At 54.4% G+C, this 119,028-nt stretch overlaps 7 protein-coding genes and 1 non-coding gene across 11 annotated transcripts; 4 read left to right on the plus strand and 4 right to left on the minus strand.

Annotated features, from left to right (window-relative positions):
- The first annotated feature begins 3,399 nt into the window (after positions 1-3,399).
- On the plus strand, positions 3,400-15,770 carry CCNF (cyclin F). Of its 2 annotated transcripts, none has more exons than XM_064725606.1 (17): positions 3,400-3,581; positions 5,004-5,158; positions 5,566-5,672; positions 6,388-6,455; positions 6,908-7,101; positions 7,445-7,498; positions 8,041-8,145; positions 8,668-8,745; positions 9,119-9,270; positions 9,988-10,152; positions 11,018-11,141; positions 11,489-11,669; positions 12,585-12,672; positions 13,067-13,166; positions 13,423-13,553; positions 13,737-13,906; positions 14,450-15,770. In XM_064725606.1, exons 1-17 carry the CDS (start codon positions 3,569-3,571, stop codon positions 14,845-14,847), a joined length of 2,283 nt encoding a protein of 760 aa, XP_064581676.1. In that variant the 5' UTR covers positions 3,400-3,568; the 3' UTR covers positions 14,848-15,770. The 2 variants fall into 2 exon arrangements, with proteins under 2 accessions (XP_064581676.1, XP_064581677.1); XM_064725607.1 differs by lacking the exon at positions 3,400-3,581 and adding an exon at positions 3,926-4,034.
- Positions 11,653-25,022, minus strand: VRK3 (VRK serine/threonine kinase 3). Of its 3 annotated transcripts, none has more exons than XM_064725609.1 (12): positions 24,889-25,022; positions 24,480-24,814; positions 22,973-23,025; positions 20,617-20,683; positions 19,851-19,935; positions 19,289-19,391; positions 18,853-18,945; positions 18,535-18,667; positions 17,730-17,850; positions 17,427-17,485; positions 16,715-16,864; positions 11,653-13,235 (listed from the first exon to the last, which is right to left on the minus strand). In XM_064725609.1, the coding sequence occupies exons 1-11, from the start codon at positions 25,005-25,007 to the stop codon at positions 16,716-16,718; spliced, it is 1,317 nt and encodes a 438-aa protein (XP_064581679.1). In that variant the 5' UTR covers positions 25,008-25,022; the 3' UTR covers positions 11,653-13,235; position 16,715. The 3 variants fall into 3 exon arrangements, with proteins under 3 accessions (XP_064581679.1, XP_064581680.1, XP_064581678.1); XM_064725610.1 differs by lacking the exon at positions 11,653-13,235 and adding an exon at positions 14,709-14,766; XM_064725608.1 differs by lacking the exon at positions 11,653-13,235 and adding an exon at positions 15,853-16,157.
- Positions 25,023-32,710: 7,688 nt separating this feature from the next.
- On the plus strand, positions 32,711-64,462 carry ABCA3 (ATP binding cassette subfamily A member 3). The gene is made up of 31 exons (XM_064725434.1): positions 32,711-32,779; positions 37,724-37,808; positions 40,543-40,807; positions 41,432-41,559; positions 42,366-42,531; positions 44,484-44,743; positions 45,405-45,521; positions 46,040-46,160; positions 46,986-47,159; positions 47,780-47,961; positions 49,098-49,244; positions 49,571-49,700; positions 50,404-50,558; positions 51,305-51,460; positions 51,743-51,953; positions 52,227-52,377; positions 53,303-53,401; positions 53,561-53,753; positions 54,575-54,878; positions 55,367-55,640; positions 56,537-56,741; positions 57,202-57,421; positions 57,644-57,802; positions 58,284-58,456; positions 58,724-58,858; positions 58,964-59,158; positions 60,095-60,282; positions 60,448-60,618; positions 61,011-61,198; positions 61,304-61,377; positions 62,591-64,462. The coding sequence occupies exons 2-31, from the start codon at positions 37,755-37,757 to the stop codon at positions 62,720-62,722; spliced, it is 5,127 nt and encodes a 1,708-aa protein (XP_064581504.1). The 5' UTR covers positions 32,711-32,779; positions 37,724-37,754; the 3' UTR covers positions 62,723-64,462.
- A 1,190-nt stretch (positions 64,463-65,652) lies between these two features.
- Positions 65,653-69,153, minus strand: MCRIP2 (MAPK regulated corepressor interacting protein 2). Its single transcript, XM_064725435.1, has 5 exons — positions 68,998-69,153; positions 68,839-68,920; positions 67,165-67,292; positions 66,861-66,962; positions 65,653-66,091 (listed from the first exon to the last, which is right to left on the minus strand). The coding sequence occupies exons 1-5, from the start codon at positions 69,047-69,049 to the stop codon at positions 66,021-66,023; spliced, it is 435 nt and encodes a 144-aa protein (XP_064581505.1). The 5' UTR covers positions 69,050-69,153; the 3' UTR covers positions 65,653-66,020.
- A 1,442-nt stretch (positions 69,154-70,595) lies between these two features.
- On the plus strand, positions 70,596-70,666 carry TRNAG-CCC (transfer RNA glycine (anticodon CCC)). Its single transcript has one exon. It is a non-coding gene; the product is annotated as a tRNA-Gly (tRNA).
- A 359-nt stretch (positions 70,667-71,025) lies between these two features.
- On the plus strand, positions 71,026-73,928 carry METTL26 (methyltransferase like 26). The gene is made up of 6 exons (XM_064726293.1): positions 71,026-71,264; positions 72,408-72,570; positions 72,665-72,724; positions 73,094-73,161; positions 73,319-73,397; positions 73,500-73,928. The coding sequence occupies exons 1-6, from the start codon at positions 71,062-71,064 to the stop codon at positions 73,545-73,547; spliced, it is 621 nt and encodes a 206-aa protein (XP_064582363.1). The 5' UTR covers positions 71,026-71,061; the 3' UTR covers positions 73,548-73,928.
- WFIKKN1 (WAP, follistatin/kazal, immunoglobulin, kunitz and netrin domain containing 1) lies at positions 73,920-76,897 on the minus strand. The gene is made up of 2 exons (XM_064726292.1): positions 76,673-76,897; positions 73,920-75,842 (listed from the first exon to the last, which is right to left on the minus strand). Exons 1-2 carry the CDS (start codon positions 76,895-76,897, stop codon positions 74,352-74,354), a joined length of 1,716 nt encoding a protein of 571 aa, XP_064582362.1. The 3' UTR covers positions 73,920-74,351.
- Positions 76,898-80,704: 3,807 nt separating this feature from the next.
- On the minus strand, positions 80,705-116,371 carry RAB40C (RAB40C, member RAS oncogene family). Its single transcript, XM_064726137.1, has 6 exons — positions 115,890-116,371; positions 98,762-98,822; positions 96,047-96,107; positions 85,980-86,057; positions 85,372-85,594; positions 80,705-83,664 (listed from the first exon to the last, which is right to left on the minus strand). Exons 1-6 carry the CDS (start codon positions 116,041-116,043, stop codon positions 83,384-83,386), a joined length of 858 nt encoding a protein of 285 aa, XP_064582207.1. The 5' UTR covers positions 116,044-116,371; the 3' UTR covers positions 80,705-83,383.
- Between the last annotated feature and the right edge of the window lie 2,657 nt (positions 116,372-119,028).

A 119,028-nucleotide genomic window follows, 5' to 3' on the forward strand; every position in this document is an offset into this window, starting at 1 on the left:
GCCACAGCTGCTCTGGGCAATCTAGGCCAGGGCCGTCCCACCCTCCAGGGAATGATGTGATAAGGACAGTGATAGGACAAGGCTTAAGAATGGCTTAAGGCCATTCCCCTTGTGAAAAGTCCCTCTATAAACTGATCTGAAATCCAGCTCAAGACTTGGCAATACAGAATAAAACATGCACAAATCCTCCTTCTCCTCTGTAGTGACTGACTCAGATGCGTAGTGGCTTCCCAAGTGGTGCAGGTGTGTTTAGGATGGTGGATCCCACCCAGCATCCAGCTGCCTGTTGGTGAAGGTGCAGGTCCCACTCCTGTCCTGCCTGCCACCTCTGGGCTGAGCCTGTGTTTGTAACCCACAGGCTCAGCAAAGTCAGATGGCCGTGTTCAGGTAACACAAGCCCCACTTCACACCAGTCAGCCTCTGCTCTGGTTTGTCTGTCAGTGATAAAACCACCTGGATGTCCTGCCATCCTATTTGGGAAAGAACAAATCAGGCCAAGGTGTGCTGCTGCTGGGAATCTCACCTCCCACCTCCCAGCGTCCACCCAGGTTTTGGTTGTACCTGCCCCTCAAATATAACCCTCTCCACGCCTTCCTCTTCTGCTGCCATGTTTGGGAAGGATGGGATCTACCTGAGGGGACTCTGCACTGCAGATCACCCAAGGAGCATCTCTTGCTGGGATCTGAGCTCTCTGTAGGCAGCTGATTATTCATGTTTTGTTTGCTGGCTCAATTTATTTTTAGTTGACAGAAACAGCTGTGAGGGGGAGAAAAAATGAGGAACAGAAGCTGACAGCATGATTAACTTTTTAACTCAAATTGCTTCTCAATTAAAAGAATCTAAATATTCCCTGTGCTCCTGGTGCCACTTCTCCATGTTGGCAGCTGCTGTGCTGGCAGGAACATGACACAGTTTCACAGATGGAGGCGGAGGTGGGGCTGGACAGGAGGAGGACTGTCCACAGCTGCTCCTCCCTGTGGGGTCACCTCACCTGAGGGACTGGGGGACAACGCACGAGGTGAAATGCTCAGCACGGCCAGCGCTGTGGGGTGGGCTCAGAGAAGCTATCAGGCTACTCAAGCTCAGCCTCCCCAACCATAAAATGAGATCTCTAGTGAGATTTCAAAGCCATTCCAACCCCCTTGCAGGTGGAAGGGTGTGGGTGCAGAGAAGCATCCAGAAGTTCATGTTCTAGCAATGAGAAGCGCTTGTAAAACCCTCAAACAAATCTCATACACACTAGCAGGAAGAAACCTCAGCTCTGCTGGGATTGATGTTTAGTCACAGTACAAGACTGGGAAACTTTCCAGCCACCAGTAATTGGGGTGCAGTCATTTCCTGTCCTACAAAACAAGAGCTCCTCTTCTCACTGCTTTTAAGTCTTGTGAATCTTAAGATTCACAAGAGTCTTCAGCTGAGCAAATTCAATATCTGCTTTTCCCTACATTGCTTTGTTTGCCTCCCAGCCTTTTCAGTACACCTCCTTATCCTGCTCTGCCCTTTGCCTTATGAGGTTTAGGGCTTTGCTCTGAATCCTGTACTCAGGTTTGAACTTTGAGTCCCAACTGTTTGCCTAATTCCCCCTCACCCCCACACAAGGTCAGGAACAGGGGTGTGCTGGGGAGAGATGGGGCAAGGTTGCAGCTTAGGACATCAGAAACAGACTCTGTCCAGGCAGCCCCTGGCTCCCTCCCCTGCAGGAATCACAGAACGGTTCAGGCTGGAAAAGACCCCAGTGGATCAAATGGTCCCACTTCCCTGCTCAAGCAGGGTCTCATGACACAGGGCTGTGGCCAGGTGGGTTTTGATTATCTCCACTGAGGGAGAGTCCACCCCCTCTCTGGGAAGTCTCTTCAGTGCTCAGCCACATTCACAGAAAAGTTCTTTCTCATGTTCAGGTGGAATATCCTGTATTTTACTTTTGGCCTATTGCCTCTTGTGCTGGGCCCCACAGAGCAGATGCTGGTCTTATGCTCTGACCTCTCCCTGCAGATACTGACAGATACAGATGAGGGCCACTCTCACCTGTGTGTCCTCTTGAGGCCCAACAGCCCCAGCTCCCTCAGCCTTTCCTTGTCAGGGAGCTGCTCCAGTCCCTTCATCACCTTCCCTCCCCAGAGGAGGCAACGGAGATGCTGCAAGAGCTGGAACCCTCTTGCTCTGCAGCCAGGCTGGGAGAGCTGGGAGTGTTCAGCCTGGAGAAGGCTCCAGGTAGACCATGGAGCCCCTGCCAGTATTTAAACAGCCTTCAAGAGAAGTGGAGAGGGACTTGGGATACAGGCCTGGAAAGAGAGAAGAAGAGATGGCTTCACTCTGATAGGGTTAGATTATTAGGAAGAAATTCTTGGCTGTCAGGGAGGTAAGTCCTGGCACAGGTTGCCCAGAGAAGCTGTGGCCACCCCACCTCTCCCAGTATTCAAGTTCAGGTTGGACAGAGGTTGGAACAACCTGGGATAGTGGAAAGCATCCCTACCCATGGCAGGGAATGGAACCAGATGGTCCTTCCAGTCCCCTTCATTCTATGACTCTATACCCACTCCAGGAGCTTTATGTCCATCCTGTTCTGAGGAGCCCAGAACTGGACACAGCATTCCAGATGAGCCTCACCAGGGCTGAGGAGATGGGCAGGACCCTGTCCCTGACCTGCTGGCAATGCCCTTCCCACCTCAGCATCCCCCACCTTGGACCCAGAACACAGGGCTGGTAAAGGACAGTTGTGACCTCCAGAGCCTTCTCTGTGGAGCTGCTGTACAGCAGAGAAGGCTCTGGGAGTGACAACATGTCCCAGCCTGGGCTGCTGTCACCCCCAGCGCAGGCTGGGACATGCAACAACCTCCCCGATGCTTTAGCTCCAGCATGGACACCCTCAGTGAATGTTCAAGGTGGAGATCATTCATCAGGCAGCAATAAGCCCCCACTGCTCCCCTCACCAGCTCCCTTGGTCAGGCAGCCTCGGCTAAGCAAAGGTGACTGTGAGCGACAAAGCACCAGCAGGGACGGCTGCTGCCGGCTGGAGCCGAGACAGGAGAAGAGACTGCTGGCCCGTCGGAAAGCCGGGACCACCGCTGTGCCCCACACCCGCCGCCGGCCGGGGATAACGCGACCGCGGAAACATGGCGGCTACACCGTGAGGGGAAGCGCTGCGCCCCCGCTTCACTGAACGGCCCCACACGGCAGGCGGCGCCGTGTCCGCGCGCATGCGCCGCTGCGCCGCAGGTTTGAACCGCCAACTGCTCCAATTCGAATTCGCATCCTCGCCGACCAATCACAGCGCGAGGGGCGGTCCGGCCCCGCCTCCATCGGTATCCTGGCCAATGACAGAGTCTGCTGTGTTTAAAACAAGTGCGCGCGGGCGGTGGGCGGGGCGGTGGCGCGGCGGGCGGTCCTGGTGGGCGGGGCTCCAGCCGCTCCCGGCGCTCACTGGGCGCGCCCGCGCTACGAGCGGGGCGTGTCAGCCCCGCGCTCCCCGCCCGCCCCCGGCGCTCCGGTCCCTCCTACGGCCGTGCCGCTCTCTCGGAGCCGGGCAGGGCGCTCTGTCCGTCCGTGCAATCCCCGCGGGCGCGCCGCGATGAAGGCGGGCGGTGAGTGCGGATCTGCCCGCGGGTGCTGCCTGTTTGCAGCGGGTCCTCCTGCTCTGAGGGGCGGCTCCAGAGCGGGCTCTGCCTGCCGGGCGCCTCCTCAGGAGGTCTGAGGGCGGGGGATAACGGGATACCCTGAGGCCGGGCTGAGGGACCGCCGGGACCGGCAGCGGGTGAGGGGTCGGGCCGGCGGCTGCGCGCCCAAATTCAAACGCGGCGGGGGCGGTGCGGCTCGGCCCGGCCCGGCTCGGCTCGGCTCTGTCCGTGCTGTGCCCCCGCCGGGGCCGTGCCTCAGCCCTGCTGTGACCCGGGGCCGTGGCTGTGCCTGGCGGTTGTGCCTGAGCGCGCCTGGCCCCAAAGCCGAGGGGTCAGGATGTGTATTGCGCGTGGGAAAACCTCTCGGGCGTCTGTGAGTTTGCACGGTGCGCAGGACTGTGCAGGAAACTCCATTCAAAAGTAAGAGAAAGTGGTTTTTTACTGTATGGGTGGCTGAACGATGGTACTTGATTGCCCAGAGCGATTGTGGGATCCACATCCTTGGAGTTTTTCAATCCACCTGGATGTGGTCCTGCCCCGCTTGGCCGGACGGTTGAAGTGGGTGACCCCCAGAGTTCTCTTGCAGCCTAAACCACTCTGGTTTTGTGAAGCAACATATTGGAAATGAACCTGTGCCATTTCCTGTCTGTAGAAATGGAGTTTTCTCTGAGTTGCTCATGTACCCCCTGGTCCCCATTTGGATGGTCCTATGGGCTGAACTGGCATCCCAGTTTGGGCGTCCATTTCATTTTCATGGCAATAATACTGCTGAGGGTAATACATTTTGTATTCATAAATATGTTCGTGTGTGTGTGTGTGTGTGTGTGTGTATAAATATTGCCTTGAAATAATACTCCAGAAGATATAGGCAATGGATCTTCCATTAGTATTCCTGGCAGCAACTGCTTGGAAAGATAGGCTTGAGTAGGTTTGGTTGTCTTAATATCTCTGGTTGTGTTCCAGGGACTGCTGTCAGTTGAGAAGGAAAAGCTGGGGTTTGGGGGAGGTAGATGAAGTGACAGTAATGACAGTTAAACTATTTGTTACTACTGAACAGGGACAGCTGAACTCTTTGTCACCACTACACATGGTCATAGGAGTCAGGGCTCAGAGGGGCTCTTGTTGAAGAGCACTTGAGCTTGAGCCACCCCGTCTGAGTCTCTTGGCTTCATTAACCAATTTAAACAAGGCTTTTCTGCTCTGTACTTTAGTCTTGTGGCATTATGAGGCATGAGCTGTATATGCCTGGTTAATGTGTTTGCAGTGTCCTGTGCTGCAGTGAAGAGGTGCTCAAGTGAACACCTGTGTATGTGTGTACTACTGCGTAGTACCTTTTTTCCTTGTGCTGTTCTATCACTAACTGAGGTGTCCTGTGTTTTTCTTTTCCAGTGGTTCACTGTAGGTGTTCCAGATGCTTTTCTTTCCCTTCAAAGCGAAGGATAATAAAACGGCCTCGAGTCCTGACGTTCTTGAACCTCCCCGAGGATGTTCTGTTTCACATCCTGAAGGGCCTCCCTGCTGCAGACATCCTCTCTGTCAGAGCTGTAAGTGCTGCAGCTTCCCCTGTGCCAGGCTCAGGGCTCAGCTCTGCCTCCAGGAGCCTGGGCTGCACACACAGCAGGCTTCTCATGTCACACAACCTGAACAACCCAAAGAGTGCCTGCAGGGTTGAGATTTTTGCTATCCCAGGGACAGTTTCACTTCTCACTGCTCAAAAAGCAGTATTTGACTGCTTTTTGTACCTTTTCTGTGGAAATTGTCTTGCCAGATTATTGTGGCTGAATAAATAGGTTTGGTTTGGCATCTCTTGCCTTACTGGTTATCAGGCAGGCAGCAAGTTAAACATAACTTGTGATCAGTTAGTTACTTCTCTAAAAGAAGATTGCAAAGACCTGTTTTTCTGTTGGTCCTTTTATTTTGGTAATCATTATTCTGTGTTCCCTCCATGCAGGTGCACTCACATCTTAAATACCTTGTGGATAATCATTCCAGTGTTTGGGCACATGCAAGTTTCCAAGACCTGTGGCCATCTCCAAACCATCTGAGGATGTTTGAAAGGTAAGTTTTAAACATCAAAGTTGTCTGGCCTTTTAGAAGATGATGTTTGAAGGAAGATTAACTGTTCCAATCAGTCCTCAGTGTAACTGGGGGATCTGAGTTGTACAAAGAGGGGAAATATTTGCTTTGGCAATGAAAAAAAGTTGGTTTCAGGTCTGAGCTGCTGCTGGTCACTGCTCTCTCTTTAACTAGAGCAGGCCCTATTGCATATACCAAAGTTATTTCTCTTCAGAGTCATTAATATTCCAGATTGGAACATAACACATTCCCTAAAACCTCTTTGTGGTGTTCCCCTGTGAATGAACAAGTGAGGTCAGGGACTCCAGAGAATAATCCTGTTTCTAAGTCTAAGTTGGCTTGGTCCCTCCTTGTGCAAACCAGTGTATTGAAAAACAGGTGAATTTCAGTAACAAAGTTTGAGAGGGTAACAATAAATCTGCTTCAAAAATATGGGGAGCATCTTTTTATCCATCTGATTTGAAGGGGATCCATTAGTGTCAGAGATTTCTTTAACACATTTAAATGCCACGATAATGGTTTTGCTTCTGAGTGTCACTTCTTTTTGAGGCAGGCCAGTATGTGCACATCACTTTGGGAGGGAGGAGCACAAGGGCTCGATGTTTTGTGCATGTCCTTGAGGGCCCAAGGACCAAACTGTGGATTCTGGTGCTAGGAAGGATTTTAACCTCCAGTGCCTTCTCTGTTTGCCCTTCAGGGCTGCTGAAAGTGGGAACTTTGAAGCTGCTGTGAAGCTGAGCTTGGCGTACCTGTACAACGAAGGCTGTAAGTGTGGGAGCTTGTCCTGGGGCTTTGGGGAACGTGGCATGAGGAATTTTACATTGCTCTGCTTAGGCACTGGCCACAAAGCTGCCACTGGGAATTCAGGGTTAGGAGTTCTCCTCTGCAAACTTGTGGTGAAACTCAGCTACTTTGGCAGTGGGAGAAATGTATCAAAAGGGCCTGACAAGTGACAGGAGGAGCCTCCTGACACAGGGTCCTGGCAAGGCAGTTGGTATTTGCAGAATGAACCCCCCAACTCATGTTATGTGTTCCTAAAGCCTGACTGTAGTTAAGATTTTTCTTCTTTAGCAACCTCCATGGTTTCTAAGGCTCTAAATGACAGAGACAGTTCGACCTTTTCCTGTTTGTTTCCTCTTGTCTGTCTTGGCCTGACTGAATGTCAGGCAGGCATTGTGAACAAACTCCACTTGATTCCTGATTTCTCTCTGGTTCAGTGTCCATCACAGGCCACGGGCGTGCAGAAGTGAACGGAATAAAGGCATCTCACTACTTCAGCTTGGCAGAGCACCTGAATGTGTGTGCAGTCCCCTTTATCTGGCTCTTCATCCGTCCCCCCTGGTCCTTCTCTGGCAGCTGCTGTAAGGCTGTGGTCTTCGAGAGTCTCAAGGCAGAGTGTCAGCTTGACAAGGTCAGGTTTCTCTCTGCCCCTGGCTTTACCCTGCTCAGTAACTGCTTCTTGTTATTTTGGAAAGAATACTTTTGTTTCCCCAAGGAGCCTCCTGTGCTCTTGTTGCCTCAACAACTGTAGCTCAGTCATTTATTGACTTTATTGCAAAACTGCACATGATAGATCATGAGTGCTGGAGGCCTGTACTGTCTCTTTGGAGAGGTTCAGTGTTATGTCAGGGATAACAAAACATAGAGAAAAGCAAGGGCAAAGAATGATTGAAAGATAAACCAAAACTGTAGTCTGAAATTACTAGCAAGAATTGCTGTGGTCTAACAATGCTTTATTTTGATGCTTTCTTCAGGCTCAGAAAGGATCTATTCTCCACAGCTTGGCAAAGGTTTTGAATTTCTTTGAGGTGAGCATATTTCTGATGGGTTTGGATTTGGGTTTTTTTCTGGTGATGCTAATGTTGTTTACCTTGATTAAAAACATAAATCAGCCAGATGCTCTTTTACTCCTCAAGGGTCCCAGGAGTTTCTGTTCTCATGAGTTTAATTTACTGGTTGCTTAAAGGAACATTATTAACTTACTTTATTGAATTGTACAAATGGTGAAATTAATTTTGGCTTAATCATGGGCTTGCAGTATGTTCAGGTCTCAAAGGAAGCCTTCCAGTCGTAATGCCTTGTAAAACAAAAAATAAAATAAAAAGCCTTCAGTGGCAAGCAAGCCAAAAAGCATTTGTCTGGCTGAGGAAAAGCACTAACTGCTCTCAGAGCCTGCTTCTGCAAATGGCAGCACTGAGTGGATGGGGGAGCATTCCTCAGAGGCTGAAGGGCATTCCCAAGGGATGGATTCTGCTCTGTAGCTTTAGCACAGTGTTCTGTAGCTTCTGAAGTGTTGAGGCAGCCACTTGTCTGGACAGAAGGAATACCAATATATGTCTTTTGTTTTTAGGATGAAGGAAAAAAGAAAGAATCCCTTGAAATGCTTGAAGAATCTTCAAAACAGGGTTGTTTAATCAGCTCCTACCTCCTTTGGGAAAACAACAGAAAAGCTGCTGTAAGTAGTCATTTTTTGTCTCCAAACAACTTTTACATTAACTTCTGGATCTCTGTTATGTGCAAGGAATGTCCTCAGAAAGCAATTGCTGTTCCTCAGAGCTTACCTTCTTCATAAAGAAGGAGAGTGCTAAGAACTCCTGAAATGAGCTCTGGTGTCTGAAATGAGGGTATGAGCAGTTGTAGCCAAGGTGCCACAGAAGTTTATTCCAACTCTGCTGAAGGCCTGAGCACTGCTGGCCAGTGATCCCAGGGCTCTGGGGAACAGGAGCAGGAGGCTCCTGCCTTGTCTTTAATAAATCTGCCAAAGCTGCCCCCTTGGAATCCTGAGTGACTGCTCTCATTTCCTGTGAGGCCTGAAAAAAGGTTCTTAAAAACAATGGTGTCATGATAAGAAACAGACTTGTTGCTGAAATAATAGTACCTCCAGGCAGTGTTTTTCTCTGGATACTGGTGCTCCAGCCCTTCTGTTTGTTGTGTAAAGGCTGTGGGGTTTTACATCTGTCTGTGTTCCTCTCTGTAGATGTCGGATCCTGGCAGGTACCTCCAAAGTCTCAGGAAGCTACGGGACTACGCAGCCAAGGGCTGCTGGGAAGCACAGGTAAGACTGAGCTTTCTCAGAGCTGCAGTCTTTATTTGGTCCTTTCTGTGTTGCCATTATAGGTTTAAATTTCTCTTTTTAGAAGCAGGACCAGCATTGCTGAGTATTGTCTTTATGTGCATGTCTGTATCTCTTCTTTGAGAAATTGCAGCACACTGGTGGCAGAATGGAGTAAAGATGCATCTTTTGATGGACTTAAAAGACTGGCCCCAAATAATCTGTGTGCTCAACATTTAAACCAAACTAAGAACTACTTTCAAGTAGTTTGCCATGTTCAGTGTTTTCAGCAGGAAAAATAGAGGACCATCCTCTGCTGCCTTAGTTTGCATTTGGTAAAATAAACATACTTTCTTTTGTGTTCTCTCTACTACAGATAGCTTTAGCCAAAGCTTGTGGGAATGGAAACCAACTAGGATTAGAAGCAAAATCTTCCAGGGAAATGGTTTCTCAAATCTTTCAAGCTTCCCTTCCTATCAACAAGCAAAGCATCTTCACTGTGCAGAAAGGAATGAATGAAATAATGAGGTAGGAACTTGGATCCAGAAGTGAGACCCCCACAACAAAAACTATTCCCTATTTCCCTGTATATATCTACAATCCTTCTACAGTGTCTTTAGAGAACCTGTGCCAGGGTCTCATGGCCCTCACAGGGAAGAATTTCTTCCTAATATCCCATCTAGCCCTGCCATCTGCCAGTGTGAAGCCATTCTCCCTTGTTCTGTCACTTCAGGCCTTGTCCAAAGTCCTATTGACTCCCTTTTCCTGAATAAACACTTGCAACAGTGTCACCCGTGTTAGCCTGCCCCTTAATCCTTAGGGATGAGTTCTGGATCCTTCCCTGGGCAGACCTTGATACATTCCAGTTGCTCTCTCACATGTAGGGCAGTTCCACCACTTCCCCTTGCTGGCATTGCTTTCCTAAAATACAAAACCATGCACGGCAGCATTGCAGCCACGTGGGTGTCGCAGTGTGGCCCTGTGACCACACACACATCTCCAGCTCCTCCACTGTGTGTGCTGGTGTGCAGGGAGGGGATGGAGCAGGCAGGTTTGCCAGGAGGGCTGCAGGGGGATCCACCACAGCCACAACCCCACTGCAGGGAGTTGGCTCTTCTCTTGGGAGGCATCTCAGGAACATTTATTTGTCACTGTTCTGCTTGGCCTGGCTCATTCTCCAGCTGGATGTCACAGTGTGGGACACCACTTCCCAAGTTCTTCCTTAAGTCTCTCTTGCTGTCCTAGGTATATCCTGGTGGATTGGCTGGTGGAAGTGGCTACCATGAAGGACTTTTCTAGCCTGTGCCTGCACATGACAGTGGGATGTGTGGACCGTTACTTGACGCTGAGACCTGTGCCTCGTGCTCGGCTCCAGCTTTTGGGAATAGCCTGCATGGTCATTTGCACACGGTGAGGTTCTGGCTGCTGAGCAGAGGTGGTCATTATGATCTTCCAAATGCTTTCCTGCACCTCAAACTTCTTCCCCATTCCTTGCTTGTAATACTGGAAAGGCTCTTTGACTTTCCTCTGCTTTGACTGCTGTTTAACTGTGTTTATATACAAACATAGACTCTGTAAATGAGGCAAAAAACGTAGCTTCTTGAAGGTTTTTTTCTTATTTAAACACATGGTCATAGTTGTGGATTGCTCTAAATGCATTCCATCAGCAGCTGGAGTCTTTGACACCATACTGGCATGAGAAAGCTGGAAAGGAATAAAAGCAACAGCGTTCCATAGTTGAGCCTGTGCACACTCAGATGAACTGCATGGTGTGGTGGAAGATTATCCTTCTGTGGTAATCTCCTTAATATCTTGCATCTTAACCTAGGAGAGGCTTCATAGATTAAGAATTAGGATCAGAGAATCACAGACAGGATTGGGTTAGAAAAGATCTTAAAGATCATCTCATCCCACCCCTGCCATGGGCAGGGACAGCTTCCACCATCCCAGGATGTTTCCAAGCCCTGTCCAACCTGGCCTTGGACACTTCCAGGGATCCAGGGGCAGCCACAGCTGCTCTGGGCACCCTGTGCCACGGCCTCACCACTCTTACTGCAAAGAATTTCTTCTGTAATAGGAAGAACATTCCAAATTAGGAATGTTCTAGTAGGTGGTTCCATCTTACAGGTGAAATAGAGAGCTGCAATTCTTTGCTGGTCTACCTGAGAAGGTACCCTGTGAAGTTGTTTAACTCTGGTCATTGTGGGTGCAGTTATCTGCTGTAAGTGCACAAATCCCCTTTCTGCTGGGGCTAACTTAATATTTAACATTGCAGTTTCATCAGCAAAGAGATGCTGACGATACGGGAAGCTGTGTGGCTGACAGACAACTCCTACAAATATGAAGAGCTGGTCAGAATGATGGGCGAGATCATTTCTGCCTTAGAAGGAAAGATAAGGGTGAGTTTGGAAAGTGGATGGAATATTTCCCTGCCCTTGGGTTGCTGTTCAAGTCAGGCTGTAGCAGTTCCTATCTCATGAGTTGGGGTTTAAGTCAGAGTTCTCCATCAACTGTGGAACTTGTGCATGTCTCAGAGCATGCTGATACAGAACCCTATGCCTTCTGTAGAGATTAAAACTTCAGTTTTAAGAGGCCATTTATTCTATCACTGGAGAACACATCAATGTCAGTGTAGTAGTTAAACAAAAAAGCCCCAAACAAACAAAATCCAGCACCTGGAAGCAGCTGTTCTAAACACTTTGTGCTGGTCTTGTATTTCCAACCTCTGTTCTCCTTTCTGCACTAGATGCCCACCATTTTGGACTACAAAGAAGTTCTGTCAAGCATTGTCTCACTGGAGAGAAGAACTCTTCACCTTTACAGCTTCATCTGTGAGCTGTCCCTCCTGAACACGAGCCTCAGTGTGTACTCCCCAGCCCGGCTGGCTGCTGCTGCTCTGCTGCTGGCCAAGATCCTGCACGGGCAAGGTAACCCATCTTACCTCAAGCACACACTGCCAGTCTGCCTTCTCTTTCTAGGGAGGTTTTTTGGGTGTTAGTTTGTCTTTAGGCAAGATGTCCCAATCACTTGGCTGGGGGAGGTGGACAGAGGGGTGGAGAAGAAGGGGACAGGTGTAAGAAGTCAAAATGAAGAGCTGAGTTCAGCCTGTTTGGCTGTATTGGGCAACCCGGATGATTAGAGGGCTGGAACAGCTCTGCTATGAGGAAAGGCTGGGAGAATTGGCATTGTTCAGCCTGGAGAAGAAAAGCTTCAGGGTGACCTAATTGTGGCCTTCCAGTACCTGAATGGAGCTGACAGGAGACATGGACAAGAGTCTATTTACAAGGGCCTAGAGAGACAGGACAAGGGAAGTGGCTTCCCACTGCCAGAGGACAGGGATGGATGGGATATTGGGAAGGAATTGTTCTCTGGGAGGGTGGTCAGGCCCTGGCACAGGGTGCCCAGAGCAGCTGTGGCTGCCCCTGGATCCCTGGAAGTGTCCAGGGCCAGGTCAGACAAGGTTTGGAGCAAGCTGGGATAGTGGGAGGTGTCCCTGCCATGGAATGAGATGGGCTTTGAAGTCCCTTCTAACCCAAACCATTCCATGAATTCTCTGAGTCTATTTTACCTCTTACTTGCAGTGATGAACTAGAGCATTAGCATCAGACTATGCAGGCTTTGATTCAAATGAGCCTGAAGATTTCTGCTGTTAGGTCTAACATCAGTTTGGCAGATAAACCTGTCCTTAAAGCCAGCTGTGAACTTGAACAAACTATGGATAGATTTAAGCTTGCAAATATCACGATCCTTAACCTATTAAAGAAAATAAGCTGACTCACTACAGAACTACTACACTTCATGAATATGTAATTCAGTATCTGAATATGTACTCTCTTCTCCAGCACACTCCTGGACCAGCCAGCTGTCTGAGTGCACTGGTTTCTCTCAAGAAGACCTCTTGCCCTGCGTGCTGAGCCTCCACCAAAAGTGGTAATTGTTTTGGGACTCTTTGAGGGGACACAGGAGTACTTGGATTGCAGCTCTGGCAAATGTGCTGCACCTGTACAGTCAGCCCTTCCCAGTGAAGGAAGGGCCTTTGGTTGGCTGCCTTGCTCCCCTGTCACAAGGCACTAAGGTTCAGTTCAGGGACAGCTGTTCTGTTTCTGCCAGCTGGTCTGGCCCTGGGTCACAGAAAACAGGGACAGAAAAGGAATTAGATGCTCACATGCTTAGAAGCCACCAGGTGTCCTGATGAAGCTTCTGAAACACCAACTCCCTTAGCACAGCACTGAGTGACAGAGGAAAATTATCTAACTTGGCAGGTTTTCTTAATACTGTTTCACAAAATCCATTGTAAGATAGGGGTTTCAATCTTTCTTTCCAGCTTCCACGATGATGTCCCAAAGGATTACAGGCAGGTGTCCCTCATGGCAGTCAAACAGCGATTTGAAGATGAGCGCTATGAAGAAATTGGCAAAGAACAGGTGGGTGAGCTGTGGCTGCATCTGCTGCTGGCTGACACCCAGAGCAGAGCTGCTGTCCCATGGCAGGCTCTGTGAATAAAGTGAGAATTTAAAATTGAGTTGCAGGGACTCGTAACTGATGTTTGAGTGCCTGTGGGAAGAATTCACTGGGATAGATTTCTCCTAGAAAATAAATAGTGTCCCTCTGGTTATTTAGTTCTCTAATTCTTATAGGTGCTTTGACTTTTTAAATCTATTTATTTGTTTAATACTTTAGGTTATGAGTTACAGCCAACTCTGCTCATTGTTGGGTGTGAAACAGAAGGACCCAGAGCCCAGTCCCTTGCACAGGAATGTAGTGGAAATTCAGACCTTCCTCAGCTCTCCTTCTGGAAAGAGAGCTAAAAGGTGAGTATAACTCATGGCTGTCAGCAGCTCTGAAGATCAGCCAGAGCCTTTCCTCCTCTCTGGTACCCTGAGGTTTCATTCCTAAATACAATCCATTTTCCTGTCACCATCTTGACATACCTATTAAAAGAGCTGGGAAAGACTTGGATTTTGACATCTGATTTCTGGGGTGTTTTGCTACAGGAGGAGGGAAGACAGCATTCAGGATGACAGAGGCAGCTTTGTGACTACACCCACAGCAGAGCTGTCCTCCCAGGAAGAAAGCCTGCTGGACAACTTCCTTGACTGGAGTTTAGATTCCTGCTCTGGTTATGAAGGTGATCAGGAAAGTGAAGGAGAGCGAGAAGGAGATGGTGAGCAGTTTATTCTTATAAAAAGCAGCCAAGAGGATTAAACCTGTCTTTTCATTTTCGCTTAAAACTTTCTCAGGCACCAGATGCCTCAACTTTCAGCTGAAGACCAGCTGGAAAAACTCTTCCCCTTCCCCCGTGGTTATAATTGTTAGACTCTCTCAGAGGTATCTTATCTGTTCTTTGTCTGCACTGCTTCAGAACGTGATGAGGGGTTTGTATTTGCTCAGAGTTTCAGAGTCAGGCTGTTTGCAGTGCACCAAATGTGATGAATGAGCCACTGTCTTAGAAACACTAATTAGCTGTTGGGTTTTGCTGACCCTGGGCCTGGCTGCTCATTTTCTAACAGCTCTTAGTACCTGCTCAAATAGTCTGAGGGAAGAAAAGATGATGTGTGAATAGAGGGTGAGCTTGGTGCCCTGCCCTCCAGGTGTAAGCAGACAGAAGGCTGACTCTTGCCTGGCTTTTTTCTGCTTGACTCTGTGCTGAGTGCCTGCTTGGCTCTGGATGGGGACAAACTAAGGTTTCTCTCTTCCCATCCTGCAGTGACCAGCCCCAGTGGGATCCTGGATGTGACAGTGCTGTACCTGGACCCTGCAGAGCACTGTGGCCAGGACTCCAGTGACGAGGACAGCCTGCCTGGGGAATGGGATGGCTCTGGGGCACCCCACAGGCAAGGGGAGCTGCCAGGGGCATATCTGACCCCAAGGAATCCCAACCCAGAGGGGAGCTCGGGCTACTCTTCTGTCAACACTGCCAGTCCTACATCTTCTGTTGAAGGCAGCCCTGGAGCCCCTCCCAAACCTACCTCAGCACTGCCCCACGGCAACTCCACGAACAAGGAGCCGTGCCAGCCCCATTACCTGCACAGGAGGCAAGTCAAGAGAAAAAACATGGCAGAACACACTGAAGAAAGGCTGAACTTGGCCTTCTTAAGCCTCTGATTTCTTCATGCTTTTAACTTTACCGGGATTTCTAGAAACCGTATTTCTGTTGCAGTCATACAGGGATGATAGTGAATAATTGTAAATACCTCCAAAATAACTTCCCTTCAACCTTGTCTGTCTTGTACAGCTGGGCTATTTCCTCCATTCACAGCTGCCTTTTTATGTATCCCCTATTGCCTGATCCTCTGCTAAGGTTCTGCTCTCTCTGTGAAATTCATAGCCCAGTTTTATCATCCCTCTTAGTGATAGAAAAGAACTGTCCTGTCCCTTGCTTTCTCTGAGGCCTGGCACTATGAATGAAATGAATTGACATTGGTTCTCAAGTTTCTGAATGTAACACTATGCTTGAATCTTCCACTTGAAAGACCTATTTTGAGGTTGTGCTGCCTTTTTTACTCTGTCCAGGTCTCCTTCAGCTCCCCTCTTCTTGTCTATGGCATTTGCTGCACTGACACAAGGTTTTTATTGAAAAACCCCAGAGGTAAATGAAGGCTCACTGCAGGTCTGAGCTGCTCTCTCACCTACCTCTCACATGGTTTAAACTCCATTTGCCTCTTCTCTTGTTGCCATGTTTTCTCCACCTGAAAAATCCTTCTGTGCCTTAACACATAGGAATTGGAATACTAAGGTACAAGACTTCAAAAAGATGTCACTGAAGCTAACACTGGAACTGGACTCCAGGACTGCCAATTTACTGTGGCATTGGCAACAGTTCAGCTACACACAGTGTAGTGAGTGTTTATTGACTGGTTTTTTATAAAATTGTTTTGTTAGTAGAGATGGATCCTGGTCTTCCTTCCCCTCATTCCCTGGCCTGAGGCCTGCAGAACTGCTGAGATGAGGTCAGGGTGTAGCTCTGAGCTGAGTCCTGATGGTCAGGTTGCAGTGGCACTGCCTGAAGGCTATTTACACAAATCTCACAAGGAGCACAGGGCTCAAATCACCCTCACAACCCAACAGCAGCTCCAGAGAGGCCTTGAATCTTCCAAATAAACAAGAGCAGCCTTGGGTAGTTGTCCTCAAAGTTTATTACAAAACCATGTACTGCCACTCTCATTCAAAAGAGAAAATCCCTGATTTAGTTTCCTGGCTCATGGTGGCTTCACTGCAGTTCTCCAGCTGCTGCTTCCCCTGATCTGCCATGCAGGAGTCTCTTCACATTAATTTTGAGCAGCAGCTCAAACTTCAGCACTGGGTCACATTAACAGGAGAAGAAAACACAAAAACCTCTCATTCTAAAAACTGGTAAAAGTGAAAATATATTTGGGAAAGGCCTCACTGCAAAAAGCTCTGAACTCTTCCTTGATCTGAAAAAAATAAAAGCAGAAAAGGGGAAGATGAATCAGTTTAAATTCCTTCCCAGGAGGAGGAAATTAGGTGAAGAGCTGACTCTGTGCTCCTGCTGCTGGATGCAGAGCCTTGGCTGGTGCAGCCTTGCACTAAAATCAGATCTGGCTCTGTATCAAGCCTCACTCTATGAGGTGCCTCATGGCTAAAATAGCAGGTGGGCACTAAAACCAGAGCTACAAGCTGCTTTCTGAGAGAGAAAAGCAAAAACTACAGCCCAGAGCTTCAGATATATACAAAAAATTGCCAGATGGCCTGAGTCTGCATTTTGTTATCACCTCCACAGCCCTGCAGCTCCTTCAGCATTTGCTTTATTAACTCTTGTTGTATTCCTTCCTGGGCAAGTGTTTCCAGAAAAACGTGAGGAAACGCAGGCTAAGCCTGGCTTTGTGCAGCACTGGCTCGGTATCAATGGGGAATGCCCTGTCAGGAGGAGCAGCTTGGTTTCAGCTGCAGAGATGTCACAGCCCAGCCTGCTCTGACCTCACCTGGCACACGAGGAGGTGCCAGCACTCACCTCAGGGCACCACTGGCACATCCACACAGTCGTATGCTGAAGCTCTCATCTTTTCCAGTGGCTGCCTCAGGAGCTGCCGCAAGGCTGCGTAGTCAGGCCTGTCCTCGTACTGCAGGGCCAGCACCTGCTCCAGGTAGTTCTGCAGGGCATCTGCAAGGAAAGGGTTGGTGGGAGCAGCCAGAAACCCCAGCTGCCAAATGGCCATTCCAGGCTGCTTGTCCTGCAGCCAGCTCACCCACCCACCCAGGCAGCTGCAGACAGGAAAACCAAGCCAAGGCTAATGCAAAGCTCAAAGAATCACCAAATTATACCATAAAATAGAATCACCAACTGGTTTGGGTTGGAAGGGACTATGAAGTCCATCTTCTACCTCTTGAACACTTTCCAGGCATGGGACAGCCACAGCTTCTCTGGCCAACAAAATGGGATGGGGAAGTGTCCTCTAGCCCCAGGTATTTAATTTCTAAGCCCACCAGCACAGCTCTCCCTTCAGCAAGGTTCATTAAAACAGGTCATGGAAAGCAGCCCTCATTCTTCTGTAGAGAAAACAAGGGATTTGTTCCCAGCCTGCCAGACAGTTTATGAAATGCTTGGTCACCATCACCACTGGAAGCCATTCTGAACCAGCACCCCAGCACAGAGAAAGTTCTGCCTTCAGGTACAGTCAGTTCTTCATTCCTGAGTCCCATTGCCACTGAGAGCAAGCCCATACCTGGAATGGATCTCTGCCTGAAGCACAGCTGGAGAAGGCATCTCACATCCTTTCTGTACCTGTCAGAAGGAGAGGCAATGGAGTAGGCACCTGGCTTTGACAAAAAAAATCCCAAAAGGCTGAATTCAGCTGGCCATGTTCTGGATGAAGCAGAATCTGGGGTTCACCAAACACCCTGGGGCCAGGCTCAGCCTTGGCTGTGGGATTTGCCACATCCCAACTGTGACCTGGGAATTTCAGTCACAAACCCCCCTCACTGCTTTCTGCTGAGCATTTCCCAGAAGAATAGATGATTTCTCCTACCTTTCTTTCTGTTCCATCACAGCTTTTACTTTGTCCAGCTCATCAGACCAAGGCAAAGTGCCACAGAGCCATTTCAGAAGACAGTAGCCCAGAGATTCCAAGTCACTCCGTCGAGATGGTCCTGATGGGAAACATGAGACATTCACACATCACTCATGAAGGGGCAGAAGTAAAGAAATTCAGGAGTTTCATGAGGATTTGCTCTGGGGTATCAGTACTCCTGGGAGCCCGCTAACATAGTTCAGGAATCACCTCCCAGCATCTGGAGGAAGACTTCCTGAACACTGTGAAAGAGCAGTCACATCCCAACCAGGAGAAGGACAGAATGATAGTGTGGAGTCTCCATCCCTGGAGGGATTTAGAAGTCATGTATATGTGGCAATTGGAAACTTGTGTTAATGGTGACCTTGGCAGTGCTGGGTTTACAGCTGGACTCAATGATCTTAAACGTAGCTTCCAACAAAAGTGATTCTATGACTTAAATGCCTTTCCAGCTCTCATTGCTTCAAGGTCAGAGCACAGCCTGCTGCAAATCTGTTTTGGGCAGGGATCCTGTCTGGCTTGAAAAAGATCCCTGCTAAGCCAGAACAAAGGGCCCTGTTCTCTATTCCCCACACGCCTGCAGCAGCCAAAGCTCCAGATGGAGCAGGAACATCCCTGCTGCAATCGCTGAATGACCTGGCACGTCCCAACACAGCAGCCATCAGGAGGCAGGAGTGAACAGCCCAAAGAGGAACCCAGCTCCTGGTGCATGTGAATGCCTGGAAAGCAGCAGTGCCAGCACGTGTCCCAAACCCAGGCCCACCTGTGCCCTTGTGGCTGTCCAGGCTGATGAACTCCAGCGTGCCCTCGTGAGGGGTCCTGCTGCCCTCGCGCAGAGCCACGTGCTTCCCCCCGGGGCAGTAGCGGAAGGCGAAGCCGTAGCCAGCCAGGGTCACCTGCAGCAGCACAGAGCACCCACCTGAGTGCAGAGCAGCCCCCAGGCTGCCCCACAGCTCCTGCCTGAGCACTGCCCAGCCTGCCCTGCTGCCCTGCCCAAGGCAGGGACCTGGAGGCTGCCTTATCCCAAGTCACAATCCCACCTCCAGTGCCCTCTCCTGGCAGCACTGCTCCTGCTCCCTACCTGTGTGAGGTCTGCTGGGTTCAGATAGATGTTCTCAGCAGTGATGTCCCCATGCACATACTCATTCTCATGAATGTACTCCAGGCAGTCTAGCTGAGAATAAACAGGGGGAGCATATCAGATCCATGCAGGCTCCTGCAGCACCCTGGCTGTCACTGAGCTAGACCTTCCCCAGCTCCCTGTGGCCATGTGGATGAGCACTAAAAACACCACATCTCACAGCCTTCAAGTTCAAAGGTCAGGTTTTTCTCATCCTTCTTATCCCAAATTCCTTCAAGGTGACACTGTGCTCAAAAGATGCTACTGAAGTTTACAGCAGGTTTAGAGATCTCACCCAAGCCCCTGGACCAGCTTTAAAACACCTCTGGAAGATCCAGAAGGAAGTTAGAAGTCCTTTCTGAAAAAGTTCCTTGGGAAGGATTGGTTCTCCACATACCACACGAACTGCAATCTGAAAAGCTGCCTTCTCCCTCAGCAGGTGCAGGCCATCGCTCAGGACCGACTGAAGAGATCGCCCCAAATCAGAGAACACCAAAAACCTGCAGGAGAAAAGGGCTTTGCACGTTGCAGTACCTACCTGGTTTGGAGGCCCTGCAACAAACACTTGCCAAGTGATCCACTGGACCCCACTTCAACTCCAAGCTGACCTGGGCAAACACTTCCTTGACTTTTGATAAGAGAAAACTTTTATAAAGGAGACAGGTGTGCTCATCGTGTGTTGCAGACACACAGCCTGAATCTCCCTTTTGTTTAAGTGTCAAGGACCAAAATAAGGTGTCCTCTGCTCTGAAGGGCAGCAGCAGCAAAAGCAGTAACTTCACCAGCAACACAAGGACTGAAGGAAACAAAGCAATGAGAGGCAAACCGTTTAAGACATGATAGGAGCAGTGCACAAAGTCAGGAGCCCAAGGGGCAATGACAAAAGGATTAGTGGAGAGCAAGCACAGGAGAGGGAAAGCCAGAGATGCTCAGACAGCCCAAGAGCTCAGTCACCTCACCTGTAGCTGTCTGCATGCAGTCCAAAGCCAACACAGTTGGGGATGCCCAGCAGAGGCACGGAATGCCACTTCTTCCACTTCTCCACTACAAGAGAAGAGGACAGTGCAGCAGATACTGCTGAGGAGCTCCAGGAGGAAGGAGTTAGTGATGCTCCTCCTCTGAAGGTCTGCTCTGCCCTGGAGAGCTGACAGTGGCCTCTCATCCTGACTCTGTCCCCAGAATTCCAGTCTCATGTGTGCAAGAATGGAGCAGGGAAGATTCTGGGAATACCAGAGCAGGCTGTGGCATGGGATTGCTACAGGGCTGGGGAAAACAAGGAGAGGGGAGAGGGAGAGAGGATGAGGGACAAGCAGATTTTTACACTTCTGCCAGAAGTGTAGATTTGACATAAAATCTTCCATCCCCCTTGCCTACATTCTCTGGACAGCTTTGTTCTTGCTCAAGTTTTGGGATGAATGGAGTTGATACCAGAGAGCTGCTGACAGAACCACCCATGGAAGAGGGACAGGAGGGTGAGCCAAGGTGAGACAGGCTGCAGGGCTGGGCAGCTCCCAGACACATCAAGACAGAGTGAGGAGCACAAGAAAGCTGTGCTCATACTGCACTGTCCTACAGCACACAGACTGCTGCAGAACTGGTCAGCACTCTGGCACTAACCAAGCAGGGGATTATTTTATCCTGCTCTGGCCTTCCAAGAGATTCACATAACTGATGAGAGGGAAATGCCAGTTATCCTTAGTCCTTGCCCTCACAAAAAGCACCAACCTGTGCCTGCCTTTGCAGCTCGCTGGAAGAAATTCTGTTCATTGTAGATCCTCCCATCTTTGGCATCCTAAAGAGAACAGGGAGGAGTGTTACTTCAGCCACACACATCCTGCTGGAAAGGAAAGCTTGGGTAGATTGCTATAAGACCTTAACTACTCATTTTAAAGAAAGCAAAGATCAACTAACAGAGCTGAGAGCAGAGCTCAGGTGTCTTGGTTCCCTATTTAATGCTGCCCCTAACAAACACATCAACTCTGGGTATCAGCACAGACTAGGAGAGGGGCCATCTCAGGCTGGGCCTTTCCAGCAGCCCATTTACAGCTGTCTGAGGGTTAACAAGAGCCAGGCAGTGCAGCCCAGGCACAGCATGGAGAGAGCTGTGGTCCCACAGCTGTTGTGTTAGCAGGAGCCAGAGGTGACCTTCTTAGCCACAGCAGGGATGAGGGCATTTCTACAAACACACAAGTCTCTACAGAGGGCTGTAACATTTATTTTAGCAGTCAGAAAGTGAGACAGGAAAGTCTGTATTAGTAACATTTGAGGTATTGCTGTCATCAAGTTACCTCAACTGCACACAGTCCCCACTCAGAATGTCTGTGTTTGCCTACACACAACACACATGTCTACTCATAACTCAGGACAGCTGCTATCCTGCAGGGCAGAAAGTTATATTCTACCTGGTTTGATACAAAACTGGTATCAAAGCTGGAGGAACAGCAGCTGCAGACAGCACAGGTATGTCCCAGAGGGTTTTCACTCTGCATCTTGCCTGTGAGCCCATGTGGGTCATCAAACCCCAGAGCCAAAATGCTCTCATGTGCCATATCACACTCCACAGTGCTCAGCAGACCACCAAGCAGCCAAAAGAAACACAGAGAAGTTGGGAGAGTTGCCTACAGAAGTGATGACAGTTTCCCACCAACTGGTTCTAGTTTTGTGGCACTTAGCAGATTTTTCTCATCCACACTGTATTCCCTCTCCACCCTCTTACATATCTCCTCTGACAAAAGGCAGAGGGATTATCCAAGTGCATGCAAGAGCCCCACAGAGCCATCAGTCAGCACTGGCCCTCCTACAAACCAGCAACCCCCAAGAGCCACAGTAGACAAGAAAACAGTCTTTCAGCTCTGGTTCGTGAGCTACTGAAAATCAATCTACTGAATTTCCACGACAGAACAGATGTTACTGGAAACAACACATTTCTGGAGAGCCCAAGATATTGACAAGTACCTGGAAAGCTGGCTTGGAACTCCAACTATAATTCCTATTTGATTTCAAAGTGTGCTCTGGCTTTACATAGTGTCTCCATGGTGGCTCTCACACAAACCCAGCTCACCACCAAATTCCAACCTCTGCAGTTTCCCCTGGTCTGTGTCCTGGATTGTCAAGCAAATTGTATTCTATTTGCCATCTGTATGGCAGCTATCTCCTGTTAAGTGGGCAGTGTTCTTATCTCTTCCCCAGCCACTCCTCCCTCCGGGGAGACACCTGCTGATAACAGCTATTGAATGTCACTGCATGGCTGATAAGAGCTGCAGCATCCCACTGGGAGATGTGAGCCCAGAGGGAGGAGCCAAGCATTGCTACCCAGATATAATCCAGAGGTTTTTGAGACACCAGCACAGCTTCTCCACTGGATTCCCCAGAGGAACAGCAGCTGCCTCTTCTTCCACTGGATCTTCAGAGAAAGAACACATCCTTCTCTACAGATCCCCCTGCTCCAGCAGAACCACCCCTGACACTGCAGGAGGGCTGAGCCACAATTCCAATGGGACTGCCACCAACACCCTGACCCACAGGGTGTCAGGTTGGGTTCTGACTCTGTCAGTGTAGCTCTAGTGTACTGCATTGTTTATTCTACCCTTTTATTTTCTTCCCTAGTAAAGAACTGTTATTCCCTGCTCCCATATTTTTTGCCTGAGAGCCCCTTTATTTAAATTTTATAGCAATTTGGAGGGAGGGGGTTTACATTCTCCATTTCAGGGTAGGCTCCTGCTTTCCTTAGCAGGCACCTGTCTTTCCAAACTAAGACAGTCTGACATTCCCTAATCAAGATCTCCACCTCACACCACCAAGCTCAGTTCTGCAGGTTCCTGAGCCTGGTCAATCAAAGCAGCAGCCTTCTGTTATTAAGGCTTCAGGGTTTTTTTTAATCCTCATATCCATTTTCTTCACACCTTTAGCAGAAAAGCCAACTGAAATCCCAGCACAACACCCTCAGGAGATTAGATCCATCTTCTAATTTAGCAGGGGCCTCTCTGACCACTCTCTCCCAATTTCTCAGATACCCTCAGCCAAACAGGTCAGGACACAGTACTCTATGCACTATTCCTTACCCAAACAGATCAAAACTCACAAGTTTGAGGGAGTAGCTTTGCTTTTGAGGACAGGTTCCAGATGCTGACTGCGCTGTGGAAGGATGGAACAGATGTGGTTACAGGAGCATGGAAAAGAGGTTGTGCATCATTAAATGCAGCCTGTGCAGCTGGATTAACTCAGCCTCTGCTTCTTTCCCTTGAGCTTTGCAAAGCAACCTCTGTGACAGCGCCTTCCCAGATCACTACAAAATAATTCTTACCTTGCTCCAGGAGCTCAGCACCCTGACATGCAGTGCAGTTCTGCTTAAGTCCCAGAAGCATCTGGGCAGGGCTACAGTATGGGGGGCTTTGAGGAGTATGTGAAGAATAGATCATTAGCAGAATCTCAAAGGCATCCCCAAATTCATTTGCTGAGCACTCCCTCCAGCTCACTCCATGGTTTGACAAGTCTGTAAGGGATGCCAAGTCTCTCTGCTCTGTATGGATGTTAGAGTTGTATGTGGCTTCCCTTCTTCAAAAGCATTTGCACCCATGACTTGGCTCAGGGCAGTTCTTGTGCCCTTAGACCAAGTGCTATCCACAGGTTACCTGCCGCTCATCACCTAAAACCTACTTCTATAAGAGCACCCTCCACTATTGATTTTTATCACATTTTTTTTAAAAACAGATGGATGCTTAGACTTTGTTATGCAAGAGCTTGAATAGTGAAAAAGAAAGTAAAGCAAACATCAGGCAAAACTCGGTAATGGAAAAAATTCCTCCTGGACAGCTTCCAAATTAATGAGAGAAGAAGATCAAAAACTCCCCTGTGGAAGTTTACAACTAGACTGAAAAGATCAGCACTTTCAGCATTAAATGGCTGAGAAGCAGCTTATGTGGTGTGGTTGCTTTCTTTGGCCCCAAAACACAGTGAGAATTGACATTTAGTGGGTATTGATACCACTTACAGCACAGGAACTCCTGTACAGTGCCAGCAAATAAAAGACAAAGAGGAAGTGTGGCAAATAAAAGAGAAAGAGGAAGTGTGGCCCCAACAATGGACATTTTATAATAACAGAGCAGTGTGGCCTCAGCTTGATATTATGCTGATGGCAGAGTGGCTGACAGGCAGATGCCCAGTGAGGAACGGTTGGAGCTGTGTCAGGGAGGTTTAGGTTGGATCTCAGGAAAGGTTCTTCCCCCAGAGGGTGCTGGCACTGCCCAGGCTCCCCAGGGAATGGGCACAGCCCCGGGGCTGCCAGAGCTCCAGGAGAGCTTGGACAGCGCTGCCAGGGATGCCCAGGGTGGGATTGTTGGGGTGTCTGTGCAGGGCCAGGGGCTGGACTCCCGGGTACTTGTGGGTGTCTTCCAGCTGAGATTATTGTATGAATGACGGATCCTGCAAGCCTGCGGGTCACCGCCAGCCCGGTGGACACCACGGTGTCACCCACGTCGCGGCCTCTGGGGGTTTCGGGATGTCCCGGCAGCTGCCGCCGAAGCCAGAGCCGGTGACCTCCGCGCCCCTCGCCTCCCGGCGCCCTCTGCCCGCCGCGGGCCCCACGGTACCTTCGTACAGCAGCCCACAGCCGCCCTGTTCCAGCAGCCGCACCAGCTTCCACAGCCGCCCTCCCTGGTCCGTCAGCACCGTGTCCGCCGGGAGCGGCACGGCCGGGCCGGCCCGAGGCTTGCGGGGCGAGCGGGGCGAGCGGGGCCCCAGCCGGGCCGCGGACGCCCGCGGGGAGGAGGAGGCGGCGGGGCTCGGGACTGGCGGCGGGCTCGGGGCCGGCGCTGCGGGCTCGGTGCGCTCCTCGGGCGGCGCGGGCAGCCTCCCGCCGCAGGCCGGGCAGAAGCGGAACGTGGGTTCCACGGCGAGCCCGCACTGCGGGCAGAACGGGCCGGGCCTGCGGGACACGGACAGCGTCAGAGCCCGTCCGCCGCCCCGCTTCCACCGCCCCGCTCCCGCCGCCCCCAGCACCTAAGGGAGCCGCCGGACAGCTCCGCCCGCGGCCGCTCCGGGGTCTGTGTCCCTGTCTGTATCCGTGTCCGTGTCCCTGCCCCCGTCCCGCGCCGCCCGCGCACCCTCCTGCCCGGCATGGCCCCGCCGGAGCAGCCCGGGCCCGCCCGCCGCCCCGCCACGGCCACGGCGCAGGCGCCCCCTGGGCCGCGCCTCGGCCTGGCGGGACAGCGGGGCTGAGATGGAGGATAGGGGCCTGAGGGGACGTCGGGATCTGAGGGGATACGGGGGTCGTGAGGGAACACCAGGGATCTGAGGGGCATGCGGGCTTCTGAGGGAACACCGCGCTTGTGAGGGAATACAGGCGATGTGCGGGAGCACCGGGGATGTGAGGGAACACTGAGGATGTGAGGGAAGACCAGGAATGTGAGGGGGCACTGGGGATGTGAGGGAACACCGGCGATGTGAGGGGGCACTGGGGATGTGAGGGGGCACCAAGACTCACGACGGTCCCGTGGGCTCCCGTGGACTGGCCGGGCAGGGACACGGGTGGTCAGGCCACCCCAGTGTGGGCCGGCAAGAGCCCCGGGATCCGTTCAGGCCATGCTCCCAGCGCTGCCTTCTGGGGCCGAGTTTTTTCACATTACTTTATAAAAGAGACCAGAGAACTACTCAGAAAGGACCCTGAGACTGCGGAACAGGCACTCACAGGTTAACAAGTGCAGGAGTTAGTGTGTGGCACAGCATATGCATCTGTGTATCCCATCCCCTGTATAAATCCTACACCTCAAGCAGGCACCGTTTCCATAAAAGAGGTGTAGGTGCGCTTAAACCTTTCCCATCAGGTGGGCTGAGGCCGGGGTTTGCCTGGAGAAGGTGCCTGCCCCCCTGAGCCCCCGCAGCAAAGGGGAAGCAGAGGTGGGTGAGGGCGGTGGGGACCTGGTTCTTGTCCCACAGAACATCTCACATGTTAAGGTGTTTTTCAGAGCCATGGAACACCAGCCACTGGGTGCAAGCAGGAGCAAATTGGACCTGGAAGGCGACTGCTCATTGCATGAGGAGCTGAGTGGAGCAGCTGCTCCCACAAAAGCTTCGTGTGAAGCAGGAGTGAGCTCCATGTGCTGATGGTGGAAGGTGGAGCAGTGGTGCAAGGCAGCATGAAAAAACCCCCAGGGTATGAACCCTCTGACTGAGCCCACCATGGGGCTGTGTGCAGGGCTTGGAAGAAGCATCTCCAGGTAGGGTGTCCTGCACAGAGCTCATTCTGCCACGGGCTGGTCACCCCTTCCCAATTGCTCCAAACGCCAGGGTGTGTTCCTAATATTCACTAAGCACACAAAAGGTCCCAGCAAAGCCTGAACTCTGCCAATGACTCTGGGAAGCTTGGCATGTGTTTGAATCGGTTTCTGCAGCTGGTTCTGGGAGTTTTTTGAAGAGCCTGGACACTGTCAGGAGTCACAGGGCAGGCTGGAGGATTTCTTCCATCCCTGCCACCATGGCCATCAGGGCACTGCACTCCACAATCACTCTGCTGTTTCCCCTGGCATTGAGGGCAGCAGCAGAACATTGAATTGCCTCATCTCCACTGCCAGCCCCCTGCAAAACCACTTCAGTTCCAGCTCTTCCTACATCCTATACAGGTACAGCCTCAATTCCTTTGTTAACCAAAGCATCCCCTCAGAATTTTGACAGAAAAGAAGCAGCCCTTTATCAGATTTGTTTGAATTTACCTTTACAGGCTGGTGGGTGGTGTTTTGTTTTCCCTAATTCCTGAACCAAGATCATTGTCCCCAGACCCTCCATAGTAACCAGTGGCTCAGGTGGGAATGCCTTCGTTCAGCAGATTTATGAAGTCTTCCAATTACCATTTTAATTTTTTAAACTTAAGCTATTAATTCTTGATCATTCTATAATTTCATTGGTGGTTGCCTAGGGAACAGTGATCACGACCTGAATACATTCAATTTGGGGAGAGAAGAATCCATGCAGTAAACAGAAATACAGGGTGCTTTAAAAAGTCAGACCCCAAAAACACAAGAAAAACTGAGAAAACAGAGTGATGGGGAAAGGCAGACAGAAAATAGTGGGAAAAGGCAATTCTTTGAGATTTATTTCAAGAGCCACCAAGCCAGCATCAGAGAAGAGAATCCTCCATCCTACTTAGTGCTGCACTGAAAGTAATAATTAACAATAAAAAGAACCCCATAATAAATAGATGAAAAGGGAAAAAATTAACAAATTTCTCCATTTCATAACTGGCAATTTACATCAGCAGGGCAATCTGGGTGCCTGCAGTCACTCCATAGGGGATTGTGTCTGCAGCATTGCACCTTTTGCCTGGTATCAGCAGGAATTTGCTCCCTCTTTCCTACCTGGGGCATTGAAAACCAGTCTGGATTTTGGGCTGCAGAGGGCTCTGGCTCCTGGAGAGCCTCTGGAGAGCAGGACAGAGCAGATCTCGAGGTCAGGCTTTGGTTCTTTGAACCTTTCAGCTCTCAGATCCTCAGGTGAGCTGCCAGGGCCTCACCACCCTCACGGGGAAGGGTTTACCTCTGGATGATTCCCTGTTGCACTGCCCACCCATCTCACCCATTAGCTAACATTTAAAACCCCTCCCAGGGTTTCATTTCAAGGATTTGCACCCCACTTTTGTTCTCCTTTAGCCAGAGCTCATCTCTCATGGAGATGCTCCTTCTATCCCCCAAGTTTCTCTGGTTTATCTGTAAGCTGAAATTCCAGCCCCATATACAGCAACCTACAGCAGTGCCTGCCCTGTTCCAGCTTCCTCGAAAGCAGTGGGTTAGGTGAACTTTTAACTCTCCCTTGCTCTCAGAAGAGGGAAAAACATAAATTTTCAGGAGAAGACCTGTCTTCCTGTGGCCTTTGTGTGTTGAGGATGGTCTGACAGAGTCACAGAATATCCTGAGTAGAAAGGGACCCACAAGGATCATTGAGTGCAACTGCAAGTCTGCTGCTGTGCCCTCTGGGAAAGTGCAGACAGCTGGGGTGGCAACAGAAAGATCCCTGTCTCCCCCCTGCAGGAGTTTCCTTGGTGCCAGCTCAGTTATGTCTCCCTTATCTCACCCTTGGCTTCCCAGCACGCTGCCAGCAGCCCAAACACATGACTTATCGGATTTAGGTGCTGGCAGAGATCTTTGAGCTTGACAGAATGCCCAAAGCTGCCAGTTCTTCAACCTCTTAATGAAACGAGGCTGTTCCTTTTCATTTACACACCTCTTGGATCCTAAAGTGGTGCCTCTTGAGAAGCCATGCTGGAGTGCTGGGAGAGGCCTTGGAACCCTTTCAGCTCCAAATTGCCAGGTCCAATCCAGCAGCTTTGAGAGGTCTTGGCTGTTGGCACAGCCGTGGGAAGTGGCCCTGGGGACACCAGCTGCCTCTCTGGGCTGCAGGGACAAGCAGGCTGCCTTTGGGCAGTGCAGGCAGGGCCTGCCTGTGTGTCCAGGCCATGCTGCCTCTCCAGCTCCCACCACAGTGGGAGGCTCATCCAGGCACAGAGGAGAAATGGGTGCTGAAATTCCCAGCCATGTCTCCTCTGTGCTGGTGGTGCTCCAGGGTCTGTCAAGGGCCTGGAGCTCTGTAACCCCAAGCAGGGACATAGGGACACCCTGGGGACACTGCTGGAGGCTGATGTGGGTAGAGAGTGTGCCAGCTCCCAGGGAAATCACACTTGAGGAGAAGAGAGATTGGGAAAAGCAGCAGGTATTCTGGAAAGCTTCCTCCTGTGTCATCCTTCCCAGCCCATGGAAATTTTCCTGTTTCTGAGCACTCCAAGGGCAGTCTGTTTCACTGTGCATCTTCTCAGCACTTAAAGGACAAAGCGATACACCAAGAGACTCCAACCTGGCAGCCAAGACTGGGGGGCTGCAAGCTGGCATGCCTTGGGGTGAAAGGGAATGGGGGCCCCACCCTGGGGAAAAGAAGCCCAAGACATCTTGTCCTTGGCAAGTGTGGGAGGACCAAGAGAAGGTGTTGGATCCGCTCACCCTCTTGAACTGGAACCACCATCCTGGCATTTTACTCCTGGGCAATGGCACTCCAGTCTCAGGGCTGCACCATGCAGCAGTACAGCAAAGTTAAGGATGGGAAGAAATGAGGACAAGATGGAAAATGCTCTCAACAGAAGTCAGTGTGTGTGTCCCTGCACCACAACTCCTGGGATGTGTCCAGGGAAGCCCTTGCATGTCCCTGAGGCACCAGCTGCTCTGGAGGAAGGTGCCACTGGGCATCATGGGGTGTGTGTCCTGCTCACACTCCTTCCTCCCTCACAGGGAGCAGCAGGAGGCTGGGATGGAGAGCAAGGAGCAGTGCAGATGGGGTCACACAAGGACAGTGGTAGTGAATCTCTTGCCTGGATACTGCCCAGGGTGGTGGGGTCATGGGGACAGCAGAGAAACTGAAAGAGGAATTACTTAACCAAGTTCTTCTTCCCAACATCTCATTTGGCTACTGGCTGAGAGATGAGGGGCCAGAGCACCCTGTGCCAGGCCCACCCTGGCATGGCTGCCCTGGGGACTCACTGGCACACATCCTCCCCCCAACCTGTCCTGCATTTTGTGAGTTGTTTGGACGGGGAAGGGAAGGTCCTTGATGTCCTTGATGGACAGAGATAAGATGGTTTCATGAGCCAGCCAGCACCTTTAACACAGACTAAACCCTGAAACCATGTGTGGGGTCAGCAGGGCTGGGGTTTTCTGAACCCAGCTGGTCTGAAACAGCAGGATGGATGTCCCCACTGCTGCTGACAGGACAGCACTGTGGCTGCCCCTTGGGAGTAACACCATGGGAGATGGGGGTGATAACAGCCAGCAAGGAAAGGTGGTGGAGAACAGCTTGAGCCATGATCTCAGGGACACAGGTGCCAGCAGCAGGAGCAGGGCTGACAAGTTTGGCACAGGGGCTGGTTCTTCCTTCCAGGGGTTCATGTGAGAGGTCAGACAGGGACATCCCCAGGCAAGTGCTTCCCCACTGCCTAATCCCTGCTGTCCCTGCTGCCTCCTCTCTGCCTGATCCTGCCTTTTTCTGGGTTTCTCCCATGTTCCTGCTGAGTCTCCTGCACACTCCCAGCCTTGGGTGTGAGCTGAGTCACTGCAATGCCACTACACCTAATTGCAACATCTCCTGTCTTCTGTTCTAGGCGCCATGAGGAGCCTGTAAATACTTTCTTTGGCAAGATTTTTGTTTTGATCTAATGGCTCAGCTTCCTTCAAAGGCAGGCAGTGAGAGGCACTGCATGAGGCAACAGGGAAGGTCACGGGGAGAACTGAGGCAGCTGTAATTGGGGAGGATCAAACCCAGGCTTGAGCAGGGGTGTGGACAGGTGGCTCAGCCCGGGCTGGCGTGAGGCTCCGGCATGTCACCGCAGGCAGTGACTGTCCCAGATCCTCTCCAGGCCCACAGTTACCTGTGACTACTCAGCTGGCTGCTGGCCTCACCTGAGACAGGGCCAGTGGCCCCGTGATGACAAAGATGCTGGGCAAGACCACACCATTACCAAGGCGGCCACAGCAGGATGCCGTGCACAAGGGTGACACATGATGGGGGGAAGCAAACAGGGAGAGGACGAGCCCTCGGCCAGGCCATGCCTGGAGGGAAGGCACGTGCCATCCCCACGCCTGGCCAGCCTGCATCATCTCAAAACACTCGTGTGGCTCTGCTGAGGGGTAACAGCTCTGAGCCTGGCAGCTCCTTCCACCTCTGAGCACTGTAATGAGCTTTGCTGTGTGCTGCTGAGGACGTGAGTGTGAGCAGGGAAGATTTGCTGTGGTCTGGTGGCTGCTCAGTCACCCATGGAGACAGCTTCAGTTCCTCTGGTGTCTGTGGAACCAGCTGGGGGAGGGCAGGAACAGGGCTCCCAGCTGCAGCTCTGAAGATGGGCACTGGCTCCAGGTCTCTCCCAGGGCACAGGCCAGACAGTCAGAACTTCAACTGCAAGCACCCCATCTGCGGCCAGACCCACAGCTGTGACATGCTCCAGGTGCCCTGGGGAGCCAAAATTCAGCTTTGGCCATGGCCAGGATCAAAGGCACCAAGATGGAGTGGGGTCTCCCAGCTCAGGGGGCCCTGGCAGTGCAGTCACAAGTGCCACTCTCTGGCCTCATCTTAACACCAATGCTGCTGATTCCTGTTCCCATTGCACCTTCACCCTTGCCCTGGTTCTCAGTTCATTTCCTCCTCTCCCAAGGGCTAACCAGGGTCCAGAAAGTGGCTACAAATCCCCAAGATCAGAGAGGAACACAGGTTTCCAAAGCAGTTGTACTCAAAGCCATCACTGTGGCATTCAGCTACATGGAGCTCCCCCCAAAAAATATAGAATCATAGAATTACAGAATCATTTAGGTTGAAAAAGCTCTCTAAGCTCAAGTCCACCTCTTTCTCCAGCACTGCCAAGGCCACCACTAAAACATGTCCCCAAGTGCCACATCCACATGATTTTTGAACACTTCCAGGGACTCCACACTTCTTTCGGCAGCCTGTTCTGATGTCTGAATTTCTTCTCTTTGTCATGTGGAAAAAGGCAGTGGCTGGGGGCTGCTTTGCTTCCTGCCTGTCATAGCCTGGGGTGGGCTGTGTTCACTGGGGCACCCCCTAATCCCCCAGCAGTAACAGCACCCAAGGTCCCCCATGTCCCTTGTTCAGTAGAGTTGCCTCAAGCCACGGCTGTCCTTGTCCTCACCGCAGTCCCCTTTCCCCACCCTTCTCTTCCTCCTCCCTCTGCCCGCACTGTGCAAACTTTCCCCACTTTGGCGCTCTCAGCACCAGCAGCACCTTCTCCTGCCAGCTTGGCAGGCAGCGGGCAGGACGGGCAGGGCAGCACATTCACTGTGAGCCCACTCCAGCACCGGCACTTTGATCCTTATCGGGAGCGCTCCACCTGCCCCCTGGAGTGGCTCCGCATTCCCACGCACGGAGCTGGCACCTGCTTCCACAAACCGGGGCACCAGGGCAGGGCCCGTGTGGAGCGCTGCTGCTCGGGAGCGGCGTGGGCGGACAGACGGACACGGCAGACTGACCATGCCCATGCAGGGGTGGACTGACCCCGCACCCGGAACCACCACGGCTGCTCACAGCCACTGCCCCCCACAGTGTGAGAGCTCCTGTCACGGACACGTGCGGGCCGCTGCACACACACAGCCCCTACACACACACACACACACACACACACACACACACACACACACACACACACAGAGCCCTACACATACACAGCCTCTACACAGACACAGCCCTGCACACACGGCCGCTTGCACACACTCGGGTGTCTAAGTGGGCACATGTGAATTTGTGTTGCGTCCCACACCTGGCACACGTGCAGTGCCCACTGCACGTGCACACAGCTGTGTAATGCCCAGGTGTGCACTCACACTGGCATGGGTGCACACACAGCCACAGCCAGCTGGCACACGGGCAATGCCTGGGGCACACACAGGTGCACAATGCCCTGCCCACACACACACACTGGTGCATGTACTGCCCAGCGGGGTGCGGGCACACACTGAGAGTTCACACCCAGAAGGATGTGTACACACACACACCTCACAGATACCTTCAGAGTACTACACGCGTGCCATGCACACACATGATGACACACACGGGCACGGACACACGGGCAGACACATAAATACCGCAAACAGTAAACAGTGGCACACATGTGTGCACTAAGACGTGTGTGTGACACACACACACACACACACACACACACACACACACACACACACACACACACACACACACACACACACACACACACACACACACACTCTCTTTTCCGGACCCTCCCACGGTCCCGCCCCGCTCGGGTCCCGCCCCCGGCGCGTGCGCGGTGCCGCGGTCCCGCGGCGGGCGCGGGTGGGGCCGCACGGAGCCGGAGCCGCAGCCGGAGCTGCCCGGCCCGGTGAGTGAGCGGGGGGGCGATGGGTGCCGGAACCAGCACCGGCACGAGGGGTGGTGGGCTCCGGGGGGCGATGAGCATCGGGGGGTGATGGTGGCAGTAGCGGGGGGGTCGGGCCGGACGGGAGATGCGTGGGGCCGCGGCCTCTTGTCCGCTCGGCGGCCCCGCCCGGAGCTGCGGCAGCTCCGGGGCCCTCGGCCGGCTCCTCCCGCTGCCGCCTCCGCGCTCCGGGGCGGCTCGGGCTCCATGCCGGCGGTGGCTCCTGCGCGGGCCCGCAAGGGTCGCGTCCCCCGTGGGCTGCGGCGGATGGAGGCGGCGCCGCGCGGGGATGCTCGGCCGCGCTCGGGGGATGCGCCTGGCTCGGACCCGCCGGCATCCCGGGGGAGCTCGGGCCGCCCCTCCCTGCCGGGAACGGACACGGCGCTGCGGGCACCGGGTGGGCACTGCCCACTCTGCGCCCCGGGCCCTGGCTCGGTATGAGAGAGTCTCTCGTGCCAAGGCAGACTTTGATGGGCTGGAGCGTGTCGGGGGAAGGGAACGGATCTGGGGAAGGGTCTGGAGCACAGGTCTAATGAGGAGCAGCTGGGGGGGCTCAGCCTGAAGAAAAGGAGGTCCAGGAGAGACCTTCTCAGTCCACAACTCCCTGATGGGAGGGCGCAGCCAGGTGGGGATCGGACTCTGCTGCATGGGAACAAGTGATGGAACAAGAGAAAACAGCTTCAGGTTGTGCCACGGCAAGTTTAGGTTGGATATTGGGAAAATTTCTTCACGGAAAGGGTGGTCAGGCACTGGAACAGGCTGCCCAGGAGTGTGGTGGAGTCCCCATCCCTGGAAATGTTCATAACCAAGTAGAAGCAGAAGGGATCTCCCCATCCTCTGCTCACAGCTGCCCAGGTGGCCTGTCCTGCCCAGCCACTGAGAACTGCAGGGCTGTACCAGGGTCCATGAGAAACCTGTGTGTTGGACTCCAGCCCCTTGTTCTTGCTAAATTCATAACACCAGTGAGTTTGCAGAGTTTGTCTTTTTATGAGCAACTGCAAACTCACTGGGCAAACCAGTGATGTAGTGTTTAAGGCAAAGGGTATGACGAGCTCTTGCAGCAGTTTTGTCCTCTCTCTCCTGCTGCTGCCCCAGCACAAAAGCAGATGCAACCATAGAGCCCATCAGGCTCCCTATGCCCACCGACCCATTGCAGGGCAGCAGCTGGGCACAATCCAATCCCACATTCTGCAAACAGGATCTAGCCCCAGCTTTCTTTTTTATTTCACGGCCTGAAGTTCCTGTCTGGGTCAAACCCAGACTCACGTCTCTGTCGGACACTTGGTGTTGGGTTTGTCGAGGGCTGTGAGGTCACTGGTCCCTGCTGCACCCACCACCCCACCAGCCTTACAGAGCCACTTAGAAAGTTTTATTACTGTTTGCACAACCAAGGTGAGGCTTTTATGGTCTCGCTCTGCTGTGACTCCCAGATCTCTGTGAACACTGAGAAGGTGTAAACAGCCCAGCAGTGAGAGCTGTGTGTTACTGAACACTCATGGCTGGTCTGGTGGCTGCTGGCCCTGGTTGCTCTTTGCAGGACCTGGGACTTTCTAGATGCACCCGCCTCGGAAATCACTCACTCTTCCTGTAAACAGTGGCCATAAAAAGTCCTTGCCCTGCTATGGCTGAATAATTTCCAGCACAGACGCTGTGGGGAGCAGAGAGGAGTTTCCTGCTCCAGTGACAGTGTGGAAAGTACCCAGGGACTGACAGCCCTCGCCAGGTGTGTGATGCCACCACCCCGGGCACAGCTGTGGAGGTGTGGGCACCTGGCAGCTCATCTTGTAGGGGTGACACGGTGTCTCTGTCAACCAGCAGGAAGAAACACCGGGTTTATATTAAAAAAGGCAACGTCTGCCATTTGCAGGGCTGGTTTCTATGGGAACGGGACATCAGAAGAGCAGAACTGCGGTGTGTGCTCTAAAATAACTGCAGGCTCCCGGGAGCACGTGGCCTTTGCTCGGCCCTTTCCGCTGAGGCGGTGGCCGGGCACAGCCACCTCCCAGCAGCGAGGCGCTGGAAGTGGGTCAGGAGGTGGGATGCTGTGGCCTCGATCCCTGCCAGTGCTCAGCCTGTCCTCATCTAAATCCACTGGCACAACGGCTCTGGTCCAGGCTGGCAGCTGGTGCCACCACGTTATGGCACAGCCTGGTACTGCGGCAGGGGCTGGTGGGGACCAGGTGGTGAGGAGCAGTCTCCTATCCACTCATGTAGGCTGTGGGCAGGCAGGAGTGTCTCCTTCCTCACTGACCTCCCTGAGGATGGTGAGGGTGTGTCCACACTCATGTATTCAGGAGACCCTTCCTCCAGGGAGGAGGGAGGGAGGAGCTCCTCAGCAGGGAGAGGAACTGGGTTACTCTCCCTGAAGCTGGTGGTGGTCGCCTCTCTCTCCTCCAGATCTTTGGCCCTGCCTTTTGGTGGGAAATTCAGTCTTATCTTGTGGTGCTTGAGGTCAGGTGGGAGCATCTCTGGCTGGCACAGCCCAATGTGCTGCCCAGCAAGGCACCTTGTTGCCTCTGAGATCATCATCCACCTGTGGCACTCAGCCCTCCCTTACTGCCGAAGATGGGCCCAGACATGGACCCAGGCCCTGTTCTGTCCTCTGATCATGGACATCTCAGGCCTGATCCAGGCAGCACCTCCCAAAACAGGTTAACAGGTTTTCTCTCTTGGGTTGCAAAAAAAAATTTGTGCTTTGGGTACTAGAGCCTGGAAAACCATCTTTGCTGTCAAATTCAGCAAGAACTTTTGTAACTTTGCTTCTTCCTCCTCTCATCTCCAGCAAGCGAAAGGTCCAGAACGAGTTTTCTTGGAACACTTAAAAGCTTGGAAAATATTTATTGGCAATAATGCAGTTTTCAGTCTCTGTATAGTGTTTGTGTTACCCAAGAGCTGCTTGACATTTTCCCAGCAGCAGCTGTAAGGCCCGTGGGGTGACCGGGGGGGCAGCTTGAGTTGGAGGGTGCGGCGGGGCCAGCAGGGTTTGGGATCAGCAGCTGCTCCTGCCTCACCTGCAGCATTCGTCCTTTAAAGTGAGCCACAGCTTGGATTCCCTTGGTTTGCTCTGGATTCCTTCAGGAGGGTGCAGAACAAAGGTTTCTGCTTGGGGCTGGGGGGGCTTATTTGGGGCACTTCAGGTGCTGCTCTGGGGACCTGCTAAGGGATCCTGGGGCACAGCATGGATGTTCTGCCTGGCCACACGTGGACCAGAGGCCAGCTGGAGACAAGGCACTTCGGGAGGCACCTGAAGGTGCCTTTACCGAGTCCCCATTGCTATTCCTTTCCTGCTTGCTCTGGGTGGGATTCTGGTGGACTTTTTGGGGCTGTAGCATAAGATTTCTGCTTTTTCCTGCCTAGAGAAAGATCCTTGAACACAGATGTCCCTGCTGTTGTGGGAATCTGTCTTCTGTGCATGGAGTGGCAAAGAACTGGTGGATTTTTTGTGCTCTGAGAACACATCTGAGTTTAGCTTTGGGCCTGAGAAGGTGCTGGCAAAACCAGGAGAAGGCCCCTGGTTTAGGGTTGAGCCTGGGGAGGTGTGTGCCAGGGCAGGAGAAGGCTCCTGGGTTCAGGCTTGGGGCTGGAAGGTGTGTGCCAAACAGGAGAAGGCTCTGGTTCAGGATTGGGGCTGGAAGGTGTGTGCCAGGGCAGGAGAAGGCTCTGGTTCAGGGTTGGGGCTGGAAGGTGTGTGCCAGGGCAGGAGAAGGCTCCTGGTTCAGAATTGGTGCTGGAAGGTGTGTGCCAAGGCTGGAGAAGGCTGCTGGGTTTAGGGTTGGGGCTGGAAGGTGTGTGCCAAGGCAGGAGAAGGCTCCTGGAGAGCTGAAGGAGCTGGGGGCAGAGGGCAGGTGGGGCAGGGGGGTGTTGTTGCTGTGCCCTGTGTGTCTCAGGTTGCTGCAGCTCTGTTGCCACCGGAGCTGTGCTCGCTGTGTGTGCTCACCAACCGGGGAGCCGAGGTTGGCAGGGTGGGTCAGCAACCTCCCTCCTCTCACTGGGGCACCCTGAAACCCCTGCTCAACGTGCTGTGGAGCGCCTGCCAGGGCACTGCTCGTGGGTTCTGTGCCCCCCTGTGTCCCTGTGGCACCTTCAGTGCTGCCAGGCTTTGGAGCAGCAGCTCAGAGCTGACCCCACAGCTGCCCACTGTGATCCTGTCAGGGTTTGCCGTGCTCAGAGGCTGGCACTGCTCCATGGGGGCTGCCCCGAGTCCGGCAGTGCGGGCAGGAGCCTCTGCTGGTGCCAGGGCTGCCCCTTCCTCCTCCGTGCTGCTCTGCAAGCCCAAAATCCCAGCCAGTGTCCTGGTGGGATAGCAGTGCTCCGTCAGGAAATGCCACTGCAAATGGAGACACAAACAACTTGAAGGGACGGCGGATGCTTCCCGAGAGGGGGAGGAGGCAGCGGGGGATCATTCTCGAGCACCGACCTTCCCCTGTGCTTCGCTTGCCCTTTTCTCATCCTTGCCTCTCCCAGCAGAGTTTCTGCTGGGAAAGCACCCGGTGTTGCAGAACCAACTCTTCAGTTGCAGAACCAACTCTTCACACGGCAGGGGGTGGAGGCACAGCCTGCAATCTCCACCCATCCCAAAATAATAGGCTGCCAAGAGTTTGACAGCCTTCCCGGGGCCGGTGTTTGTGGTTCTGTAACCCTGGGCTCCTGCAGTTTGAGGAAAGCTGCTGGGAAGGACCCAGGGCTGGGTACTGAAACAGCAGCTTCCATCTCTGGGAGCAGCCATGCCAGAAACCGGGGGCACTTACTCTTAGGAGAGGGAGCACAATGGTTACTTTTGGGGTGAAGCTGTCTGCTCCAGGCTGGGAGCAGAGAGCTGCCCTGGGCTGTGTGGGGTGTGGGATGCTGCCCTCCTGTGCCCAGCTCCACCAGCAGCTGGCACTCACAGCTCTCTCCTCTCTCCTCCAGGGTCCTGCGCTGGGCCCCTTCTGATGGGAGGATGGTTCTGCTCAGGCAGTTCAGGCTGCTGCTCTGGAAGAACTACATCCTGCAGGTAGGCTGGCACTGCACCCGGGGGCTGCTTCTGGCACCGCTAAGTGGGGGCACATCAGAGCTTGCCCAGCCTCTGGCTTCGTCAGGAAACCTCCCCTGTGGACACAGGGCATCTCTAGGAGGAGAACTGGGTTGTTTGTGCACGTGGTGTCTTTTGTGCTGGGCTGTGTGACCTTAGGGGCTGTGCTCTGTCCTCAGTTTCCTTGTCCCTGGCTCCCCAGCCTGCCCTCCCTTCTCCTGGGACCGGGTAACCCATGCCCATCCTGTGACAGTGGGGTTTTCTGAGCTGTCTCATTGCACAACCTCCTCTGGAAGTCCTGGTGCCTCCACAACCCACTGGAGCCCTAGGGTTCTTCTTCTCCATTGCTTTCTGCCATTCTCAGGAACAGCTTTTAGGGGTCTTAAAAATATTAAACCACTGGCTCCCCCTGCCAGCCCACCTCCCACCATGGCATCTGGGTGGAACTGAGGGATTTGGGGGGTCCTGCCTGGTGCTGGCCCAGGCCACAGCCCCTTTAGGTGTTCCTGGGTGGATTCTGTGGCTCCACTGGGACCCAGAGCCAGCCCTGGCAGAGTGTGGGGAAGAGGAGGGAGCAGGGATGGCTGCAGCCTGGCTTTACCCTTTCAGTTACCCGTCTGCAGCTCGGCACAGCGTTGCTGTAAAAATAACCCAAAGGAAGAGGGAAGTGCTGGCTGCCCCCAGCCTTCTGGCAGCACAGAACAGGGAACTGGCCTTGGAGGGGACAAAAGGGACTGGCAGCAGGGCTGATTTGCAGCCAGGAGCATCCCCCATCCCCTCTGCAGGGGAAAATTGTTGTTTTCTGGGTGTGCTCCAGGGTGGGGATACATCTCAGCGTGTTTTCCAAGGCCACAAGCTGACTCAGGTCTGCTGTGCCAGGGTACAGCTAAAAGTCCTGTTCCTGATAAAGAAACAGAGCTCCCAAGTCACCCCCAGCCTGCTGAGAGGACAGTGGCTCTCCAGAGCTGCTTGTGGTGATTATGGATGAGTATCCCTGGCACCTCTGGAATAGAGACTTGAATGACTTCTGCTGCAGAGCTGGTGAATGTGTGTGAGCCTGCAAGTTCAGGGAGGCAGAGCTGTTCTGAAGGCAGCCCAGGAGACAGGGAGAGGTTTAGTGCCATAGTAAATCAGTGGGAGGCAGCTGGGCTGCCAGGGCTGCATTATAAACCCATCAGACATCTGCAGCGTTTGCTTTTATGAGCGTGGCTTTGGGAAAGCTCCTTTTTCCCTGCCTGCCTGAAACTTCTGCTTCCTGCCTGTGCTGCTGGGGCTGGCTGTGGCTGGAGTAGGCTCTTCCTCCCAGGGGAAGCCCCAAGAGGTGTTTTGGGCTTTGACAGTGGGTGCTGAGAGCCAAGGTAATGGTAGTCCCCTTATCATCTCCTGACAAGCTGTCCAAGATCCTGTTCACCCTGGCTCCTGCAGGGCTGTGTCCCTTCCCAGGCTGCACTCAGGGCTCCCTACCTGCCCCACTGGAGACTCTGCCCACCTGAGCCTGCCCACTAGCTGCTGCATAAAATCCAGTTGCTGAGACAGCAAAGTTGTGACACTTAAGCTCTTGGAGCTCCTCTTTCCAGCCTGGCAAAGGGGGAGGGTTGAAAATCCCCATGTCTGTGAAGCCCAAATTAGCCAGAGGCCTCAGAAAAGGTTAATGCTGCTGCTGCAGGCACATGCTCTGAGCAGCCATGAACCCCTGTGGCTGGGGACATCTCTGAGCTGTCACTGCTGAGGCTGAGTGTGCTGTGCTGCTCTTGAGCCTGGCCTGGGGTGAAGGCAGCTCGGTTTGCAGGAGGAAACCACAGAATCCCAGAATGGTTTGGATTGGAAGGAACCATCCATCCCACTGCCCTGCTATGGGCAGGGACACTTCCCACTAGACCAGGTTGCTCGATGACCACAGTTCCCCTGGGACACCAGTTTGAAATGCTAATTGAGCTGTGTTGGATGCTAATGGACCAGTGTTGGTGGGGGCTGTCACTGGCTAGGAGTCATTGTGCAGGAAAGATAGCCCTGGGGGAATTGATGCATGACGGTCCAGAGTGCAGCGCTGGAGTTCATTCTCCAGTTGCTTGAATCTCAATAAAAAAAAAAAAAAAAGAAAAAAATAGCCACTGTGTGTAGTGCAGGAGTGGCTTGGGTATGCCCATGGGTGTGCTTGGCATGCTGTAGTCCTGTGGCCAGAGGCTCTGCTGGGCCCCATCCTGGGATGCAGATCCATTGTCCGGCTGCCTGGAGCGACTCAGCTCCAGCAGGAAAAGTTGCACTGGTTCCAGCAGTGTTGCTGCACAGCAGAGCCCCAGGACACAGGGAAGGAGCAAAGCCTGGGTCATTCAGGCCAGCAGTGTGGTGAGGAAGGCTCTGGTGGAGGCTGCTTTGAGCTGGAGCAGTGCTTAGGGTCGGGGATCCCTTGGCTGGAGAGCCCTGAAGGATGTGGGAACCAGCAGTGTCATTCCTGGCCTCTGGAAAAACCCAGGTTGTGAAACCTTGTGGAATACAAGAACGCTACTGCTCCTTGGTGTTCTCATGCCCTGAACCTCATCTACCTTCTGTGTTTGCATCTTCATTTTTATCTCTTGAGAGAGAGAGAGAGAGTGTGTACTATAGTTATCTGTGTATAGATACACACTGATGGTAGCTGTCTAGATGTCTGTGTATATACAGGTACATAATGTATTTTATATCCTTGCCCCACGTTTGTGTCTCCCCCGGGCTGCAGAAGAGGCAGATCCTGGTGACGCTGATCGAGGTGTGCCTGCCGCTGCTCTTCGCCGCCATCCTGATCGCGCTGCGGCACCGCGTGCACTCCGTCAGCCACCCCAACGCCACCCTCTACCCCAGCCAGTCTGTGGATGAGCTGCCCAGCTTCTTCTCCTCGCAGCATGCCAGCAACCCCTGGGAGCTGGCCTATGTCCCCTCCAACAGCAGCGCCGTCCGGAGCATCGCCGAGGCGGTGGAGAGAGCCCTGCCCATCAACATCAGAGGTGAGCAGGGCTGGGGCTGCTCCTTCCACCCCAGAAATTGCTGTGAGTCTTTTCTCTGGGCAGCCTAGTCCAGTGGAAGGTGTCCCTGCCCATGGCAGGGTCCTGGAACTGGATGGTCCTTCATGTCCCTTCCAGCCCAAACCATTCTGTGACTGATTCTGAATCCTCATGCTCCTGGAACACCATTTTTTTCTGAACTTCAGGGCTACAGTTGGATGGTTTTTGGGTTTTTTTCAGTAAAATGACAGGATTTGGGGTTGCTTTTTAGTCTTATTTTATTGCAGTTTCCGTCTTGAAAAATATCACCCTAAAACAGTTAAAGAAGGTGGCAGCACTTCCCTGTGAAAGAGTATTTTTGGAAATCTTTTGGCACAGAAAATTTTAGCACTTGGTGTTCCAAGCTGTTAGAATTTTCTGTGGGAAAGCTGACTCCTGCTCTCAAGGAGGAGGAATATCTGCCTGCCCAGGATACAGGGCAGCATTCTGTGTAACTCCCCCATGTCTGACAGCAGGCAGGGCACATCCCTCCTGTCCTGGGCCCAGCGATGCTCCTGGGGCTGGCTGAGCAGCAGTGCATGGTGCTTTGCTGTGCCCTTCCCTGCATCTCCTGTTTCTGCCCCACAGCTCAGGGCTTCCCCTCGGAGCGGGACTTCGAGGAGTACGTCAGGCTGGACAACCGCTCGGGCAGCGTCCTGGCCGCCGTCGTGTTCCGGCACCGCTTCCCGCACAGCTCGGCCCCGCTGCCCCTCCAGGTGAGCCAGGGCAGGTGGGACAGCCTCCCCCAGCCGGGTGTCACCCGGGTCTGTGCCACCCTCCAGGTGAGCCAGGGCATGGTAGGACAGCATCTCCCAGCCAGGTGTCACTTGGGTCTGTGCCACCCTCCAGGTGAGCCAGGGCAGGTGGGACAGCATCTCCCAGCCGGGTGTCACCTGGGTCTGTGCCACCCTCTAGGTGAGCCTGGGAAGGTGGGACAGCATCTCCCAGCCGGGTGTCACCTGGGCCTGTGCCACCCTCTAGGTGAGCCTGGGAAGGTGGGACAGCCTCCCCCAGCTGGGTGTCACCTGGGTCTGTGCCACCCACTGGTGAGCTAGGGCATGGTAGGTCAGCATCCCCCAGCCGGGTGTCACCCGGGCCTGTGCCACCCTCTAGGTGAGCCAGGGCAGGTGGGACAGCATCCCCCAGCCAGGTGTCACCTGGGTCTGTCCCACCCACTGGTGAGCCAGGGCAGGTGGGACAGCCTCCCCCAGCCGGGTGTCACCTGGGTCTGTGCCACCCTCCAGTGAGCCAGGGAAGGTGGGACAGCATCCCCCAGCCGGGTGTCACCCGAGTCTGTGCCACCCACTGGTGAGCCAGGGCATGGTAGGACAGCATCTCCCAGCCGGGTGTCACCCGAGTCTGTGCCACCCTCCAGGTGAGCCAGGGCAGGTGGGACAGCCTCCCCCAGCCGGGTGTCACCTGGGTCTGTGCCACCCTCCAGGTGAGCCAGGGAAGGTGGGACAGCATCCCCCAGCCGGGTGTCACCCGGGCCTGTCCTACCCACCTCCAACCCTCCGTGCAGGTGGAGTATGAGCTGCGCTTCAAGTACAGCCCCAGGAACGCCCCGCGGAGCGAGCAGACGGGGCTGAACCCCAACCTGGACCGGGACTGGCACACCAGTTACCTCTTCCCACTCTTCCAGCTGCCCGGGCCCCGCGAGGCCAAGTTTGCTGATGGGGGCACGCCAGGTGAGCACGGCCCAGGACCTGGGGTCACCTTCCTACAGCACCTGGCAGGCTATGAGATTTTTAAGAAATAGGTGCCTTTAAAAGAAATCATTAAATTCAGTTAATTATAATGAATTATTATTTATATCAACACGAAATTTATATCTGTATAAGGCGAACAATTAAATATTTGTTTGTTATAAGCATATATTTATTTTATATATACAAGCAATTAAATATTTATATATATTAAAATGTTAAAATTTACATATAAATCTTTATGAATATATAAATAGTTAAATGGTTATGCTTTTCTATAGATGTTTATATTCAGTTTTCTGCATATATAAACAATTCATCAAATAATGTCACAATTTTAAATTAATATTTAAATATTAATTATTTACTGTAGAGCTTCTTAATATTTATTTATATATTAATTATAAATAATTTATTATTATTTTTATATTAATATGTCTTTATTTTGTTGAATTATTATTCATTGCTTAGATGCAATTGGACTATAATTACAATTTTGTTATATTTGTTATATTATAGCTATCCTTTATTTAAATTTTATTGTGTGACTTCATGGGCACTGCTTGGCCTCTGGGCACCTCTGCTGAGCAGGGTTGGATAAGAGTAAATTTTAATGTGCATGAATCATTTTAAAATTTAATTTTTTTCCCATTTCAATTTTTAATGGAAATTTTATATCACTATCCAAACTGCCCTGTGTTTATTGTACTGCTTAAGTACTTGAAAAGTAAATAGAGCAATTCTATGGTTTGCGGTGTTTAAGGGCAGCCAAACCACTGGCAGAGCATGAGCCAGCAGGGACATTGTTGGAGCTGCTGCTGGCTCAGGACTGGATTTTTGGGAACTCCTCCTGTGGTGGCAAAGGAAATATTTCCCTCAGTGGGATTTCTCCCTCTGTATTCGATTTCAGTGTCCAGGGAGAGTGAGGGCAAGGAAGTGGGCAAACAGGTTTTGCTCACAGTGTGTAAATAAAGCAGAGTGTTTGCTCAGTACATGAGTTAATATCAAACAAAGTTTCCAATCTCATAATTCCACTGTTATCTTCTCTCTCTGTGGGTCATTTTAGCCCACTGACTTTCAAAATGTTCATTTGGGGTTTTGTAAGAGAATTTAAGTTCCTGTTCAGGTAACATTTGGCAGCAATTCCACTTAAAAATAAACGATTTTAAGTTGATTTTGTTATCTAAAGCTGTGTCAAGAGAGGTTTAGATTAGGGAAAAGCTCTTCACCCAGAGAGTGCTGGCACTGCCCAGGCTCCCCAGGGAATGGGCACAGCCCCGAGGCTGCCAGAGCTCCAGGAGAGCTTGGACAGTGCTGCCAGGGATGCCCAGGGTGGGATTGTTGGGGTGCAGGGACAGGAGCTGGGCTCATGATCCTTGTGGGTCCCTTCCCACTTGGGAGATGCTGTTGGGAAATTGAAACATTTGCAGTGTTTTCTAATGCACAAAAATTAACACCACATGTGTGAGTCACAGGATATACTTCTGACTGCCACCTGTGTAGTATTGCTTATTCTTCTGGTTTACAAAGAAAAAGAGGAGAAACACAAGCCCAGTGACTTGTGGAGGTTGATGGTGACAGAGAATCTCCCCATAACAAAGTCACAGCCATCCTGCAGGACAGCAACCATGAACAGAGTTTTCCTGGCAGCTCCTGCTAAATGATGGTTATGCAAGATCCTGGTTGGGTCTAGTGGAAGGTTACCCTGCCCGTGGCAGGATGTAGAACAAGATAAGCTTTAAGGTCCCTTCCAGGCCAAACCAGTGATTCAGTGAATTTGCTGTGGTATCAATCCTTCCCCAGCCCCTCGTGTGACAGTGGTTCTTATATTGCTTTTCCTCTGTATTCCAGTTTTAGTCCCTGTTCCCCTTCCCACAAGGGCTGTTTGTCCCTCCAGCACCATGTCTATTCCTGGTGTGGCTCTTGCTGTGCAGGTTATCTCCGGGAGGGGTTCCTGGCGGTGCAGCACGCGGTGGACAGGGCCATCATGCAGTACCACGGCGGTGCCAGCTCTGCCAGCCTGCTGGAGAACATCACCGTGGTGGTGCAGCGCTTCCCCTTCCCAGCCTACGTCAACGACCTCTTCCTCCTGGCCATCCAGAACCAGCTGCCCCTGCTGCTCATGCTCAGCTTCACCTACACCTCGCTCAACATCGTCCGCGCCGTCGTCCACGAGAAGGAGAAGAAGCTGAAGGTGAGAGCTGGGATGTGCTCCCCTCCCTCTGCAGCTTTCCCCAATGGATGATGCCTTTAGATTAGGAACAAAATCCGTGCTGGGTGTAGAGCCAGCGAGCAGGAGGGGAGGATGGCAGCGGATTAGCGAGCCTCAGGGAAGAATGTTGCTAATCCTGCTGCCATGAGGAGGCTGGGCAGCCCGGGGTGCTGGACCACAGGGATGGTGTTTCTCCAGGGCTGGGAGAGAGGGCAACATGCCTGGCTTCCAGAGCTTGTGGATTCAAGAGTTCAGCCTGTTTGAAGGAAGGTTTTTGCCTTTTGCATGTAGAGACCTGTTGTGCGTGTGCTGTGGGGGCGGCTGGAGCTCAGCCACGTGCTTACAACAGCAGGGCTTGGCCTCCCCCAGGCCTTGGCTGTCCTGCCCTGTGCTGGGTGGCCCTGGTGGCACCGTGCTCTGGGTTTGGGCTCAGCTCAGCTCTCTGGGAACTCCTCCAATGTGACAGCCCTTGTTTGGGGAGGTGGGGTACACCACGCCATGCTGGTGGCTGTGCAGGACCACTCTGCTGGTACCTGGGGCTGCCACCTTTGCTTGTGCCACGAGGGAAAGCCACCTGTGCCTTGCCCTGGCTGTGCCCAGGGAGTGTGGGTGCAGCTGTGGGTGACACTGTGACCTCCCACAGGAGTACATGCACATGATGGGCCTCAGCAACTGGTTGCACTGGAGTGCCTGGTTCCTCATGTTCTTCCTCTTCCTCCTGGTGTCCGTGTTCTTCGTCACCGTGCTCTTCTGTGTCAAGGTGAGCGTCTGTCCCCAGGCCACAAACTCTGTGCTGGCAAGGCACAGGGATGACAGGGCCACTCTGCCATGGGACTGTCCTGGTGTCCCAGGGCTCCTCCAAAGACTGGAGTTTGGGTTTCCCAGACTGAAATGAGCAGTGTTGCCCCACAGCTGCATTCATGGCAGGGTCACTCCCCCAGAGGGAGGTGGGGATTGGAGCTCCAGGAACATTGCATGCAGAGCAGGGCCACCCTGCTCCCACAGCCTCTGCAGCTCCTTGAGCTCTCCCCTCTGCATGTGCCCACAGCAGGGGAAGCTGGAGGGGACTCTCTGGGTGTTGGCCAGGGTATCCCCTGCCCCTTAGATCCTGCATCACACGAGGGCAACCTGCATTTCCTCCCTCTGGAGTGGTCTGGGAGTTTCTGGCTGTCCTCACCCACCTGGGTTTATCTCCAGCACTTGGAGAACATCAGGTCTGTGCTGGTGACACCACAGCTGGCTCCAGCAGCTCTGGGCTTCACAAGATTTTCTTGGCAGGTGAGCGAACAGGGAGCAGTGCTCACCAACAGTGACCCCACCCTGGTGTTCACCTTCCTCGCCGTCTTCTCCATCTCCTCCATCTCCTTCAACTTCATGGTGAGCACCTTCTTCTCACGAGGTGAGTCCCCCTGCGCTGCCTCCTTTTGTTACTGACACTGGGACTTGTGAGGGGGCATTTCTTCCCATTTTTGGCTGCATTTTCTGCACAGTGTGTGGAAAGGGATGTGGGTACTGTTGCTTCCCAAACCAGAGCAGGTCCAAGGGCTGGAGCCCCACTGCTCTGGAGCCAGGCTGGCAGAGCTGGGGGTGCTCACCTGGAGAAGAGAAGGCTCCAGGGACACCTCAGAGCCCCTGCCAGGGCCTAAAGGGGCTCCAGGAGAGCTGGAGAGGGACTGGGGACAAGGGATGGAGGGACAGGACACAGGGAATGGCTCCCACTGCCAGAGGGCAGGGCCTGGATGGGATATTGGGAACTGGGAATTGTTCCCTGTGAGGGTGGGCAGGCCCTGGCACAGGGTGCCCAGAGCAGCTGTGGCTGCCCCATCCCTGGCACTGTTCAAGACTTGAATGGGATTTGGAGCAACCTGGAATAGTGGAAGGTGTCCCTTCCCATGGCAGGGGGTGGGACAAGGTGGTCTTTAATGCCCCTTCCAACCCAGACCATTCCCTGGTAGTATGACCAGCTCCTGTCTCAGGGCCTCATCTGGCTGGCTTGGCCCCAGACTCTGCTCTGGGATAGGCAGAGGCTTCTGCAGCTGCCCACCTTGGGGCTGGGGTTGGGGTCAGGCTCCTGCCTTGCTGGGATGTGTGTGTGTCCCTGTGCTGCCCCTACATAACGGCGCTCAGTGCACAAATCTGGAACGTCCCTGGGTGGGAAGCTGCTGAGCAGTGCTGGGTGGCCTCACCCTGACCTTCTCCCTCCCGCTTTTCCCTGTGCTGGCAGCAAACGTTGCAGCTGCTGCTGGTGGCTTCCTCTACTTCTTCTCCTACATCCCCTACTTCTTCATCTCGCCCCGCTACGACCTGATGTCCCACAGCCAGAAGCTGGCGTCCTGCCTCATCTCCAACGTGGCCATGGCCATGGGGGCGCAGCTCATCGGCATGTTTGAAGGGAAAGGTGAGCAGGGCCATCTGTTCTGGGGAGAGCAGCATCCCCTTCCTGTCAGCCTCGTTTGTGCTGGGGTGCCGCTGCCTTGGTGGAGAGACATTGGAGAGAAGAAGCAATTTCCTTCTTATTAGAGCTGATTGCTCCCATACCAGGGCTCTCTGAACTTGTGCCTGTGCCCCTGGGCTGTGCAAAGGACCATCCTCACTTTAATTACCAGAGGAATTCTGTTCTGATGGATGGGAACCATTGCATTTCCTCCTTCACAATATATATCCTTAATTTCTTTAATTTAAAAGAATTAATTTATGTAATTTAGAATTTAATTTAAATTTGTTGGTTCCACGCAGAGCCATGCATTTACTAGGTGTGGCTGTAGTGATTGGAAGGGGGATGCTGGAGAAGGGATCATTTCTTCCCAGGCAGTGGCAGAGAATGCCATGGAAGGATCATGGTGGGGTGGGGAGCCTCAAGGGGTCAGTGCCTCTTTTCCCTCCACCTGCAGAGATCACAGAGCTGTGCAGGGGCTCCTGGTTAGGGAGCAGTGAGCTGGCAGAGGGGCTGCTCTCTGCCAGTCCTGGAGAAGATGGTCCTGGGGATGCAGAGGGAGCAGTGTCCCATGTGCCTTGCAGGGACTGGCATCCAGTGGAGGGACCTCATGAAGCCTGTCAGCGTGGATGACAACTTCACCTTGGCCCAGGTGCTGGGGATGCTGCTCCTGGACTCGGTGCTGTATGGTGTGGTGGCCTGGTACGTGGAGGCTGTGTTCCCTGGGGAGTACGGTGTGCCACAGCCCTGGTACTTCTTCCTCACGGTGAGCACTGCTTGCACCCCTCCCTGGGCTGGAGGGGCATCCCTGGGGACAGTCACCACTTCTGTGCTGTGCATTAGGCCAGACAGATGGCCCAGGGTGGCACCATCTGGCCTCCAAAATCACAGGGGCTGCAGCATGTCCTCACTAAAGGCTGATGCAGCTGTTGATTTTTACTGTGGATGAAGGTCACATTGGCTTTAGAGCTCTCTCCCAGCACTTCTGGCATGCAGGGTGTTTTTAAATGCCTCCAGGCCCAAGCAAAGGCATTGGAGAGAAAGCCCAGGTGGGAGGAGCCAGATGCAGCTATTTGACACCCCTGAGCGCTGCCATGCAGGCGGGCATGGGTGACCTGTGTGTCACTGCCAGCTGCCACGTGCCAGGGCTGGGTGTCACCCCTCAGCTGAGCCACCCTGGCTCTGCCAAGCCAAACACTTGGCATCACCCTCTGCAGCTGCATGGGCACTGCAGCTGCATGGCTGCAGGGAGAATCTGTTCTGTTTGGATACTGGAGATGGATCCTTTGTTATTTGATAGAGAGGCTTTTCCTTCTCCCTTCCAAGTTCCTCATCCTAGAGTGGTTTCATGCCAGCATCTCACTCCCTCTTGCAGTCAGACTGGGGAAACAGAGATGCAGCCATTGACAAAAGCTGATTTTCATCCGCTAGTTATTGAATTGTTATTTCTCACCAGGATTTAAGGTCCCAAACACTTAGTTTCATTCCTAGAGAGCCACGTCAAAAAAAAGGGGCTGTGACTGCAGCAGCTGGACCCCAGGCTGTATTTAGTGTTTTTCAGGAGTTTTGGAGGGGGTGGTCATCCATGGGCTCTCCTGGGCAGGATGGTTCTGCCTGAGTGATTTTACTTCTCAGTGGAATTTTTTCCATGTTGATGAAGATGGGGAAGAGCTGCTGTGTAAGCACAGCTGCTGTAAGGGAGAGATGGGGGAGGGCAGGAGGAGCTGTTCCATCGTGTCAGCCCTGCCTGCTGAAGATGTTCTGCTTGGTAATTCCCAGGCCGAGGAGAGCAGTCTGGGAGATCCTTGGGAGATGTCTGTGGGAAGAGGAGGATGGCCAAGGCTGGGATGAAGAGATGGGCTCTGCCTGTGCCTGATTTCTGTCTCTCCTTTCCTCCATCAGCCCTCGTACTGGTGTGGGCGGCCCAGGACTGTTGTGGGGAAAGAGAAAGAGGAGGAGGAGGACCCTGAGAAAGCCCTGAAGAGTCAGTACATTGAGGAGGAACCAGCTGACCTCGTGTCAGGCATCAAAATAAAGCACCTGTCCAAGGTACTGACTGCCCAGCAGGGCACAAACACACCATAATGTTGGTTTTGTAAAATCTGTTACCTGCAGGCAGCTTCTGTGTCCTTGTGCTGCCCTGGGGCTGGGTATGGCTCTTCCCCAGAGCTGGCTGCATTTTGTGGTGGGATGAAGTGCTGTGTACTTAGAGGTGCAGTGACATCTGTATTTAACTTGTTGACGTCTGAATTTAACCTGAATTAGACCTGTTGTCTCCTGGTAACACCCCGTGAGCATCCCAGGCTTTGCCTGCTGGGTGGAGCTGAGGCACTTGCCTGAAGCACAGCACCAACTCATGGACTTCATCTCCACAGGTCTTCAAAGTGGGAAACAAGACAAAAGAGGCAGTGAAGGACTTGACAGTGAACATGTACGAGGGGCAGATCACTGTCCTGTTGGGACACAACGGTGCTGGGAAGACCACCACTCTGTCCATGCTCACAGGTAGGAGTCTCCTGCTGCAGGAGCTCATGGCTTTACCCTTGAACGAGAGCCAGACCCTGTCTCTGAGGGTGGGGAGGGGTTTTTGATCTCCTTGGAGCACCTTCAGTTTCCTGAGCCATTGGCTAGGAGTGCCAGGGTAGTGAGAGGGGCACAGAAGGAGCATGGGGGTCCCTGCTCAGCCCTCCACAAGAGTGGGGTCAGCCAGTGGGTGAAATGGCAGCCAGGTTTTGTGCTGGAGAGCTGTGAGAAGAGACTGGATCTGCTGTCCAGGATTGCTCTCTGTAGGCTTTGCCATGGTAACACAGATAAGGTGGATCTGCTGTTTGTCATTCTTGATCTGCTGGGCTCCAGGATACCTATTTTGGCACAAGGGACACAATGACCTTTGATTGTCCCCTTCTGTTCTCTATTGCTCTGAGCTGCTCCTGGCACCTCAGGGGGCTCACGGGACCTTCCTGGAACTCTGCCCTGGCCCTGCCTGGCTCTCTGCATGGCTCAGAACCGTGTTTGACCTGCGGGTTCCTCTCCTGTCTGCACTGGGGGCCAGTTCCCACCTGTGGGTGCCCTGCAGCCCATCCTGCAGCAGGAGGAAGCTGCTGTCCCCCAGGCTGAGCACGAGACAGACCTGCTCTGGTTTTTGGCAGAAAACTGGTGGGGGAGGGATGCTCATCAGGACCCTCAGGTCACCCTGAGCTCCCCACAGGTCTGCACTCCCCAACGGGCGGGCAGGCCTACATCAACGGCTACGAGATCTCCCAGGACATGGTGCTGATCCGCCGCAGCCTGGGGCTGTGCCCCCAGCACGACGTCCTCTTCGACAACATGACAGTGGAAGAGCACCTCCACTTCTATGCAGGGGTGAGCCTGGCACTGAGCAGGGGGACAGCCCTTGGGGAGGCACCTGGGCTGCTGGAGGTGGGGAAGTGTGGTGAGATATATCAGGTGAGTCCAAAAATGGTCAGAGGGTGGAACACCTCTGCTCTGGAGCCAGGCTGGGGGTGTTCACCTGGAGAAGAGAAGGCTCCAGGGTGACCTCAGAGCCTCTTGTAGTGACTACAGGGGTTCCAGGAGAGGGATTTTGGACAAGGGCCTGGAATGACAAGACAATGGGGAATGGTTTTACACTGAGAGAGGGCAGGGTTGAATGGGATATACAGAAGAAATTCTTCCCTGTGAGGGTGATGAGGCCCTGGCACAGGTTACCCACAGAAGCTGTGGCTGCCCCTGGATCCCTGAATATGTCCAAGGCCATGTTGGATGGGGCTGGAGCAGCCTGGGATAGTGGAAGGTGTCCCTGCCCAAGACAGGGCAGTTGGCCTAAATGATCTTATAGGACCCTTCCAACCCAAACTGTCCATGATTCCATGATAAACGGAACAGCCCTTGCATCCCCTTCCCACCTCATCTGCTGGCTGGTGGAGGAGCGGAGGGTCTCAGTGAACACAACTCCATGGAGCCACCCCTGCCAGCTGTGCCAGCTCCTGCAGGGGTGGGCAGGAGTCCAGCTCTGCTTCCCCACTTTCCTGTCTGGGTGTGGAGTAGGGAGTGCGGGGGGGTTTGGCAGCCCTGCAGGTGGGCTCATCCCTCCCTTCCCTGTCTGGCAGCTGAAGGGATACCCAGCCTCCAAGTGTCCTGAGGAGATCACCCACATCCTGAGGATCCTGGGCCTGGAGGACAAGCGCCGCTCGCTGAGCAAGGCCCTGTCCGGGGGCATGAAGCGCAAGCTGTCCATCGGCATCGCCCTCATCGGGGACTCCAAGGCAGGTGCCTTTGCTGGGCCCCCTCACACCTGGGCCACTGCAGCTCCTTGGGGTGGCTCCCAGGCTGTTTCTCATCTGCAGTGAGCCAGTGGGAGAAGCAGGGACAGTGGGGAGCGGGCAGGAGCACCCCCACTCTGAGGGCCATGCCCTGAGGCTCTGCTGCCTGGCAGCTGCTCCCCAAGATCATTGCTGTGAGGTTTCTCCTGGGCCCTGAGGTTGTCCCTCCCGTGCTGCTGGGCCTCCCCCAGCCCTTTCTGACCTGCTCCCCTCTCCTGAGTGCAGGTGGTGATGCTGGATGAGCCGACCTCGGGGATGGACCCAGCCTCCCGCAGAGCCACGTGGGATCTCCTGCAGCAGCAGAGGAGCAACAGGACCATCCTGCTGACCACTCACTTCATGGACGAGGCAGACCTGCTGGGGGACCGCATAGCCATCATGGCCAAGGGCGAGCTACAGTGCTGCGGCTCCTCGCTCTTCCTCAAGCGCAAATACGGTATGGGAGCAGGGCAGGCTGTGCTCCGTGTGCTCTCCTGGCCAGGGAGGAGCAGGAGGGGTAGAGAGAGCAGGGAGGGGATCCATTGCTCCTTGCCTGATGGCTGGTGCTCCTCATCCTGCTATTCAGCCTCTCCTGGTGCCCATCCTCACGTTTGCTCTTGCATCATGTCCGTGTCTGGTACAGAGCGGTGCCTGTGCATCCCTCTCTGTCCCAGCCCCCTGCCCAGGCTGGGATTGACCCTCCTCTCCCTTCTCTCGTGGCTCCCCCCAGGGGCTGGATATCACATGGTGATGGTGAAGGAGCCCTACTGCAACCTGGGCGAGATCTCCCGCCTCATCTGCCAGTACGTGCCCAACGCCACCATGGAGAGCAACGCCGGGGCAGAGCTGTCCTTCATCCTGCCCAAGGAGAGCACCCACAGGTAATGGCATTGTCCTCTGCTGCCCCTCCCTGGGGGGTCCCTTCTCTTCACACACTGTCTCACAGGCTTGCTGGAAAGGGGAGCTGCTCCCAGCGTCAGCACTGGTCATGGAAAATGGGATTCAGTTCCTCCTGTAGTGCTGAGGGTGGCACACACAAGGCAGGATTCTGGCTCTGAAATCAGATCTACAGACCCAGGAGATCAGGGGAGCTGATTGTCTCCTTCTGCTCTGTTCTCGTGAGACCCCTCCTGCAGTGCTCCCTCCCAGTCTGGAGGCACCAGCAGGAGGATGTGGAGCTCCTGGAGCAAGTCCAGGAGGGCCACAGAGATGCCCCAAGGGCTGCAGCCAGGCTGGGAGAGCTGGGGGTGCTCACCTGGAGAGGAGAAGGCTCCAGGGACACCTCAGAGCCCCTGCCAGGGCCTGAAGGGGCTCCAGGAGAGCTGCAGAGGGACTGGGGACAAGGGATGGAGGGACAGGACACAGGGAATGGCTCCCACTGCCAGAGGGCAGGGATGGATGGGATATTGGGAATTGGGAATTGTTCCCTGTGAGGGTGGGCAGGCCCTGGCACAGGGTGCCCAGAGCAGCTGGGGCTGCCCCTGGATCCCTGGCAGTGTCCAAAGCCAAAGTGGATATGGTTTGGAGCACTCTGGGATAGTGGAAGCAGGGAGTGGAATGAGATGATCAGTAAGGTCCATTCCAAACTCAAACTCTTTTGTGTTTCCATGATTCTGTGATAGCTGAGGCAAGAACAGCCAGTGGAGCCCAAAGTCTGCCCTGGGGGACAGGGGTGTGCTCAGAGCCACAGGTCACCCTGGGGGTGGATGCAAGACTCCAGCCAGGTGCAGGACTGATGCCCAGAGGTCTTTACCCCATGCCCCCTCCCACGAGTGTCAGTGTCTGATGTCTCCCTTCTCTGCTTAGGTTTGAGGCCCTGTTCACGGAGCTGGAGCAGAGGCGGGAGGAGCTGGGCATCGCCAGCTACGGCGCCTCGGTCACCACCATGGAGGAGGTGTTCCTCAGGTGGGTGCAGGGGTTACCAGTGCCCATGTGCTTTGGTGATGGCCAGCACAGCCCTACGGGGCATTCATTGGCTTTGGTCTCTGGGCTTTGGCTTCCCCAGCTCAGAACAGCTGTACCTGCCTGGATTTGTTTCATCACCTGCTTTCCCTCCTGGCACAGGGTTGGGAAGCTCGTGGACTCCAGCATGGATATCCAGGCCATCCAGCTGCCTGCTCTGCAGTACCAGCACGAGAGGCGCTCCAACGACTGGGCCATGGATGACTCCAGCAGCCTGAGTGGCATGACGGACATGACGGACGACAGCGGGGCGCTCATTACTGAGGACTGCTCCAGCATCAAGCTCAACACCGGGGTGAGTGCTGGATATTCAGTGCAGCAGCAATGGGGAGATGATGTGTGAAGGGAGGGGATTGAAGTAGGGTTACCAGGTGGAGCCTCCCCCACAGTTGCTCTTGTTGCATGTGGTTTGGAACCACAATTGAATTGAAAGTTCAAGTTGGAATCTGCATTGTTAGGACAAATGATTTTTAGGGTTGATAGGATTACTCTTCATATTAATCTTGGAATCCGAGTTGCTCTGCAAGGTGATCTAATGTGGTTTTCCACCTGCCGTTGTTCTATCGTTGGGGTTTTCCAGAAGGAAGATGAGAAAATCCATCTTCCTTCCCTCGCTAGGCTCGTGTTCCAGTTCCCTGGCAGCCCTTCATGCCCTGCTGCCTCAGCGCCTGTGATCAATGTCCCTTGTCTTCCCAAGGGCACGTCTCAAAGGCAGAGGGGGAGGAGGATGTTGCTGGGTTTGAAAAGCACAGAAGGTGTTGGCAGGGGCTGGGCGGGGCACTCGCAGGTGCTCACCCGGTTGCCCTGCAGTAATCCTGTTTGGGAGCCTCAGCTGCTGGGCGGTGGAGGAAGGTAAAGGTCATGGCTAAAGCTGCTTTTAACACCTGAGATCTCAAAGTGACTGTGACTCGCTCAGAAGCCATGGAGCTGGATGAGCTGGAGCTGGGCAGCTGCCCTGCTAATCCCTTTATAGGCTTAGCTGGAGAGCAGACTCTGCTGCAGGCTGGCAGATGCATAAAGGATGGCGGTGGTTTGGGGTCACTTCCACATCAGCTGCATGGGGTGACGTGTCCCCAGCTGGCAGGGCTCAGCATGACCTGGCCTCTCCCCTCGCAGTTCTACCTGTGCTGCCAGCAGTTCTACGCCATGTTCATGAAGCGGGCCATGTACAGCTGGCGCAACTGGAAGATGGTGGCGGCGCAGTTCCTCGTGCCTCTGATCTTCACTGCCTTTGCCCTCATCGTGGCCAAGACCTTCCCGGGCCCGCGGGACTCGTCCCAGCTGCGGCTGACGCTGGAGCCCTACGGCCAGACCATCGTGCCTTTCTCGGTGTCGGGCGCCGCGGGGCTGCCGCAGAGGCTGGCAGAGCAGTACACGGAGCTGCTGGATGCCCAGCATCAGTCGCCACTGGAGGTGCTGGGTGAGGGCTCAGGGAGTGCCCCTGGAGCAGGTGGTGCCTGGTGGGGTGTCCAGGGCCACTGGTGTGGGTGGTTTAGGTCCCAGCTGTGTCGTATCTGATGCTTTTCTTTCCTGCGTGGGAGTGTCGCATCACTGGCAGGACCTCTCCTCATCTGAGCAGAGCTGTCTTCTCCACAACCCCATGTTTGTGGCCACTGGAGCAGACTTGCCAGGGAATGGTCACGGCCCCAGTGCTCCCAGAGCTTAAGGAGCTTTGGATAACACTCTCAGGCACATGGTGGCATTGTTGGGATGTTCTATGCAGGGCCAGAAGTTGTACTTGATGATCCTTGTGGGTCCTTTCCAACTCATGAGATTCCATGGATCTGTGTTTCTGTGATGAGGACTAGGGTGGGCCACCAGGGCTGAGTCTGCCTGGGGTCTTTTCCAGTTGGCCTCAGTTAGCAGTGGTGTGATGGACCCGCCCATAACAGCGGTGGTGTTTGGCAGGTGGGCTGGAGGAGTACCTCATCTCCAGAGCCTCGGAGGAGGGAGGAGCCTTCAACGAGCACTACATTGCAGCCGCCTCCTTCGAGGCCGCAGGGAACCGCACGCTGGTCACGGCGCTCTTCAACAACCAGGCCTACCACTCCCCGGCCACCGCCCTCATGCTGGCTGACAGCGCCATCCTCAGGGTGCTGGCGGGCCCCAACGCCTCCATCACCGTCACCAACTACCCCCAGCCCCGCAACATCACCGAGAAGGCCAAGGACCAGCTCATGGAGTACGTGTGGTGATGGCACAGGGCTCGCTTTCCTGCTAGGGCTCCCATGGGTGCAGGTTGGCCTGGTTGTGCTGGAGTCAGTGAAGAAGCCAGGCTGGAGCTTCTCAGACCCAAATGTAGCTCTGATTGCACTCAGGAAGTCAGGGGGCAAAGCTGTGGAGGTGACTTCCCTGCTGAGCTGGCAGCCACATCACCCCATGCACATCTCAGAGTTGGCTGTTCCCCTCAAGATACTGGCTGGGGTTAGTTTTCCTGGGTGCTCATAGTAGTGGAGCCCAAGTGGCCATGCTCTTCACAAAACCCCACATCCAGGGCCTCTGAACCTCACCTAGACCAGAGGGGCCATGTCTGGGACCTCGCCAAGGCAGCGTGGAGGTTTATGGTGTGCAGGGTGGGCTGTGCCTGGGGGATGATTGACTCCCTTGAGTGTTTCTTCAGCATGTTGGCCAAGTGTAGCCTCTTCAAGGAGCCCAGTGTGGGTGGGAGAGAAAGCTGGCCACAGCTTTCTCAAGAGTGACAGCAGAGGGGCAGGTGCTGATCTCTGCTCTCTGTGACCAGACACAGGACCCAAAGGAATGGCTGAAGCTGTGTCAGGGGAGGGTTAGACTGGAAATCAAGAAAAGGTTCTTCCCCCAGAGGGTGTTGGGGCACTGCCCAGGCTCCCCAGGGAATGGTCCTGGTCTCAAGGCTGCCAGAGCTCCAGGAGCAGTTGGACAACACTTTCAGGAGTGCACAGGGTGGGATTGTCGGGGTGTCTGTGCAGGACCAGGAGCTGGGCTGGATGATCCCTGTGGGTTCCGTCTGAGACTATTCTATGATTCTGTGCTGTCCTTGTGTAGCCTCAGCATTGGTTGGCTGAGGTGTCCCTGCCCTAACGTGTCCCCCTGTCCCCACAGAGGCCAGACTGGCTTTGCCATTGCTATCAACCTGCTGTATGGGATGGCCTCTCTCGCCAGCACCTTCGCGCTGCTGCTGGTCAGCGAACGCGCCATCAAGGCCAAGCACGTCCAGTTCGTCAGCGGCGTGTACGTGGTCAACTTCTGGCTTTCTGCCCTGCTCTGGGACATCATCAACTTCCTCATCCCTTGTGCTCTGATGTTGGTGAGTCACCCCGGCACCCCAATGCCCTCCCCGTTGGTGGGATGCTGGGCTCTGCTCCTTGGGGATGTGTGTGGGTGTAGGGAGAAGGATAGGGCCACTGGCAATGTCTCTGTAGAAAGGACCCACTAGAAAGCTGTCCCTTGGTCCTGCTGGGAGCTGGACCACGGCCAGTCAGCTGGGACAGTGTCCTCTGGCAGTGTCCTCTGTCCTCCCTCTTTGCTTTTGGGACTAGAAAATGTTAAATCCATGAGATGTTGGAGAGGAATTCCCCAGATCTCTTCTGCATCCCAGTCTGCAGAAAGGGCTTCCCCTGGGGACAGCCATGGGCTGCTGGTGGGACCCATCCATGAGGGGCTGTCTGGGTCAGTGCAGTGCTGATGTTACCCTGGGCCACTGGGACAAGGAGACATCGCCTGAGGTCAAGCCAAATGTGCCTTCTCCCCACATTGCTGTGCCCCAGGTGATATTCCAAGCCTTCAACGTGCAAGCCTTCACCCAAGACAGCCACCTCGTTGACGTGATGCTGATCTTCCTCCTTTATGGCTGGGCCATCATCCCCCTCATGTACCTCCTCAGCTTCTTCTTCTCGGTGGCAGCCACGGCCTACACCCGTCTGACCATCTTCAACATCCTCTCCGGCACCGCCACCTTCCTCGCCGTCACCATCATGAGCATCCCAGGTGGGTCACTGCCCTCTGCACCTGCCCAGCCATCACCAACAAGGTCCAGCCCCCAGGGCTGGTCCCACAATAGCCATAAAACACTACAACAGTCCATTCTCACTCATTAAATGTGACAAAATATGTTTGGTTTCTCTCTGAACTTCAGGGTTTTACAGATATCAGGGTTTTTTCTCCCAAACCAGCAGTCTCTAATTCATTGATCCACCTGTTCTCTTTCAGAGCTGGGCTTGGTGGACCTCTCCAAAACCCTGGATAAAGTTTTTCTCATCTTACCCAATTACTGCTTGGGCCAGTGCATCAGTGACTTCTACCAGAACTATGAGTTCATTCAGTTCTGCACCTCATCTGTTGAAGCCATCTTCATCTGCAAGGCCTTCAGTGAGTCTCTACATCCCCATCTGGCCAGCCCCCACAGCATCACTGGGGGGTTCTGTGGGGTGGGTGGTGGAACTGGGCAGTGTCATGGGGCCTCTGCCTGGGCAGGAGCTGCAGGTACCATTTTAGAGCAAAACCTGGGCAGCATATTAGGACATACATAGAAAAAAAATCCTTAACTAGATCACCTTACTCATGATTTGGAGGAAAAATGTGTGCTAGGGGAAGTTTCACAGATGAGTAAAGAAATCCCAATCCCAAGATTGGTGTCCTCAGCCTGCCTCCAGTGGGCATCTTCTGCCAGATCCCCTCCAGACCCAAATCCTCCTGTGGGAAGCATTGGGAAGAGCTGTGGGCAGGGAGCCAGTGTGGGATGAAGATAAGCCAGGCAAAGCTTTGGGCTCACAGCTTCCTCTGGAGTTTATCTGCCTCTCCCCAAAGTGTGGATTGATCCTGGAGTTGATTTTGTTCCATCTTTCCTCAGATATCAGTTATCAGATGAACTACTTTTCCTGGGAGACCCCTGGGATTGGGCGGTACCTGACCTCCTTGGCCATCCAGGGTTTCTCCTTCCTCTTCCTCCTCTTCCTCATTGAGACAAACCTTCTCTGGAGACTGAGAACTCTGGTCTGTGGCATCTGCAGGCGGCGGAAATGGGTGAGTGAAGCACATGGGAGGGAGCTGTGCCCTCCTAGCCCAGCCCAGGAGTCCCTGTGAGCTGGAGACGGGCCCTCATCACCTAAATCATCTTCCCAGGGAGCATCCCTGGAGCTTGGAGGAGCCACTCCTGTTAAGTGTATGGGTTGGCAAAGGGAGCGAGGCATCTCCAGAGGGATGGATCCTCCCAGGGTTGGGGACACTGGAGGAGCCCATTCATCCCCCAGCAGCCAGGTGACACAGAGTGTGTCTTCCCGCTGTGTTCAGGTGGCCCTGCTGAACAGGGTGTCTGTGCTGCCAGAGGACAGGGACGTGGCAGATGAGAGGAAGAAGGTTTTGGAGTCACCACCAGAACTGCTGTCGTCTCTCAGCAGCCCTCTGGTCATCAAGGAGCTGACCAAGGTGAGGCAGGGTGACGTGAGCATCCTGCTGCCATCTGAGCCGTGTCCTCTCGGGCCTTGCCGTGCCATCGGGCAGTGACACGTGGCACGTGTGTGGCTCCTCCAGGTCTATGACAGCCGGGAGTCCCTGCTGGCAGTGGACAGGATCTCCTTGGCCGTCAGCAAAGGGGAATGCTTTGGTCTCCTTGGCTTCAACGGAGCGGGCAAAACCACCACCTTCAAGATGCTGACGGGTGACGAGAGCATCACATCGGGGGACGCCTTTGTGGATGGCCACAGCATTCTGGCCAACATCAAGAAGGTACCCAAGGCTGCGGGGCTGAGGGTGGTGTTGCAGACCATCCTGTGTTTGCCTGGGCTGAGCCACCTTGCAGGGGCCTCCAAGAGGACATGGTTGCAGTTCCAGAGGCAGGGACAATAAATATCCCAGGGACGTTGTGTCCTTGGCTGGCTCAGCTCTCCATTATCTGGCCATGAGGAAGCAGTTTCCTCTCCACTGGGATTACAGATGTGATACAAATGGAGACCAAACCTGCTGCGGGTAGCAAACCTTTCATCAAAGGGTTTTACCTCCATAGCTGGAAATGTGGAAATATTGGAGGATGGTCTCTAAAATGAGTGTATCAAACCTTTCCAGACCTCTGCTAGGGGTGTCCTTGCTGGGAATTGCCCACTTCCTTTGGAAGAGGAAGAGATGAGCAGGGGTTAGGCTTTCAGTCCAGTCCTTCCTCTACCACTGTCCCAGACTTCACAGAATATTCTGATTTGGAAGAGACCCACAAGGACAATCAAGTGCAAGTCTTAAGTGAATTGGGATCCCAGACAAGGTCAGACATGAAGAACATTCCTTGAGACCATGCCCCAAATTGCTTCCTTCCCTGAAACTGCCTTCTCTCATGCTCTTGTCCCTGGAAGTGAGCAGGACATGGGGGAGGTACCAGCCCTCCAGCACTTTCCTTCTTCTGAGAGCATGGGCACCTCAAAATGGTCCCTCACAGTGAGGAACCAGCTTGGCAGAGGCATTGTGAGCCCACCAGCTGCTGTCCAGAGACACATCTGTCCATCCCTGTCAGCCCAGCTCCTCCAGGGGGCATTTCCCTCTCATTCCCCCCATGGTTTCAGAGCTGCGGCTCAGTTCCATCACTCTGGGAGGAGCAGCAGGGCCCGTGGGTGCCCAGGCAGCCCTGGCTCGGAGCCCTGCCCGTGTGCTGATTGCCGTGTGCTCCCCTGGGCACAGGTGCAGCAGAGGATCGGGTACTGCCCGCAGTTTGACGCCCTGCTGGAGCACATGACGGGCCGCGAGACGCTGAGCATGTACGCGCGGCTGCGCGGCATCCCCGAGCGCTACATCGGCAGCTGCGTGGAGAACATGCTGCGGGGGCTGCTCCTGGAGCCGCACGCCGACAAGCTCGTCAGGACCTACAGGTGAGAGCAGGCCTGGCCAAACTGCTGTCCCTCCTCTGGTGTGCTGCTCCCTGTGCTCCTACTGGGGCTCTGTCCCCGTTCCTCGTTCCCGTTTTCAGCTGAAGGTTGAACGTGGTGATCTCGCTCGTCATTTCCAACCTTAATGGTTCTGTGATTCCTCTGCAGCGGTGGGAACAAGCGGAAGCTGAGTGCTGGCATTGCCCTCATTGGTGGCCCCCCTGTGATCTTCCTGGACGAGCCCTCCACTGGCATGGACCCCGTGGCCCGGCGCTTGCTCTGGGACGCAGTGACACGGACACGGGAGTGTGGCAAATCCATCATCTTCACCTCCCACAGGTGACACTTGGCTGGCCAGGGCTTGGCATAAGAGATCAGGGAGAGTGGTGGGATCCGAGGGATGGGACACACCTCCGGGGCCTGGTGGGTGGGCATACACTGCCTGTAGCCAGTGGCTGGCTCGACCCAAATCTCCCTCCTCAAAGAGTCCAGAGAGAAGGGAACACACCTCCAGCCGCTTCCCAGAAGCTTCTGCTCGTGTCCTGGTGCTTACATGCCCAGAGAAGCTGTGGCTGCCTCATCTCTGGGGGCATGCTGGACTGAGCTTGAAGCAGCCTGTTATAGTGAAGATGTCCCTGCCCATGGCAGGGGGTAGAATGAGATGAGCTTTAAGGTTCCTTGCAGCCCAAACCATCCTGGGATTTTCTGAACGAGTCCTCTCCTTCCTGCAGCATGGAGGAGTGCGAGGCACTGTGCACACGACTGGCCATCATGGTGAATGGGCAGTTCAAGTGCCTGGGCAGCCCCCAGCACCTCAAAAGCAAGTTTGGTAGTGGATACACCTTGCTGGCCAAAACCCGGAGCGAGGAGGAGGGTGAGCTGCAGGCCTTCAAGGCCTTCGTGGAGAAGACTTTCCCAGGTACCGTGAGCTGCTGGAGTGGTTGCCCCTGGAGCAGGGGCAGGTGCTGGGTGTGAACTGCAGCACCTTCCCTAACACAGAGCCTCTCCCTGCTCCATTCCCCAGGCAGTGTCCTGAAGCATGAGCACCAGGGCATGGTGCATTACCACTTGACCAACAAGAACCTCAGCTGGGCACAGGTAAGGGGCACTGGGAACCCTTCTCCTGGCCCTTCCCATGTTCTTGGTGCTTTGCTTTCGGTGGTGCATTCTCCCCACGCTGCTTTGCACTGTGGAAACCTGGCATGGGTGGCACAACTTCCCCATGCTGACTGCTCCCTGCTCCTGCCCCTCTGCCCCAGGAACCCCCTGGCAGTGCTTCAGTGTGGTCCCACTGGGGCTGTGGGCAGTGGCTCTCCTTAGCCACTGATCCTGAGGGGTCCTAGCCCAGGGACACCGATAAAACCCCACAGTACAGTTACAGTATGGAACCCTCTGCATACAGAGTTAGGTATAGAGCATACCTAGTATAGCTCTCTGTATATACTGTCTACATGTACATTATCTATATGTGAATACATACAGAGATATTCATAGTATATAGATAGTTTTCATATGCAGCATCTAAGTATATATATATACACATATACATATACATATATACATATATATATCTGTATATTACATGCACTGGATGTAGTGTATATCATATACTGTATATTGTATTTATACAATATATAATATATACTCAATAAGGTATGTGGTATAGGTAATACTCTATAAGATTATATACTCTATATCAAGTATATAGTATAGTCTATAGAGTATATTTAGAGAGAGTACATAGTATACAGATTATATTAAAACTAGGTATAGGATTATATAAAAACTAGAGAGTGAGTTTATCAATATGTATATCATATGTAGCTCAAGATAAAAATGATGTGTATGCTAGATACAGATAGTTATGTATAGTGTATTTAGTATCCTAAGTGTTATTTCTATATTATATAAATATTTTATATATATATATATATATAATGTGTTAGCAGAAGCCTTGGGCAGGGATTCAAACCCAGATATGTGTGTGTGTATATATAAATACATATATGCATGTATCTATATGTATGTATTTGTATATATGTATGTATATATGTGCATTTATCACATATAATTGTGTAAAACAATCATATCCATAGTATATGTTTTAAAATGGTGTCAGATGCTCCTGGCTTCCCCCCACTCTCCTGCCAGGGAAGGTGTCATTTTCCTGGGTCTCCCTGGAGAACAAAGCTTTCTCTGCTTTCCCTGCCACAGCTGGGATGTTCCCTGTCACAGCCTGGGGCTCCCCTGTGGTCCTGGGAGTCCTCCCACCCCGAGTCACGCTGCCTCCTGTCTCTGCCCTCCCTTGCAGGTCTTTGGGGCCCTGGAGAAAGCCAAAGAGAAATATCGCTTGGAGGACTACTCGGTGAGCCAGATCTCCCTGGAGCAGGTCTTCATGAGCTTCACTCGCTTCCAGCACTACACAGAGGACAGAGGGAAATGAGCCCCTGGTGCCCCGGCACGGACTGGCCCTCAGCCTATACATAGTATATATAGAGACAGTAATTTATATATCGGCGTGTCTTAAATACTGTATCAATGTAAACCTTCCCAGCGAGGGTGAGGGGATGGCAGCTCCTGGCTGCCAGCGCTCCGGGGTGCGTGGGTGTGCGTGTGTGTGCGCATGTGACACTGCCACTCTCCAGCCTTCTTCATCCATACAGCAAAAAACTCCACCCAAAAACCCGGGAGAGCCTGGATGGGTGGAGAGAGGCGTTGGACTTGGGATGGCAGAGGAGGATCCCCTGTGCTCCCTCCTCCCTGCCCTCACTCACACCCAGCGGGACGCGCCCCGCGCTCCTCACCCGCATGTCCCTGTGTTGTTTGGTGGTTGCTCGTGGTTTAGCAGGAGCCTGTCACATAGCTCAGATCCAAACCGTCCTTGGGGCAGCAGGATGTGCTGGGATTGCCCCTGGGAGCACTTTGTGTGCAGCGAGAGGGACAGCTCAGCTCCTGTCTGGCACCTGCCTGGCATGGAAAGAGGAGGCTCTGTCTCCTTTAAGCGCCAGGGAAAGCTTGCCAAGCGTGGCTCGAGGAGCTGGCTCTGGCCCCAGCTGTGCAGGGGTAGCTGTGGTGCCAGGAGCTGGCTCTGGGTGAGAGGTAGCCATGGAGCAGTGCCCAGAGCTCAGCCTCAGAACAACACGTGATGGGCAGGGCTGGGAGCCAGAGCTGGGGGCAGTGAGGGGTGCCCAGGGACACTGCAGGGACGGGTGAGAGGTGCCACAAGGTCCCTGGGGACGCTGTGGGTTGAGGGAGAGGTGCTGCAGGGTCTTGGCTGTGCTCTGTGGGATGGGTATGAAGTGTCACAGGGTGCCCAGGGATGCTGCTGGCCTCAGTGCTGTGCCCATGCAGGGGCTCTGCCAGCAGCACTGCCCCACACTGTGCAGGGCAGCCACAGGAGCAGCGTGAAGCCAGCGATGCCCTCGCTGTGCCCATGTCCTGCTGAGCTCACCCCTTTACACCCCACACAGCTCCAACCTGACCACATCTGTCCTGCATCTGCCTCCTCATCCCCTCTGCCCCTGACCAGGCTGTGCCAGCAGCAGGCAGGAGCAAAGGCCCTGTCCTGCCCCTGCCTGGCTCCAGGATGCTGCTGGGCACCAGCATTGCCCAGCCTTGCCTGGGCCCAGTTGGAGGAGGCAGCTCCTTTTTGGAGTTTCCCAGTGACTGGGTTGGGGTTTTTTTTGTTTGTTTGTTGGAAATCTGTGTTGATTCTTGTCTGTCCTTAACTAGTCCCTGTGTCACCTGGGGCAGCCTCTTGGGAGCTGCCCCATGATCAATGCAGAGCTATTTGCACTATAGTACTACACACAATTGCACATAATTAATATTTATGGCAAGGGGGGCTGATTCCCTCCCAGTGATTGCATTGTCAGGGGTTGGGTTATATTTTTGGGTTGGGTTTTCATTTTTTTCCTTGTGACTGACTCATTTATTCCTGTTCCATTCCTTTCCTTTGCCTAATGTTGTTGTTCAGAACAATGGTGCATCATGTTACTAAGAATTTCCCTGAATCTTAAAGCTGTGTGCTTTTATTAGTCAGCAGCCAGCAGGTGCATGGCCTGCTCTGACACCTTGGAGTCCTGTGGAGTTGCTGGCAGGGAGGGATTGCACCCTGGGAGCATCCTGGTGGGCAGCAGAGCCAGCCACTGCCAGGGCACCATGCAGGGGGAATCCCAGCAGCAGGGACTGTCCCAGGGAGGGAGGGGAAAGGGGGGGGATGCTTTTAGCTGGGAGGGTGGGCTGGCAGTGCCCTGAGCACAGCAGTAACTGTTCATGTTGGCTCTGGTGCCCCTGCAAGGCTTGGTGCTGGGTGGGGACACAGAGGCAGCTTCAGCCCCTCCCTGCCCCCGATGCCATGGCAGAGCTGGGGCAGAGTCCACGCAGGGCTGGCATCCCCTGGCCTCAGCCCTGCATCGCTCTGGGGCCACCCTGGCCTGAATGAAGGAGGTGTTATGGCAGCAGCATTCCCTGTCCCAGGGCTGGAACACCCTGCCTGGCAGCGAGGCAGGCACTGTGGGCTGTGCGTGGTGCTGCTCCTGATTTCAGTCACAGCCACAGTGCCAGGTGTGCCAGCCTGGGGCTGGGAGCAGGACCAGGAGTGCTCCATGGGAAGGTGCCAGGGGCACAGCTGCTGCTGGCACTGCTCTGGCCTCCCAGGTGGGAGAAGCAACACAGCTCCTGGCCAGCTTCTACTCCGCCCTGGCTGCAGTGTGGTTGTTCCCCTCATAGGAATAATAAAGATGATTTTGTTTTCCAGTGGCTGTTTCCTGGCCTCCTTTCGAGTCAGACTCTGTTCAGCCTGTGCTGGCCTCCTGCTGTCTGCCTGGGGAGAAGGGCATGGGGGAAGAGGGGCGTCCTACGAACCAGAAGGAGAAGAGCTCAGTCTGGCTTGAAAAGCCCATCACCTGAGGAGTTTTTTTGTAGAAGCAGAAGTTGGGGTCCCCATTCTTTTTACTTCAGGTAGCCACAACTATCCTCTCTCAGCTCTCCCAAACAGCCACAGGTGAGGGGGAGACCTGGAGCCCTTTGGCCTCCATGGCAGTGGGCAGCTGGCCCTGGCACTGCCATTCCTGCAGCTTTGCCCACCTACATGCTGCAGCGCAGCTCTGGAGCACAGCCAGGGTGCTCAGCCCCCCTTGCAGATTCCCATATGCCCCCCAGTCCCCAACATCACCTAAGACAGCACCAGCCCCTGGCTGAGCCCCGGGAGATGGGGCAGCATCGGGGCAAGGATGCAGCTGTGGGGAAGAGGAGCTCCAAGCCCTTGGATCCAGAGGAGCCACGGGTCAGCTGGGAGCAGCCCCTCTCCAGGGGCCACGGTGCTGCAGCCCCTGCTTCCCCTGCTCCCCCCGGCACAGGCGCGGCTCCACGGGCAGTTTCAGCGCTTTATTGTCTGGCGGTGCTGCTGCAGCACCCCCTGGCCTCCCGCGGCCGCAGGGGGAGCCGCTCCCTGTCCCCAGCGTGGCACCGCAGTGTCCCTGGAGCTGGAGGCTGCAGGAGCCGCAGCAGGCCGAGAACTGGCACTTAAGGAATCCTGGCTGGGGCTGCACGCTGCTCCTGTGCCGGGCACGGGGAGGGCGCGGGGCCGGGCATGGCTGTGGTCCGGTGCTCGGGGCTGGCTCGCTCCACCTCGGGCGTCTCAAAAACGCTTCAAAAACGCCTCCGATGCTGGGCTGTCACCAGGTGCTCGCAGCTTCGTTTCTCTTAGAAAGAAACCAAAGGCAACCTTTTCTTCCCTTTTATGAGCTGTTCTCGATTTTGGCCAGAAATTGCTGTGCCCACCAATCCTCCAGGTCGATGGGAACGAAGTCTGAGAAAGAGGGGAGGGAGAGAGGGGAACAGCTGGAGCAGGAGCAGAGCTCTGGGTGCTCCTTCCAAAACCCAGGAAAAATAGCCATGGAATCACAGAATATCCTCAGCTGGAAGGGGGATCCACAGGAATCACCCAGCCCAGCCCCTGTCCCTGCACAGACACCCCAACAATCCCACCCTGGGCATCCCTGGCAGTGCTGTCCAAGCTCTCCTGGAGCTCTGGCAGCCCCGGGGCTGTGCCCATTCCCTGGGGAGCCTGGGCAGTGACACCCCCAGGTGTCCTCTGCCCCTGTGCCGTGTCCCCAAAAGGCCAGACTGGATCGACAGGGACATTCTCTTCCTTGGGGAGCTCTCAGCTGCTGTGAGAGCCCAAAGGCTGCTGACTCCAGGTGCCACCAGACAAGTGTTGTCCCCAAGCCCAATTGGTCCTGCTGGCCCCAGGAGAAGCAGGTTCCCACAAGCAGCTCCTCTCTCTCCAGCATGATGCTGAACCCCTCGGTGGCAGGAGAGGGCCTGAATCCCAGAGGAGTCAGCAACACAGTGGAACATGCAAGGGATGCAGTGGGACATCCCCACCGCAGTGCCTGGGGACAGCTGTGCCCCCAGCACCCCCAGAGTGACCTCAGCACCAGCAGGACAGACCCATCCAGCACTGGAATCCTCCTCCTCCTTCCACTACAGCCCCGTTCAGCTGCAGGCTGAGCCCACAGCCCCTCCCTGCACCCCGAGCCTGATGCACCCCAAAGGGCACCACCACTGCCACTCACTTTTGAGTCCGGGGTTGGGGGTTTTCTCCACGTACTGCACGGGGCCGCAGGCGCTGTCCCCGCTCCGGCTGCTGTCCAGCTGCTGCTCTACCTGCTGCCAGGCTGGGGAGGGAACGAGGCCGGGTGGGTTTGGGACCGGCTCCCAGGGCAGGGGGCTGCGGGACAGGAGCGGGAGGCGGAGCAAAGGAGGGAAGTGCCCAGGCCGGGGACTCCGTGCCTGTCCCCAGCACGGGGCAGGCGCTGGGGAGGGGCTCCACGTGCTCCAGCTCCCCCGGCTGCTGCCCCAGGGACCCTGTGCCCTCACCTTCATAGACAAAGCGGACGTTCTCCTCGTGGGCCAGCGTGTAACATTCCTCAGGGGCTGAGATCTGCTGCAGCAGCAGTGGGGGCCTCTTGCCATTCACTCTGTTGAAGACGAGTTTCTGTGCTGGGCTGTGGAGGGAGGGAAGCAGGGGGGAGGTGAGGGCACAGGCAGCTCTGCCCACCCCAGCAAGAACTGGGGCGGTTCAGGTGTCCTGGACTGTGTCCCCACAGTGCACACACTCACCCACAGCTGCAGCCGCCCTGCCCTGTCCCCAAGGAGTGCGATGGAAAGGGACCCAGCCCCAGGGACAGGGGATTCTGACACAGGAGGGGTGCAAGGGGACCTCCCTGGGGAAAAGCCCCAGCTGCCCATCTCCTTCCTAGTCCCTAAGATAAAGAATCTGCCACCAAAAGTGCAGGAATATCAGGAAATAGAAGTGAAATTCAATCAGGTACTGGACAGGGAATGTGCCATCCTCTGAAGATCAAACACCCAGGTACACAGGAACAGCTGTGGCCCCAGCATGGGGCACACAAGGTGCCCCAGGACTGGGATGTTACACTCTGAAAAGTGGGAGCAGGTCAGGCTTCCTCAGAGCTGGGATCCCCTCTGGTGAGGGGCACTTCAACCACTCCCTGCCCGAATGCAGCAACACCCACCAGAACTAAAGGCAAGACTTGGGATGAGACCTGGGAGCACATTCAATGCAAACTCCAGCATTTTGGCTTTTCTGCCCAGCTCTAGGGCAGGACATGCTTGCAACAGCCACGTTCCTCATGGGGCAAAGTCTAAGGGGCCCTAGGAGTGGGATTGGAGGGCAGGAGGGACTGGGAGGAGGCAGCTCCTGCAGATCTGCAGGCAGGGGCTGGGGAGAGCAGCGACTCTCAAGCCCCCACAGCCAGGGGCAGGCAGGAGGGCAAGTGTGGAGAAGCCACTCCAGTGAATTCCAGGGGTCCTGGGAAGGAGAGGAACTGGGGGGTAAGGGGGGAGCTGGAGAGGACGTGCAGAACCAGTGGGGTCCCACTACCCTGTCTGGGTGTGCTGTGACTCCAGGCCTCCAGTCGGGAAAGGGTCCCCGTAGGGATCCCATCCGCACCTCCCAGCCACTGGAAGACCCCACAGCACCCTGCCAACAGCCCCGGGTACTGCTGCGGGACACTGGTATTCACCAGAAAGCGTCACCCCGGCTTTTGGGGCAGAGGGGAGCGCGGCTCCGCGTGGGCTCCGCGGCCCCCGGGGGTGCGCGGCGCGGCCAAGGCGGGCGGGACCGGCGCTGGCCCCGCCGCCCGGTTCGTGCAATCGGGGCCGCCGGCGGAGGGGCTGGACCAGCCCGGCCCCGGCTCTGCCCGCACCGGGACCCCCCCGTGCCGCCTCCTTGGCGTGACCCCGCCGGTCCCACTGCCCGCGGGTTTGGGCACGGCCCGTGGGCAGGAGGGGGGGCGCCCACCCCGGTGTGTCCCCGACGCGGGGCGGCCACGGCGCAGGGCACCGAGCCCAGGCGTGCCCGGAGCTCCGCGGGACGCGCGAGCACCGCCGAGACCCCCGGGCCGGGCGGCACCGAGCGGAGCCCCCGGGCCCCCGTCCCGCGTCCGGCCCGGCCGTCCCGTTCCCGTTCCCTTCAAGGTCAGGCCCGGCCGCCCCGCGCCGCTCCCCGCCAAGGTCACCGGCGCTCACCTGGCCGGGGGCCACAGGCCGGGCTGCGCTCGCCCCCGGTACTCGCCCAGCTTGCTGCTCTCCACCGCCTGCTGCGTGGGACCTGCGGGGAGCGCGGGGCGTCAGCGGCGGCCGGGCGGGACGGAGCCCCCGCGGCCCCGGCCCCGCGCCCCCCGGTACCTGTGCGCCGCTGCGTGGCGAGCTTGCTGGGGCCCCGCGTCAGCGTGTACATGGTGCGGGCCCCGGCCCACGGCCCCGCCGCCCTCTCGAGTGCCGCAGGTGCCCCTCGCCGGGGCCTTAAGCAGGCAGGGCCGGGCCCCCCCGGCTCCGACACGCCCCCGCGCTTAAAGGGGAACGCGCAGGGAGCGAGGGGGACGCGGAGCCGGCGCCCAGAGCCCGGGGGGAGCGGGGGACACCCGCGGGACGGGTCGGGGGGAGACACACAGGACGGTGGGAGGCGTGCGGGGACACACGCGACACGTGCGTGCTGTGCAAGGGACATGTCTGCGTTGTGGGGACACACAGGGGACGCGCACGGGATACATCGGCAGCACACGTGTGGATTTATGGGGACACACAGGATGCAGGAACAAGCAGGGCACATGCTGGGAGCACATGTGAGGACTTTCATGGGACACAGAGGGGACATGCGGGAGACATGGGACTCGCACAGGACACACGGAACGCGCAGAAGGGACGTTGGACCATGCGGGGCTGAAGTAGGGGAGAGGGCACAGCAGGCACGTGGGACACAAGATGGCACAGGCGCGCAGGGGACACGGGAGTCACGGCAAACTCGGAGGGGACCTGCACGGGGACATTCGGGATACGGGACACTGGAGGCACGGCACACACAGGGGACAGATAGGGGTCAATTCCTGGGACACAAAGGACCCGGGCAGGGAAAAGTGAAGGGGTGCAGAGGCAGGGGCTGAGGTACCACCCCCACAGGGACAGCGCAGGGAGCCGGGTGGGCAGCCGCGTCCCCGCCAGCACGGTGATCCTTGGAGCGGGGGTTCCGCCAAGGTGTCCCCACGTGGCAGGAGGTGCAGACCCAGGACACGACCCCGAGCTGGTCCCCGGCCACCCCGCAGTGTCCACCGGCCGCCCCCGTGGCTGGCGACAGCACCCAGAGTTTTGGGGAGAGGCCGTGTGACAAACACACTGGGGTCTCTGGGGGCTCCAGGGGCTGCAGAGCCACCCCACGAGGGTGACCTTTGCCTTTCCGCCACGTTGCCCCGGTAGTGGCTGCAGAGGGAGGGCTGTAGGAGGGTACCTCCCATAAAAGCCCAGCTTCGCCTGGCCCTGGTGGGTGCCAGGCACGCGTGGACCCATCGCGCGTGTGCATCCACTGCTGCCACTCCCAACCCTGTTACTGTGCCTAAATACACCCCTGACCCACGGGATGCCACCAATGGCTGTCACCCGGCTTGTAACGTGCTGGGGGCTGTGCCTCAGTTTCCCCCCGGACCTGCCCGGGGTTTCTAAGCGCCTGTTGGCGCATCCCTGAGCCTTTCCATGCTGGGGAGGGCTGAACCCCTAATCCTTGTGCTCCAGATGGATCCCTCCGGACCTCCATCACCACTGACAGCTGCCGCGGAACAGGGGGGGTGGTGTCCCCCCCCGGCCCCGTTTCCCTGGGGTGTCCGCGCAGAGCCTCACTTGCCCCTTTTGGGGGGTGCCGGTGCTGGGGAAGCGGCCGGGCCGGGACTGGGGCGGGGGGAATCTCCGCGGGGGCGGCGGGACCGAGGGGCAGCGGGGCAGAAGCGCTCTCGGCCGCGCCGCTGGTGTAGTGGTATCATGCAAGATTCCCATTCTTGCGACCCGGGTTCGATTCCCGGGCGGCGCACTTACTTTTAGTCTTGCTCGATGTCGCTATAGGACGCCAAACACGCCCGCACCGCTGCTCTCAAGGTGAAGAAAAAAGGAGAGTTTATTTTCTGACTCCAACACTCATAGTTTTCCAGAAATGACAGTGGATTGGAAGGTGACAGTGCCACCTCTCCAATGACACCGGACAAACCAACAGCCCATCAAATTTCCCCTCCTCCATAAAAGAATGCAAAACAATAAGTTATTTACAGAAACTGTGTGTGAAAGTTTGCTACAAGAATGTAAACATCGGAACGCTTAGAAATTCTCAAAACATCGGGGAGGCCGCTGTGCCTTTCCCCTCCCCGCCGTGCGTTGCTCCTCCCGCGGCGCGGGGCGGTGCCGCGGCCGCGCTTCCCTCCCGGCCCGGCCATGCAGGTCCCGGCGGCGGCGGAGCGGAACAAGGGCCCGATCCTGGCGGTGCTGCGGGAGTGCGCGGGGCCGGGCGCGGCGCCGGGCGCGCTGCGGGCGCTGGAGGTGGGCGCGGGCTCGGGGCTCCACGCCGCGCACTTCGCGCGGGCGCTGCCGCAGATGCGCTGGCAGCCCTCGGACATCGACCCGCGGGCGCTGCGCAGGTGAGCGGGGCCGGGGGCACGGGGGAGCCCGCAGCACTCCGGGGGCACCGCCTGCAGCCCCTCCCTCGGGCCATGCACCGCGGCCTCGGTTCCCTGCTCCCCGTTTTGTTTTTTTTTTCTTTATTTATTTTATTCCTTTTGGGGATTTGGGGAAAACCCCAATATCTAATTCTCCTGCAGGCCTGGCTCTCCTGCTTAGTGCTTTGCTCCCTCCAGGAAAACCCCGATATCCAGCTCTTGGATAAACTGGATACGTATTTTTTCTAGAAAAGACCCATTCAACAGTGGACCCAGGCTCCACAAATTTTTATTTTTTCAAGAAAAAACCCAATGGCCAACTCTCCAGCAGCCCATGCTCCCCTGCTCAGTACTGTATTCTTTCCAGGAAAACCCCAATATCCTGCTCTCAGATGAGATTTATGTGTATTTTTTCACAGCAAAGACCCCCTTGGACAGTCCAGGCTCTCTGGCTTGATGCTTTATTTTTTCCAGGCAAACCACAATATTCAGCTCTTGCCCAGCCCAGGCTCCCCAGGTCAATACTCACAATATTTTTTTCAATAAATCCCCAATATCCAACTCCCAAACAACCCATGCTCCCCAGCTCAGGACTTTATTTTTTCCCAGAAAACCCCCAAAATCCAGCTTTCCACTGTAGAAAAAAAAATAAGCCTGGTGGGGAGATGCTGGAACCAGCCCCTGTCCAGGAGAAGTTTTGTGCTGCCCACCCAGCAGCATCCAAATAAAATAATATATGGGTAAAAATAATCTCCAGGCTGGGAGGCTGCAGGAGCTGAGACCTCGGTGGTGAATGTGCCAAAAAGGGTGTAAATAACACCAAAATCAGGAGGTGCTGGTGCAGTGGTGCCAATGGGGTCCCCACAAGGGGAGAGTGCTCCAAACGTGGCGAGGTTGGGCCCTGGGGCCTCTGCATCCCCATGCTGCATCCCCGGTTGTCCAGGTGCTTCCAGTTCTCTGTGTGGCAGCTGGAAGCAAAGGGCTGGGCAAGGACCCCCAGGCTGTGCTGGACCCACATCCCTGTGGGTGTTTCTCCACTCCTGAGGGTCCGTGCAGGGCTCTGGCCCTGCCTGCAGCGGCTGCAGGGGCACCCGGCCGGCCTTGAGCTGGGCTTGGTGCCCACAGCATCGCTGCCTACGTGGAGGCCACGGGGCTGCCCAACCTGCTGCCCCCCATCCTGCTGGACGTGTCCCAGGGCTGGGAGACCTGGGGGGGCACCCAGCCCGCCAGCCTGGACCTGCTGGTCAGCATCAACATGATGCACATCTCAGAGCTGCGCTGCACCGAGGTGAGCGCCCTCCGCAGCCCCTGTCCCTGCTCAGGGGGGGCTCCCGGGGGTGTCCCCAGCCCCCTGACCTGTCCCCACCTCTCTCGTCCCCCAGGGCCTGTTCAGGGGTGCCGGGGTGCTGCTGAAGCCCGGAGGTGTGCTCTTCACGTATGGGGTGGGTCCCCTGTCCTGGTGCAGGAGAGTCCTGGGGGTGCAGGGTGCCAGAGCAGATTCTGGGGGGCAGCTCCGCTCATGGCTTAGGGAGGGAGCTGGGAAATGCAGGGGCTTGGCTTTTGGGGGGTCTCTGCCTTTTGAGGCACATGCTGAGCCCTGGAAGGGGCAGTTTTGGAGGAGGCAGGTCCTGTCCTCCCTCACCTTATCCAAAGCAGGGTAGGGGGTGCCTGCAGAGGGTGACAGGACTCACAGTGGGTGACAGGACTCCTTGGGGGCCGTGTCTCTTCCCGCTTGGCTTCTGTGGGGGCAGCAGCCTGTGGCTGGGGGGCACAGGGGGCTCCTGCCTGCAGCTCCAGCTGTGTCCCACCAGCCCTACGCCGTGGACGGCCACATCAGCCCCCAGAGCAACGTGGACTTTGACCGCAGCCTGAGGCAGAGGTAGGAGGGGGCTGGGGGGCTCCTGGGCCCCATCCTGTCCTCTGTGTCCCCCCCCTGCCGGAAGCTCCCACCCTGCGTGGTCCTTCGAGATAAGCCAGGCCTGAGGGCAGCCCCCGGCCGGGGGTGTCCCGGCTGTGACCCCCGGCTCCTCCCGCAGCAATCCCGCCTGGGGGCTGCGGGACACGGCAATGCTGCGGGAGCTGGCCCAGGCCAACGGGCTGAGCCTGGAGAGGATGGTACGTGCTGGGCCCGGGGCTGAGCCTGGAGAGGATGGTACGTGCTGGGCCCGGGGCTGCCCGTGCTGCTGGGCACCTCTGAGCCCGGCTCTGTGCTTCCAGGTGGACATGCCGGCCAACAACAAGAGCCTGATCTTCCGCAAGCTGTAACCCGCCCTGCCGGCACTGCTGTCCCCACTGCTGCCTCCTGCAGGGTGTCACTGTCCCGCCGTGGCTGCCACTGCGGCTGGGGACAGCAGTGATGGGACAGAGCCCCGCTCACCCAGCTGGGGCTGGCTTGGCTGGGCAGGGTCCATCTGCCCTGGTGCCTTTGGGGCTCCCTTCGCAGTGGGATGCCCCAGCCTGGGCCACAGGACCCAGCACAGCTGCCGCGGGGGGGCACAGGTGTGGAGGGGATAACACCCCTGGGCATGGGGGAGACTCCTTGCTCCATTTTCTTGGAGGATGCTGTGCCAATGGTGTCTCCCTTCCCCCTTTCCTCAGGATTGTGCTGTTGTCCCCCCAATAAACTCTGTGGCTTTGCCCCCCATACCCCAGCAGCTCCCTGATGTTTTCAGCACAGACACTGGGGGTGGGGGTGTCCCCAGTTCCAACTCCAGCACCAATGAAAGGGTCAGGTCCAGCACCCAGGGGTGTTACACTGGGCCCAGAGGCTTTGGTGAAGTGGGAAGATTTTATGGGTGGGGTGTTCCCAGCAGGTCTCCCACCCCTCTGCAGCCCAACCCAGTTCTCCATTGCTTCTGGACAGGCTGGGGTAGGGGTCACACGGTGGGGGAACATGCAGCAGATAAATTACAGTGGACGTGGGAGCTGGTCTGGGGCTCAGCACGGGGCTGAGGAGAACTGCCTGACAGTGGTAACCTCTAGACACAGGCACTGGTGCGGGGGCTCCCTCAGGCTCCCCCCTCCGTGCTGTGTCTGCAGCTCCCCCTGTCAGCACATCCTGACTCTCCCCTAGTCCTGGAAGCGGTTCAGGAGGTCGCAGGTTTTCTTCTCCATCAGCTCATAGATCTTTTTCACCCGTTTGTCGTTGGCCGCCCGGACGTAGCTGCTGGGGTCCAGCGTGGCCATTCCGTCGTGCACCTCGCCCATGATGATCAGGGGCCCGTCCTCCGCCGTCATGTTGGGGCAGGGGCAGCTCCAGTCCATGTCGGTCAGGGTCACCTCCAGGTACTTGATGTTGAAGAACTTGAGGCCCATCTTCTCATCCTTGAGGACGTCCTCGAGGGCGAAGCGGGCTATGCCGGAGTCCTGGTCCTCCACGATCTCCATGAGCCGCCCCACGATGGCGAAGTCGCTGCGGCAGAGGCTCAGCACCATCTTGCTCTTCAGGCGGCAGGCCTTGCACTGCAGGCTCTTGGGGAAGGGGCACACGTCCTCGCAGGTCTCCTTGCTCTCAAAGTTGTTGGTGTTGCCCTCGCAGCCGCCGTAGACGAAGGAGTGGCACTGCTTCAGCAGGTGGTTGTACGCCCAGCGCGGCTCCCAGTTCTGGCAGGGCCCCTGCACCATGGGCAGGAGGCAGGTGGGGCGGGCGCTGCCCAGGCAGGCGGCTCGGCACTCCTCGTACGTCTCGAAGTGGTTCCTGTTGGCCCCGCAGCCGCCGTAGCGGAAGGTCAGGCAGGAGCCCTGCTTGGCATCGAAATGCCAGCGCACCTCCGTGGGCTCGCAGCGCCGCCGGTCCGGCTCCTTCAGGCACTCGGCGCTGGGGAAGGGCTGGGGGCTGCCGCTCCGCGGGGTCCCCCCCGGCTCCCGCCGGAGCACCGACAGCGGGAAGTCGGCGCGGAGCAGCCCGGCGGCGTTGCGGGCCGTGCAGGTGTAGATGCCGGCGTCCTCGTAGCGGGCGTTGTAGATGACCAGCTGGCCGATGTTGGTGACCACCACGTTGCCGTACATCTGGTCCGGCCGCATGATGAAGTTCTCCTCCCGCTCGCTCTGCTTCTCCCAGGTGATGTCGGGCTGCGGGCGGCCGCTCACGTCGCAGCGGAAGCTGACGGTGCCGCCGGCGCGCACGGACTGGTGGAAGGGGTTGGTGTAGAGCGCGGGGGGCACGGGCAGCTCGGGGCCGGCGCCCGGCGTGGGGCGCGCCGTGGTCTCCTGCGGCACGGGGCTGGTGTCGGGCCAGGTGAAGATGTGCTTGCAGGGCACCGTGGTGAGGCGGGTGCCGCGCAGACACGCCTCGGCGTCCATGTAGCACTTGTTGTAGTAGGTGAGGCCGTCGGAGGCGCAAGTGAAGTTGGGCTCCTTCTCGCAGCGGTCCTTGCACTTGCACACGGGCTGCCCGTCCCAGATGTCGCAGTCGGAGCCCTGCTGCGCGCACACGAAGCTCTCGCAGGACGCTGCGGGCGCCAGCGCCAGAGCCGGGACGCTGCCGTCGGCAAAGCGAGCGGCCACGCAGCTCCGCAGCCCACACACGTTGGTGCAGCATTTCTCAAAGTCTTCACAGTCCTGGCCGGGGAGGGAGAAGAGATTGGGGGGGACGTGGAGGTCACCGCTCTGCTGGGGCTGTGGGTGCTGTTCCCACCCCTGTGGGACTTTGGGGTGGGCAGGTGTCCCCCGCGCAGCCCTGTGCACCTCCAGCATCGCTGGGCTCCGGCTAAGGGCCAGAGCTCCCCGGCACAGCCGTCCCAGCCCCAGCCCACCCTCAGCACCCCCAGGATGTTTGCGGGTGCACCGCAGTGATGATGGTCCCTTCTCCTCACAGCAGAGAGCAACTTGCCCTTCTCAGCTTTTGCTGGCCGAGGGGAGGCAGAACGCAGCAGATGAATTGTGAAGGAGTCTCCCCTCGGGGTTCAGACAGCCCTAACCAGGTGGGGTTACCCCTGCTCAGCCTGGTGGAGCCAGGGCTCTCCGGAATGGACAGCCCGGTCCGTGGGTGGGCTCCGGCCCCCAGGGGAAATTTGGGAGAGGATTCTGTTCTCGGGCTGATGGGGTCCGTGTCCCAGCACACCCATTCCTTTCATCCCAGCCAGCCCTTTGACAGGGTGGAAGCATCCTGGGGGTGCACGAGGAGAGTGTTCTGACCATGGGACACGGTCTGAGGGGGTGACATGAGGGGGCAACCAGCAGTTTCTCTGCCTGTGGGCAACAGGAGAGCCCAGCAGACAGGAGGGGCTTAGGGGGCAAAGCTGCAGCAGGGCTGCAGAGCCCGTTGCTCTCAAACAACTGAACCGGCTGTGCCACCCAGCACAGCACCCACACCACACCCCAAAGCATCTCCTTCGGGTGCCTGGGGATGCCCCCCAAACCCCGTTACCGCCCGCAGCCCCCCCGCTCACCTGGTCGGCCTGGCACTCCCGCTCGCAGGTGCTCTGGGCGTCCACCCACAGGTTGGGGTTCAGCTGGTTGGGGCACACGCCCAGGTGCCGCATCCTGCCCGGCTGCAGGCTGAGCCCGGCCGCCGCCGCCAGCACGGGCAGGAGCAGCGCGATGCGCAGCGGGCCCCGCTGCCGGCCCGCCCGCTGCCCCCGGGCCCCGCGCCCGCCTCTGCCCCGAGGAGCCATCGCGGCCGCCCCGCGCCGCCGGCCTGGCTCGCTGGCGAGGGCTCGGGGTAAATCACATTCAGGACGGACGGGATGAGGGAGAAGGCGGGCGGGGGACAAAGAGTAGGAGGAGAGGACCAAACCTCTGTCCTTCAGCACACCCGGCGCCCGCCGGACCACCGGCGATGCCGCCCGCCGCCTCCATCCATCGCGGTCGGCTCTCGGGGCTCAGTCCATCCCCGGCACGGCCAGCGGGGCGAGTGGGGTGGAAGGGGAGGACGGGAAGGTTGTAATCTGAATCCCCTCCCTTCCCACTGATGTTTCTGGGTGTTTGGAATGGGAAAGGCGCTGACCTCAGCCTCTAACCCCGGCGAGCCCGGCGATCCCTGGGCAAACACGGGGGGAGATCAAAGGCAGAATGCAGAAAGTCTCCAAAGAGGGAGAGTGAAAGGGGGGGCGGGGGGGCGCACACAGAAACCCGCCCGGCCCACGGAGCCGAATTCCTGCAGGATGAGAAAACAGCCGGAGCCTGCGGTCCCCTCGGACGGGGCGGCCGGCGGGAGGGACGCGGAGCCCACGGAGCGGGCGGCGGGACCCGGCGGGCCCGGGCGTCCCTCGCCCCGCACCGCATCTCGGGCACCCACCGGCCCCGCAGCCGAAGGTGCCGGGAGCGGGACAGCGGCACGGATCCATCCCGGCTTTCCAGCCTGCATCCCACCCGTGCCGTGCTGCGGGCACAGGACCGTGTCTGGCCTGGCGGGGTGGGTGCCCACCCAGGCCCCCCCGGAGGGGCTCCCAGCCCTCCCTCCCCGGTGATTTACAGCCAGGATGTTTCCTGAGCCACACCAGACCCCGGCACGTTGTGCTGGGGCTCAACCAGCACGTCCCGCACCAGCCCAGAGCTGGCAGGAGCCGGCCCCGGCTCCCAGGCCAGATCCCCCTAATCCCCGATGGAGACTGACCTGCAGCAGGAACATTTAATGGCATTTTGGGAGCATTAACTCTTCCGGCTCTGGTGAGAGCCTCAGCCCTGAGGGGGCTTTGCAGCCCCTGTGAAACAGCAAACCCGAGGGCGTTTTGCCCCGGGGAGGAGCTCAGCACCTCCATTCTCCCCTCTTGGGGAGCACGTGGTGGAGAGGACAAAACCGGTGGGAGCCCTTTCCTTTTTTTGTTGGGGTTTTTCTGTGGTGAGGGTGACCCAACCCAGCCCCACTCCAGAGCTGCTTTCACATGGAATGGTTTGGTGCTCCCCCAGTCTGTGGCTCCTTGGAGAAGCCCTTTTGCCCCAGACCCGGTGATTCGGGGGACCCTCAGCACCCCCACGCTGGTGTGAGCAGGGTGCACCACAATGCTCTGGCACGGTGACCTCCAGCCAGCAGCAGTGACAGTGCTGTGACCACCCCTGCCACCTGTGCCACCAGCACACAGCACTGCTGCTGCCTCGGGCTGCCCATGGTGATTCTGGGGCTCCCTGGGACCCAAACCCCAAAGCACAGCCAGGTCTGTCACCAGCTGGCCATGGCCATGCATGGAGGGCTGGAGTGTGTCCATGGCTGTGCCCTGAATCCCGTTCCACAGCCAAGCAGGCTCCCAAGGGTCCATCCAGCTGCAGATGATGAGGGAAGATTCTGCTGCCCTGGGACACTCGTGGGGAGGCTGATGTTCTGCAAACAGGGAATTGCATCAGGCCAGCCCAGCCAGGAGCTGCCAGGGCCTGTACCCTGCATGCCCTGGCAGCCTGAAAGCCCCACACTGACCCAGCTGGCCCCAGGCACTCCCTGATCCACAAACCCACAAATTCCAGCTGGGAAGCAACATGGCAGATGTACAGCACCTTGGTCCCAGGGTGCAGCCCAGAGGCACAGGGCCACTTTGGGGTGTCCCAGGGTCCTTCCAGAGGAACTGGGGCAGGAGGGAAAGGGGAACTAGACCTAGAGCCCAACTTCTGCCCATAGCCATGTCTGAGCTCTGTGTGGTCACATCATGATGCCAGTGCCAGGCTCTGGGTTGGTTCTTGCCCCACTGCCCCTTTCCAGAGGCAGAGGAGCAGTGCCAGAGGCTGGCATGTGTCACACCGGAGACCAAGGTGCCTCATGCCTGTGCTCAACATCAGAAGCTGCAAGGACAAGCCAGGAACCTTCACCTCAGTGGTGCAAGGCTGGATGGAGGAATGGCAGCAGCTGCATGGCTGGAAAAGCAGCTCCCAACAACTGGAAATCCTCACCCACACCTTGGGACCCCGACCCAGCCTCTTCTAGTGCTTCTTCAGCTGAAGGTGAATGACAAAGCAACTCTTCCCACCCTGACCAAGCCCACAGAAATTCCACCATCTCAACAGCTCCCAGCTGTTCACCTCCATGTGTCCAGGCACCAACTGCACCCTAGAACAGGGATTTTTTTGGGTCACTTTCAAAGATCCCAGACACAGAGGGTCTTTAGATTTTATGGTTCATCTTCTCCCTCCAAGACAAGGAATTGGCCCAGCACCGTGTCCTGGAGGGAAGGGTGCCATGCTCCCTATCCCTGCTCCCACAACCTGCTGCACCCAGCAGGCTCCTGTCCCTCCAATGCACCCATGGGCAGCTGCACCCTCATTTTCAAGCACCTTGCAGTTGTATGAAGGTCACCACCTCTTCCCAGCCTATGTGGGACAGTGGGACCAACCCAAGAAACCTCTCATCAGAAAGGTGAGTGCAGAGAAACACACTGAGCGGCCAAAGCCCTGAATCATCCCAGAGCAACCTGCTCCCTCCTTTCTCCGAGGAGCAGAGCCTTGAAGCTCTCGCAGCCTTCCCAGCCGGCTCAGGCTGTGCAGTGTTTTCCTGCCCGGCTCTTCCCAGGCACAGCTGCGGCCCCGCAGCCCCCGCTGCTCCGCCCTAATGGGCTCCGGCTGTCCCGACCCCACCTGAAACCACACACAGCCTTTGTTTCGGCCCTGGGAGAGGGAACAGACACTTCCAGAACCCCCTGAAGAAAAAGAAGAAAAAAAAGGGCTGTGTGACTCTTCCCTGACCAGGCTTTCACCTTAGCTCCAGGGTTTTCCAGGCTGCAGACACGATCTCATTTCCCCCTGCCCCCTCCCAGCCCCAGCAATTACTACTTAAGCTGTTAAAACAAGCGTGGCCAGTCTGGTACGAAGTGGAAAATCTGATCCTAGGGAAGTGAGAAGGCAGGGGAAAAGGGAGGTCAAGGGGAGGTGGGCTGGGAGAAGGGGATCAGACAAGAAGTCTCCCTCCACCCCAGGATCAAATCCCCTTTCTCTGGGGCTCCTGGTGCCTCCAAAGGCCACTTTGGTGTGACACCGGTGCTCCGAGCTCCCTGCAGCATCCCCTCCCTTTCAGTCCCATTTGTCCCAGGATGGCTTCCAGCTTGCTCCAGTCTGGGCTGCCACAGCGCTCGCTGCTCCCTCAGGATCACCCAGACCCAAAGAAGGGATTTAGGGTTTGACTGTACTTGTCCTGCCCCGTGGAGCAGGGACTGGGCACAACTCCTGGCAAACTGCTGGAGACCGTGGCTTCCTGCAGCCACCTACGGGACCAGCCCTGTTGGAGATGAGTTTGTGTTTCCTTAGGGCTCCACTACCCCAAATCAGTGGTTCTGTGAGAATCAATAATAGATTTCTGCAGATTTCTGCATCTACAGAACAGGAATCATGGCTTCCCAGAAAATGTAATTCAAGTTATTTTGTGGACGACCTGGAAATGGGAATATACACCTGTAACACAAACAGTCCCAAATCCCCATGCATGGGCAAAACCACCACCTTTTTCCCTTCAGCCTCTTTCCAGCCCACACAAAAATGGATACTTCTCCTCTTTTCAACTGGTAGTTCAAAACAAACAAAAAGACTTTAATTTATACAAAACAAAACCATGTAGAATCAGTTAAACAACACTGACTGTACAAAGGAATAAAAAAATAAACGGATAGTCCAAAAAAACCCAACTCAGGAATGGTACAAGTGTTGGAGAGCAGCTACAGACTAGTGTTGACATCAGATGCAAGAATCTTTTCCTTTTAAATTAAAAAATAAAAAAAGTTTGTTGCTGGGCAATCACTCCAGGGAAATCTTCCATCCCCACTCCAGACAGGATCTGCGAGACTTCACAGGGTGACAAAACCTAAACCAACCACAGGGAAACAGCGTGGGGAGGTGGCACACGTGGCACAGCCAAACCAAAGCAGAGGTACAGCGAGTTTTGAGCCATGCAGCAGCTTGGTGATTCCAGGAAGGATCCCTTTCTCCCTCTGTGTCCCGCACACCGGCCGGGCCGGGGGCGATCCTGGAGGAGCCGCCCTTGGCGGTGCCGGTCACCTGTTGGCCGTATATCCCTGTGCTGCTGAGCCAGCGATTGTCTTCTGCTGCTGTTAAGTGATGGGAAACAGGTGCCAGCCATCCAGACAGGTTCTCCAAATCCCCCGGCCTTCGTGCCACCGGGACAGCCCGGCTGCGGCTTTGCTCTCGAGCCAAAGCATCCCTTCAAAGGATTCCTCTCCCCCTCCACCTGCCTGGGGTTTAATTCTGTCCTCGCTCACTTGAGCTGGGTGATAAAGCACGAGAGAGCCGAGCCAAGAGACCTGCCCATGCTGGGCTCTGCAGGGAGGGGAGGGGGAAGCCTCTGGCACCCCCCAAGTCGGCTTGGGAGGGAGGGAAGCGGTGTCCCCACAGGGGGACGTGTCCCTCCTGTCCCTCCTGTCCCTGCTGCCCCTCCTGTCCCTGCTGCCTGGACACAGCGGGTCCGTCGGCCGCGCCGGAGCTGCAGCGGCTTCATCCTGCCCACACAGTGCCCCAGGCTGCCTGGAAAGGGGGAGCACAGCAAGCTGATCCCAGGAGGAGATGGCAGCACTGTATACTTCACTTACTACCACCCTACTCACAGTCTACACACCCTGACCACCTATGAGAACCTGCCACCAAAGCCCAGCCCCACTGCCAGGCTCCCTTAGCTTTCGGGATAAGGGCTGGGTGCTATTTCTCAGTTTGCAGGTGATTTTCCAGCACAGGTCAGCTGTGGAACAAAGCCAGAGAGGCAGGTGCACTTGCTCGACAGAAGATCCATCCCAAGCTCTTGCCCCTCCAAGATCCAGGAGCCATGCCATGGAGCAAAGCAGCTTGCTCTCCCAGTCTCCTGGGACTGCTCCAAGAGCCAGGTGATTTTACCACTGAGGGACCTGGAGATGGCCATTTCCTCATCCCAACCTTCCACCTTCCCAGTCCCTGCTCCTTCATGCTCCAGTGGGAAAAGCCACTTCTGTCCTTTCCCACTTTCATCCAGGAGGAGCCACAGCAGCATGAGCTCAGGCAGCATCTTTGGGAAAGCAAAGCTGGAAGCAGCCAGGATCCAGGAGCTGTCATGGATAGAGGGCACTAGAAGCGATGGATGAGACTTTGCAACAATAAGGGAAAAAATTCAGCATTTTTCCCCTGCTTTAGGCACAATGCTTCCAGCCCCTGCTCCCAAATCCCCGATGAGAAAGCACAAAGTGAGCAAGGCCTCAGTCTGACCCCAGAGCTGCCTCTTCCTCCTGCCTGCCACAGCACTCCAACCCCCCAGACCCTGGCCTCGCTGCTCTGCTTCTCCAAGCACTGCCATCCCACCCTGCCTTCAGCACTCACAGGTTCTAGTGAATGGTAGGAATGGGGCAGCTTGGGGCATGTTCCATGCCAATCATCCTTTCCTTCTGCACATGTAGTATTTAAAAGCACCAGCACGAGCCCAGAGGTGAGGGAAAGTCTCTTAAAGCATTTATGTGTTTTCATTGGAAAATCCTCCACTTGTCCCCTTTGCTGACACTGGGAAAGTCAATCCAGTGCTTGTATTTACATGGCTGCATAAAATTTTCCCTGACTGCTTCTTAAAAAAACCCTTAAAAAACAAGTGATATTTATATATATGTATAATATTTACATAAATAAGTGAAGGTGGCGAACGGAGCGCTGCCTTCCTCTTTCCAATTGGCCAACTCTTGCCTTGTTTTCTGTTTTTTTGGCAACAGCAGGTTAACATCCTGGTGAAAACTGTCATTAGTCCCCCGTCCCTGCTTCTTTTTGTCTACATCCAATGACCACTATTGCACCAGCAATCTGTTCAGGAGGCCAAGAGTTAAAGTTGCAGCACAGACTCTCCTTGCCTACTCCCTTAAGCCTCTCAATCTTCCATTAAATCCATTGCTCCATTGAGACTGGATGAGCTTTTTTTCCCCTTCCCCCCTCCCTAACCCGGCAGCTGCTGAATTTTCCACCCCAGGCCAAGAGGCAAAGCCCAAAGCATTCTTGGAGGGTCACTTGGCAGATCCTCTCCCCGCCAGCGCTGCGGGATCCAGCCGGCACCATGCTTCTTCCTATGCCAAGCCAAAACGTGAGCACATTCCTAACGCTCGTGCGTGCCATTGGAAAAGCAACCGTGGCCCATCTGCAAGGATCCAGCGGAGAAGGGTTCAGTGTGCAAACAGCTGTACACGGGCGGGCGGGCGCGGATCCGACAGAAGCTCGGGGTGCCCATCCTGCTAAGAGATCTTGCAGTTGTTGCGCGAGCAGTTCTGTGGGGGGCTCTGGGGCGGCCGGATGGATTTGGATCTCTTCAAGCTGTTCCCTTTGCTGCTGCTGCCGCCCCCGCTGCTGGCCAGGGAATAGGAGCGGCCGTGCATCATCACGGCGTTCATGCCGTTGGCCATGGAGAAGGATTTCAGGTGGCTCTTGATGGTGACGGGCAAGGGCAGCTTGTCAATGAGGTGCACCGGGGTGCAGGACACGATGGCTCGGCAGCACAGGTCCTGTAAGCTGAACACTGCGGGGACAAAGGACCACACGGTCAAGGGCCAGGAGAGCTCCTGGGCTGCCCTTCCCCACAACCATTCCTTACACTGCACAGCTCCAGCTCCTCAGGGAGATATGTCAGTAATGACTGCACAGGAGCTGGGAGTAGGGAGAAGGGTATTTAGGGCAAAAGCTTGGGAAATCAAGGTGAGCTTTGCTGTTGGAGGTTGGTGCTTTGCCAGACACCAGCTTTGGTGTGAACACAGGGTTAGGCACTGCCAGCCCTGCTCTGCTCAGCACCCAGGCTGGCAGAGCCTGGCTCACATTCCTGACAGACACTTGGCTTCTCAACCCATCCTCTGGCAACCAGGGCATGCCTGGCAAAGAGGCAACAGGGTCAGCAAGTCCTGAAACAGGACAGTGTCAGCTGGGATCTGCAGAACCCCAGGGCACATAGACCCCAGCAAGCCAGAGCACTCAAAACATCTCTCTGGCCGGCCCAGTTTCCCAGCATCCTCCCAGCCCAGCCTGCACCGTGTGAGCCTGCCTGCCTGCCTTGGCAAGTCCCTCTCCCTGCCGGGGATTCCCAGCCAGGGGCCACACGAGGGCACTCGTTATCCTCCTGCCTGCCAAAGCCACGCTGCCATGCCCGAGCAGGCCGATCCCCACTCCCTGCTAGGGAGGCCCCGTTCATGGCATCACAGAACCATTTCGGTCAGAAAGGCCTTCTAAGACCATCGAGTCCAACCATTCCTCCACTAACCCGTGTGCCCAAGTGCCACATCTGCATCATTTTTTGAACACCTCCAGGGATGGTGACTCCACCACTGCCCTGGGCAGCCTGTTTAAGGGTCTGACTACCCTTTTTGTGAGGAAATTTCCCTTAATGTCTAATCTAAATCTCCTCTGGCACAATTTGAGGCCGTTTCCTTTTGCCCTTTCCATTCCCAAGCAGGCAGTCTGCAGTCTCAAATCCTCTGGAAAAGATGCAGGAAGGTCTGTGCATTCAGCCCATCCCTGCGACCTGCAGACCATGGCACAGCAACCAGGCTGGGGACAGGAGCCCAGGCAGAAAATTTGGTGACTGGGGCAGGCAAACAGGATTTTCTCACCCCGATGAGCAGGGGCTAAAGGTCCATGTGAGAGCAGGACACCCCACAAACACAGATCTGCTGCTGCTCAGACTGCAGTGGGACACACTGCTACCTCCAGCCAGGAATAACGTGGGAAGTGAGATTATTCTGCTTCAAACTCAACAGGCTGAGACATAACATGGAATCTGCTTGTGGTTTCCCTCCTTGTGGCATGGATATATGGAATAACCCAGCCCACTGCTGCATGCTGACAGCAGGGATGAGATTTAGTCCCTTTCAGCTCCTTGGGCACACTGCTTCCATCCAAAACAAAGACAGGCTCAGGCAAGGGAAAGGAGTGAGGTGCTTACACTTGGATTTATCCCACACAAATGTTTGATTGAAGTACTTTCAATGTGGGAGCTTATTTGCCCTCAGCCCCATCCAGAGTAAGTGGAAAGGCAGAGGATGCCCCAGAGCACTGCAGCTCCCAGACACGCTGAGCTGCCCTCTGGAGCTGCCCATCCCATGCCAGCACAGGCAGCTCCTGGCTCAGCTTCAGCTTGTCTGGCCTGAGGCATTCCCCCACGTGGGGAGGGTGCAGCTCCCACAGCTCCCACCCAGGCAGCCCCAGGGCCCCCCCAAGCTCCCTCCTGCCCACTGACCTCGGTTGGGTCTCCAGATCTTCTCCATGCCGTGGCGCATGAGGACGATGCGGGACAGCTCCGTGAAGGACTCGATGACGTTGAAGTTGCACAGGGGGCTCACCTCGAAGAAGGTCATGCAGTTCTTCTCGGCGTAGGCGCGCGCCTGCTCCGTGGGCACCTGCCGCTTGAAGGCCAGGTGCAGCCTGTTCCCCACCAGGATCCGGGGCACACCTGGGGCGTGCTGCAGCAAGGAAAGGGGTGAGGAAATCAGGGCTACAGCCAGCGTTCTGCTTAGCTGCAGTAGCAGTGAGGGGAAAACAAACAGAAGCTGCTCTGTGGCAGAGGGACTGCCCAGCAGCACCTCTCTGTGGTGGGGCAACTCATTTGTCACCTCCCATTTCTGAGGGAACTTTCCTGTCTTTTCTTGACCATTCCTGAGCCATTTCCTACTACTCCAGATTTACAAAGAGATGGAGGGCAGACATTTATTGCTTTGCTCCACTTATGACTGCACTGCCATCGTGTCCCCTCCACAGCAGAGCTGTCCCCATGTCAGGTAACACCTTGGGTGATCCCTCCCCATGTCTCTGCTGTAGATCATTGCATGGGTTCCTCCATTCACTCACCTCATCTATTTCCTTTATCCATCGGTCTATCCCATCAAAGGACCAGCGATTAGTGATGTCGTACACCAAGAGAATTCCCTGGTGGAAGACAATCAGAAGCAATCAGGAAGTTCCATAGCAGGGCAGGACACCCCTGACAGACCCCCATAGGCAGAAACCAAGAAGCAAAGGGACAGAACATTGCTCCAGCCACACCATTTGTGTGCTGATAGTGCAAAAACTGAGACATCAGGGCTGTGTTAATGCAGTCCCAGGTCATTAGGGAATGTTTTACTCCTGTTTTGGCTCTGGTATCCAGCAAATAATTTCCAAAGTTGTAGTTTCTACACAGGAGGAGGAACTGCCTTGGTGGCTGTACTGGAGGAGCAAAACACATCCTGCTCCTGTCACAACTCTGATGGAAACTTGCTGAGGCAGAAACACACCTTTTTTCTATCCCCTTACTGACAGCTGCAGTCAGTGGGGAGGTGGCAGCAGGACAGGAAGGAATTTTCAAGCACACCCCTCTTCACCAGAACCTGTGTCACTGTGAGCCCTTTGCTGACAAGGAGGAAGATGAATAAGGCTGGTAAGCACCACAGTATCTCCACAGACTGAGCTCTCAGGACTGGGATCCATCCTGACTTCAATGAAGGTGTTTCTATTGTCACTGCCACACTGGCAGAGAACAGGCCAGAGGTACCTACAGCATCCTCACGTTGACATCCACTGTCCCTGAACATCTCATCCATGACTTGCTTCCCAGTCACCTCCTGAGGAGCAGCACGTGGTGCTGGCAGCAGCACAGGCACGACTCAAGGCAGGAAAGACAAGGGACAGCTCTGAGGAGTCTCCATCTCACCCCAAGGAGGCTGGCAGGACCCAGGAGCGTGGCCAGACTGTTGGCCGTCACTCAGGTCCACAGCATCTCCCAGCAAATGAGCTTCTCTTGAATGTGAGTATATCTGAGGACAGACACAAGGAAAGTAGGCTGTGCCTGGCCCTGCAGGCACACAAGTCAGGAGCTGCTGCTTGGCACCAGTTGGGCACAGACAGCATTTATAGAATTGTCCTGAGCAGAGCCTTTCTGCAACCCTCCCATTATTTTTCTGACTTCTTGTCACTCTTCTTTGCAATAAAGGACATTCCAAGTGACAACAGGCACTCCAAGCTGACTTGGCAGAATCACAGTATAAGATTGCCTGGAATGGGAGCTAGGGAGGAGGAGATGATGCTGTGCTGAGAGACGAGGAACCCAGCTGGGAAGGCAGTGCTGGATGAAAGGAAACCCAGCAGCAGCAAGACTAAGGGCAAACCAAACCAGACCACTGAGCACCAGGCTCTGCAGAATCAGCCTTCCCTGAACCAGGGGCATCCTCCAGGAACAGCCATCCCCTTTAGCAAAGCCCCAGCATAGGCAGAGATCTTAAATTGGCAAAGGAAGGTGTCAGCTTTCAGCCCAGTCCTCTCTATGCATTGAGCAGAGGGAAGGAAAGAGCTGAGAGAGACACTCCCAGCATCAGCCCTGGACGAGTCAGGGACCTGGAGCACCCTCCTGTACCTTTGCTTACTGAAATGTGAGGTGTGCTACACAGATGGGAAGCACAAGCTACCCAGTCCTCCCAAAGCCCAGCTGTACAGTCCCTGCTGCTGCCAGCCCCTGTGGTGAACTGAGAGCAGCCTGTGCAGAAGCTCTGTGGATGATATACTTCAAATTTACAAAAAAACCATCATCACCATGAAATGTGAAGCACACAGGAATGATCAACTGGCATCTGGGCCACAAAGGCACCTGAATGCTCCTAATGAAGTCACATCTGGAGCTGGCACTAGCACTGCTCCCCCCTCATGGAGCAGCAGCCGTTCCCGAACGCTCTGGGTGTGCCTCGACCTTGTCTGCCTTTCCCTCAGCTCCTCTGAAATAAGCAGCTCTCAAAGCCTGAACAATTTGATAATTTTATAACAATTCAGATGCTTCCTTGCAGAACAATTCTGATTCTTGAGCTGCACCCCCAGCCTCCCTGCCCACTGCTTCCAGCCCAGGCAGTCCCTCTCCAGGTGAAATTTGTTTTTTCTGTCCTTGCTGGCCTTCCAGCATCTCCACATCTGCACTTGTACCCCCACAGAAAGGCTCAAATGCACAAAAATAGAAGGGCAGAGGGCACAAAAGGCAAGCCAGATGGGTTGGCTTGGTGTTTGACAGTCCAACACAAAGAGCAAGCCCTTCAAAGTCTGGGTTTGAGGCTGTTCTGTAGGACCTGAAGTGAGTTTACATAATGGCAGAAGTATCTGTGGGGTAGCCTCAGTTTCCTTCAAGGAAAGTCTGGAGCTCCTACCTAGAGTCTGTAATTTTATGTAGTCTCATTTCTAGGACAGTCCAAAAACTTCATAATCAAAAGAAATGGAGGTTGGTTTTGTTTTGGAAGACAGAAGGATCAGTTTCTCCTAGGTTTAGAGAGGAAAAGTAAGAAGGAAGTAATGATTTTCTGTAATTAAAAAATGCCACAAAACCAAAGATACTGCTTCTCAAGGACCCAATCTGGAAATACCTACTAGCAGGATACATCACATTTTAATTGCATATTAAAAAAAAAGACTGAGCTTTCTTTTAATTTTTCCTCTATTTGTTTTGATTTCCAGCTTCCACGGCTGTGTGTGAGAATTAATGACAGCCAGGAAACAACAAAGCAAAGGGTTTGATGAGCCCCTTCCAACACAAATGGCCAGCAAGATAAATAAAGTCTACTTGCTTCATTTCTGGATTGACAAGTTCCTTCAGCCAAGAAAAACAGACCCAAGCCCTAGTTTGTGACGATTATTTCTGCCAGGAATATGCCTGAGGAGGAGAGAGTTTTTAAACTTGCTGGCAGCTTCTGCCTGGATCTTCTTTGAATAGGAATAAGGATAAAACTTGAGCAAAACCACACCCCTAATTTCTCAGCAGGGTAGAAGGTCAAGACCATGATTTCTAAACGTAAAAAATGACCCTCTGTCTGCCAGCTGAGCCTCCAAGCCACACCATGGCTCCAATATTCACATTTAGAGCCTCCATGGCTCCAGCACCCACATTTACAGTGCAAACTGTCCAGGAAAGCTTCTCAAAGGCCAAGTTGCCCTTGCCTTGCTGCATCCCCATCCTGCCCAGCTGGGAATGGAGCCCAGCTGTGCTGCAGCTCACAGGGGCAGCAAGAAGGCTGCTCAACCCCTGGCCAGCTGCTGGTGCTTCAGAGAACCTGACACAGCTCCCAAGGAGCACTGGCATGCTGCAGACACCACGTTTGCAGAGCATGCATCCCAAATGCACTGTCACTGCCATTGCTGCCCCAAGAGAACAGCACTCAGCCATGCACAGGGAGGGGGCTGGCTCCAGCTCTGCACACAGTTCCAAGTAAGACCTGTCAGGCTTTTTTAAAGTCTCCTTTGGAATAACATGCACAGAATTTTAATTTCCTCAACTCAACAAATGAACAGTTTCCCATTTGCAGCCTAATTTGTTCTCTAAGTGCTTAGATGGTTGTCAACACCCTTATTATCTCCACAGCTTTCAATTTTTAGTTTCACAAAGCCCTTTTGTACCATTATGTACCCCAGGTTCCCACAGTATGGAGTGAAAAGCTCCACGCTCAGCTTCTCAGACCAGAGAGACCTGGAGCCCTCACAAGTCTCCAAAAGCCTTCCTTCTTTTCCTCCTCAGTCTGCCTACAGCTTCTCTGTAGGCAGAAGCTGACTGGACTCATCCCCAGATCCATCTGGGGTCTTTTCACAGTTGGATTTCAGGGTTCATTGCCACTCTGGTTTTGTTCCACACTACTGGGATTGGCACAGCCCTCAGCAGCCAGCGACAGAAATTTCCACATGAGTGCCTCCCATAGTGAACAAGGAATACAGACAGAGCAGCAGTTATTGTATCCAGCAGCACATGTGGACACTTACTCTGCCAAAACCCAAATTTGCTTCCAGCAGGAGCTTACACAAAGATCTGTCCATGTAACTGAGGTGGTGGTGGGGAAATATCATCTCTGCCTGCTTGCAGCAGGTTTGGACCAGGTTTATAAGCAAAAAGCTTTTAAAGGTTAGGGGAAAATCAGCTTGCACACTCTCAATGCAAAGCAGGCTTGTCCAAGAAGGCCTCCCAGATGGCTTTAGGGGCTTCCAGCACACAAGAAGCTGCTAGGAACACTTGCACAACTGCCAAGGACCTCAGCCCAAGGCAGGCAGGTGACAGGGTGGCCAGGAAAGTGTCACTTGTTGATATTCTCCACTGATGGAAAAAAGGCTGCTGCTGAAGAAGGCTGAAGAGCCCCTCAGAGTGAACTTCCTGTCCCACAGGATGAAATAAACCTTAACCAGCAGGTCCAGTGCTGACAGGAACCAGAACACTCTGTCTCCTGCCTGCTCTTTCACATCTCCATTTATCATGGCTTTCCAGCTGGCACCTCAGACACAGGCTCATGGACACCCTGCTGCCAAACCTCTTCCCAGCAGTGGGGGGTATTATCACTGAGCTCTTGATAAGTATTCTGCAGGCAGGGCAGGCTCCTCCAGCAGCTGGGCAATCCTGTCCGAATGACCCAAGGCAGGTGAGGTATTTGCAGTAACCGAAAAAGCCCTAAGGGAGGGCTCAATCTACACCTGAGTCTGCTGAGCTGCCAAAAATCCACCACCTTCCTGCATACTAAGAAGCCCTGAACAGGATAAACAGCAGCTCCTCAAACCACCTGCCTAAGCTGAACTCAACAATATTCATCATTTCTTTAGGGCTGCAGCTTTGCTGCAAGATAGGAGCATTTTATCACACTGTCTGGGAAGGGTTTGGCAAGCCACACTTTCAGAAACAGTTTAAATCACTGGCATATGAGGACATCAGGAATGATCCTGACACTGCTTCTTCCTGGCTGGATCAGGAAGCACCACCACAGCTCTTTCTCCCCTCTGGGATCACTCTTGGAATAGTTTGCATTTGCTCACAGCAGCCAGAACAGTCACAGCTGCTCCAACAGCCGAGATCAGCCAGCCAGCCCTGCTGCAATGACTGAGACCTGGAAGCCAAGCAGAAAAGGAACAGGAGTCCAAGAGAAAAAAGGTTTCTGCAGCACTTTTAAGCACACTAAAGGTGTGCTTAAATATACTTTTCACTGTACCCCATGCTGTGACAATTAACATGAAATCCTTGTGCAGCACAGCAAGCTCCACTGCCCAAGCTGGCTCTGCAGGGCACAGCACTGCTTGGTTTCCATCTCTGCCTCTCCCTGGCCCTGCAGTCACCATGACTGGCTGCACTCCCCCTGCCCCAGCTGTGCCTGAGGCCACTGCTCTGCTATCCCAGACACAAATGCTCCTCTTTTGCCCCAAAAGGAGACCCTGAAGTGACGTGCTCAGGACCTGCTGGCCCATCAGAACCCAACAGAGAAAGGGATGAAGTGGAAACTCAACACCTAGGAAAGGAAGAGAAAAGGAGAGGACTCCCAGGCACATCAGCACCACAAACCTCCACCTGGAGCCCAGGAACTCTGTCCCTGACAAGATCAGATCTGCTAAAGCAGGGCAGGGCGGAAGGCAAGAGCCCTGTGATCCTCACAGCAAACGCTGAGGCAGTCATGCTGGAAGAAGGGGCTGGTTCTTGCTCAGAGCCAGCTCGTCAGGGGCAGCAAGGATGTTTTACTGCAGATAATTTCAGGAGGAAGGAGCTCCTGCTGAATGTGAAAGTCCCATGGCTCAGGAGCCAGGCCAGTGGGGTGGAGGTGAAACTGGGGAAGGCATCAAGGCACTGGAGTCCTTTCCCTGGGGAGGGAGCAGCCAGAAGTTCAGCCTGAGCACTGCACCAGGCTGTGCCATGAGGGGAAAAAAAACTCCCAAGAAGGTCTGCTCGCTGTCTGGAGGCTGTTTGTCCATGTTGCAACCTCTCCAGGGTCTACTTCAGAAAATTCAGGTTTCTTTATCACTACACTTGAGAAACAATACAGAGTGTGTGGGAAAGTCAGGCATGCTTCCCTGGCTTGGAGGTACTTTTCACACCAAGTATTCTCTCAAGCACTGGCTATTCAGACCTGGGCAAGGGCTGCCGGGTTGCTGAGCCAGCCTCCTGCTCTCACAGCCAACCTGTACAAGCCCTCTCTGGAAGCTCATTCCTCAAGCTCCTCTTGAGCACTTTAGTCCTTTACTCAGTGAGAACCTTCCACTAATTGTCAGCAAGAAGGTGCTCAAGGCCAGTTTACACCAATCAGTTCCTGTACAAATATCACACTGAATTCAAACAGAGCTTTTCCCAGGCTGGCACCTCTTTCCTCTGCTGGATTTGTTCTTCCTGAGCTGTTGGGTTGTAGTTTCAATAAGCTGTTTCTCTTGCCTCCAAGGGGATTTGCATCAGCCTTCCTACAGCAGAAGTCTTCAAGTCTGGTGATTCCAAGACAGTAGAAAGGAAAGCAAACAGCTCTGAATGCATCCTGGAGACCACACCAGGAGTACTGCACCCAGCTCTGGGGCCTCCAGCATGAGAGGGATGTGGGCATCTTGTAACAGTCCAGAGGAGCCCATGGAGATGCTCCCTCTGCCCTGGAGCCAGGCTGGGAGAGCTGGGGGTGCTCACCTGGAGAGGAGAAGCTCCAGGGACACCTCAGAGCCCCTGCCAGGGCCTGAAGGGGCTCCAGGAGAGCTGCAGAGGGACTGGGGACAAGGGATGGAGGGACAGGACACAGGGAATGGCTCCCACTGCCAGAGGGCAGGGATGGATGGGATATTGGGAATTGTTCCCTGGGAGGGTGGGCAGGCCCTGGCACAGGGTGCCCACCCTGGATCCCTGGCAGTGCCCAAGGCCAGGCTGGGCAGGGCTGGGAGCAGCCTGGGACAGTGGGAGGTGTCCCTGCCATGGCAGGGGTGGGATGGGATGGGCTTTAAGGTCCCTTCCAACCCAAACCACTCCATAACTCTAAATCAGAGAACTCAGAAGCATTTCTGTGTTTCTCTGCCAAGACCACATAGGTTATGCTGTATTTACACTAAGGCCATGCCAGAAGAAGTCAGCTTCTGCATACTGAAAATAACTGGAGGTGTTGGAAGTCCACCCTTGCAGTCACACAGGCATTTGTTATTCAAAACAAACAGTCCTCTTGCTTTGGTTAACCATTCAGAGTACAAATTTAGATATTTTCTTCTTCCACTGAAAGCTGTGGTGAGTTATTTAAGAGACATGGTATCTGTATTTCTGTTAATACATGAACAACACTGGAACATCACATGGGAGCCAACCCTTGTGGCTGAAAACAATCTGAGTATTACTCCAAGCCACCTGGAGAAGAGTGTACAAGGACTCCAGTCATTTTCAACAGGCATTTTCTCTGTGCTCATCTCCTGGGCACTTCCAGAGGGCCTGGAGAGACTTCCCTTGGGAATTACCTCTCCCCATCCTAGGCTGCCTCGCTCCTTAGGGCTGGTTTGCTGCTTTTAAGCATTGACTCTTTGGGCAGACCAGGATTAAGGCATCACAACAGCACTTTGGAAAAGGCATTTGTTGCACAAGCAGAGGGCAGTCTTGAGGCAAAGGTGTGAGCTACACCTTGCTGTGCAAGGGAGCTCCATTCCCCAGCATTCAGCCATGAATTGCTGTCTACACCTTCCTGAAAGCAGGTGGGAGTCAGGTGGGGATTGGTCTCTTCTCCCAAGTAACAAGTGACAGGGTGAGAAGAAACAACCTCAAGTTGTGCTAGGGGAGGTCTAGATTGCATTTTGGGGTAATTTCTTCACTAAAAAGGTGGTTAGGCATTGGCACAGGCTGTCCAGTGCACTGGTGGAGTCACCATCCCTGGAGATGTTAAAAAAATCCATGCAGAATGTGGTGCTGAGAGACATGGTTTAGCTGGGCCTCGGCAGTGCTGGGTTCCTGGTTTGCCTCGATGAGCTCAGAGGGCTTTTCCAGCCTTGGGGATTCCATGGCTCTATAAAGCACTCCCACTAGAGGTCCCCCTGCCTGGCTGATGAGGTTCACTGTCTCAGACTCACTCCTTGGGAGAGGGGTAGGCAATGATGAGGCAATCCTGGCTGATGTTCAGGTGAGAGTTCCTGCAGCAATACTGATAAATACAGCTGAAGAAGGTCAAGAGCTTCACTTTGAGGAAGGAAGAGAAAATCAATCCCTTTCAAGCCTGTGGGCAGCCAGGTACATGACACCTTGTGGCACCCAAGTGCAGTGTCCAGGGAGAACAGGCTGCAGGAATCACAGGGAGGGGCTGTGCCAGTGCCTCACAGCTCCAGGCAGGTTCCAGACAGACGTGTGTCCCTCTCCCATCCAACTGGAATGTTCTCATCACTGCCCATTTCAGCTCTGCCCTGTGCCCCAGTTTGCCCTGTGGCAGCAGCAGGTGCAAGGTCTGGTGTGTGGGCTCAGGCTCTGAGGGTGCAGTGTCTCTGCCAAGACATTTGCTCTGAGGAGCTCCAGGTCACACCAAGGGGAGTTACCACTGCCCAGTGGCTGCACACAGGGCTAAAAGCTCCCAGGTGACATTCCTGGACACAGCAGCTGCTGCTTTCCATTCCCTGTTTGATCTGACACAGCAAGGTCTTAGAAAGAGCCTGACCAAAGCTGAGTTCTGTGGTCACCAGAAAACCACACTGACCAGTTCTGTTCACCTCTGACTGGTGAGTGAAGCAACATGGCCTCAAGCCCACAGGTTCCATGAGAAGGCTGTGGATTCCTGATCCCTGGAAGTGCTCAAGGCCAGGCTGGATGGGGCTTGGAGCACACTGGTCTAGTGGAGGGTGTCCCTGCAGATGGGAGGGGATTGGAATGAGATGAGCCTTAAGGTCCCTTCCAAAGCAAATGGTGATTATGTGATTGGGGTTATAGATTTTTCTGAAAAGTAGTAAAGGCTGAAAGAAAATGAAATGTAGATGCTGAAAGAAACTCAGACACAGGACTGAACATGTGAACAGGAGATCCTGCACTCTCCCACTGCAGAACTCCACCAGGAGCACCAGGAAATTGGCCTCTGCTTCAAAGGAGCTGCCTCAAAGCGTCCAGACCACCAGAGATGTGCACTAACATGAATGAACAGGACATGGGGAGATCTCAACAGCACACTCCAGGTGAGGTGCTCCTATGTCTGCAGCACAAGGGAATTTGCAGGAAGTCAGAGAAAGAGAACAACACAGATTCTGCCAGTTAGCAAAGCAAATGTCTACAGATACAAGGAGCAAAAAGCCAAAAGTGGTAAGAGCTTGAGTAGAAGTACAATGCTTCCCAAAGGCTGGGAATCTCCCAGGATACTGGCCTGCTTAGGAGGCTGATAGACAGCTTCTGTCTAACAAAAGAGGAATTTTCTCCAAAGCTTTCCAACTTGAAAACAATAAGGAAAATAAAGGAACTCATTTAACTTAGGTAAACTTTATCCTGGAGGGACCCTGCCATGCTACTAAAAGGACAACAGCAGAACTGTCAGAAAGCACTATTAAACAGCAATTTATTAAATGCAATTTTCCAGAGGACCACGAGATTTTTGTGCTGTTGAGGATCTTGATGTTATTCTGGAGCAGGGCCCAAAGGAGAAACTCAAAATGTAACATTCTGCCTCATGTTTTGAGGAACACACATACTTTACGTTCCAATTGAGCTGCTCTAGTTTCAAGTCTGCCTCAAACACACAAGTAGGAGCCACCCCTATTTTTGGAACTGACTGGAAAGCAACACAGACTGGAAGAACTCCACTGGGAAAGCCAGTGCCATATTTAAACAAATTTTTAAAACCTCAGAAAGTAGGAGCTCCCACATTAAAGCTGAGGCAGATCAGGAGCGAGAATTGCCTCATCCTCCCTGACGACCTCTCAGCCCTCCTCTGGAAATTAAGAGTGAATATTGTCTGCACAGACCTTTTCTGTAGGAGTTTAGCAAAGTCTGCCATTCACTCCCTTCTCTCCCACCACTTCATAAGAAGAGAATCCCAGGCAACATGACAACACTGATTGTCTCTTGTCATCTCCAGAGATCCTTTTGGTGATCAGTGCATTCCTCTCCACATCTCTTTACTATGGCAGGAAAGACTTACACATCCCAAAGTTCAAGCACATGTGTCCATCAAAGCCCTGAGAGCAGCACTTACCTGGGCTCCCCTGGAGTAGGATCTGAAAATAGTGCAAAATCTTCCTTGCCCTGAGGTGTCCCTAAAACACAGAAAAGTTACAGCTATGAGAGGTGGAGAACTGACTCCCATACTCCCATCTCCTACTGGCCATAAAGAAATAAAATAAAAATCAGGGTTGATCTTGTCAGATCTTTAGGACAGGCAGGGTACCCAAAGTCCTCTGCATGGTGGGTCCTTCTGGGGAAGAACTGGTGGATACATCTCCACCTTTGGGTACACGTTGTCACTGTCATTGTGCTTCCCATGGAGAAGACACAAGCCCAAACCTTGGCTGCAGCACTACTGGATGATGTGTGAGGGTATAAGTCATTTTACTCCCTTGGGCAAAGGATTTTCTGCCTGGTTCCCTTCAGTCCTCAGGAGTTCAAAGTCAGAGTGAGTGTACAGAGGTCTCCCAGCCATGGAGAACAGCCAACCTAAATATGACCACTCACAGGAGGAGAAACTGCCACTAGGCTTCACCTGTTTTTCCACTACATTTTAACCAAAATAAAGGGAATTCTCTTGGAATTCTCTTTATACCCAGATCCCTGACAGACCTGGTCTATATACCCTACAGAAAGTGAGGATCAGGAGTGGGGTACAGTGTTTCTAGACCACTGTGACAATAAGGGGCCTTTCAGTCACTGTAACTTGTCTGGACAAAGTGCAAATAAGTGTGACAACACTGCCAGCACCTCACAGTGCCCTTCTGGAACAAGACAGCAGAGTCCAGCACTCTGATTTAACCAGGATATACTGAAAAGTGTCAGGCTCATCAAAGACACATTATGGTGTTTCTCAAATCTATTCCCTGGGCCAGGATAAAAGACACTTCAATGACCACTGGGAAGGCTGAGGAATCCCTCAGCCCCAGATTTGCAGCTCTAGGAAAAACACACTGACCTCACATGCAGGACAGTCATTTTTTCAGATGTAAAGCTTTGTAGGATCCTGGACATCAATCTAACAGCCTGTGCTTACACATCCTTCTCCCTCAACAATCAAATACTGGGTAAGTAATGGTAAAAGATTACACTAAGGCATCATCAATCAGTGTTATCAGCTTTTCAGTTTCTGTGCTGTTCTCCAGCTCAAGAATTACATTATAAAAAGATGGTTTCAAAAGGGAAGCACTAAGTTACTACACACCTGGGGCTGAAAGGTTAAAATAGGTATCTTACAAGAGAGACAAGTATGCAAGTGGCACATAAAAACATGGAGGCTACAAGAGATAAATTAGCTGCTTCTGTTCTTTTTTGTAAGAAAAATGAGGACATTCAGCTTCAAAGAGCAGGGGTGTAATTAAACCACCAAACTACACACTGCCAGAGTCAGACACTGAGGCTTAGAACATGGAGTTCATTCCTATTTAACAATTCACACATGTTACTAATATTCCTGTTACTTGACCCAAGCATTTCTAAGGGGATATTTAACTCCATGTTTTAGGACTGTGTCATTCCCTAATTCCCGGATCTGTGTGAAAAACAGGGTAGGGACAGACAACCTATCCTGTCCTTCCCTTCCTCTTTCATCTCCTCAGCCTGCTGTGTCAGCTCCTCAGCAAGTGAGACAAAGCCCAGCCAGAAGGGCTCCAGCTGTCCCTCAGGTGCTGACAGATAAGGCAGGGGTTACCCCTCCCAGGCAGGGCTCTCCATCTGTGTCCCAGGCTCTGGGCACTCCAGTCACTCCTGCTCCCCAGGGCTCACCCCACCCTGACGCGGTGATGCCTCCTCACTGCTTGTTTGAATTTTCTACTCAAGGCATTGAGGAATATCCAGCTGCTGAGGGACCAAGGGTTTCACCTGTTTTATTTTCTACTTTCCTTCTCTTGTTTCCATTTCTCATCCTTGGATACAAGGAAAATCCAGTATTGCTTCCAAAACAATACCAGTCCCTCAGTGATTGAGAGCAGTACAGGAACATAGAATGATGGAATGGTTTGGTTGGAAGGGATGTTATACCCCAACCAGTCCCACCCTGCCATGGCAGGGACACCTTTCACCACCCCAGGGTGTTCCAATCCCCATCCAGCCTGGCCTTGGGCACTGCCAGGGATCCAGGGTGGGCACCCTGTGCCAGGGCCTGCCCACCCTCACAGGGAACAATTCCCAATTCCCAATATCCCATCCATCCCTGCCCTCTGGCAGTGGGAGCCATTCCCTGTGTCCTGTCCCTCCATCCCTTGTCCCCAGTCCCTCTGCAGCTCTCCTGGAGCCCCTTCAGGCCCTGGCAGGGGCTCTGAGGTGTCCCTGGAGCTTCTCCTCTCCAGGTGAGCACCCCCAGCTCTGCCAGCCTGGCTCCAGAGGGGCTCCAGCCCTTGGGGCATCTCCATGGGCTCCCCTGAACCTGTTCCAAGATATTCATGTGCTTCTTGTGCCAGGAGCTCTGGACAAGAGAACTACAGGTGGGGTCTCCAGTGCAGAGTAACAGTGAAAATGGTCAGTTATGACAGACAATGACTGAATTCAGCCTATTCCAGCAAAGAGCAGCATGGTGCTTGTGCTACTTGACAGCAAGGAATCTTGTTTGCCAGAGTAACTTTCTGGTAGGAGCAGCCAGGAAGTCCCACCACAGCCCCAGGGATGGTCCACGCTCTCCACAGCCCAGTACAGCATCCCCTGGCCCTGTGTCCCTGCTCACCTGGCCTGAGCTCCCAGGGTTTGGGTTACAGAGGCTCAGAACACTCACCAGAGTTCCAGCTTGACCCTTCTGCCGTCCAACAGGATAGTAGTGGTCTTGTAGTCAATTCCTGAAAGAAAAGCAATGAAAAGCTGAGCAAAGCCTGAGAACATCTTCAGAGATGCACAAGAACCTTGCTCTGCCCACATGGAGCTCTCATTTCATGTTTCCTAAAGGGATGTATTCTCCTTGTTCTGCTGCCTCTTTGAGGGGAGCTACAGAGACCTGACAGGACCAGACTCCTGCTCCATGGCAAAGGCAGCTCTGTGGAGCTCTATGAAAACACACTTAACCCCTACACTGCTTCTGTCTTCTTCATTGTGGTTTTAAACCTCTCAGAATTTGAGCTCTAGAGAAGTTGGATGGGGCTTAGAGCAACCTAGGAAGGTGTCCTTGACCATGGCACAGGGGAAGGAACAAGGTGAGCTTCAGGGTTCCTTCTAACCCAAGTCACTCCATGATTCTGTGAGATTCAGTGATTTGTAGCATTATCCCACATGGCAGTGATAAATGAGGCTTCTAGGGGGTGAACAGACAGAAACAATTTAGATACATCTCTGCTACATCAGCCTGCACTCCCAGCATTTCTCAACCACCACTGCCTGCAGCAGCAGGGCATTTTGGGAGAGCTTACAGGAAGGCTGTCCAAAGCTTGCTGTCCCTCCTTCTGAGCAGCTCTGGGGTGTGGATCACAGGGGCCAGGTAAGGCAGGACACACTCCCCCCTTGTGAAGGGCTGACAAGCAGCACAGGAATCTGATTTTGCTTTTCATGAAGCCCCAGCACTGGAGCAGCAGAAACCCCACAAACCCCAACAACCAGCAGTGCTGGCATGCAACTCACTCACACAAGGGGTGTCCACTACCTTCAGATACATCAGAAATTTGTTAAAAATGGGAGCCTGTCTCACAGTCAGACTGAAAAGTTTGAAAAGAAACAACTCCCCTTGCAAGCAACAGGCCCAAGCCACATGGAACACAGCATTCCCTGAGCCCCAGGGCAAGAGGCACAACTGCACCTCCCACCTCTGCCCAAAGCTGAGGGGCACCAGGAAAAGCAGCTTCTCTGCAAGCTTAATGAGCTTCAAGTGTAGTGAAATTGCATAAACAAAGCAGAGAGCACCATTACTGACACCCACTGAAGCATCAACTAATTTACAACCTTTTAATAAAGCAGAGTCACTTCACTCTAATTACATCAACTTTACTTTTTCTTCTTGCCAACAGATATCAAACTTTGAACATCTATTAAACCCCACACTGTGTTATGTGCTATGACCTGCATTTCCCTTTTCCTGCAAGGAGAGCACTGCCCTGACAACCAAACAGACAAGTTTGTCAATAAAGCAAATGGATTTTTCTGAGTCATCCGCAGGAGTTCCCTGTTAGTGAAAAACAAATTAGATTTCAGCCTTCATAGGGTGCTATAAAAAGCAATAAAGATAATTATCTTAAATTCCAACTATTTCCAGTGCTGTATCACAGAAAATAGGCAGTTTACATTTTATCTTCCTCCAGAGACAAGTGAATGATCTGTATTTATTTCCAGGCAGACATAAATCTCCCTCATCCCCAGGGATGGTGAGGAGCAGTGGGAGTAAGGCTGCTCTGCTACCAGAAGGGAGCATCCAGACATCTTCCCCTGCCAGCTCCTGAACCAGGACCTGCTGGGCTGTTAGGGAATAGGCTAATTAAGCCCATTGCTCTGATTCAGATGCAAAATCCCAACAGACTCTGGCCCCTCCTTAGGCACAGGAGCTCCCTGTCAGCAGAGAGCCCGATCACCCCCAGTGCCAGCAGGGCACAGCTGGAGCAGCTGCAGGAAAGCACCATGGATGGGAACAGGGACAGTTTTCAGGGCACCAAGGCCAAATGCTTCCAAAAATGCCACTGCTGAGCTGAAACAAATTGCTTGACTACAGCTTTTAAAAGTGAGAGAGGTTCAGCTAAACTGGGAAGAGAAGGAAACTTGTTAATGGAAATGTCAAATCCGCAGATGTCGTCATTGTGCTCCTCGCCCACTGACTGCCCAGCCTACACCCCAGAGGAACATGGGCTCCCTGTCCTCAAAACTCCTGACTTGGTCACCAGAGAAATGCTTTAAATAATCCATGTTCATCTGAAATTACACCACATACTTTAATCCAGAGGGACACCAGTCTTTGGGTGTTACATATGCTGGTCCAAGGAGGTCACACACACTCCAGTTAAAAGCAAGCTGGTATCTGGTTATGGGCTGAGAAATGTGCTGCACTTTTAAATGTACAAACACCCAAACTGAGACTAAAGGTTTTGGAGCAAACTCTGCCTACAAGCTCATTAATGAAAGACAAAAATCTGCACAACTGCAATGTTTTGGAGAAAATTTCAGCTTCCTTTTTCCATAAACACTCAGTGCATCGGGACAGCTCAAAGGCACTCCCTGGTTTTGGTCTGTTATTTTAGCTGGTTAGCACTGAGTATGCTGCAGTTCACAAGCACAGCTCTCCTGTGGCTCTCCAGGTGAGACAAAATCTGCATCAATTTGGAGGTGCCCTCAAAATCATGGGACTCTGCACTGTGCTGAACACCAGTACGGGCCCCTTTCAGCCCCAGTAACCCACAACCATGTCCTGAGCTGCAGCCCAAGGCACTCCCCCAGTTCCAGCTCACAGGGAAGCTGAGCAGCCAAGCTCCCTTTCCCAGGCCCAGCCTACAGCTCCAGCTCAGCCCTGGCTGCCCCCTTGTCCCAGGGATCTGGGGACAGAGGGTCACAGCAGCCACTAGATGCCACCTCTGCTCTGAAGCTGCTGGCAGTGCATGCCCACGGCCATACCAGGGCTGCCCCTCCAGCTTTACATTTCAGGCAGCTCAGACACAAGTTAAGGGAAGTTTTTAGAACACCCTTTCTAGAACAGGTGACAGCGTTTCCCCTATCTGAGCATCACCTCTGCTCACAGCCAAGCACAGCTGATTTTGGGATGGACACTGAGAGGCTCTGATGCCACTCCCCTGACGGAGAGGGACCAGCCCCGGCACGGGCAGCTCCCGCAGCACACACGGCCCCAGCAGCACACACGGCCCCACCATGGGCCTGCTCCCTCAGCACACACGGCCCCACCATGGGCCTGCTCCTGCAGCACACACGGCCCCACGATGGGCCTGCTCCCTCAGCACACACGGCCCCACCATGGGCCTGCTCCTGCAGCACACACAGCTCCACCTTGGGCCTGCTCCCGCAGCACACACAGCTCCCTCAGCACACACGGCCCCGGCACGGGCCTGCTCCCGCAGCACACACGGCCCCACCATGGGCCTGCTCCCGCAGCACACACGGCCCCAGCACGGGCAGCTCCCGCAGCACACACAGCCCTGAGATCCGGCCCTGCCCGGCCCCGCAGCAGCAGCACTGGGAGAAAAGAAACCACTCTTGTTTAAAGCCTATTTTATATCAACTGATCTCTTTCTGGGCCGATATTACCATGATGCAACAAAGCAAATGAGGCTCAGAGAACAAGTCTGGGCTGTTCTCTGGGATTTAGCATTCAGGCCGACTCCTGTGTTATTTTTCCAGCCCTGCTTTAGACTCCTGTTATGCTGATGCCATCCCAGCCCCATTCCTGCAGCAGAGAGATGACCTGGCACAGAGGGATCTGCTGTACCAATCCTGTACCTGCCAGCCTGGCACAGAGGGATCTGCTGTACCAATCCTGTATCTGCCAGCCTGGCACAGAGGGATCTGCTGTACCAGTCCTGTATCTGCCAGCCTGGCACAGAGGGATCTGCTGTACCAATCCTGTATCTGCCAGGCTGGCACAGAGGGATCTGCTGTACCAGTCCTGTATCTGCCAGCCTGGCACAGAGGGATCTGCTGTACCAGTCCTGTATCTGCCAGCCTGGCACAGAGGGATCTGCTGTGCCAAGCCTGACATCAGACACCCAATTCCCCTCCATGGAGCTGGGTTTCATGCTCCTGGGCAAGGTTCAGGGGAATCCCAAACCTTTCTTTCTTTCTTTTCCAGTTGCTCTAAGGAAAACCTAAGAAAGCAAGTCATTTTCCCATGGGAACCCACAGGATGTGTTGTAGGAAACTCTGATCCCTTCCAAATTACTCATGCCAAGCACAACACATTTCACATCAGTATCACCTGAAAACTCCACACCCAACCTGAGCTTACTTAAAGCTTTCACCCAAAAGATGACACTTGATGTAAAAAGGAAAAGTTAAACCCCTCCAAGAGAAATGGTAACTCTTTTCCAGCACTTGATACCACTTTGTATCAGGCTGTTCCCTTTCCCCTGGGAATTCGTGGCTCAGACACACGTGTGTGCCCACTCTGCCAAGCTTCTGCTCTGCACCTGCATGAGCAGCAAAAACACAAAGGAGGGGGCAGCAGCCAAGCAGGTACATGGGTCTGGAAAAGGAAGAAACACAAGGGAGATGTGCATTTCATGCTCTCCCTTTAAAGGGGTTGATCTCTTAGGAAAATTGCTTTAAACAGCTCAAGTGAACAAAGCTCTATAAATATTTACTACAGAAACATGGTGGCCTCTGGGTTTTGTGTGGGTCTTTGTTTCAGAGAAAAGGAGACAAGTTTGCAGCTGTAACTCATCAGGTGGCTCTGCCCTAACACCTGGGTGGAGGCCAGGAGGGCACCTCCCCTTAACAAGGCAGGTTTGAGCAAAACCCAAGAGCAGCGAGTGCCTCTTTCCTCCTTCAGCTTCCCAAGGTGATCCCCACTGCCCTGGGGGAGGGAGATCCCAGCTCCAGGGCAATGCCAGAGCCAGCACTGCTGCTGTGCTCACTGGTCCACATCAAGGGTCCTCCTCCAGGGATGCTCCAATGATCCAGGGCCCAGCTAACACACACAGCACAAAGGTACAACCAGGGATGGAGGGCTCAGCCCACATTAACCAAGCCAGCAGAAGGATTTCCTGAGACCTTCCCCAAAAGCTGCCAGCACCATCTCCAGTGTGTATCTGCAGTGTCTCTAAGAAGAACATCATTTATTCACAAATCTGGGCCAGGAGACATTCCAGGTGATGCTCAAAAAATCTCTTTCCAAAGGAAAAAAAAATTAAAAGTAGTAAAAATAAATCAATGTACTCAAGTGAAACATTGATAACAGTTTTAAGACTTGCAGTTTGCTTTCCTTCTGAGAGAGACTCCTTGTCACTTGCAGTCATTTCCAGTTTGTGTGAGTCAGATTGGTCAAAGATGCTTTTTCCACCTCATTTCTTACATGAATGTTTCTGCTTGTGGGAGCTTGGAATCCACCTCGCTGTTAGTCCACCCACAATAAAAAAACCCAGTGCACATTATTTTAACTTCATTAAAACTCAGTTCCCCCAGCTTGCAAACATGTGCTATATGATGCAACCTCAGCTTTTTTCCTCCTTTTAAAGCTTAAATTTGGTTTCATTTATTTATAATTCAAAAGAAGATAACCAACCTGCTTGCAAAGAGATACAGAAGGTCAACAGGCAAAATTGGAGGTGTGCAGTGATGATGAGCCAAGGCCAAACCTTTACTCAATGCATCATATAAATAAGAAATAAGATAAACTGAGTGGACTTTTGTTACCTGACTAATGCTGCAATTCAGTGGATTGTTCCTTTATCTACAGACATAATTAAGTCAGAGTGGCTGCATTCTGCAACTCCTGATGGCATCTGAGCACTCAGAAGAGGGCTAAAGGTGAGCTGTGCCTGGTCTCTTACAGCCCTGCAGAAATGCTCTGCTCGACTGGGAAATCTCAAGGCTGGCCCAGAAGCCACAGAAAGACTCAGTGTGTCACCACAGAGCCTCACCCAGCCAGCCTGGTGATGGACTTTGGTTTGTGACTCTCATTAGTGCAGCTGAAGCCACCACACCACAGATGTGTAACTGAAAAAGTTGCATTTTCCCCCAAACACCCCGGGCTCCTCTGTTTGCTCACAGGTCATCAGCTCTGTACAAGGTCTGGGGCACCTAAAAGGCCTCACTAAAGGTTTGTAGGTTTAGTGCCACACTGACCACTGGCTGCTGGGAAGAGGGGACAGCACAGGGCTGGAATGAAAGCATAGAGAATGCACATCAAATATTTAACTTGCTGAGATTTCACAGTGAACTCGAGTGAGCAGCTGTGAAGGGCTGGTCATGCTGTGTGGCAGCAGAGAGGAGCCTCGGGAGAAAGGGACACAGAGCTCTGGGAGCAGGGAGCTGACAGATTGAAACATGCCATGATTATAAAACACCAACAGCATCCAGCCAGGAATTTGTAACCTGTGTCGTGACAATCCCTCCTTACACACAGGGAAGGATCAAAGCCACAATCACTCAGTGTGCAGCTGGGCTCAGAGGCCCGTTCTCGCTGCCACAAAGGTAGATAAGCACCTAGGAACACTTCAGAGTGGGTCAATGGACTGCAAATCCTTTATTGTGTGTTTGCAAAAGGAAAATATCAAGGATGAATCTCTGGTGAAGCTTCTCAGCACCAAGGACTCCAGGAGCTGTGACTAAGCAGGGATGGGTAAATTTGGTTTTAAAACCTTATCAACAGTTTTGTCAACGCTGTGGGTGCCAGGAACACCACAGCAATTGTGAATTTTTGTGAGAACATAAACCATGCATGAGAGCCCTGTCCCTTCCAGCCAGGGGTCCCCATGAGGGGTCTGGTCAGGGTGTCCCCTCCTCTGAGCCCTCCTGCAGGGCTGGCACAGCCTGGCTGGGTGTCCCTCAGGCTCCCCCTGGCACACCTTTGGGGACACACCAGCATGTTTTCTGTCACATACACTAGCTGTCATCTTACTGGTGTGTATGCAAGACATGAGCTGCTGAAAGGTCCCTCCCTCTCCCTCCAAAGGGCCTGTGCCAACCTTCCTGCTGGATTCAAAAAGGAAAAAAAACCAATTTGTGCTGCACACAGTGCAGAGGCTGCCCTTTCTCCAGTGCTGGAACTGGAACTGCACTCTGCTAAGTCCAGCCCAAGGCCATTAATGCAAAAATTCATTTATCCCAAAGGCCAGTGATACCCCAGCAGTGTCCAAAGGCTCCTTGTGGATTAAAATGTCTTATTTTATGGTTTTGTTGTTCTGGGTTTTTTTACAAGCCCTCAGCAGCCTGTGAGTGAAAAGGCAGAATTCACCTAAGAGAATTGTTGGTTGTGGGTAAAAGCTGATAGAGGAGGACTTGTTGCTTCACTTCTAGTCAAACAAGGCAGACTGGCATGGAAACCACAGGTGGCCAGGAGCTGCTGAAAGCATGTTCAGAGCAAACAGGTCTAACCAAGTGTACTAATCCAACACCAAACCCACTCCCAGGCAGAAGGAGCTGCAGGGCCAGCACCCAGGTTATGCATGCACCCACAGATGTAGGTTTAAGATCCTCTAGTTTCACAAACACTTTACAAACAGGCAGAAACATCTGTAAGAAGATACCACAGGTGCATTATCTTCCAGCCCAGCTTAGAGGAGTAGTTACTGTCTCTGTCATCTGTAAGTGATACTAAATTGTTCAGAAAAAACGCGGTATGAGGCACAACATAACAGATGTTGCAGATGTGGCATCAACATAACAGATAAAAAAAAGAGAATTCAAGCTATTCAAATAGCAACTGATGAAGTCACCCAACCTTAAAAAGTGTGTACAGCAGCACATTAACAGCAGCAATTGAACTAGTCAGCTCAGAGCTGTGAGCCACGGGAAAAATCCCTTGCAAACAACACATGAGCTCATCCTTTTGAGTCATGCATTCAATTACCTACTCTTTAAAGAGAAACAAATTATCATCACCAACAACAGGGGTCAACCAAACACAGGTGGATCCATCCCAGGTCTGTGTCAGTTTACTTCACAGTATCACCACTCTGTTTTGAGCAGGATGAAAGAAGTTTCCCAACAGCATCACAGCAGAACAGCCCAGCTGTGCCTGCAGAGCTGGGACTGAAGGTCAGCAAATATGGGATTTACCTCTGTGATCCTGTCCTGCACCCTAGCTGAGCTTTGGGAACGGGATCAAGAAACCCAACGAGCTGCCAAGCACCTCGTGCAGACACCTGTTGAAACTGAGAGACAACAAACGCCTTTCAATTCTCTGTAGTTACCCAGATTTGTACATTTTCTCCTGAAAAACACACTCCATCTTCCATTCATTTCAGCCGCTTCATTTCAGCTGAGAGGGATTTCAATTATCTGTAGTTACCTAAATTTGTAGATTTTCTCCTGAAAAACACTCCATCTTCCATTCACAGCCGCTTCATTTCAGCTGAGAGGGATTTCCACTTAGCCTGGAAGCCTTTCACAGGAAGGCTGCTCACATCAGTTCCCAGGCATCTTCATCTGCAGCTGAGAGGGTTTGGAGGTGGGGATCTCTGGCAAATAATTGCTTGTTTGGTTTTGTAACCGGCCAAAAGGAAAACATTGATTTGGAGACCTCGAAGAAGGGCGGATTTGCAGATTTCACTTGCTCACTGCTTGCTGCAGCCCAGCACCGTTCCAGCAGCTACATGGTCCTCACACAGAGGAACTTTGTTCTGGGCACACTTAAGGGGGACAATTGCATCAGAAAATGGCATTTGAAGCCAGGAGCAAATCTGTTCCTAAAGCTCCAACAATTTCAGCAGACACCCGGGAAATCCCAGAAACAGCCCAAAGTCAGTCCAGAACCAGGGATGTGAAGTGGATTTGTGCTTTAGAAGAAAATCAAGAATGATTTTATGCACAGAAGCGACACCAAACAAAAGAGTTTCTTCATGCCTTGCAATTCAGATCTCCATAAAAACCACACAGCTGCAGGCAGAAACAAAGGCAGCCTGTGAGGGAAATCAGAGGGCACCATAACAGTCTGCATTGTTGCTGGATGACCGTACAAACATCAAGATATGCTGGGAGACAAAAAAATCCCCAACACTCAAAAAAATCCAAGCGTTTGTCCAAAATACTTTGAATATCCTATCCCTCCATGGTTACACTTCTGTGGACACTGTGCAGGGGATGCTGCCCTGCAGCATCAGAGCCTCATGGCAGCCCCACACCGTGCCTGGTGCATGCCAGCCTCAGGTTACCCCTGCTCAGGGATCCTGCAGAGGCTGCCTCTGATCCTGGCACCCCCAGCCACACCCCACTGGCATTTCTGGGTTTTGCCAGCAACAAAACAGCATTTCCAGAGCCATGCTCCACACCCCAACACCCAGAGAGAGCTGCAGCCCTCAAGCTGGGTGTAGGCAGGTTAAGCAGACACCTGCAGAGCTCCCAGAACAGCCACAGAGATTCCACTCCCCAGGAATTTCTCTGGCTCCCAAGTTTGGTCTTGCTGCACCAACCAGGGCCAGGAAAGGGCTGCTGCATGTTGGGAGCACCAGGATGGCTGCTAACACTGCTTTCACCTTTCCCTGTGCTGTTTCCAATGACAACAGATCTCCAGGGGCCTGACTTACAGGGCATGGCAGGTGTGCTCAGCTCTCCCTCCTTGCCCTGGAAGGATGGACTGGCCCTGTTGGCACAGCAAGCCCCTCACCACACACCTGTACAAACTCTGCTGCCTCACAGCAGCTCTCTCCAGCCTGAAACCAGGTTTTCCAAGCCCAAATTGGAGCCTCCCAGGTCCCCTCCTGACCTACAGGACAAAGATCTCACTCCAGCTACCCTGGCAGCCACTCTGGTGCACTTTTGCTGTCACCAGCGAAAAGCCAGCATTTGACATAAAAAAAACCAGAACAAAGTATTGAATTTCAGCCTTTTAATACAGATGAGTCCCACAAGAACACAAGTGTGTCTCACCCACAGAGGTGTTCCACAGCAAACACATTTGCTGGCAGGGTGAGCAGCACAGGTAAGAGCTACCCTGCAGAGTTTCATCTCCTTGTGCCACAGCACAGGCTGCAGTGTCCTGGATGGATTTTACCACTGAGTTACTCAGGCAGCTTGACAATGTAAGAAAAACAACAATTCTTGGGACAAAAAAGGCTTTAAGATTAAATAAATGATGGGCAAAATGGGGTGAGGGGGTGGGTTGCTGCATTTTCTTTGTTCATTGCTTGGTTGGGTTTTTTTCCATAGTTCTGTCTCCAGTCCACTTGGCCTCCACTCCAGGACCATGGGCAAAAGGCCTGTTACAGGTGCTGCTACAGCTGGTACCAAAGGAAACAAGGCAGGGTAATTTCTGTGCCCAGGACTGAGCAGGGAGCAGGGCCAATCACCTGCACAGAGAGGCAAATGGTACAGTAAAACCCCCAAATGGTCCCAGGAACCCAGCAGCCTGGCTGGAAACAAGTTAAAATCCCTAAAAAAAAGAATTTTTTTTAAACTCTGCATTTTATTTAAAAGGTTACCCCAAGGATGCTCAGAACCTTCTGTTAAACTGCCATTAATTACAGCCTTTCAGTGTGCCCTTTCTGCCTGTCTCCTCCTTAACCACTGATGGTTTAAGCAGCAAATATTATGTTTGAATTGCACAAAGACTTTTGTCCCAATTCAATGCCCAATCCTGCACAGAACATGCAGGACATTAAGAATTTCAGGTGTTATATTTATAGGAGAACAGGTGTCAAAGTTTGAACATGATCTAACAACATCTAGAATGGGCCAATGGAAATGAAACAAAGATGATGCAGAAAAGAGGAAGAAAATCTAAAAAGCTGTGGCTACGTAAAAATCCTTTCAGCAAATAGAAGCTCTATAGGAACAAACAATCTCCAAGCTATGTTGCAACCTTACTATTTACTACAACTTTTGCAGAAGCAAACAGACTCTGATGGAGGTTTCTTGCCTTCAGCCACCACCCTCTGTGCCCCAGGGTAATTTTCTTTCAGGTGAGTCTCACCTTACAGCAAAGCCTTTAGCAAAACAAAGCTGAAGGTTTTCACATTGGAGCTTCCTTCCTCCTCAGTGCCTGCAATCACACAGGAATTGATATGACATAATGCTCCTCTGGAGTGCCAGGGGACAGCGAGGGGCAAAGGGAAAGAAATCCAGATTTTAACCAGCAGGGTGATAAAAGCACAGCCCAAAGCCTCAGCTCAGAGCCTAGCTATTCTCAAGTGCAATAGAAAGATGCTCTGCTGTTCTGAGACATCGAGGCTGCAGAGGAAAACATGCCAGGGAACAGCTGGAAACAAAAGCTGGAGGAGGAGGAGGAGGAGCAGACTAACTTCCGTGGTCTTTCCTATGCAGCTTAAATACTGAACCAACCAAAAACCTCCACACCAAGAGAGGTGTGGACAATTCTGGTGTGGAATCTGGAGAGAGCAAACCCTGCCTGCTTTTTACAAACCAAAACCACAGCGAAACTTTTAATCCCAGTTATTAGAAGAACATTCCACCCATTTCAGCTTTGTACTGCTCAGCTCACATCACCTTTGTGCACTCAGGGCTCTGGAACACATTTACAGCCATAAAAGCTGTGCTTTTATAGAGGGATTAGGGGTGGTGAGAACTCTGCAGTGCAACCCAGAACTTTTCAGAGTAGGTCCCTCCCCAGCTTTATAAAATCTCCACAAAAACACAACCATCCTCAGAGGTTCTGCACACATAACAACCTACACTGTTGTGCACATCTAATCCTGACTAGGGAGACACACCAAACCTGCCAGACACTCACTTTGGGGGTTGGGTTTTGGCTGGATGGGGATTTTTTTGTTTGTTGGCTTTGTTTTGGAATTTAAGTTTAAATCACAGCTGGTTAGTCCCACAACAAGCAGGGCTGGAGGTTCAGCACTTATCTTTGGAACTATTTTTCACACAAAGCTTATGTAGTAAACAATGGAGAAACAAGAGATGCTGGAGCTGTTCCTGAGTTGCCTGCTCTGATGAGATCAGCTCTGCATCTCTGATGACAGGGAAGTGAACATCCCTGAAGGACACTGATGCAAGTGCTGGCAGACAGCAGGAACTGCTGCAACAACCACTCTGCACTCTGCAAGCCATCCAAAGAGGTTTCCAGCAGCACAACCAGCACAGTCCAGCTCAAACATTTCCTGCACATCAGTTGTGCAGCCACTACAGGAACGTGATGGCTGAGCTGCACTTGGAACACTTTGCCTCAATCCTCCTTGCACCAGAGAGCTAAAGCCTCAAAGTGAAACATTATTCCAAGCATTATTCCAAAGAATACAGTCCTGCCAGAAAACAAAGAGCAGTTTCCATGGGTGTGCAGCAGCTGAAGCAGTGGGGCAGCCATGGCCAGGGCTGCTCCAGCAGAGCAGGACACGCTGAGTGAGGAGGAGGAGGAGGCAGCAAAGCAGCACCAGAACCAAGGCTTCCCTCCCTGCTGATGCCAGAGAGCCCTGACAGTGCAGCAGCACCAGGATGAGCACTCAGCTGCTGTCACAAACCTGGGCTCAACACCTGCAGCTCTCATGCCTATGCCCAGCAGGTGCCACTACATCAGTGCTGGCCCTGGCTGAGGTTTTACTGCACACGGGGTCAGCCAGCAACTCCTGTCTGCTCAGGAGGGTCAGCCAGTATGAAGAGAGGTCCTGTGCTTACACAAGTTCAAGTTTAGAGCAGAGCTGCTCAGCTGCACACTTGTTAAGGCCGTGAAAAGCAAACCAGTGTAGCAGGACCTGCAGCCAAACACGGCAGCACCACAGAGGCTGCTGATTAGAAGTGAGAGATCTCCATGGTCAGTCTTGGAAACTCAGGAGGCAAGGAGCAGAAGCACTGGGAAACATCCCTTCACATGCCCTCCATGGCAGCAGGGAGGATCACACAAAGTGTCTCTCCACCCTCTGCCTGTGCAGGCTGCTGCAGGACAGGTTATCTCCTGCTCGGCATGGAGCTACCAGGGAGGTTCTGGTTGCACGCTGGTACCTGAGGGGTCACAGGACAGATCAGGAGAGGAACTGCTGTAAAGGAAGACTTGAAAGAAACATCTTAGAGATCTCCAGATTCAGACAGTTGCACAAAAACAACCAGAGGGAAAAGACATGCAAAGCTGTGGATCACTCAGATAAACAACCTGGTAATTAACAGCAGCCCCCAGGCAAACTGGAAGGGATGGACCACCTCCAAGGGCTGGGCAGTGTCTTCAGCTGCCTCTCCCGTTCCTCCTGGCCAGGAAAAGGGCAGGAAGCTGCACTGCCCCAGCCCTTGCTCCTGGCAGGGAACCCCAGCCCTAGTGGGCTTGTTGCTGCCCAGGAACTGAATTCCTGCACTTCTGCTATTGGGGAAGAGTTCTTGGGAGAGATCCAGTTTCCACCTGAACCATAAAATCTGTCAGCAGCACCTCAGGTGCCTTTTCCCTGACATTGCCTTGGGCCTGGATAGCAGTGGGATACAGAGCACCAAAGGATGGTGCCTGAATAAAGGTACTAAAGCCCAGCCAAGGGACAAGGCTGAAAGGAGGTGCTGGGACTCGGTGTGTTAGGGCTGGTGTCAGCACCAACTCTGTGCAGGGCAGGGCTCTCATTTCAGCTTTTGTGTGCTCATTGCAAGATCAGAGTGAGGACATTGGCTGCATCCTCATCACTTTCTTAATACAAGCTGAGGACAGGGAAAATAAAAATAAAAATCCACCCCCTTTCCAGTCAAAGCCATCTGCTCCAAAACACGCTCTACTCTCTCCCTAACACACATTTCTGCTTCTTTCCTGTGGGAACAGCAGCAGGTGAGGGGGAAGGCAGCGGCAGAAAAAGCCCTCCATCATGTGAGGAGGGGCACATCACCCTCAGTCTGTGGTGAGGCTCTGGGGCAGCAGCCCTGTCTCCCAGGGCAGCCCCAGCCCTGCCGAGCACTGAGAGCTGCCCTGACTCACCAGGCCTCAGCTCAGGGCTGGCTGCTCCTGCAAGCCAACAAACCTGCTGGGTGAGCTCATTCCAGCACATGAATAACCAGCTATTCCAGAGTGGATGTGTGACACGGTGGTGACAAAGCCACCACGGGTCCCTCAGGTGAGGAGCAGCCTCGTGCCCCTAATGCACAAACACAGCCCCTGCTTCACGTGCAGCTCCACCACATCCATGGCCCAAACCACGCCAGAACCAACACACTTCTGTCCTGCTTCAGTGCTCGGGGATGGATGATCTGTGTGATCTGTGCAGGGCACTCACCCACAAGTAAAGCACAGTTTCACTGAGTCTGCTGTAACCAACCCCAGGCTCATGGCACAGAGCAGCCCCTCCCTGCACCTGGGGAGAAGGAGGCAGCACTGACAGCACAGAGGCCATTCAGGGAAAATGCAGGATTTCAGGTTCCCAGGTGAGATCCTCCAGAGTAGCTGAACCTCTCAGAACAGCATCCTGCCTCCACAACTACACATTTGGGAAAGGGAGGGTGAAAGCTGGGAAGAAGGACAACATTGGAAGCCCAGAAGAGCATTACTCCAAACAATAATAGGAAGGGTTAATTCAGGGTCTTCTGTGGATGGGCAAGAAAAGGCAAAAGCTAAGTCCAAACCAGTTCCAATATGCAGGGAGCATGCTTGGCTGATGCTCCTGGAGACTGATACACTCCATAGCTCAGCATGAACCTAGCAAGGAACACACAAGTGACACCTGAACGTCAATCTCCTCCTCAAAATGCCACCTTTTTGTCACCAGGAGTTCCATACTCACTGGCCTCACAGCTTGCAGCAATGGTCAGGGCATTGCTCACATCTCCTGCACCAGGAGTAACAACCACCTCTGCTCCCACAGAGGAGCTTTATTTTGCCAGCAATTTAAAGAAAGGACATTGCTGAGGCCTTGCTATGCACCACAGGAACTGCAGGGGCTAATAGAAGATGTGCCTGATTTAGACTGAGGTGCCAAGCTCCAAGGCTGTGCTGAGAAGTGACACTGCTGCTCAGGGATCCTGAAAAAGGATGGACAGAAGCACCTATGGTGCTGTGTGACAGACACAGCTCCCACTGCACCCCAGCTCTCAGATACCGGACACAGGCAGGCAGAGGCTGCTTACAGCACCTAAAATCCAACAGAAAAAAGGCTTTTCATCACTCAGCTGTGTGCTGATCCAACACCCAGTGCCCACGGAGCAGAGAGGAATCCCTGGATCCCTTTTCTAATAGGCTGGGTAAGAGCAGCTAAAATACAGAGCAGCTAAAATACAGAGCTACATTTACAGGGCTTCACTTCTGAGGGTGTGCCTTCCCCGAGCTGGAAGGACAATCCATTCCATGCTGCATCACAGAACCTGGCTGCTCACAACTGTTTCCACAAAACAGAGCAAAAGCAGCAGACCCTAACTAGACAGAGAAGGCAAATGCTCTCTCTCCCATCCTGCCAAGGTCAGGGACCTGAGCTCCACCCGAGATGTCCCCACCACAAGAGCAGCTCAAAGCACACACCAGTTGTACCTTCTGCACTGACCAAAACAGTGGGAGATGACACAACACTCATTTTAAAATTGGGATGTGGGATCTGGGAGGCGATGAGGACGAGGACAATGTGCTTACAAGCAGCTTTACAAAGAGAACCTCCACATAACATTCTGGCATTGCTGTTTTGGGATGGCATTAGGTACGTGCCAAAGAGGACGCCAGGCTCGAGCTGTTCCCAAAATCCAAGAGCCCAGGGGATGGTGTCTGTCAGGGAGGGGAGCAGCATGCCCTGTCAGCACGTCCCAGCTGTGCCAGAGGCACAGGGAGTTCCACTGCCAAGGCTGTCAGCAGCATCAGCAGGATCAAATTCACTTGGATATCAAAGCCACTCCAGCTGATTATCCTAAAGGTGCGTCGCCTCCCAGAGCCAACAGAAGCAGAGCCTGTCAGAGCATATATTACTGTGAAACAACAGTGTGTGACCTAATTCTCTAATTAGGAATGGGCTCAGTTGCCCACAGAGGACAAGGGAAGGTTCTGAAATTATTCACTGAGATTTCTTTTTCCAACAATAAGATGCTGGTATTTAGTTGCTACAAAACAGTGGGTTCTGAGACAAAAGGTCTACAGCCACAGCCAAAATCCCTGTTCTTTGGGTCTCATGCCTATACCAAAGACCCCACTTAACTCACTCCTTATTCCTACCCTGTCTGCTTCAAACCCACTTCAATCAGAAGACAATTCCAGCTGCAACACTTCACTTAAAAGAGCCACCCCGTTACACTCTACATAGTAAACACCAACCCCACGGAGCAGTTCCACAGCTCCCGGGTGAGGCAGGTTCTCCAGAAACACAAACTCTCTTCAGGGAAGCTCCGGAGCACCCAGCACCTCCTCAAAGGCAAACCACACCAGCCCAGCCAGACACCCGAGGAGATGAACGATAGCAAAGCCTTCTCCTTCCTGAAGAGCTGCTCCCATTTCACAGGCAGCTCCACTTCTGAGTCACCACCTCCCCGTAAATCTCCGTGGAGCAGGTGTGCATTTGCATCAGCTCCTGGGGAGCTGCTGGTGGCTCCAAGGACCGAGTGTGGTCGGAGCCACACCACTCTGCACGCTCCAAATTTGGCCCGTGCTGTGCACCAAGGAGCTCCCGATTCCCTCGGGTTCCTGATACAGACAAAACTCAGCACTACCTGCTCCTGCCCTGGGCTGCAGCGACGATGCAGGGTCCGAGCCCTTGGGGATGTTATTGTGCACGGAGGAGGGGGAAGGATGACAGATTGACACCCACAGCAGGACCCGCACCCCGCCAGGCCGCGCTACACCGTAACTGCAGGAAATGCACAGCGCTACTCCTTGGCTCTTAATTACGGTCTTGTGATAGCGTAGTTAATGGTCTGTCATGGGCTCCATTAGGAACCTCGACGCTGGCAGGAGGTGGATCAGCCAACGCGGCCGCTCCCGGTACAGCCACCGAGGCAGAGCGGCTCCGGGCTGGGAATCAGGCTCCAGTTCTTTTGTTACAGCCCCGGCTTCCTCTGGGAACGGCTCGGTCCTTGTGGCAGCCGGGGAGAGGCAGGGAGGGCAGCCCTGGGACCGCTGGGGAAGGGTCCGGCTGCGCATCCCGGGATTACATCAGACACCAGCCCCTCTGCCCACATTCTCCTCCAGATTTGGGGCATTTCAAGGAGCTGAGGAGGCCTCTGAGCTGCCTGCCACGCGCTGCGCTCCGAGTTAATGAAAAAAAAAAAAAACAAAGGAAAAAGCAAAACAACCCCTCCCTGGCCGCCAGTTCGGCGCTGGGGTGAGGGCCCTCGGGGTCCCCGCGGGATGCGGTGACAGCAATGGCGGGGGAGGTGACAGCGGCAGGGGTGTGACAGCGATGGGGTCCCGCGGCCCGGTGCCCCCCAGCCCCCCTTACCGTTGCTGTAGGCGTAGGGGGACTCGGAGGCGCCGTCCTGCAGGCTCTCCAGGATCTCCCCCTTGCCCACGTCGCTGTCGCCCACCAGCAGGAACTTGAGCAGGTAATCGTAGCTCTTCACCGGGCTGCCCTGGGTGCCCATCCTGCCTCTCATCGGCGGGGCGGCCCGGCCCGCATCCTCCGCCCGCCAGCCTCGGGCTGCGGCCTCTGCCCCGCCGCCGCTCACCGCCGGCCGCGCATCTTCCGCCGGGGCCGCGCTGGGACCTGCGGCGGAGGAGGAGGAGGAGGAGAAGGCGGAGGAAGGGCCCGGCCCGGCCCGGCCCCGCAGCGCCCCCGCCGCTGACACGGCTCCGCTCCGCCCTCCCACTCGCACAAAGCGCCGCCGCCCCACCGGGCCCCGAGCCCGCTCCGCCCCGCCGGGCCGCAGCACCGCGCCAGGTCAGCCCCAGCTCCGGTCCCGCCACCCACCTCAGCCGGGCAGGGCCGCCCCCGCCTCACGGAGCCGCCGTGTCCGCCCGAGCCCAGGCGGTGCCTCGGCCCCGCTCTCGCCGTTCCCATAGGCTAAACCGCACGTCAATCAGAAATGGCCCCGCCTCCTCCACATATTCGCCGCTTCCATAGGCTCAGCCACACGTCAATCAGAAGCGCCCCGCCCCGACGCGCCCCTGAGAGCTCAGGGGGCAGGGCCAGTGGACGGCTGGGCGACTGAGGACTACAGCTCCCGGCGTGCCTTGCGGGAAGAGGAGCATGATGGGATAGCGAGTAGGGCGGGGTAGTGCTCGACGCGGGAGGGACTGGGGTAGCGGGATTGAGGGGGAAACGGGACTGCGGAACCGGGATTGGGAGAGCCGGGATTGGGGAACCGGGACTGGGGAGGGGGACTGGAGGAACCGGGATTGTGGAACCGGAGTTGGGGGAACCGGGATTGGGGAGCGGGATTGGGGCACATCCGTGTGTGCGGGGCACCCAGGTGTCATCCAGGAAGGGGGGGCATCCACATGTGAGCTGAGCATCCCTATGGGAGGGGCTCGTAGATTGGGGCACATCCAGATGTGTGGGACATCCAAGAAGAGGCGGCACCCAGGATTTGGGACATCCAGGTGTCAGAGATGTCCAGGTGGGTGGGTACGTAGGAGGGAGGGCATACAGGTGTCCTCCTCCAGATATGGGGTGGGCACGCAGAAAGAGGGGCACCCACAGTTTGGGGCATCCAGGTGGGTGATCATCCATGTTATGGCAGGCAGCGGGTTTTGGGGTGGGAGGTGTGTGCACCCCATTGTCGGTGGGGCAGGGGCAGCCATGGGGACATGCAGCGTGTCCCCAGGGAATGGGGCTGTGGGTGCTGTACCTGGATGTTCTCCACTGGAATCCCTTGGCATTGGCCTGAGGAATCACTCCCAAACCCAATCCCAGGGGATTCCCGATGGAAGGTGTGGAGGAACCCCTCCCTGCCATCATTGCTGACAAACCCCTGTGCTGAACAGAGCATCCAGAGCTGGGCATTTCACCATCCCTGTTCCCAGCCTGCTGCTCCAGGGAATGCCGTGCCCACGACCCACGTGCCCTGAGCCTGTGAGGATCCTGCAGCTCCTGGGGGAGCTCTGCTGGCTGCTCATGCCAGAGGGTCACTCATGGATGGAGAGGGAGAGGGGATGGATTCAAGGGGGATGTTTTTATAGAACCACAGAATGGTTTGTGTTGGAGGGACCTCAGAGACCAACCAGCTCCACCCCTGCTATGGAGGGACACCTCCACTGTCCCAGGTGCTCCCAGCCCTGCCCAGCCTGGCCTTGGGCATTGCCAGGGATCCAGGGGCAGCCACAGCTGCTCTGGGCACCCTGTGCCAGGGCCTGCCCACCCTCCCAGGGAACAATTCCTAATTCCCAATATCCCATCCATCCCTGCCCTCTGGCAGTGGGAGCCATTCCCTGTGTCCTGTCCCTCCATCCCTTGTCCCCAGTCCCTCTGCAGCTCTCCTGGAGCCCCTTCAGGCCCTGGCAGGGGCTCTGAGGTGTCCCTGGAGCTTCTCCTCTCCAGGTGAGCACCCCCAGCTCTGCCAGCCTGGCTCCAGAGGGGCTCCAGCCCTTGGAGCATCTCTGTGGCCTCCCTGGGCTCTCTCCAGAGCTGTTCCCTCTCACAGGGAGGGGGGCTGCCCCCTCTTTGGGGGTCTCTCTGGCTCCCTCTCCTCTCCCACAGCCTGAGGGCTCAGCTCCTGTGCTGCCCTGGATCCCTCTGGGGCCTGTTCTGGTGAGGGGTTTGTGTCCTGTGGGCCAAGGGGATCCTCACCCTCAGCTGCTCAGTTTGGCTTCTCCATTGGCAGGGGCCAAACCCAGCCCCACTCTGTGCCCTCTGCCAGCTCCCACGGCTGCTGCCAAGCACAGTGAGAGCAGGGACAGGGGAAAAGAAAAGGGCAGCTAAAGCCACCCCAAAGAGCAGCCAAAGCACACCCAAAGAGCAGCTAAAGTGACCCCAAAGAGCAGCTAAAGCACACCCAAAGAGCAGCTAAAGCCACCCCAAAGAGCAGCTAAAGCCACCCCAAGGAGCAAATGTCCTCCTGCAGCCACTGCCATCCCTGGCCACTGCATTGCCAGGGTAAAGGGGCTTGGAAGGTGAAGCCTGTGCAGAAACACCCACCCAGGGCACAGCCTGGGCAGCAGAGCAGGGGAAGGAGAAAGTGGGGACCCGGGGATGTTTCTTTTCTCCAGGAGGAGAGAAAAGCCTCATTTCTGTCCAACAGTCCAATGGATCCAAAGCAGTGCAGGTGGACAGGAGAGGATGAGCAGCAATCTCCTCTATTTTCTCTCTCTTTTCTCAGCCTCTGGGTCTCAGTCCTGGTGCTCCACAGGGCAGCCAAACCCTCACTCATTCCAGGGATTTCTCCTGTCTTTGGTGGGATGGTGGAAACCAAACAGAGCCCAGACAGGTGGGAATTGTGGGAAGATGTGGGAGCCAGAGGGAGAGGGGCAATCCTGGCAGGGGCTTGCTGCAGTGTGGGGACTTTGTCACAGCCATGCATTCAGCTGGGAGAGGGAAAAGGAGAAAGGGATGGAATTCAAGGGAGTGAGTGCTCTGGTGTGAGGAGGGAAGGAGTGGCCAGAAGGATCCACCACTCCTAGGCCCAGCTTGGGCTGCTGCTCAG

The sequence above is a fragment of the Zonotrichia leucophrys genome, chromosome 14, assembly GCF_028769735.1.
Source record: "Zonotrichia leucophrys gambelii isolate GWCS_2022_RI chromosome 14, RI_Zleu_2.0, whole genome shotgun sequence".
NCBI lineage: Eukaryota > Metazoa > Chordata > Aves > Passeriformes > Passerellidae > Zonotrichia > Zonotrichia leucophrys.

Bases quoted from the DNA above. Each gene is read 5' to 3' on its own strand.
- WFIKKN1 (XM_064726292.1), bottom strand. From the start codon at position 76,897: ATGGCTCCTCGGGGCAGAGGCGGGCGCGGGGCCCGGGGGCAGCGGGCG. The intron at 75,843-76,672 runs GTGAGCGGGGGG...CTCCCCGGCCAG, and splicing joins GGGAGTGCCAGGCCGACCAG to GACTGTGAAGACTTTGAGAA.
- CCNF (XM_064725606.1), top strand. The intron at 7,499-8,040 runs GTGAGCATATTT...TTTTGTTTTTAG, and splicing joins AGGTTTTGAATTTCTTTGAG to GATGAAGGAAAAAAGAAAGA. The intron at 13,167-13,422 runs GTGGGTGAGCTG...TTAATACTTTAG, and splicing joins AAGAAATTGGCAAAGAACAG to GTTATGAGTTACAGCCAACT.
- RAB40C (XM_064726137.1), bottom strand. From the start codon at position 116,043: ATGAGAGGCAGGATGGGCACCCAGGGCAGCCCGGTGAAGAGCTACGAT. The intron at 98,823-115,889 runs GTAAGGGGGGCT...CTTTTCTTTCAG, and splicing joins CCCCTACGCCTACAGCAACG to GAATTGACTACAAGACCACT. The intron at 83,665-85,371 runs GTCAGTGGGCAG...TTGTCCCCGCAG, and splicing joins GATCTGGAGACCCAACCGAG to TGTTCAGCTTACAGGACCTG.
- ABCA3 (XM_064725434.1), top strand. From the start codon at position 37,755: ATGGTTCTGCTCAGGCAGTTCAGGCTGCTGCTCTGGAAGAACTACATC. The intron at 41,560-42,365 runs GTGAGCCAGGGC...CCCTCCGTGCAG, and splicing joins CGGCCCCGCTGCCCCTCCAG to GTGGAGTATGAGCTGCGCTT. The intron at 45,522-46,039 runs GTGAGCGTCTGT...TTTTCTTGGCAG, and splicing joins CCGTGCTCTTCTGTGTCAAG to GTGAGCGAACAGGGAGCAGT.
- METTL26 (XM_064726293.1), top strand. From the start codon at position 71,062: ATGCAGGTCCCGGCGGCGGCGGAGCGGAACAAGGGCCCGATCCTGGCG. The intron at 72,725-73,093 runs GTGGGTCCCCTG...GTGTCCCACCAG, and splicing joins GTGTGCTCTTCACGTATGGG to CCCTACGCCGTGGACGGCCA. The intron at 73,398-73,499 runs GTACGTGCTGGG...CTGTGCTTCCAG, and splicing joins GGCTGAGCCTGGAGAGGATG to GTGGACATGCCGGCCAACAA.
- VRK3 (XM_064725609.1), bottom strand. From the start codon at position 25,007: ATGCCGGGCAGGAGGGTGCGCGGGCGGCGCGGGACGGGGGCAGGGACA. The intron at 18,946-19,288 runs GTATGTGGAGAA...GTTTATTCTCAG, and splicing joins TTCAGATTGCAGTTCGTGTG to CTAGACTGCCTGGAGTACAT. The intron at 18,668-18,852 runs GTAGGGAGCAGG...GTGCTGCTGCAG, and splicing joins ACCCAGCAGACCTCACACAG to GTGACCCTGGCTGGCTACGG.
- MCRIP2 (XM_064725435.1), bottom strand. From the start codon at position 69,049: ATGTACACGCTGACGCGGGGCCCCAGCAAGCTCGCCACGCAGCGGCGC. The intron at 66,963-67,164 runs GTGAGGGCACAG...TTCCCTCCCCAG, and splicing joins CGTCCGCTTTGTCTATGAAG to CCTGGCAGCAGGTAGAGCAG. The intron at 66,092-66,860 runs GTGAGTGGCAGT...CCTCTTTCTCAG, and splicing joins CCCCAACCCCGGACTCAAAA to ACTTCGTTCCCATCGACCTG.